The sequence below is a fragment of the Paralichthys olivaceus genome, chromosome 7 (genome assembly GCF_024713975.1).
Source record: "Paralichthys olivaceus isolate ysfri-2021 chromosome 7, ASM2471397v2, whole genome shotgun sequence".
NCBI classification, from domain to species: Eukaryota; Metazoa; Chordata; class Actinopteri; order Pleuronectiformes; family Paralichthyidae; genus Paralichthys; species Paralichthys olivaceus.
Window position 1 is genome coordinate 21,118,509 of NC_091099.1, and position 144,179 is coordinate 21,262,687.

General features: G+C 40.2%; 1 protein-coding gene and 1 long non-coding RNA gene across 2 annotated transcripts; one reads left to right on the forward strand and one right to left on the reverse strand.

The window, feature by feature from the left end:
* Positions 1 to 13,067: 13,067 nt before the first annotated feature.
* Positions 13,068 to 82,626, reverse strand: cspg4 (chondroitin sulfate proteoglycan 4). The gene is made up of 11 exons (XM_020078474.2): positions 82,467 to 82,626; positions 46,235 to 46,398; positions 40,716 to 44,267; positions 38,511 to 38,699; positions 38,043 to 38,318; positions 32,508 to 32,684; positions 23,805 to 24,003; positions 23,323 to 23,454; positions 21,604 to 21,764; positions 18,117 to 18,300; positions 13,068 to 17,186 (listed from the first exon to the last, which is right to left on the reverse strand). Exons 1-11 carry the CDS (start codon positions 82,540 to 82,542, stop codon positions 15,358 to 15,360), a joined length of 6,939 nt encoding a protein of 2,312 aa, XP_019934033.2. The 5' UTR covers positions 82,543 to 82,626; the 3' UTR covers positions 13,068 to 15,357.
* A 1,597-nt stretch (positions 82,627 to 84,223) lies between these two features.
* LOC138410901 (uncharacterized) lies at positions 84,224 to 89,466 on the forward strand. The gene is made up of 3 exons (XR_011243543.1): positions 84,224 to 84,277; positions 87,272 to 87,459; positions 87,920 to 89,466. It is a non-coding gene; the product is annotated as an uncharacterized lncRNA (long non-coding RNA).
* The last annotated feature ends 54,713 nt before the right edge of the window (positions 89,467 to 144,179 follow it).

A 144,179-nucleotide genomic window follows, 5' to 3' on the forward strand; every position in this document is an offset into this window, starting at 1 on the left:
CTGTGGAAAATATACCAGGGCACGGCAAAATGGAAAGCAGTCTTTATTAAAGTCCTTCTCTGGTGAGAATCAAGTCTACATGTTAACATGTCCCCTTTGTGCCTTTTATTTGATAAAAAGACATATTTTTAGCATAATAAACTATCACGACCATGGCAGAGGGTTTCAACTTGAACAATGTCATAAATTAATGCTAGACTGCCAGAGTTTGTGATGTCACAAACCTAACAAACAAATCCTGTCAAATTGTAGGTGGAGCTCAGGAGCCAGAAAAGGTTCCGTAGCTGCAGGTGGTGCTGTTTTGATGGCGAGACAGGGCCATAATAACATATTGATTTATTTTAGAACAGTGTAGATTTACATTTTAAGGTCATGAGGGGAATTTTCTCATGAAAAAAACCTGAATTTTACGAACAAAGAATAATTTTAGGTAGTGTAATAAGCTGCTGGAATGGAACTTTAAAAAGGTCCATTGTGGCGGTGGGGTATGGTTAGGGCGCCAACTGCTGGACAACAGGGAGGAGTGGCTCAGCCGGTGATCCGACAGCTGGGCAGAATCAGGTAATCAGGGCAATCAATAAAAGCATGCTTGTAACCTGGTTCTGCCTCTTGTAGTAGGCTGGCGTCCCGAGACCCCGAGAGCGGCGGACGTGTGCGTGTGAGCGGGATTGAAGACCCACCGAGACGAAGTGAAAGAGCAGAGACAGACATACATGTGTGGGTGGGTTGCCAAGGAAGGCAACGATAATAAAAGACTTTACGCCAGCCATTCTCTCCTCCCGTCATTCCCCGGAGTGGGCCGAGTATTCCCACATCCATGTTTCCATGTCTCCCCTTTGACACTTAGTTTGTTACACATTCCTGCCGAACAAGTGAAGATTCAGTTTTGTCCTACTGTGAAATTTGGTTTCTGGTTGAGTTTTTGAACCTTTCATACGCACTTTCCATCTGTCTTTAATTCAGCAGACTTAGAGGGGACGGCCCCACAATGCTGTTGTGATACAACAACAGTGGAATTGTGGTAAAAAAAAAAAATACAAAAAAAAAGAAATAGAAAAATTGCAGATGACATTCTTCTTTTAATCACTAATGAGCACAATGTGTGGGTGCAGCTTTCTGATGATAGCAGGTGGCAGTGACTTCACACGACAGGGTGTGACAGAAAATGGACAGAGAAACACAGACAATATTGAAGCTGTCGTTGTTACAAGGATAATGTGCTAATAATAAAAATGATCTTTGTCTTGGCTGCCAATGCCTGTAAATGGAACAGCATGCATTAAATTATCTGTCTTACTCTGCCTTCTGTAACTTCACCTACTATGAGTGATAAGTGAACAGTGTTTGTTTGAGGCCGAAAAAAAGTTTTGAAATCTATATAATGAAGTTACTAATTTTGATCAAGAAACCAATATGTCACTGATAAATCTTTACATTAGCTATCAACGTTTAGTTGAAGAGGAAAAAGATGAATGGTTGACTCAAAGAAGCGACACTGGAATGATAATCATGACAGTCTCAGCCGTCCAAACACACAAACTGCCCCCACCCCCGTCTCCGCCGGGATAATCTGTCTATGAAATGCAGGGATCAAACATCAACACTGGAAAACTAACATCAGACTGTTGGAAGGACACAGCCAGGCGTGATTAAAGGGTTTTATTCCAACAACACAGATATCCAGTCATAGTGATGCTCTGCTCCCTGATATACAGCATGTATTGCTTCATACTTGGAGAGAAACATTGAGTTCATGCAGTACAACATCACACAAGTTTAGTCACCTATTGCCAGCTGTGTTTTAATAAAGCTGCTTGCAGGTATGAACTCTGAAAAGTGTATGAGCAAACTGGGTCTCGATTTTCAAAGATTGCCTTTTAATATATGAAGAATGCAGCAGGACATTGTTCAGGTCAGACATGTTCTCACAGACGGGAAAATGTCCAGAACATTCAGGCAGGGGGCTGTGAAGCATGTAGAGACAGGACATGACATATAAATCCTGCTGAGGAAATCCCGTGTTTTTGTTACCAGCACATTAAGACCTGCTTCTGGCCTTATCATCAAAAGATCTCGAATCTCTTCATTCTTCCAAGCTAACGTCTTCGTCGGCAGCTTCTATGTGGCACCACTTTTTCACCCATTCTTGGGATGTTTGTATTCTTCCTTTGTCTGTCATGTGTTAGACATGTCATCGACACTCCCTCTCACTTGCTGGGAATTTTCCAGTTGTACTCTAAAGGCTCATTTATGCTGCTTAAAAAAGATATATGAACAAGCATAACCCTCACTGCCCACATGCCTCCTTCACATTTGTACAAGCATCCAAGAGGGCAGTAAAGAGTTAAAGGTACAGTGTGTAGAATGTTGTGATATCTAGTGTTGAAATTGCATGTTGCAGCTGAACACCCCCTCACCTCCCCCTCTCCTTCCAAACATGAAAAAGAACCTGTGGTAGCCTTCAGTTGTCATAAAAACTCAAAAGGTGTTTAGTTTGTCCAGTCTGGACTAATGTAAAAAACATGGCGGCCACCATAGAGAGGACCCCCTCGATGTAAATATAAAGTATTTGAAAATAAAAGGCCTTTTCTGGGGTAAAAAAAACTACAATTCATTGATTTAGATTAAATGAACTAGTGAAAACATCATGAGGATTATTCTACATTAAATTTCTGCCAATAGATCCCTTTCATCTAAATCTTACACACTGGACCTTCAAGAGTTTCTGTACAACAACAAACATGGCAAAATGGGCATATATATATATATCATATATGATAGAAATAAACACAACACGGACAGAAGGCTCCATCTGTTTCCGTGTACATATCTAACGTTGAGCATAAATAAGCCATTCATCGTCATCAACACACTTGCTGTGAATTTTACAGACATGGAGCAACTGACTTGGGCTTTTGCATTCTTACACACAGCCTCTCCAGAAAATGTCTGCACATCAGTGCTCTCAGTGTCTGTAAGCAGCGTAAGAGATTGACTCTTGGTGTTTATACTTTTTTTCAAATGTGATACTGGATGTTGGATTGAAGGTGTGACGATTAGAGAGCCAGTCTGCCTTCTTCACCTAGAGTTGGCCAACATTCTTGAGTAGAAAGATTTTGGCATTAACAAGCATTGGCCCTATTGCAGAGCCCTAAAGATTAGCATCTAAGAGATATTTGCTATTTCTTCAGGCGATGCATTCAGTTTTAGGGCAACTATTTGTATCATGGAAAAGTTGTACTAGATATCCATTGTTAATTTGTAGTTTTTCATCAGACAGGATTAATACCAAGACAAAGAAAGCCAAAAAAACAAAAACATGAAGAAAAAGGAAGAATTGAACATGGATTTTTTCGAACACTCAGGCCCACGACTGCAATTCTTCGTTATTGTTTCAGTCCAGCGAACAGTTTAATCATTTGTCCAATAACACTTAGAAGGTGAAATCTAAAGTAGGGAAGCCATAGATACCATTATCAAACAGTGCCCAAATAAGAATGTGACATAAAATACAATGTGTACTCTGTACAGACTGACGCAGTCCCGTCCTGTACAAATGTCAGAGCTCAAACACAGAGCAAGGGGAAGATGATAAGAAAACAAAAGCGTTGTGACTGGTTGTTTGAGAGTGGAGGCACGCCAACATTTTTCCCCTCTCGTCTGCAGCTCTGTGACTATTTTTGTTCCCCACCAAAGCTCCATTCACAGACTGTGGTTTTAAGCATTCCTGCATGGCTGGAAACTAAACTGTGAACAGATATTACCAATAATTAGACAGATCCCAGCAAATCTTTCACACCAGAGCAGTAAACATCCACCCGCTGTGTAAACAAGTCACATTCTTGGTGCTTTCCATGTACATTATAGTCTATATCTGAAAACACACAGGAAGCGTTAATGTGCCAACACAGTAGCTGAGGTTGCAACATACCAGTTTTATGGTAAATAATAAGCTAAACTTTGTTTGGTAGTTGTTCCTTTAACGCTTTGCACATCTGTAGTTGTGTTCAGCACTTGTTGCAAACCTGAAGCTCAGGTTAAATTGACATAATCTACATGTTGTAAAGCACAGACTCCACATTGTTACGTGTTGGCCTGTGCAGTAACGCAGGGGTTGAGAAGCAATGGAGGCAGACAGCTCTGAGTGAATTTCCAGAAGCTCTTTCCTTTTAAAATAATTTCCCAGTGGGTCCCTGCATACCACGTCTATGTATGTGTGCAGAGACCCCCGTCCCTTCCAGATCTGACCAGCACCTCACCCTGCACCTTCAGGACCACCTCAAGACCAGACTTCCTCTGGTCATGTTACATTTTTGGTGCAGACTTGCACAACTTTATGCTCAATAATCACAAACTGCTCTCATAACAATAACGAAATCTTTGGCAAATTTAAAAAACGACTGCCTGCTGATATGAAGAGCATCGCCACCGCGTGGAGTATTTTTCTTATTCCCCACTGAGGAACAGAAACCAAAACCTGTTTTGACGATTTCATGCACATGCTTTTAAACTGATGTAGTTTGTTCCACTGCTTCCTGTAGTGACACAATAAACCCTGAAGGGATAGCTCCACCCCATCAGCTGGAAGGAGCAACGACGCAGCCCAGATCTGGAGGCATGACCCCCCCATCTCACAAGAAGGGGGGAAGGGGTCCACACCCTGGTGATTTCCTGCCCAATCCAGACTCTTGACCTCTCCTCATGGTTTTGGAGGGCATTAAGATGGATGAGGGGACGGAGGAGGGGAAGATGATGAGCAGAAAAGCAGGGAGGGATGAAAGGAGGGTGGGAGGCAATGTTAGACCAGGGTTTTGTTGTTCGCTCTCTGTGGTCGGTCCCACCCCACTGTAGGGTATTACACTCTTTCTAACCCACACGCATTCTCTGCCGCACAAAACACAACAGACATTTCCATGACAATAGTGTTCCAGCCAGTGGGAGAAACAAAACACATGCGACCGCAGTGGAGGAGAGGGAGAAAGTGCCGTTCAGTGCCAGACCTGCGCAGGTCAGGCCACAAAACCAAATTAGCGGTATGGCTGGCATCGATACTGGCCTCAGGCGAAGTGGTTCACTCATGGGGGTCTGTGGCGAGCTGAGGAGTGAACCGTGTGAAATGAGTTAACTTTTGTTCAGTACAAATCTCTGAATATCAGCTGCTACAGTGTTCGGTCTTAATGAGAAACAGCAGAGTATGGTGCTGTAGATGATGGCAACATTTTATTGTGAACTGTGTTAACCAATGGAAACCTTCCCCAAACTTACTGGTGCAAACTGAAGTTACAGTCAATATCCCTGATGGCATATCTCAGGAACAGTTTGTCTGAGCGGCTTCACACTTGGCACATGTTTTGTTAAAGGTCCAGTGTGTAAGATTTAGGTGAAAGGGAACTATTGGCAGAAATGTAATGTAGAATAATTCTCATGATGTTTTCACTAATTTGTTTCATCTAAATTGTATGAATTGAAAAAGGGCCTTTATATTTAAATACTTTATATTTCCATCGAGGGGACCCTCTCTACACACTGTACCTTTAATTCCTGGAGGAAGTGCAATGTCAAATTTGGTGCAATTTGTTCAATATTAATAGGTCTTCTGCTACGTTCTCAGATAAACTACAGCAGCGTTTGGTAACTGGGTCAAATTTTGAGTCAAAATTGCAGCCAGCTCATTTTGATAATCGGATTATTTTAATTTCACCGTATCAGACTGATCCAGATATTCAAGGCGTCTCAGGTACTGATCTCCATCATGGCAAAAACATTCATCGAATCAATTCCTGTTTAGCATTTTGTCTACAAAGTAAAAGCATACAGACAAACAATAAAAAGTTTAGTATATTGTAGAATTGTTTGAAGAGGACTCACTAATGACAAGGAATAATTCTGAAGTAGAAATTCTCAAAAATGTACAGTAAACATATTTTATTTAGAATATGGAAAGGAGATAATTAAGAGCATTTCATCTGTCTAATAATACCACAAATATCTGTTGGTTGAATGGGTGCTGTTTAAGGATAGTTTAAGGATAATTCCACTGTGGTTGGAATGTAGACATGGTTAATAAGGAGGCACATAAACTATAGTATCCATGTAACATAACGTGACATAGCTGAGGCCTCATGTGCTATGTCATCCTCACTCTCCCTCTATTCTTTAGCATGTTTCTGTGTCATTTAATACTGTCACAAGTGATAACACTGTTATGTTTTGATTTCATGACTGAAAATGATTTTAATAAATTCACAAATGTTAGATATTTATTGGGCGGCACAGTGGTGCAGTGGTTTACACTGTTGCCTCACACAAATAAGGTTCCTGGTTCAGCTGAGGTCTTTCTGTGAAGACTTTGCATGTTTTCCACATGTCTGTGTGGGTTTTCTCCAGCTTCCTCCCACATTCCAAAATCATGCAGACCGGGGTTAGGTTGATTGGAGACTCTAAATAGACCGTGTGAGCGAATGGTTGTTTGCCTCTGTATCTTAATCCTGTGACCTGTCAAGGGTGTACCCCACCTCTCCCCCAATGTCAGCTCAGATTGGCTCCAGTTCCTGTCTGACCCTCAAAGGATAAGCTGTATAGATAATGGAAGAATATCTATTGAACAACATGTTCATATAAAAGTCTAAGTTAGCGCTTCATCAGGATTATACATTATTCAAGAAAATTGTCCAGTGTTCAGCTTTCAACTTGAGGAAGATCTCGAGGATTGACACAGTTCTCTTCCGTCTCTTTCAACACTACTTTCTTACAGCACTGAACTTAAAATGATATGCAACTTAAGATTTATATTTATATACTTAAGATATATATTTTGAGTGTCAGATACTCTCTGCAGACCTGAGAGGAAACTTTATCTCTCACAAGTTTGGCTCTGGCGAAGAACAGCAGCTGTATCACCTCATCAGGTCTGATCTGCAGAAACTTGTCATGTGACCCTCTGAGTGATTTTCACTCTCTGTTGCAGCAAATGATGGAGACACTGCTGCGATTTCACTCAGTTCTGGACCCAAGTGCATTGCACCAAACAGAGCAGCAGGGTTTATTGTCCCAAAAAAGGCAGATGGGTAAGGTGAGGAGGGAAGCGTCAGATCCAGTGAAGGTGGAGGACTCGGAGGGATGAGCAAAAGGAAAAGGCAGTTTGAGTTTGCAATGAACAGGTGAAGCAGTGGCAGGTGGGCAAGCCAACAGAAAACAAAAAGCACAAAGTATTAGAACAGCAAATAAAAAACACACGTACACAAAGGGAAACTGATATCACAATCTAAGCAGTTGACTCTAACCACCTCTGTTGGTGAGCAGATGATCAGGCAGATCGACTGAAAGGCCAGGTTTATATTCACTGCAGGGCTGATTGTAGATTGGAAGCAGGGGTGCAGCGAGGAGTTGAAGGTGGAGAGGCTGCACCAGGTAACGAGGAGGCAGGACTGAAAACTGATGAACCGTGCCTGCCGCACACATACACAACATGGAGACACACTAGGAGGAACAGTGAGACACAAGGGGAAATACAGGCGAACACTGAGGTTACAGCCACAGCCATAATTATCCTTATATTAATAACACAGAGGGATGTTGGTTGAGCACAAATCATAAATAAACACAAAGTTCTTACAGTGAATAAAAGGAACTGGCACAGGTGCTACAACCTCTCCACTACATAGCCATGGCCTTAATTTATTTACTGTCATTTTCAGACATAAACCCCCTGACCCGATTTTCTGTTCATTTTATGGAGTTTTCTTTTCACATATGAAGAATAAAGCAGATTGTGATTGAGAATATCTGTGAGTGGTGTCATGAGGGCAGAGCGTGCAGGAGGTGTACGAATTCTGCTGCAGAAAGCACATGTTTTTGGTTTCAGCACAACGGCACAGACGTCAGCCCTAATCACCAAAAGCTCTCGAACCTTGCGATGTTTCCAAGTTGATTCTCACACGTTTGACCTCTTTTTCATTTTCATTCTTTCCGTTTTTTTCATTTTTGAACACGTCACTCATTCACAGTGACTCTTCAGGTCATTTTCCCGCTGTGTTCTCTCATGGGCTCGCTCCTGCATTGTCCGATCATTCTATAAGGAGGAGCTGGCAGGAAAAGTTCCAGAAAATGTGCGGAACAACTGGATTCTCACATCACAGCCCCTCCAGAAAATTGCAGGAGAATGTTACGACTTCATTGCGAATCTGAAAGCATCTTAATTATCTTTCAGATTTATTAATCAAAACATCACATTATTATATGTTTTAATGTAGTATTTTATTCTGTGACATTTATCTGTCATTCTGTATTTTGTTGCCACTGACTAGCTTGACAAAACACTCCAGGACAGGTGACCTTTAACCTTCATCAGTAAATGCTTATTCATGTTTTGGATAAAAAAATAAGAAAGGTGTCACACCGTGTAGAGAACCCATCATTTAAGGACTGATCTGTTGTGATGCAATAACAAAAGAGGTGTTCATACGCACGCACGCACGCACGCACGCACACACACACACACACACACACACACACTGTACATTGGGTAACAGGCAGAACCACAGAACACTATCCCTCCTCCAGCTGTCTGTCCTTGTGAATGAAAGGCCTTTCTTTCTCCAGGAGCAACCGCAGCAGCAGGGCGGTGACGCTCGTCCAACAGATTACACTGCTCTCCTGACCCCAACATATGTCCCCCAGGGACCCACCTCCACGCTGACAGCTGAGCACAGCATGTGTTCAGAATGAGTCTCAGACAATACGTGTACAGTTCATGCACAAAGTATCAGGTTTTAACCTCGTTATCGGAGGGTTTTTCAGTTTGAAACATTTTGGTTCGAGGTTATTGTGGTCGTCACGATAACCAGTACAGCGTTACAGCGTTGATTCTACCTATTTTACTCCAGAAAGTATATGCAGGTTATATGTAAGTTAGTAAACTTGCTAAAACAAAATGGCGATACTTTCCCATTGCCAGTGGAGGAGTTACCCTCTGTTTTTCCCCTCGGTACATCATGTTCGACATTGTGAATGCACCAAATACTGAGGGGCTCTCTCACTTTGCTGTTTTGTCAGTTAGCGAATTCACCCGGGTGTCAAGTTTCCATCAGTTCCAATTTAGAGCAAGAGACGATTAAAACCCTGCGTCTACTGCAGAGTTGCCCAATGTCAGCTGGGATTTGGTCTAGCCTCTGCCACAACTTTAAAAGAAAGATGGATGGATGGACAGATAGGATACAACTTTGCATATCAGAAGAGAGGAGTCTTCACTGACAGACAAACTGTTGTAAGATGGTTTATAATTCTAGATGGGATTGTGCAAGTGGACCGGAATAGTGTACACAGCTCAAACATTCAAGTTATAAAAGCTATAAAACCAGGTCACTGCATGTTGATGTCACCAATGAGAGCAAACACTACACAAGAGCCTCTGCATCTGCAGCTCTGCTCGGAAAAAAATGTTTGCCAACTTGATTTCCACAGAACCAATGGTTTCGCTGGAATAAACTGAGTCACCGTGAGAAATGAGTTATCTGAAAATCTAAACAATAAAGAAATCAACGCACCACCCACACCATTTGATGGCAGGGCCATCCGCTCCACCGACTCCTTGATAAACCACAGGAATGTGAGAGAAGTCAGCGGAGGAATAAATTGGACAGCAGTGACGCAACAATCAACCAGAAAGTTTTTTTCCTCGGGTCATGACTTAGTGCAGTGTTGTGAAGGATGTCAGGGAGAGGTGGGAACAGCACGAACCCAAACACGTCCAGGTCTTGAAGTTTGTTCCATGACCACTTATTGCATGTCGACGGCTGATGGAGTCTGAGATAATGTAGCAGAGTAAAGCCAAAAGCAAACAGGCATATGTCTCTTCTATTGAGGCCGACTCAGAGCTAAGGCCAATGTCAACACAACCCAGCTCAGACTTATATTGAAGGTTAACAAGCAAACTGATATCCTGAAAGTCAAAGAGGCTGACAACGTGCCGACCCAGCTGCATGATGCTTTGCATGTGAACGCACTCTGTTTATTCACTGACTGACAGTTTTTTTTTCTGGAGATGATAAACAAGAACTAATCTGCTTGTTAAGAAATAAACTAGCACCATCTGAATTGACAAACAAGTAAGTACATGCAAGAACAATTGCAAAGTAGTTTTAAAATACATTTCATACACAGGTCATTAGCTGTACAGGGACAAAAGAAAACAGAGACAAGATGAAAAGAAATCAATTTAAAATCAGAAAAAACTGTAATTTTTGATTAAAAAGAGCAAAATAAAAGGTAAAATATATAAAATGGATACAATCTGAAAATAAATATATATATATATATATATATATATATATATATATACATTTAAGTAAATAAGTTAAGGAGTCAAATAATGCAAATACAATAGATAGAAATGTGTAAAATAATAGAAAAACTGAATGAGATGCAATGAGTGAGACTTTGTTAGGAAGGTTTTGCTGAAGGCTCAAGTGAATACATCAGCTGTACTGAACATTTGAACTTTGATAAAGTTCAACCATCCATCCCCACTGCTTCCGCCTTCCTGCCTTGTATGTGTTTTCATTTCTCTTGGTCTTTTGGGAGAGACCATGTTGGATAACATCCACCCATCAGCAGCTCCGCCTGTGTGACATAAAAAGAAAACTCCAGCTTTGAAAAACACTTTTTGATCCAATCAGGAATCTGGGCTCTACCAAGAAGCATGTGGTTACAAAACAACGTCAGAATCAACATGCAGGCAGGAGCCTTGTGTGGGAGAGCACAGAGATGTTTCCAGTGAGGAGGACTTTATTTCTTCCTCCCACACATTTACTGTTTCCACACCATTCACATTATTAGGGGCACAATTTAGAAGAACAACACTAACACTTAAAGGGACATGTACTCCTTATCCTCTGAGTTGCTCATAACTTATTCTTTCTCCGTTCTCATTTCTTCTCAAGGTATATACAAGAAATTTGGATATAAAATGTTTGGGTAAAAATGTTTATACAACGTAATGTTTTCTACATCCACATGATTTTCCAGCTGATTTTTTCCATTTATAACTTTTGCTTTTGTTGAGGTCAAGGAAAATGAAACCCAGTGTACTGGATACTGTTTACCCACAGCTGAACTGAAATCTATGTTACATCTGTGCTTCATAAAAATCACATGGGTTGCTGCAGTTTTATAGTCTCTCTCTCTCTCTTTATTTAATCGTAATTCAATATTGGCTTAGGTGCTTGGTTTCAGTTTGCATTTAGATTCAGAATTGCTTTTGCAGAGTGGGTATCAGTGGGGAAAAGACAATTCAGCATTGGTATGTTTGAGACTGAAAGTGAATGCAAGATGAGATGAGATTCATTTTCATTCTTCTAATTTTCTGTTAAGTGATATGTTTTTTCAAAGCCTAAGCGTTCATGGCAGCAATATAGCCAGAGCTGGCAAAAGTAGACACATACTTTACTCAAGTAAAAGTACTGATTCAACCTCTTTACTCATTGAACAGTATACAGGATCTAAACTGCACTCAAATTATAAAAGTCAAATGTTCCTCTCTGAAGACTCAAATGCATTCAAACAAAAGTAACGAGCCTCTTTTGAAAATGTAAGGCTTGGAAAGTACAGATCTCTGTGTTTAAATGAAGGGAGTAAAAGTAGAAAGTTGTCAGGAAAATGAATACTTCAGTAAAGTAGAGATACTTGAAAAGTGTACTCAAAGTATTTGTGCTTTGTTACGTCCCACCTCTGGCACTGGCCTGGTGTTGATACACAGTACAGTACAGTTGTTATGAAACGTACGTTCAACTTGAGACCTGACATGCACAACACAGTGACCATGACATAAGCAGACACATGTGGAGGAACAGCTGGAAGAACAATCCAGCTGCAGCCTGCAGAACCTACAAACCACACCCCCCGCGGGACCACGCCCATTCCCATTAGCAGCAGTGGTTTATTAGCAAGGGAACCACGCCCACTTCCAGACCTAACCCTATAACCCTATGTTCTCTCTTCCTGGCTGCAGCACAGACCCTGTATCTGTGAGGTAATAAACTCTGCAGGGGAGCAGAGCATCAACCTACATCAGACCAGACACAGGGATGAGGAGAGAGGAGAGAGGAGAGCGGAGAGCGAAGAGAGGAGAGGAGAGAGGGACGTGTTCAAAACTAAAGAGAAACTCTGAGAGCAAAGTTCATATCCTGGAAAGAATGACAGATGGAGACAGACTTTCTAAAGGCTGCAACAACTGCTCTGACGCCTGCCTGCAACCGAACGCCACCTGGTGGTAAAAACGGTGCATAGCATTATTATAAATGTGGACAAAAGACGTTTCCCTGGGAAAGACAAGCTGCATGCTTTTATTATAAAGACAAATGATATACGACCAATAATAAAGATCCTCTCCCTGTTCTAAATTCACAAGAGGTGTGTGTGTCTTATGCTTTTGACTGGTAAACAAGTGAATACATATACAACCTGTAAACTATATTTTATATGTTTAAGAATCAGCTTTAGTATTATACATATATAAATTAGTATTACATTTCAACACAGCATATATATGTCACAAAGTACAACTAGAATGTCACTCAGTAGATCACATACCTGCACCAAGGCCCAGGAGTATTACAAGAAAGTGACAACAATATCCGTCCATTGTGTGTGTGTGTGTGTGTGTGTGTGTGTGTGTGTGTGTGTGTGTGTGTGTGGCATCCTGGACAGGACTGGAGTAATACACTGAGTCTTAGTTAGAAGACTGGCTGCATCATTTGGAACCATCTGAAGATGAGCTGCAGACCCTGACTATAATGAACTACAGCAATCTAACTGTGACAATACAAAAGGCGGATAAGCAAAAATATCTCGAAAATGAAAAGAGTTTGGTTTTGGTGTGATAATGTACCATGGTGATGTCAACAACAGCATAATAACAACATGAGGAAAAGATGATGAATGAAAAGATGAAATAAATTACAAGAAAATTAGTACAAGAAGGGTGCACATGTAGCCCCCGCTGCACGTTCACCCACATGCATCCTGCAGATGAAGAACTCCAGCAAAAAGTACAAAGGGATGAACACAGGTTTTGTTGCACGAACATTTTATTTCCATTAGTGCTGAGAACAAGCTCAGAGGCAAACTGCAGCTTTAATAATCAGTTATGTTCTATTTTCAGAGACTAAACATTGTTTTGTGTTACCATTATTTCCAAAGGCACCTGCAGTGTACAGATTATAGTTTACTCTCTGACATAGCGAATATGAAGTGATGTGTGGGGAGTGACAGAAATAATAAATAATGAAAATGAGAAGTGGTGATGAAAATCTGCTATCAACTCAGTAAGCAGGAAACAGATGAGTGAGATGGGCACACACACACACACACACACACACTACATTGATTTCCCCAGAGAATTACTCTTACGGTGACCATAGTTACTACCTGCCTAACCTTAAAACGTGTCTTCACTGTAAAATGTATTGATATGCATTATGGGGACTTGTAATTTGTCTCCATAAAGAAGACAAGTCCCCATAATGAGACTGTGTAAACAGATTAAGGTCCCCGCAACATGGGTAATACCTGGACCATACTTTCTCTTTCTAGCTCTTTCTCACACACACGTTCTAGTTGCTCAATCTAATTAAATGATGTTACATGCACATGTATTTTTGATGTCTAAGAGCTTAATATTTACAAATAAAACTGGTATGATGTGGATGACTGAGGGACCTGTTATTTTATTTCAGCATTCAGTATTAGATCATGTCACTGGAGATACCCAGTCTCTTGAAACATCACTTTCTGCGCTCTGTAAAATCTCTACCTAAATATCTTGCTCTCAGAACACTACAAAAATAGAAAATCAATAGATGATAATACTGCATAGAAATAATTGTATATTCAGTATATGACTAACGCAGAATAAGGTGTCATCGGTATACAGTATGAGAAAAGAAATATACAGCAAATAGTAAGACACTAACAAAAATAATAACAAAACTGTCTTTTCTTTAGTGGACTTTTTCTGAATTTCTCCTTGTACACTTTCTACTTTAGCTTAAGTATGTCATTCAACTCATTCAACATAAGTTACACATGACAGGGCAGAGTAAAGTGGAAAGACATCTAGTCTCGATAACAGTAAAGCTAAATTTACAAAACAAGTTTAAACGAGTTTAAGAAATCTCACGATTTCAATACACAACAGTCTGTATATTCAGCTTACATATGGAATGCACCAGCACCAGCCATTCATAGTTATGATTTCTTAATTACAGACAAACTGGAAACCTTCCAGTTTAAGATGACCTCACCCGTGACTGTCGGCCAAATACGGATGTGTATTTTGGTAGAAGACTACCACCAAAGTAACGGCCTGTGGCCTACAAACTGTGCACTATGTAGTTTTGCTGTCAGTGCTGTGCTAGTCCAGTGAAAATTTACAAGCACTTTGAAAACATGAGCATTAAAACTTATGACTCTGAGCTAAATTCAACTAAACCTTTGCAAGGCGTTGCAACAATTTTTCTTTCCAATTTCGTAATATAATTCAAACTATTGAATGGTTAGGGTGTGATGGCATCGAAGTAATTGATTAACTTTTGGGGAAAAACACTTATTGGCAAACTTGTTGAGAGTTAGATCAAAAGATGGATACTTCTCCTGGCTGTAGCTTCATATTTGACAGACCATGCGAGAGTGGTATCAAACCTCTCATCTAACTCATGGCAAGAGAGTGAACAAGTGCATTTTCCAAAATATCAAACTGTTTCTTTAAACTGAATTTAGCCCTGAGAAACAACATACAACGGTACCTTTAAAAAACAGAAAAATAAAGATCTACTCAACACTAAGAGGCAGTTTGTCATCTTATTGATAATACAGCAATCTATATACCTCATCATCTATGTACATGCTTATCCAATCCGCTGATCAATCAAAAAGTAAAATCAAACTATTGCCAAGACTTTAAATTACCTATTCACTCAATTGAATAATATTGGTCTATGATATCATATGGAATACAATGACAGAGCACACTCCAAATACTTTTTGCAAACACATGGCATGTTTATGTCTTCATCTGTGCCCTTCGACAAAGAGGAATGTTAAAACTAAAATAAATAGACATGGCAGGAACTTCGTAAGGTAAGAAACTGCCTCTTTCTTGGCCAATAGGTATTCAGTGTTTCATTGCCTGAGAATTTGTCCACAGTTGTGTTGAGAGAAGTAAATGACCAATGGTGTCAAAGGATATTTTCATTGAAAACACTGTGGCAAGAGGTCTTTAATACTGAGAGGAATGGTTTGAGAAGGCTTCCAAACACTCGAGAATCCACCTCTTTGTGTGCTACTGTGTTTCTAAGTGTCTCAAACCCAGTACTGGTTCTTTTTCAGGGTCGGGTTTGTTGTCCGACAGTGCTGCAACAACTCCGGGTCTGCGTCTTTGGAGTCCATGTTGGACATGGGGATGTTATTGGCCGGATCAGTTTTGCGAAAGGTCTCAGTGCCGGCCACCTCTCCGTTTTTGGGCTTGGAAGCTGCCGTCTGGACGTCGTGCTTTCCTGTCTTGTTTTTACGAATCAGGTAATAGGCCAAGATGGCTGCCAGTAGCAAAAGGAGGAGGATTACCAGGATGGGAATGAGAATAGACCAGAAGTTGCTTCGTCGGGAGACATGTGGTCTTCCGTCGGGGCTAGAGCCAGGAGTTGCTGTAGTGGGGGGATTTCCATCGGGCCAGTCCATGTTGCTCCTCCAACGGGGGCTTGCTGGAGTCGCATACGGGGCTTCTGAGGGAGTCCTCAACAGAGTGACTGGGTAGATTCCAGAAGCATTGTAGGGGCCTGTCTGAAAGGCAAGCACACACTCAGCAGGAGGCACCCCATGGGCTTTGAGCAGGAAGCGTGCCTCATCCTGAGCAACACCACCTTGTGATCCAGATGTATGATTTAGGATTTCCATGGCTACGAGGCCTTCATCCAAGTCCTTGTGGCTAAATGTGTCCACTGGTTGACCTGCACCAGCACCCCCAAACCTCACAAAACGAGCCCCCCGTGGCTGTTGGATGACAGTGAATGTGGGGGATTTTCTGGTCTTGTTTGCCAGCGGAGTTGCGTCCAGAAGCTTCCTGTCCAGTTGGACAAGAGTACCCTGCGGTAAGAGAGGATCCTGAGCGATGTTGGCCAGAGGCTGAACTGTGATGTTGAGGACAGAGGAGACGTTAGCAGCCCGACTCTGGGCCACAAATGCAACGCTATCTCGAGGAGAAGTGGACTTCACAAAGCGGACACTGACTCTGCCTTCTTTGATCTGTTTCTGCCTGAAGGCTGATGTGGGCTGTCGGTCAACCATGACAGCTGCATACTTGGGAACACTTGTGATCTTGTAAACGATGTCCTCCTCAACAGGGCCCCTGGTAGTGGCCTTCAACATCTCCTCAGTCACCAGGGTCTCATCATCACCTTGTTTCACCTTAATCTCAGTAGCTTTGTCAAGAAACAAAGTGTGAGCGAGGACGCCAATGTGGAGCGTGTGTGGTTCTGTTTGGTGTTCTCCATCTGAGACAATGAATTCCACAAATCCATCTACAAGGCTGTCATCACTGAAGAAGCCCACCTGCCCACGATTGACCATTTCTTGTGTGAAGTCAGTGATGGGGTCCATTGTGAGAGAGTCAACCAGTCGACCGTTGCTAGGAGCTTTGGTGACCTTGAATTGCACCTCATCTGGTGGACTGTCTTCGTCTTGAGTGTTGAGATGCTTCTGGGTCAAGATGGTCATGGAGCCTTGAATGACCTCCAAGAGCATGTCTGTCGTAACTATTTCAGGAGGGTCAGAGCCTCGCCGTTTGATTGAGATGTTAAATATCTCCTCCAGGACAACGGACTCTGCTGGTGAGGCCACAGCTTGACTCTCAGATTTAAGACGGGCCCTGAAAGAGAAGCTGTCGAATGAGGCTCCTGAGTCATCATGCAGATACTCCAGCTTTCCTTGATTTACATCTTCCTGCATGAAGGAGGGGGCATTGCGGGGCAAGTCCTGACCACTCAGGGTGATACGACCGTGATCAGGAAAACGCTTAATCTCAAAAACAACATCCACATCATCTTGATTAGCCTCACGTACGCTAGCCAGAAGGTTGGAGGCATCAAGAATTGAATCATCAATGGTTTTCCTCTGGCCCTGCACAATTTCCAGACCTGAATGGAAACAAGAAAAAAGAAAAAATATTAAATATCATCAAATTCACTTTTCAGAAGTATTATATTTCCAGTTTAGGCCGTCTCCTGTCGCTATTTAATTACGCATCACAGTACACTGGCAATGCTGGCACACGAGGAGAGACAGATGGAGCAGGGCGCTTGTTGTTTTGGCAGCGACGGAAGCAGAGGTTATAAATCTCTTTATGACTCTGGACTGTTAAGGCAATTACAGTAGATAATAAGAAAGTTTCTCACTGTGAAATATTTTACTGAAGAATATAAAAAGACAACTGAGGCAATTTCCGACTATAGTGGCAGATTAATCAGAGATGGACGTGACTGTGATTTTTACCACAAGACACATTGTTTTTTCATTAAACCTGAGATTTCTGTGCATAATTTTTAAAATAGGATCCATCAGTGATTCAGTCGTAACTGCAAGATGAAGTAAGGTCACATTTTCAAACAAACAAACAACACATCAATATTAATGGTTAATCCAATGGTACTCTAGGTCTATGATTTAAGGTGGAACCTTCTAATGGGGCTTTGCAGTATTATACACATCTGTGGATGTCAACGTGCGTGTGTGCATGTGTCACACCTATGAGTTTCCAGCTAACCGAAACCCAATCTGCATGTCTTTGGATTGTGGGAGGAAGTTGTAATGCTCCTTAATTCAGATCCAGGACAAACCTACCTGATGTAGTGCACCTTACATGAAAGTAATGTGAATTATGTTTAACATTAGTGGGGTGATACGATGTAAGATGTGATGTGCCTTCCTTTGTTGTGTGGAGTTCAGGTGTAAGTTATAGTTAAGGCTGGAAGGAAAACCTGTCTTACTGTAAATTACTATAGTGGTCTTAAAAAACAGGTAATTTACTGAACATGAACATTGTGTCCCTCCCTTATTTTGCCATTTACCTTTGTTCTTCCACAGCTGTGATGAGATGTTGCTGTGAGCAGCGTAGTAAGAGATGGTGATGGGGAGGATGTGTCGGACATCTGGAGCTGGTTGGGACGACAGGGTGAGCTCTACGGAATCCCTCACCACCCAAAAAGCCTCCTCAGGTATCTGGTGCTCGTAGAAGACTGCTCCCGACTCCAGCTGTGTGTCAGTGAAAACAAAGTCTGAACATGATAATCAAATTCAATGGAGGCTTAGATCACAGATTACCTCTTGGCAGGTTTTAGCCACTGGTAGCAGGTTCATTTCATTTCATTATCCCATTGTGTGTCACTCTAGCAGAGTATTTTCTTTCTCTTTCTGTACCAGCAGCAACTATAAGATTTTGTATCATTCCAGGCAACTTTTTCCTGACTATGAAAGTCTCACATTGATATAAGCTCAGATTTTGTAGTGACGTTATGTCTGTAGTCACAAGCTTATTTTGCCCTTTGTTATACAAAAAATATGTGTTTGGCTCTATTTTCTACCCCTCTGACGTTAGTGAGTCCCACAGGGAAAGGTCAGCTCAAATAGCTGCAGCAGTGGTTTGGCTCGGCTGAACTGGGATACTGGTTGGAGATCTGGAATGTGACGGCCTGTGTTCACTCTCTGAGGCCACTGTGTCCTGAATTCAACCCATCTCTCTCGTTCCATCTCTCTTACACACGCACAAGCAAATGTGCACGGCTATATCCGTGTCTGCATGCACAAATGCACACTGCTGGAGATCAAATCTTGTTTTCAGCCCAACCTAGTGTTACTTTCTGTCACACTCTAAACGGAGCAGTTTGCACGGAAGGAATTTGTTCTCATGCTCATCCAAGCACGGTCAGATGTCGGGTTTGGAAATGAGCTGATAGTCTTGAATGAATGGAGATGAGAGTGAGAGCATAATTTCACCATGGCAGACAAACATAGGGCAGATGGTACATGCAAAATGGTACTTGTGTGTCCTACACCAAAACCATTAAATACTAACTATTCATTCCATATAGACTTTCTCAAATCCAAGCTGGCTATGGTCACATAATCTACACAGAAAAACTAGAATGGCACTAAATTGAGTTCATACCTTCGCCAAGGCCCAACAGTCTTCTTATGAAACCACATTTAAAATTCCCCTAAATGAAAAAAGGAACTCTTTGAATCAAGAGCCACACCCTGATGAAAGGTTGGCCAAAACATGTAGGTGTCAGCTATTAAAAGTCAATAACATTTTATTACAGTCAGAGTGATGGAAATGTTCCTTCCTTTGCATCACTTAGAGCATATTTTCCAACCATACAACTGAAGGAAAAACTGTTATATAGCAAATATAGTATTTATATAGTGCCATGCTTTGCCTGTCCCTTCTCTGTTCTCCCCCCACATATGCATGGATTTTCCGCATATAATAGACTTGTTTTAACAGTATTATAGACACACATAGACATTGCCCCTTAAGCCCCCCACCCACTACAATATCAGTACATTAATAATACCAATTTTTGATCAACATAGCCTAACTAACATAACTAATAATGAGAAAAAGAAAATAATAATGACAATCAGCTGCACACAATACAAACACGAATAAGTGGCTGCCTAATAATAGTACACATTAGTAGACTAGTCTGCTCTGTTTGGATCATTTGTTAATTAATCCTCTAGATCCATAAGATTACTAACTTTTCCATGGACATATCTGTTGCCATCTATCTCAACCATCTGCCTATCCTTGGCAAATGTATATTGTGAGGGTATAACTGAATTATAAATATCTTTGGTTCAAGAGGAAGCTTGACAATGAGGATTTCATCGATCTTGTGATTCACCTCTTTCCAGAATTGTATCTCTTTACACTCCCATACACAGTGAAAAACTGTCCCCTTAACGTCCTTACATTTAGTGCAAGTGTCAGGAATGTCACTGTTGAATCTGTGCAGTTTAGCTGGGCTGACGGACGTACGCATCAGCCAGTTATATCCTCATCCTGTTTCCAGACCTCCAATCTAGACTCTGAGGATTCTGAAGAACCTGACTCCACCATGACGTATAATACTGAAATTAGGCCCTTAACATAGCTGTCCCGTCACTGTCAATAATATATTCAACCCTGTCAGGGCAGAAGCTTTGACAGAGAGAAACAGTAGATCTACTTGACAGTCACTGAGACAAATATGAGTAAAATATATGGGTAAAAACTCAAAAATTCCTAAAGTTTAGAAAACGAATGTATGTGGTGACATATTCAAGGAGGCCCCCTGCTGGTGAAGAGGAGGAACATGCCTCATATGCTGTGTTAATGGTCACTGAAACAGCACACTCCTGCCATAAACAGAGGGCAGTTTAAGTTCAGGTATAAAATTATACAACCTCATTAGGAGAGTCAAGGATGAATAATTAGGGTCAAATCAGGACATTCAGGTGAGTACAAATGAATGATAGGTAATAAAATAAGTAGTAAGTTTAGGTTAGTGTACGGCTAGCTTACACTGTGCTGGGAGATGCAGGGAATAGTCAGTGTAAAGCTAAACTGATCATTTGTCCAATTATTAATATTGGAAAAGTCAATTAATATATCACTACCAAATAGAGATAGAGATAAGACCAAAATATTCCCTGGTGACTCCCAATATGACCCCTAAGAAATGAGTTGTTACTTAACTTATGAAAGAACTAGGAACCATATATATGAAGTATATTCAGGGAAATGTATGCTTTTGTGTGAAAAGCGTCTAGATATTCTTTGCAATTGTCAACTTACATTTGGAACCAAAGGCATTATGACATATCAAGAGCTGCAACATTAAACACTCTCTCACACACACACGTGTGTCTTTATTATTATTATGTACACACACACACACACACACACACACACACACACACACACACACAGAAAGACCAGTGTCATTATCATTTCTTATCTGTCTGATGGAGTGCAGTGTAAGATGACTCGAGACCCTTTATTGGCTATGACTACCAGCCTGCTGTTAATAGGAATATGAAACCTGAAAATGAATCTCTTAACTACATATTCACATTTTTTTTTTTTTGGTTTCTCTGGCAAGTTTTTATTAAAAGGCCTTTTATTACCTCTACCAAATAAGTTATGTTTCTATCAGTATATGTTTGTTTTTTGTTAGAGGAAACTTTTTTTAGTTTCTTTAACATGGCGAGATACGACGTTAGCATTGGCGGAGGTAAACATTATCTTTAGTTTGAATATACTGTACTGTTGATGGTTTAAAAACTAACTTTATTTATTTTTACAGTTATTTATTACTAACAAGTGGGTTATTGAGATAATTCCTATTATTATTATTATCAGTATTATGTTTCCTTGAAGAAACACACACAAACACACACACACAAACACACACACACACACACACACACACACACACACACACACACACACACACACACACACACACACATACACACACACATACACACACACAGCGAAAGAGTAATTACCTGAGTTTGTGAGAAGCGGGTAATTTCTTCATACTGGTTCCTGTCGTTAGCCAGGATGAGTCTTCCCAAACGTGGTGGGCGAATAAGAGAGTAGCTTATCTCGTTTCCATCCTCATTGGTTACAGCCCCCAGATTGGCGCTTGTGATGGGCTGCCTTGTTCCTGTGACAACACAGACACACACATGGTCCTCTCACTGCTGAGATGATTCTGAGTAAAATGCCCTCTCTGTTGGCAGCGGAGTGGAGCTCGTAAAATTAGGCAGAGTTCATAAATGTCTCAGAATTTAGTGGCTCCAGTAACTCATGCACATTATCATGCAAAGGAGCGTCCTGGTGTGGAGGGGTTCATTCCAACTTTTTATCCAAGCTTTAAATAAAAGTGTGACAACTCGTCTTCTACGTCAAACATAAAAGTGACATTTATTATGAAAAGACCGAAGGGTTATTTCCTGAGATGACACCTGTGCTTGTTGAATCGTCTCACTTCTTAATACTTTCCTCAGGACCAGTCGTGATATCTTATTTCAACAGTATTTCAACCTTGAAATGAAAAAACTCTGCCAACAGTTTAGTCACTTCACTTTGAAATACAGCTTTTAAAGGCACCGGGACATGAGGGTAATTGAGACTGTGTGACATAAAATACACAACCTTCCTCTAATCTATGAAATATTAAATACATAAGTAATAATTCAGTCCCCTGCCACTCAAACCGTAATTGGTCTGATGTGACCAGAGGCAAGTAGAGGCTAATGTCCTCTGCCCGTGTGTTTTTGTTCCACTCACATTTAGCTTGTTTTAGATAAAATATTAATCATTTTGATGGAACGGACTCAATCTCTGGAAACTCAGGCGGGCAACATTATCTTGCAGTCGCCATTTTGTGGCTGATATACATTTACGCCATTAAATTTCGACTTCTTCTACGTCTGGAGAAAAGGCTACAATCAATCAATGTTCATGTCCTGTTAGTAAAAGTTTTCGTAGAGTAAATTTCATACATTAAAATGTTGCAATGTAACAATTTTCATTTAAATGTTTTACTTGTTATATTTCCTACAGTATGTAAAACATAGTATATTTTAAATACTCTGCACACCCAATACAAGCTTTCTGTCTTTTGGAAATACTCTTACTCTTAATACTACTTGTTACATTTCTAAGCCAGTGGTCAAAAGTACTTCTGATCTGATCCTGTATCTTTGGAAAATGTTGATATTTGCAATAAAAGCAAAATCTGACTCCATTTATGGACTGAAAACGAAACCTACTAAGGATCCTTCAATACAAGAAGGTTATTTTCTCTGAGGAAATAAGTGAGGTTTGGACAAACTCTCTGTGGTTAACCTCACTTTGTGTCTGACACAGCAGTTTTAAATCTGAGTTATGGTTGTGTAATTCAAGCCAGGGGTCAGAAGTTTATCTGAAGATTATAAGAGTATGTGCAATGTGAAAAAAGATAATATGTATATTTTCCTTCAGAGCATCACACCAAAGGAATTCAGGACCACAATCTATTGCTTGTTGAGAACCATCAATTTCAACTATTGTTACAAATTGTATAATTGTGTTATTATTGCATACATGTTTTCTATCACTGCAGGACGCCTATCAACATCTGGCAAAGTGACTGGTGCGCTTACATCTGTCTGAATGTGGATTAATGTAAATAACTGCTGACTTCCCGGTGTCAAATCTGGAGGATTTTGGCGTCTTACCTGGGAACACCATGAGCTCCTCCTGCGTTACCATGGTGATGGTGAGAGGCCTGGCTGTGATGACAAATTGATAGAGAGGAGAAGTGTGCTCGCCGTCTGTCACGGTGAAACTGAAACCACCAGACTCCTCACCTACAGGAACAGATGAGATTACTGTTGATGTTTGTCGTTCAGTTTATTCATCCTTTGTCTCCTTATTTCTTTCTGTTCTGTCTTTCATTCATCTTTATGTAATTATTATATGTGTCATTATGTATACTATAATCATAAAGATAGAATCAACTCTTTTACACAACAGAACCACAGTATATCTCTAAGGGTTTAATAGTGTTGTTGATCAATACCGCAAACGTATTGATTACTTTGCCAGGTAATAGGAACTCTAAGCTGTGTTATTGTAATTCAAGCAGTCAGACAGAGGTCAGTAGAGGTCATATATTTCACCACACTAATGAAACAACAGGGACGTCTGCTCCTCTCACCCTCATGAGTGAAGATGACCTCCCCTTTGTTTATGTTCGCTTGTGTGAAATTCAGGATGCCCTCTTCAGGCGCCTCTTTCAGCGCCACCATCCCATTGGTTGGCATCTCGACGTGGTAAACCAGTTCCTCGACAGGGGTGTCGGCGTCCTCGGTGCTCAGCATGCTGGAGGTGATGTCAGCTTCCTCCCCAGCGAGAACCTGAAACATATCAAAAGGCAGGAGGAGAGAGAGAGAGAACAGAGATGAAACACACAGCAGATAAAAGTCTGAGTTATGTTTGGAGAGATGTAACCCAAGTCAGAGGTCAGGAATTTGTCGGACGTGCAGCGTATGTAAAGATAATATGCTGCTGTACATGAAGATGATGTTCCAAAGTGATTTCATAGATAGAATAAAGTCATGATTGGGAAGAAAGTAACTAGCAAGGAGAACTTGCCAGCCAGAGTTTCACTTCCTCTGGATCGGAAATCATGTTGACTAATTTTAAGGAAAAACTAAACCCCTTTTGAATATCACACAGATGTAACTAACAATATTTTCTCTCAGTAGACTGCTACCAAACTCTTCCTTTCCACTACAGAGACAATTTCCCCTGATCAATGTGGTTCTTTCTTCCAAAACTTAAACTAAAGTCTAACTTCACAAGATGCTCTACATACTTCATTTGAATGCAGGAAGCCGACTGTTCTTCTGATATTCCCCGTCCAACATGACAAGTAGCCTAAAAGTCTAAATTTATTGAGATACTGAAGTCTCAAAATATTATGACTAATGTAAGTTTTTTTCCCATTTAAAATAGATTAAAAACTAAACAAAGAAACAAAAGAAAAATCTTATAAAAGAAATTATGCAGAAAAACAAGGCCACAAAACCCATCTCGCTCCTAGCCGTCTCCTCAGTAACAATTTAAAAGGTTAATTATTTCTCTGCGGCAGTCGAGACGGTCCTGTTATCAGAAGATGGAGCGCAGCAGTACAGGCTGAATGAGTCTCCTCGGGTGGAGGGGCTTTAATGGACATCTAATGGTCAGCTGGCTGAGAGGGGCATTAACTGAAAAAAATGGAGCAGATCCCCTGTAGAAAGACGATCTTAAATAGGTGGAATCAGTTGGGAGAGTGAGCGGAGGCTGCCCTGCAGTCAGAGGTATGCATCGATCTTGAAAGCCTTTCTCCCTCTGATGCCTCTCACGCTCTTTCTTAAGTCTCAGGATGAAGAGCCAGAAACCTCAGGCAGAGGTAGAGGAGAAGAGGGGAAGCTTCAGTCTCACATCTCAATGCTTCAGGTGTTACTTACCCAGTGACAGGGATGATTTATGCTACATGGTAAAGTGTACATCTTCCAGTATAACACAAACGTTCAGAGTTATTTTCTGATCTAATCTGATCAAGTGCTGTTATCCACTTTCTCTTTGCTTGTCTACCTCTCCTTATTAATTCCTTCAAAAAACTATGAGACCCTAAAACTGAGTGTTGCATTCAGATCTACGGATGTAACTGGCCATTGGAAAAAGAAAAAGAAATGTATCGACAATTTTATAACACTGATGCAGATACCTAAATGTTCTTTTATTGTTAAAAAACCCTGTTGTGAATATTCCTTTAAACGTCTTTGTGTGATGTCAAATTGTCTACATGTTCCCAGTTTTTTCATGGGAGCTGAAAAATCCACAACCAAATAATACAAGGGAGTCAGAGAGACATGGTACATTAACAAAAGTTGTTTTCAACAGTGGTTTAATGCATGAGGGAGGATTTTCTTTTTAATTTACCATAATAGCCTGAAAGCCTAATTTAGCATTTAATACTGCATGTAATGCAAACTCAAGATCTAGACACTTAAGGTGAAACCAAGGCCAAGGCAGCGAGTGCAAGTCACTGAAAAAAATTTAAAAAGAGTATTGCAACCATTATAGCAGCTCTGCAAGGCCTAACTTAAGCACAGGGCTTATTCAAGCTAAATGCAACATGCTAACATGCTCACAATGGCTAATACCATGCAGGTATTATGTTTACCGTGTCCACTGTGTGTAAGCGTGCTAACTTCATTGGTCAATTAACTCCAAACACAAAGGAGATGGTGATGAGAATATCATTAGATTTGGTCTCTCATGGGGGCGCTGTTGGGAAAGTCAGGGGACAGTTGTCCAAAGTTGTCAACTATGTCAGTTCAACTATTTCAGACAGTTTGTCTTTCACGTGTGAAGAGCGCAGCAGGATATTTTCTAGGTCAAACATATTCCCAACAACAGGAAATCCTCCAGAGCGATCAGTGGAGGGTGTGGTAGAGCTTGCAGGAGGCAGGATATAAATTATAAATTCCACTGCTGAAATCCCAGTGTTTTTGTTTACAGCACAGCGGCACCTTATCACCACAAGCTCTCAGATCTCATTTTTTTCCAAGTTGGCATCTTTGTCAATGTGTCTCCTTTTTTATACTGAGGTATTTGTATTGTTTTTTTTTCAGTTTTGCATCTGTTGTGCGATACAAACATCATCAACACGCCCACTCGCTTGCTGTATTCTCACACGGGCTCACACGGAGATTGACAATTTACTGGGGGGCTTGGATAAGTTCCTGGAAATATCTGGAAATGTCGGACATTTGCGTTCTCACATACAGCCCCTCTGGAAAATAGAAAATGTGCGTTGTGCATGTCTGAAAACAGATTTACAGATAATTGTGACAGCAGCAACACTGCTACTCTTTTAAGTCCTCTATGTTGTTTCTGGTATTTCAGACCCATCTGGATTAGGTCAATACAGCCAATGTGTGTTTAAGTGTGTAATTTAGTTGCCTTACACGCCGCTGCTCCTCACATCTCATTTGGTTTGATACAGCATCAAAGCTTTATCAGCCTGACACACAGCAGCAGCAGTTCAAAGCAGCTATTCATCATTACGCACGTTGTGCTTTTTTTTTTGCTTTTGACACATTGCATCTTTGTCTCTCTCTCAAATCTTTACTTTCGTGACTGCAGACATGTTTGAAAATGAAAGTTCTGCTGCTACACCACCGTTCTACATTCGCAAGTCCTGTGTAGCAACAGCAGAGGTCATTAAAAAGTAAACTGTCTCACAGTTCTGTCTGATAGAGTGGCTGTAGTCTGAACAAGTCCAGTCCACAGGAACACCTCTGAGGAAGGAAGCTCTCAAGTGTCACTCGCCTTCATTGCAGGATGAAGACAGCCTGCAGATGAGCTCGGCAGGTGGTGTGTCACCTTCAGAGGAATCCTATAAAGACATTCGTCACATCAAGCCTATGATAGGTGGGAATTTATCCACTGCACTGCTGAAGCCTGCAGAGAACCAGTGACGTCAGCCCCTAAAGATGCTCAGCCTCCAGGGGACAGTTTATATTTCAGGCCCGCAGAAAAGTGAGCCTGATGGTTTGTCCAGAGGCTGGTGGGGGAGCAGGGGCTGAACCCAAACATTTTTGTGCCAAATCTGGACTCTGTTAGCTGGAAGTGAATCTGTTTGCCTTAAGGCAGAGCATCCACCATCTCCTGTGAACCGGGGACGAGACAGCTGCTCATTGTATTATTCCCCCCCTGTTTTATCCCTCCTGCTATAGACAGCCAGACGTGAGAGGCTCACAGTCCTTTTGTGAGCACTAGGTGTGGTACAGTATGCAGACACTGCTACGCTGACAACAGTGCCACCCACCTGGACAATTCATTAGATTTAAGGCGAACTGTTGCAGGCAAAAGCTGGTATTATAATACCCACCTATCATTCTTCTACCACTACCAACACAGCTGAGGCTGTCGAAGATTTTCTTTCCAGAGATGGGGGGAAAAGCTCCAGGTATGAAGAAACATGAACCGTCGTGTTAATTTGAGAAATGTTTACACCTACAGCACTGGAGCTAGACTATGCTTTCATTAGTTTATAGTAAGTTTAGAAAGATGTTGCAATTAAAGGCCAAAATTCCAAAACTAAATCAGGTTCTCCTGCAGACCTCTGACAAGGTCAATTGAAAACACATGCTCAAGGCTGAAAAGCAGTTTATTTACCTTTATTGAGGAGGAGATGTTTTAAACCCTGTCTGTTTGTTTGTTGGTTTGTTTGTCTGTAATTTCCCAGGATTAAACAAAAGGTACTAGAAACTTGGAAGGGTCTGCCGTATGGATCAGAAAAGAACCCATTACAATTGTTTTACCACTTTCTTTAACATGGGTGACCTTTTTTGACATAAATAAATGCATCTTAATGGAAACACTCAGGCATATTTAAGGGATTGATTTCTATGACTCTGTGAAATTTAGTGCAGCTTAATTGAATTTCAGGGGACTCTTGGGCCTTGGCACTCAGTATGTGCCCTACTGAGTGCACTAGTTTTTTCTGTCCTGGGTTTCAAGCTTTCAGTGACACAGAGCATTCCTGATGGGTGTGGCTGGGAGGGGTCAGAGATCAGAGGGCTGGGGAGCAGACTGACGAGACAGGAGGTGAGTAAAGCTGGAGGCTGGAGAGGTGCATTGTGAGGCGAGCGTGGCAGAAGAGTCAAGAAGGAAAAAAGTCAGGAAAGGAAATAAACTACAAATCCCATTTGAATTGCCCGTAGATATAACTATGCTATCTTTGCATGTGTCCATCATATTAAAAGTCCTGACACACAAAATAAATGTCATTTTAATCTCATTGAGTTACTTTTCACTGATTTACTTTTACAACTACTTTAAATTTAAAACTGTTTTATTCTTCTTACATTTGAACAAATATAACGTCATATTATGTATGTCACTGCATCTGGGTCTGAAGATGAATAACTGCTGCCTTTATTTCTCTTGTTGCCATTCTTTCCCTGATCAATAGTTGATTTTGCACAGAAAATGTGAAATGACCCTAAATTCCTCCTCATAGTTCTCATACAAATGATTACACAGTTATGAGATATGATGATGATGATGATAACGATCAACATATATAGTTGTGATTTGAGCAGAAATACATCAGACTATCACTGGGGAGAATATAAAATCTTAGAGCTGCAGAACATTTTGCCTGAATAATAAAACATGTGTCAATATTTAAAATGAGGTCACATCACTGGATTCATGCTTTTCAGTGGAAATGTTTTTTTCTTCAGAGTGCAATCCACAACCCTTAACACTAGATGGCCACATCATCCCACACTTTACCCCAGCCGGCAGGTAATCTGAAAATGGCCTTGCAGATTGATGGTTTATGTAACAATCGATGCATTTAGCGCCTAGGAGGATGGGCTGCAAATTTAATTTGATCGGACACAATGGCTGATATTTCATTTGGAGGCAGTAATGAAGGAGCTGTTAAGGGCAAAGGACTTAGTTTGCTGATGAGTCAACAGGATACATCCATCTCTTAAAATGTTTAAGACTCTGAGGTGGGGACGGATATCTGGATCTGTATCCCTCTCTCTGTCTGAGGCATCCAAAACCTTGGCTGGTTTAAGAACAGGACACTTAAAGGTGTGTTCCTGTCGGTTGGGGAGTGGGAGGGAAAGCTGGACAAACTACAGGAAAACAACAAGAGCAAGAAAGACGACAGCAGCTGTAGCAGCAAAGAGGGAAAGAAGACAGTGGAGGTGTTCCATTTTGATTTCAGCTCCTCCTCTGCAGCAGTGGCATTTCTCTGTGAGACTGACTGACTACACACACTGACTACTGCTCTGAGCTTGAATGAGGGATACTACAATATCACCCACTGGTCATTCAGATGGATATCATGCAGATGGTTGGATGGATGGATAGATAAATAGATAGATAGATAGAGACACAGACAGAGAGAGACAGAAATACAGAGAAACAGAGAGAAGGAGGGATGGACAGATAGATATAGAGAGAGAGACAGACAGACAGAGAAACAGAGCAGGGGGGACGGAGAGATAGAGAGAGAAAGAAGGACAGACAGACAGAAAAACAGAGAGAGGGAGGGACAGATATACAGACAGAGAGAAACTAAGAGAGGGAGGGAGGGACGGATAGTTAGAATGATAGAGAGACAGACAGACAGAGAGAAGGAGGGATGGACAGATAGATATAGAGAGAGAGACAGACAGACAGAGAAACAGAGCAGGGGGGACGGAGAGATAGAGAGAGAAAGAAGGACAGACAGACAGAAAAACAGAGAGGGAGGGACAGCTATACAGACAGAGAGAAACTAAGAGAGGGAGGGAGGGACGGATAGTTAGAATGATAGAGAGACAGACAGACAGAGAAACAGAGAGAAGGAGGGATGGACAGATAGATAGAGAGAGAGAGACAGACAGACAGAGAAACAGAGCGAGGGGGATGGAGAGATAGAGAGAGAAAGAAGGACAGACAGACAGACAGAAAAACAGAGAGAGGGAGGGACAGATATACAGACAGAGAGAAACTAAGAGAGGGAGGGAGGGACGGATAGTTAGAACGATAGAGAGACAGACAGACAGAGAAAGAGAGAAGGAGGGATGGACAGATAGATAGAGAGAGAGAAACAGAGGGAGGGAGGGACATACGGACGGATGATGGATGGATGGATAGATAGATAGATAGATAGATAGATAGATAGATAGATAGATAGATAGATAGATAGATAGATAGATAGATAAAATAAGAAACTAGACTGTCAAGAATCCAGACTGATCCATTGTGACAACTCTTCAGAAATTCACCAAAGTCAAGTAGAAGTTACAGACACAGACGGAGACGGAGTGTAAACCCTAATCCACACCAGCTGTATCCTGTAGACTGGGCCAAATGGGATCAATGGTGAGCTTGAACAGAGCCTGATCACGGCAATGTAAGTCATCATGTCTGATCATCGGCTGCAGAGGTCACTACACACACACAAACTCAAACACAAACAGACACTTCCTGCTTTAAATCAATCCAACTGCTGCTGGGCCAGCGCCGGCTGTGTATGGGTTGAACATCCACGTTATTATGTTACGTTCCGCGGCACCGGCAGAGGAGATGCAGGGATTGGATGCCGCTTCCCTCTGCCAGAAAGCTGCGGTTCTCGCCGACCATCTTGGTTTTCCAAAAATACGGGTTGCCACGGAGACGCGGAGCCACAGGCTGAGCAGGGAAGGCTGAATGACACATTTGGTTTCCAGCTCTCTGAGCTGATTACTGCTGCCTTTTTCCAACTGCCTCCCTGCTCTTACAGTATGATCTACGTCACGGATCCAGCACAACTTCTCCTTTTAGGACTGACTTGAATCTTTTTGACAGCGTGGTACAAACACACTGTGGAGCTTGTATATAGTCAATTCAACAAAGAGGCTATTGAAGCAGCTGTCTTTTTTTGCAAACACACACGCATATATCCTTTCCTTTATTAGTCTGAAGAATCTAAGACACATAGTGGAAAACTTAAAAGATTAAACGTGTTCCTTTTCTTTGCATCAGAGCTGAGCTAATTCTACCAGTTACTTTATTTGAGTAGAATTCCACTGTGATAACTAAGAAAACAATAGTGATACACAGCTCTAGAGCACAACTAAGAAAAAGATTAGTCAAAATATACAAACTAAAATAATTTATTATCATTGAGACGTATGCATCCTATAAGGTGATATGTTTCCTTCTGTTCCAGTGGAATAGACATCAACACATTTTGGGTAGGCAGTAAAATGCATAGAGACACTGTACATCAGAGGTTCTGCTTCATGCTGCATGGCACAGTAGTGAATCACTTCCTTCTTCTACTTATGTGACTCACATGATTTACTTTCCACTTTTTGGAGCTGATGAGCTGAGAATATGCTAATTCATAAGTATTTTATGGCTCTTTATAAAAACAAAAAAAAAGAGCTGTGGAAGCCACTGCTGTGCTGATGCAGCATGCGCCATCACCCGTGGGGTCAGTATCCTTCAGCGCCCAAGTAAAAGAAATTCTCTGCGTTTATCCAGCTCACAGTATGGAGTGAATTTAATTCTCAGAGCGTATTGGATACTTGACAGTGGGCTGCAACTGTGGATGAAAACTATCCAGTATGGATGTGAAGAAATATCAGTAAATTCAAGAGTTCATCCAGAGTTCAGTTTTCTTTAAACTATGATCCCAGAGCAGCTCAGAATGATATCAAGATGGCAACAATTCACCCCTGAAAGTCTAATCTAAAATATTTCAGAGGGTCTTTTCTGTTCACGTCTCATGGGATTCAGATAAGCAGCTAAGCATAATGAAGTTCACATTTGTTTTTGTAATGAAAAATCAAACCAAATCAAGACTGAAGCTTTAGTGTTCATTGTCTTTAGACTGAAGCTTCAGTCTTGATCTAAAGGTAGTTTTTAATCTGATGTTCTTTCATATTCTGTGTCTTGGGAATCAGACCAGTCATGCAAAGTCTGGAGCAGGTGGGAATGCCTGGAGCAAGTCAGACTGTTTTCAGGCAGGACACAGAGCACATATGTGAACAATAATAGGAGAAAAACTATACATGCTGGAAGTGGAATGTTCCTGTAGGGAAGAAGTTGTTTTCTCCAAATATCATCTTTATGGTATAAAATCCTCAGTGATTAGAAGCAGAACACATAAAAGTTTGTTCTTCCTCCTTCACACTACAGAACATTTGTAGTCAGCATAAATTCTCATCAGCTGAAATGTACTAAAGGAAGGAAAGAAGTATTAAACAAACTCTTTACATTTTATAGGTTTAAACTTTTTTCCTGCATCAACATTTCATTTGGGGAATGCTCAAAGTAACAGCCAACACACTGTCAAACAGCCATACATTACCTCCAGGCCTGTGTTACGTGTCAGTTTTGGCGGCTCGTCATTGACTGGTATGACAGTCACTGAGATGGTGACAGGGAGGCTCCGGCGCTCAATCTCATACGCCGAGGCAATGAGTGTAAAACTGTCCTCTGTGCTCTCGGTGCTGTCATGCATGTAGTAGATGTGTCCGAGTTTCACCTGGAGGACACAAAAAGGATCCAGTTGTCACTCAGTTCGGAATCAGACTCCACGGGTAGGAAACATCACAGAATAGGAAAAGGCAGAGTGAGCCTCAAAGAAGGAATAAAATATTTTACAGTGACAGTTTTTGTCTCTCAACACCTCTATCCAAAGAACACACATCCTGCAACAACTGGAAGAAACTCATTGTAAGAAACAAGAATTTAAGACCAGGTTTTCTTCCAGAGCTTAAAGAGATACTGCACACTTAAATGTGTTTTTTGATCTGTGAAATAAATTATATGACTCTTCTTTGATAAAACATATTATTATAATTATTATTATATGCTGGTTTTAATATCACATTTATAAAAAAAAAATCGGAAGGTGTTAACACCCTCTAATCAAATGTGGGTGGCTACCAGTGACCACATGTAAGTGGTAATCTGCGTTCATCAACTTTATGCTGAAACTAAACCCCTAAACCACCATTCAGAAAAACACCCCACGCTCTCCTGACCCTCTGCACTTTGCTGCATTTGTCTTCCCCACTCTCTCTTCCCATTATTATAGGAAGGCAAAAGGCCCCAAAATACCTGGAACAAACACTTGAGAAGATGGGAACATTATTATTGCCACATTGGCTTGAAGAGCACAAATTCATTGCAGAAGGTCTTTGAGGTCGAAGTGCAAGTGTCTTCTTTTGGTTGCATTATGGGAAGTGTATTTCCCAGTGTCAAACTAATTCTTTAAAGGTTTATTGAAGAAAATATGTCAGCTGGTGAACATTTTACTCTGTCTGTAGTTCACACACTGTATCTGTTGTTTTCTTTGTAAACGAATCACATATCTTTTCAAAGTTCAGGCTATAATCAGGTCTTAAAGTCTGCCAGCAGCACAGGGACAAGACGATTCTCCCCTGTGGGATGAACCCTTGAGGGGAACCAGATGCACAATGGAATCAGTCACCCAGTGTCTAGTGAGCTAGATGGAAAACAGCACCTGTGGCCACAGGACAAGCCAACGCTGTTGACTTTCTTCATACAGAAGAAACTCAGAGCCCAGCAGCACCCTTTGTTCTTGTTACTCCATGCTGCGGGCTGGATCACATAATCTGTCTACCTTTTCTTTTCCTCTGATACTTTTTGACAAATTTACAGAATCAGGGTCCTTCTTTGCACAAAGGACATTTAGAAAATTTTAGAAAGAAGTCTGCTGTGATGAGACGACCTGCCTCAGAGAAGAGGAAGTGCCAAATTGATCCCATATGATGGGCATCATTGTGGAATAACAGGCCCCTTCATCATTACTGATCGGGGAAAGTCAGGGAGACAATCAGTCTGCTTGCCGGGACAATAAACAGTGGGTGGGTGTTGGACATGTGGCCTTCAGATTTACTCAGAGAAAGACTGATGTGCTCGTCGATATTTGATACCAGCTGCATGAGCTATTATTACGCGAGTTATACTTTCATTAGTGATTAATGTGAAGTCATGATTGATGCTTTACAGACTGTATTTTGGGAGAAATTAGAGGAATAAACCACAGAAGTTTGTTCACTTTGCTCCGAAATCATTTTGTGCCTTGTGCTAAATAAAAGGCGTCTGTGTGGACTTTAATAGGTTTCCACAGATGGAAGAACTAATGAAGACCTGATGGAGAAGTGAACCTGATGAAAGTAAAGGTGTATTAGAGCAAATTGTGTCAGATTTCCTGTATTTCTTCAAGTTGGATCCCACTCAGCGCAGCATATGTTACTGAACATGTAGGTAATGCAATTGTTCACAGAGTAAATCAGAGTCAGCATTGTGGTTAGAGGCAAACACCATACACTGCCTGACACAGATTCAATGCTGATGTGACACATCTGGGCCACATAGCAAATAGAGTCACTTTACATACGTGTTAATGTTCACGCAGGAGGCACAGTTTTTCTTACTGTACAAAGCCTCTGTGCACTAACCTCAGTGAACCACCCCCCAAATAATGACTTTATCACAAAATGACTAGTAAGTCCCGTTCTCAGGGGCGGGTAGGGGGGACTCTCCCAATAGATCTTACAATAGCATTGAACATAGCAAGAAAAAACACTGCAATAAGAAAAGTGCTCACACACCCAACTTTATCTTTGGAACGATTACGGTCTGGTGTAATTCCCTCATTATCTACTCACCACTTTGCCGACAGAGGGGTGGGTGAAGTGTTTGAGTCCACAAAACACTTCTGGAGTTTCAGGAGTAAACAGCGTTGCAGCCAAATCCAATACAATTGAAGTTGAACTGTTGATCAGTGACCTTGTTTCGAATTGAATTTGAATGTCAGGCTTACTGACACTTAGACGACACCACAGGAGCAGTATGGAGGCATTTTATGTTTTTCTTCTGTTGTTTTTTTTCACATTTAAAGAATCGGTCACCAGTTCTTCAATTGTATTGGATTGGCCACAACACTGTTTACCCCTGAAACTCCAAATGTGTTTTGTGGACTCAAACCCTTCACCCAACCCATAGTGGTGAGTAGATAATGAGGGAAGTTAAATTTTTTCAGTGAACTATCCCTTTAAGAAGATATTGGTGAATGAGGCCCATTGTGTGCACCAACTGTGACGTCGACGCCTCTCCCTTTCATCCTTGCAGTGACTCGGTGCAGTCTTCTCCTTTTCAATACGTGTTGTTGCAGAGAAAAATACAACCGCTCCGCCATAAAAATCAAAGAAGAAAAAAGTACACAAACGGAACAGTTTTGGAATTGCTTGTTTCCTCCTTGAGCATCGCTTTAGGCTGGAGGTCACTGCTTTCCTTGACAAACAAGTCACTGAGGTTTATCCCTAGCTGCTCGCAGTCTCGTCTTTATCAACAATCTCTTGAATCTCCCTCCAGGAGTCATCTGGGGATCTCTATACACCATCAATAACAAGGGGTCAAAAAGATATAGAGACTGACTCTTGACTCCAACTTAATCAATGTTGCGCTAAACACACAAATCCAAAAGGTTGGGATGTTCTCGACTAGCAGAAATGATGCCACATACCAATGGAAACTCATTTTGGGGGCGTGTCATTTCTGGCACGCCCCACCATTTGCAAGAACAGCAACGGCAGACATATATTAAACTTTAATCTTCAATGTGGTACAAGAGCTGACAATTTTTTTCGAATAGAACAAGTATTCTTATTTCTCTGGCATTTCCATGATGGAGGACGATAATGTCGATCTATGCCTTTCCACTACCAACGTATTCCCTTCTATGTAGCTACCAGACAGATTCAAGTTGTACATTGGGATCTCTGAGCGACAGTTTTAGTGCGTCTGGCAGTGGCAAAGCACAGGAGGTTAGTGTGCACTTACACATTATTATAGGAATATACTGGGCCAGTTTATTTTGGCTTGAGGCGGTCCAAAGGCATCGTCAGTTTTTCCACAATGGTTCAGCAAAGTAAGAGTAGCGGCAGACCAGTGTCGATGCAGGAGCTATACGATATGTGTGCAGACATGTGTGCTCCTCCAAACTATGTGGTCCACTCAGAATGCATGAGGTTTTTCCACTGGTAACTACTCATGCATTTTTAATATTTTCCTAAAGCTGGGGCCTCTGAACCACACGGAGGGAGAGCAGATAACTGTGCTGCAGCAGCTCCCACATCCTCCCTCCCCTCTCTACAACACAACAAATCCAAAACAGCACTGAGCAGTGAGTGGGGAAAGTTCCATAGTGACGTTGTGCTGTGGTAATCCTCTTAAACAACCACCATGATCTTGTCATGAGAGGAAGATGTTAGATTTCCTAGATTACTAAAATGGGATAAAATATGGATAAATGGGATTTGGGGTCTTCTGGGAAAGTATTTGTCCCAGAGTGTAAAAAAACATGAATCAGATGAACTTTGAGGGATGGGTATGGGAATTTTCTTGAAAATCAATCAAATGCAGCTAATCCTTAACATGTGGGATAGAGAATCAAATGATTTGGTGGGTTTGACAATTCATGTGGTCCACATTCCATTCACTAACAATTTGGTGCAACCAACTGTTTGCTGGTTAAAAGTTTTATAGTTTTATTTGATCTAGCGAATCTGATAATAGCAGGCATAGCAAAACCAAAAGAAATAACTTTGAGGGTAACTTTGAAAACAGTGACGTAAACCAAAGGGGAAAACATAATTCTTAAGTGGCTATAATCAATACTTTCACATTAATAAAAGATCATGTGACAAACCCACACATCGTTATTATTACAGATCTACTTTAGTGCAGTATCTATACTGAAATAGTGAATACTTCACTTAAATTCACCGGGGGATCAGAAACATAATTCATTCAATAATATTGTATCTGCTGGATGTGTAATTAGCCAATGATTTGCTCACGTCCATCATATCAACTTCCGGAGTGATAACATGACAGTGCCATGTGTTATTTACTTGTTCGCTCCACTAGTGCTGGAATAACTGTTATTTAACATTTAAGCAGCAGTGAGATGTAACAAAGTATATTTACTTCATTCGAGTAGATTTATTTCGGATACTTTTCACTTATACTCCCCTACATATATCAGAAAATATCTGTACGATCTATCCCACTACATTCTTTCAATGCACTGTTTTACATGTTCACATTGTTTTATATATTTTTAAAAGAAATCATCAACGAGAGGTGAATTCACCATTGATCCTATCAGAGCAGGCCGGTAACAGAATACCCCGCCTCCTTCAAAAGAGCAAAGCAGCCTACAGAGGCAGCATCACTGCATTACACCTGAAATTAATTCACCAATACTCAGCCACAATGATAATATATTAATAAATTAGTTAAAGCTACAATCAGCAAGTAATTTAAATTTTATAATTTCAGTATATTTATAGGCAAGTATAAGCACATACTTTGAGTAAAGTAAGAAAGTTTATGTGGTACTTTTTTTTTTTTTACTTGAGTAAGTTTGGTACTTTTACTTAAGTAAATGTTTGAGTTCTTCCTCCACTCCTGTGTTTACGGATTAAATATCTAACATCCCATTTTTACAAACACTAGATGTAAATATAACTGAAGCATTGCAGCAACACAAGCCAAAACAATACATAAAGAAGATAAGAGCTGGTTCATTAGCCACCAGCAAACATACAGTCCCAATGCTCTTTAGCCTGCAGCTAATCATATTAAAAACAATAGTATAACATCATATTATTGAGCAATAAAACTTCCCTTGAATGTTGATCAAAACGTTTCTGATAGTCAGGGCAGGGATCATGTGAAAGCAAGAGAAAAAGCCAGTGATATTTGACTAAGCAGGCAGGAAAATGTGATTCTTTATAGGTTTTCTTTTTTAGACCATATTAGTAAATTTGTAATATCTATATTCCTTCCATAAGGAAATACATACCTCCTCCCATGTGAAGTAAGAGAGTTCGTCTCCATGAAGGTAGCGGATGTCCCCGTGCTGTGGCGGCTCTTCCACCACAAAGTCTATGTTTGCTGAGCTATAGAAAGGATGAGAGATGTTAATGGTCTCTGCATTAATGACTCTGCTGAGGCCTTCCTTCACAGTGAAGTTAAAGATCTGGATGGGGATGAGCCGGGGGACGATGTTCACAGAGATCTGTAGGTCCTCCACTGTGGTAAAACCGTTACTGACGTCCACTGTGAAGGCATCATTACCCTGAAAGAAAAGGATGTTCATATAAGTTATTGATATACTAGGGTTAGGGTTAACCCAAATAAACCTTGTGCCTCAAACCCATAAGAGGCGGAGGTTGTGCTTTAGTCTGATTTTACTCTCAGTGTGAATATAAAAGAAAACAAGCTGCCACATTGGATTTAATACAAGAGAATAAATAAAATGGCACTGAACCTGAATGGATGCAGACACATAGAGAATGCGTCCCTGATCAATGTCCTCTTGACTGAAGGTGTGGATGTAGTCGAGGACAGGCGAGGCTGCGCTGTCTGAACTGTTTGTCAGCTTGACCACATGACCGAACCGTGGAGGTTCTTTAATAGTGAACACCATTTCTGTTGGGAGAATATCAGCTTGCTCCACCTAAAAGAAAAATGTGGAAAAGCACACAAGAACAATGTGGTAAAAATCTAAAATCTTGTTTTATGTAGAATGATAAACTAGCAGACTTATATACAGGACTTAATAACACCATCTAGAACAGCATAATTTGAAATGTGTTTTACAACAAACTATATCTTTACTGAATAACGATACCTCAGCAAACACACATTTGCTGTTGTTTGTTAACAACTTTTCATGAGCACAGAAAACTGCCCTGTTTACAGCTTTGTGACTGAAATGATTTTCATGGATTTTTAAATTGTTCATTTAGCTTAAGAAATTAAGGGGAACTCATAAAAAGAACAGGAAATCAATCAGTCTCACTTAAAACTCACCAAAATTAGAGACGATACGTTCAGCTTACAAAAATAGCAGAGGGCTGTGCAACTTCTCTGACAACAGTTGGCAAAACAAATCGAATCGACACATATTTTTGAAAAGCAGTTTTTGTTTGAAATTGGCAGCAGTGCTTCAAAGCTGTGATTAGACTGACATGGATTAAGGTGCCTTGTGTATTATGTATTGGCTGTGACAGAATAGCTGGTATTGTTTTTACCTGTGTGTGTGTGTGTGTCATCATGAGAGGGACCTAACATAGAGGCAGTTTGGGGTATTTTGGCAGGCCTTTATATTTCTGTCTGTCTGGTGAAATTTATCATGGCAATAAAAATGAACAGGTGAGTAGTTGAGATCAAAATAAGTTTTGAAATGAGCTAAAGATGGATGGGGTGTGACGAGTTCTGAGTACTCAAGTATTAATGTAGCAGGAACTATAGAGTACTCATGCATTGAAACATCTACTGCACATGACAGCCATCACTGCTGTGGTTCTAGTCTAGTTTCTTCTGGAACAGGCACAATATGGTACATGAATATCAGTGCACTACATTTACTGTATGTTATAATAGCATATATTCAACATGAACACACAGTGTAAGCGTAATAGTACTACTATAGTATAATATGTAGGCTAATATGGAGTTTGGACACTGTTTGACAGTACAGTATAACTTGAATCAGACAATGTGACATTTGGCAGCATTTAAGCCTATGTTCCAGATCCACACACAAGTCCCCCCACCTCGGAGATATTTTAATAAACACTGGGGAGCCTGGGGCCTAGGAGTGTTTAGCAATCGTGCTTGTGTTTGACAGCAGTTCAGACAATCATACTACTTTCCATTTCATAGTAAGGACACACACTGGGAAAGCTCAGAAAAGCCAAATCAATATTTTACCTCTTGTAAAGGCCATTCTGCCAAGGCTTTGTTGAATACATATTTCAATAATGTGTGCACCAGGTGTCTAGACTCTTCTCCATTCAATGCTGCAGATTTAAGATGTGTGCACTATTGTGAAATACAAGTTATGGTGAAGGAATGACTTACTTTCAGAAATGTTCCTCATTATTTTCAAAGTCAAGTTATACACAGGGAATGGCTAATGATTGGACCAACAATTTAAACCCCATTAATTGCTTTCAAAATGAAGTGCAGACAGACTCATCTTATAAATTACAGTGGGCTTCAGGAAGCTCCTCTGGGGATGCTTAGCGCTCTGTTTTCCACACTTAATAGACTGTAATTTAGTACATAAACTAGATCAAAAGCAGCAACTGCACACTCATATTTAGCCCGGCTTTCATGTGGTTACGAGGTAGATTAGAGACAGGGTCACAAGTCATGTGAAAGCTCTTTTTTTTATATAAACAAACAATGAACTGAAAAAGACAAAGATGATGTCCGCCACATTATTTTTGCCACACTATATTAAATCAAATGCTGTCTTGTTGCATAAAGAGTCAGGAGTCGAAGCGGCTAACCATTTATTGTGAGTCTCTCCCTTATTCTCTGACCCCATTTCCTATCTCTCCTTCACTGTTTCTATTGAAACAAATTGCCAAAAATACATTTGAGCTCTAGATTATGTGCAAACGTCTCCAGTAAAAATATCAGTTATGCTCAATATACTACAATCTCAGTCAGTAAACATTACCTTGAGATGATCCTGGTTGATGATGGTGTGCTCTCCCTCATAGGAAATGATGACCTCATTAGTTATCAGCTCAGGCTCAGAGAGGTAACCTTGCTTGAATATTTTAATCCTGAAGGTACCCTCTTCAGAGTGGCCATGTGCTTGGACGGTAAAGCTGAAAGAGTCCTTGGACCTCAGACTCTCATAATTATGCTCATATGACACAACACCTTTTTTGAGGTCTTCCTGGGAGAACATGGAAGCCTCAATCCCACTCACAATGATCCTGCCATCACTAGGTGGGGAAGTAATCTGGTATTTGATCTCGCTGTCATCTCTGATGTCCATGTTGGTGTCAGCACTCAGCAGTGTGGTGTTAAGCGTCTTGGTGCTTCCATGGTCGATGACTATGATTGCATTGTTCATTAATCGTAGGTAGGCCTCACCAGCCTGGATCTCGAGGAGAGCAGTGGTCTTGTGGTAGCCATCTGACACCTGGAGTGAGAAGCGTTCCCGATCTGCTCCATGGTGAATGAAAAGAATCTTTTTGTCTTGCAGGTCAGCTTGTGTGAAACGGAAAAGAGGCTGTGATGGGTTGGACGCTGAAACAATATTGCCTGAGAGGATTCCCTCACGAGCGTAGACAATTTGGGAGTCGTTGAAACCTGAGTCATCATCCTTGAACTGGATCACATCTGTTGTTAGCAGATGCTGACCATAGCGGACCACATTGAAGACTTTATCCACAACCCTCACAGGAACATGCTCATTCTTGGTCTGAATTGATAATCTGAAAACACCGCTCACTCCTTCCTGATCATCTGAATTTTCTGCTCCTTGATCAAATGCTGAGAAATGGAACTCATCACTGCTTGTCCTGGAGCCATCATGCTTGTAAATAAGCCTGTCAAGTTTTAGGTCTTCATTACTGAAAACTCTAATTGCCCCTTCAAATCTAGGCTGCCCTGGAGGGGAGTCCCTTATCAGTCGTCCATACTTTGGCCCTTGTGTGACCCGGTAAACAAAATCTGTCGAACTTTGTGACTGCATCCAAAGATAGTTTTTGTTCAGAGTTTCCTCAGCACCCTGCAAGACAGCTAGCTTCTCATTGGTCAAAACAGGGGCATCTGCATTGGCAAGGATGTGGATTGGGAAGGTATATAGAGGAGAATACTGGTCTTCGACAATAACTCTAAAATGAAATTGGTCAATACTATCTGCAGCTCTTTGCACTCGGACCCTGTAGCTAATAGAATTGTCCATTAAGTCCTTCTGGGTGAACATATCACCCTCAGCTAGCTCTTTATCCGACAACAGGAGATGTCCTAGCGTTGGGGGCTTGAAAAGAATGTATTTTACAGTTTGTGGATCTGGGTTTTTCTCTTTAACTTCAGCCTGAAGCTCTGTGAGTCCAATACTTTGCTCTTCACCAGCCTCCATTTCCAATGGAACCAGGATAGAAACTTTAACTTGTGCAGGCATGATCTTTACTAAGAAGGTGTTGTTCCAGATGGAGAACTGCCCTAAGTGGGTGTCGAACTGAATTCGCTCCACAACAAAATCCTCCTGGTCACTTGAGTCTGTGCTGACATACCTAACATGGTTTTGATCCAGATCAGACTGATGGAAAGTTGTAACCTGCTTGTACAGTCCATCGTTTGTCATAATCTGTAGTTCTCCAAACAGCAGAGGTTGTGTAATGTTATACACAATATCTCCATTACGAGGATGAGCGATAACAGCCAGACTTTGGACTCCTATGGACGAGTTGCTTCCTTGTTGCAAGAGAAGGCCAGTGTTGGTGACAATAGTCATATGTGGCTGTGTTACAGAAAACTTTAAAGTAGTTGACTGGCTTACTGACTGTCCATCAGATACTTCCAAGGTTATTCCAGCAGCACTACCCCCTCTATGTACAAAATAAATATGTCCATCTTTCAATTCTCTGCATGTAAATTCTGAGATGCTTCTTCCTGGCTGTTGACCATTTTCAAGGTAACCAACTTCCATAGAAGGCTCTGAGGTTACAGTTACCACTAATTCATCACAACGGGTGTCAGAATCCACAATTCTGATAAGTCTAGGGCTCAGACGAGTCCTGCCATTTTCAGTGATGGTGATTTCTCCTCCACTAAGTTGTGGTATATCATTGACAGGAAGTATTTCAACTGTGAGGACATAAGCATGGGGAATTTTTAGACATTCTGGAAGATAACCATTACTATGAGTGACCACCTCTATTTCGATTTGATCTGCATGCCTATCATCTCCATCATGCATATATTTAATTTTCTTATTAACAACATCCAGTAGAGTGAACTTTTGTGTGCGTTTTGTGTTGAGGTTGATATCAACCTGGCCATACCATGGATCATTTTTGAGAGTAAAGATAATGTCTGACTGACGCATCCCTGCAACTCTGAGGTCAAATGTAGGGCTTAGGTTGTTGATATCAAGGAAAACTTCTCCACCTTCAGGAACAAGCAATGGTGTGACATCAAGAAGTTTTGTTACATTTCTGAATAGCTCCGGTGTTTCATCGGTTGGGTAGCAGTGTTCAGTTACGTCCATGTCGACATATCGGACGCTGACCGTGGGAGAAGTCATACTTGTGTCTAAGTCATAATAACTTGAGTAATCATAGTCGTCTCCTTCACATTTAACATGAACATCTTTCGTCACCAAAGCATCTTGTAGGCTTCGGTCCTTCTGATTGACTTTGATTTCGCCCAAACAACCAATGAAGGACTCAGCTGTCATTTCTTCTTCTGCCCTATTTAAGGACCCACTTTCACGAAAGACTTCCTTCATTTTCCCCTGGATTCCTCCTAAATACAGATTTCCGACTAAGTCCAGTTTTTCTGCTGAGTCAAGAGGCAGGGAGGAAGGCTGGCTATCTACATTAATAACAAAAGAATCCTGACTGATCTGAACCTTAACTCTGTGCCACTGGTCATCATCGAGTTGCACCTGGGTATTCTCCAGTACCTCCATGCCACTGCCGAGGTCCAGGACACCTTTGAGATAGCCTTTCATAATAGCAATAGCAATGAAATCTGACTCTCTGCCAGGGTGGAAAACAAGTAATGCATCCTCAATGGTGGTTTTCATTAGGAACTCCAAGACCCTTGGGGCGCCACTAACCCCGCTCCAGGTGGGGAAAGAAACAAAGGAATCAGGAGTGCTGAAACTTGTTGCCTCACCATCACCAGCCTCAAACTCACTGCTGCAGGACTCCTTTGTGTCATGGCACTGTTTAAAGGCTGTGCTGAGAATATCAAACTGATGAGACTCAAATTTAACCTCAGTCATGCATCCCCTGAAAGGGGGAATGGCATTGCTGAGGTAGGCTGCTTCCAGTTCTCCTGTGCCTCCAAGCCAAATGCCCAAGTCAATATTCAGCTGTTCCCCATCGTCATTCACAGGAACATATGTTGGAAAGAGCTCATCAATTATCATGGTGAGTTTGCCGTCTTGCAGGGTCAGTGAGATTTTGTGGTCCAGGAGGTTGTTCAGCTGTACTCCTTGGGATGAGGACAGTGTCACCTCACCAGAGCCCAAGTTCATCCGTGCCTAAAGGAAAAGAAAAACAGTTATTTAATATACAACTTAAATACATGCCTACTTCAGTAATCAAATCCATAATCAATGCGTAATGATGTACCACAGGGCCCCATAAGCACCGGGAGGCTGCAGTATACTAGTGTAAAACATAGTCTCTGATGGGATGAAGGCTGGAATAATTGGGAACTATAAAACTTACAGCTGCAAGAAAATGGAAATGAAGCTTGTGCATTGTATGAGTCCAGTGAGGAGGAAGACAAGTGACTCTCCACACGCAACATGCAGGAGGGAGAACACACATCAAAACATCCAATATTAATCACTAACATGAAACACTCAGTGACTTATAGGGAAAAGGGTAATATTCTGCAGATGAAGGGGCAGGAGGAAGACAAAGAAGCTGCTTTGCAAATGTCTTCCACCCTCATTCCCCAGTGCAAAGACATGCAGGAAGAAATTTCCCTGATGGAGTGTGGCCTGAGAGATATGCCTATGAAATAACTTGTCGCAGCCAATGTGACAGGTGCTGTGCAGACAGAGGAATTCCCTGAGAATCCTCTCTATAGTGAGAATCCTCTCTGTAGTGCGAATCCTCTCTGTGGTGCCCAAACAGGCACTGGGAATGGCAATACTACAAAATGCAATAGTACAACACTATAATATATTTGTAGTCCTGCTACATAGCAGGACTGTGTGCACACTGGGCAGAAGAGATGACCATCGGCTTGTGAGGAGGAAGAAATAATGTATCTGAAAGCATTATTAATGGTTTTAGGTCAAGTTATGACTGAAAACATGAACAAGCTGAGGGGCCATCCCTTTGGGTCATGAGATAGAGCCACAGAGACGGCAGATAAGTCAGTGAGGCTATGTCAACACAAATACTTTGAAATGGCTTTTAAAACAAAAATGATCTCTGTCTATACATGTGTCTTAACTCTATATCAAAAATGATCAGCATTCACACACACTGGGCATGTGCACGCCTATGGTGTGGTATGGTTTCAATCACTCCACTAATAGCTCTGCTCCTGCTCATGTAGGTAGTTGCAGCACCAAGAAATGCATGATTTAACTGCACAACAACTTCTGGTGAAGAGAAAAAGGTCAGCAGTGTAACTTATTATCTATGTTGCCTTCACCACTGGTAGTTGTAGCTGATGTTTGTTTTCATTTGAAAACGGGGTCATGTGATGGGAGCGAATCAGGAAAGGATACCTTGTGACTGTGAAGTGAAGTGTCCCCGATCCCACCCCCATCCCCCCTTGCTCCTCAGGTCACATTTTTGCATTGACAATAAATGTTGTTTAGCACCCTGCTTACGTTAAGTAATGTGTGGCGCTACATCTGTATGTAAACTAACACCATATGGCTATAACTGTTTTTTCTGAAAGCAGCTGTTTAGCCCAAAAGAAAATGCTGTCTTACCTCATCTATTGTCAAAGTTAGTGAACATTTCTTAGATTCTATTTAAAGGAGACATATTCTGCTCATATGCACGTTCATAATTGTAATCTGGTTTATTTCTTGAAAAGATTTTCATGCTGTCCATTGCTGCAGGTCCTCTTTTCAGCCACCAGTGTCTTTAAAGCCCCCTTCTAATAAAGGCCAGACCCGTCTGATTGGCCAGCTTGCCCACTCTGTTCTGATTGGTCAACTGCTTCCAGGTTTGAGAAAATAATGGAATATGCTCTCACTTTACCTGGCTTTGTTAGGGTGCCAGACCAGCTGCTAGGCATGCATTATGCAAAATGTGGTGCATTATCTCATGCGAAAGTATTATGTGACTATTGATGAGTTGTTTAACAAGCTTTAGTGTTCACCATAGACTCTGGGCTTTTTAACTTTCTAAAGTGCAGACATTTTACATCCACAAGAACCTATCTCACCCACAAGGGGAAAGAGAAAAACTCAAAAAAACATTTCTTTTTTTTCTTTTTATTTTCAAGTCTTTCCTTGTCTTCAGGTAGTCTCACCTGTACTTTTCCGTTTTGTAGCTCAACAAATAGGTAGTCCTCCATTCCTGCAGCCAGAAGCAGTAGCCCACTCCTTCGACTTGTCTTAATCTGCAGTGAAAGTTGGAAAGTGGAGACATCTTGGACGGCTTGTAAACTGCAGTAGCTGGCCCCAAAGTAGGACTCTGTGAAGAATGAAAAAAGTATTTCAGAAATAGGTATCATGGTTGCCCAGAAGTCAATGTTTTTATCACATAACAGTAAAGATCAGTGATTTTCACAAAATGTACACGATGCAAACGCACACACACATTTTTCACACATTCCCACATTTGCCTTTTGGCTATTTAGAAAGGCCAAAGGCACTTTTGCAAACAATACAATTGCCTGATTTGAAAATTTTCATTCAGCTCTCTACCTGGGGACAACAACAAAAAACACCTGTGTACAACTCAAACTCATTATATAACTGCTGACTGGCAACTCTGTGAAATCTAACATGGACGTTTGAGAAACAAATTAGATGGGTCTCATTACAGTACAACTTGCTCAGGACTCATGTCTGTATTATCAGGCGTCTTCCAGCTGCCTGTGGTTTAAGTGGAGCTTCTTTGGCCTCAAAGGGATTCTCTCACTGAGACATCACTCATTACCCCTGCGGACGTTTTCCGGGCATATAGAATCTTGGGGTTGCAGAATTTCCCAGGCTTGAGCTGTCTCATTTCCAACAAGATGCAAATTCAGCCACCTGCCTCGGACTGTGCTGTCCGGAGCCCTCGACAAACTGTGAACCACAGGAAGTCACTTTTCCGAGTGCACATGCTCCCAGATTAAACTGGACCACTTCCAAGACCCTGTTTCCTTGGTGTGGGTTTTCCATGGCCTTATCCAAGAGATATTGAATGGGGGCTTTCCATTAGCCACCCACTCACCCTCTTTGGATTTACAGTTCAAGACACAGAAACTCATTGGAAAACAGCAAAGAAGGCAGTCTGTAATATTTGGAATAATGGCACAGAGAGAGACACTGCTGTGTCAAACTTAGAACATTCCTATGAGTTCATGAAGGCCAAAATATTCCCTCAAAATCAACACCAGTGTCCAGTAGCCCAGCATGGCAGCTTGACGCCACTCGGCATAAATCTCCCAAAATAACCTCTCAGACATGAGTCAGAAAATAGAAGAGGAGAAAATAAGATAATAAATGCTCACATTCATACAGAAGTTCAAAGGTTTGGGACCACTTTCCCATGAACAAGTAACCATAAATGGAAAAGGCATTTTCTTGAGTCTGTTCTAAAGGTGTTCATGTGAGAGGGAATGCGTGCTAGTAAATTTGTTGCATCTGCATTAATGACACGCTACCAACGTCAAAACAGTGAGGGGTACAATTGTCCTGTGGTTTCTCATCCTGTAAGCCAACCCTTCCATCGCAGATCTTTAACAAACACGCGATATGTGGACAAAGACAATCGTTTTGATGTCAGCAAGGAAGAACGTGGGGCTTTTATCATCGCGCCTGTGCGTTTGTGATTTCGCTATGAGGCAAATGCTTTTGGTTTCAAGGCTGCTCTGTTATGAACAGTGTCTGTGATGAACGGCCTCAGCACGGGGCCAGACATACACAGACGTTTGTTTATAAACTGCAACCACAGAAACACCATGTTGGTGGCTCTAAGAAATAAATATCACAGGGAACAAATGAACTGAGAGAAATGAGAGAAAAGTTGCAAAACAAAAGCAATAAGATGCTTCCTGTTAAACCAAAATGAGAATGAAGCAGAACATGTATATATGACTTGTATTATACTGGGTCAAACTAAATGATCACAGTTGCACATCGTTCACTTTTCAGAGGCTATTGTTCTGCGCTGTTGGTGACTGTGCATGGGGCTGTAATGGCACCGTCTTTGGTAAGATATTCCAAAGAAAAGACTAATGCTAATTGCTTCGCGGCCTTCGGGCTGAGACTGAAAAATAGGGGAACAGAATCTTTTCTTACATGCAATTGCATTAACAAAGAAAATTGCAGTGAGCTTCATTGTTCTTAAACCTGAGCTTTTGTTGGATTGTTCACTGAGCATGGGGATAAAAAGCTGAAGGAGAGAGCGATGCCAAGACAATTCTGCCTGGGGATTTTCTGGTTCAAATTCAGCTCACTGCTGTTGCCTTTAGGAAAAAGGAGCACATCTTCTAATGATACACACAATAGCTTTGCTCGGCAGTGTACCTGGACCTGGAATTCATTAGTTCCCCGGCTAAGCCGTGTAAAGCTCTGTGTAGAATAGGCTTCATGTAAGAAAAAGCACATTTTCAATATGCTGCTGTTGCTCTGTGACACTCATCTTGTCTCTGCAAATTCACTTAAATGGCTCCAGTGTTCACACTGTCTTACAGGTATATGCAAAGAGGGAATCATAACTACTGGATGAAAGAAAAACAGTCATGAAGGGCTTTTGAAAACAGGTCTGTGAATCACAAGACTCCTGTTTTCTGCTTCAACATTACACTTAGCAGTATACTCCATCTTCCAGGGACTTGGCGTGGTGCAGTTGGGATCTAGCTGAGGTGATTTCGCTGACAATGCATTATTATCTGTAATGAATCATGCCTGCTCCTTAAGAGCGTAAGCTGGAGCTGTGAAGCTGCTGCCATAGTTGGTGTCAGTCTCTGCGTGGAGGTTTAACCATCCAAGAGGGCAGTCTCTGATCCCCTGAAGCTACCACACCCCTCCTCACACTGCCTTATTGTGCGTCAAGCAGAATCCTGGTCTCAGGCCAGTGCAGATGGCTATAATTTGATGACTGACTGTGCTTGTATTTATAACGCTTTGAGGAAACGGAGTCTTCCTCTCTTTCATCGACGACAGAATGAATTACCCTGTTGTCTTTCTTTCCCTTTCCTCCTCCTCCACTTCTTCAGCCTCTTTAGGTCTCAATCTAGCAACACATGTCCGGAAATGCTATGGGGAAGAGAGACACACTGACCACAAGTGCAGGAAGATTGGAGGCCTTTATTTAACTCTGTGTCCTGTGACTTGTCTGTGCCGATGAGTCAGAGTCACCTCAGTCATATTTTAAGAGTGTGTGAGGCTGTGATGGTCAGACAGGATGCTGACTTTCACTCCTGTATCTGCATGTCTCACTAAAGAAAATACAAAATCACATATCCTGCATTTTAGATTATTTAAGAGGTGTCTAATTTATATGTAATCTGAGTGACATTAGTGTGAACAGAAACAGATTAACTCATAATACTAAATGATAGATGTCATCTTTAAAATCATATGAGTTGCTTGTTGATGTTATGCAGAAGCAAATAAACCAACTGTGTGTTTTTCTACTACAATTTCACCATGGTAACATGGCCTGGAATCCAAACAAACCACCTACTGGCATAACCCGTGGTTAAACCATGGTTAGCTTGACTATAAATAGTGGTTATGTTGGTCATTTGTTTCCTTTGCTGGGCTGTTTCGACTACAACAGGCCTATGAAGGCTTCTGGATATAATTATATAAAGGATAGGGTGTTGTTAACCATAGATAGAATTGGAGAGCTTTTAAGGGTGTAATGGTAATTACCATATGGTAACATGGTTATTACCTTGATGAGCATGTGTGCTGGTTACAAACAAGTACAAGTCATACCTGATTCAGTGAGCCCAAACCCTTTTTTTAAGAAAAGGTACCAAACATTTAACAGTTTCAGCTTCTCAGATGTGAGATTTTTTTCTTATTAAGATCAAAAGATATGTTTGGGTGTAGAACATCTAGACAAAACAAGTAATTTGGCAGTCCTAAAACATGACCCACAGATAAATTAATAATAAACCCGATACATTCCAGCCCCTTTTTTCTTCCCAGACAACTTTATTTATTGATGGCTACCGGGACATGAATAGGATTTCAAAACATAAAATAAAAGGTGTTTCAGAAACAACTCACCTACATTTAATATTTCTATGGCTCTGTTTAGGGAGCACGTCCCAGATGATTTTGGAAGTCAGGAGGGACTGGACTTACAAGATGTGTCGTGTTTATTGTATCGTCATCTGACTGAAAACCAAGGTTCCTCAGATTTAAATGATGAACCTAAACAGAACCAGGAGTCTTTTGCTTTACGTCTGCACACCATCCACCCCGGCCACCTCCATCTGACTTTCCTGCTTTGAACCTGAGAAAGGCTTTCACTGAGTACAATCTATGTCCAAATTAATAGTCACAGTGTTTAGTAAACAAAGCTGTCAGAGCATTCTTGTGGCCAGTGACTACAATACTGTAGGTGAGTGTGTTGTTCAATTCTAATTATTGGAAAACCATTTAGCCGCAAACATTTGCCATTCAGTTTTTATTTTCTATTCAACTCTGTGTAAATTCAGATCAATGTAAATCTGAATGACCAACCACCTACACTACTATGAACAATGGACAAGCATCTTTTCAACAATTGATATTCCCACACTAATTACAGCACACGAGCTGCTCTTAAAAGGAAGTGTTCATGTTTACAGACCAGACTTTGTACGCAGCAGTAAAAAAATACTGCTAACTCCAGCACTGTTAAACAGCAGAGAGCAGAGCCACAACTCTACATACCTTGACAGCACTGCTTTATATGGACCCCCTCCTTCCCACTGACTTTTCAGAAGTCACCAGGGACACACTTTTACAGGCTTAATGGAGCCATTTCTCAGACCAGGGCGATGTCAGTGTAAAAGCATACATAGCATCTTTTTAGCCCCCTTTCAAATCCCCATCTTCTTCTGCATCTGAGTCATTCCAGTGCTGGGCAGAGTGAAGCTCCACAATACAAAGAAAATGGGCTTGTGGAGCCACAGCGGGTGGCCGCCACTCTGGCAATAATTAAAACTTGTCAGGTTCTCTCTCTGTAAAACTCTCACTTACACAACAGACAAGGGGTGGCGGCAGCAGCGAGAAATTATGACCTTTCCCAGTAAAAGGAGAATGGCAGTGTAATGTAATTTCAGCATCTAAAGGAAAATGGACCTGTGAGAAAAGGGAGGGAAAGGAAGGATGTGAAGGACTCAGTGTTGTCTGGGTTTGTGCCGTTAATGAGTGGGGTTCTGAAAGGCTGGGTTTCCACACAAAATGAATGAAAAGAGGCAGTTTTTTTGGATGGATGGAAGAAGAAAGAAAGGAAATGAGAGGGATTGTTGCAGGGCTAATGACATTTGTAGCAACAAAAAGAAACAGACTGACTGACGAGAGAAAAGACGGAGTAAAAAGGATCAGGTTATGGGGAGTAACTTCCAATCCAATCCAATCGGTTGGGAAAAAAAGTCTTGATTTATACTTCAGAAACTCTCCATAAATTCTTCTTAACCGTCTGTACACTCTTGCACGGTTGCCAGTGAAAACATTTCCATCCAATCTTGGCTGCATTTCAGGTCCATGTTCACTGTGCTGTACTGTATTTCATGGAACCAGCAAATTTGAGCTTTTGCAAAACTACACAACTGCACGTTCTCAAATGTTCAATGTCAGGCTTCAGCTACAGGGGCAAACATTTTTCCCTACAACTCCCTACTCCTGCCGAATAAGGCGTGTGACGAACTCAGTTTGTTGGCTCATCGCACTCAACTAAGAGAACTCGTCGGTCATAATGACTTGGGACTGATGATCTCACTCACCTAACAAAATTGTAAGACAAACACAGCCATGAACAGAAGCATTGTGGTGACTCAGGGCTCTGCAGTAGTTTATGAGCCGCTCACACAAAGCGTGCCTCTGTCAGCCCAGCCCAGCTACGGAAGCCATCAACCGCCAAGGTCCCAGTGGGTGGGTCCTGTTAAAATAATCTCCCTGTGACATCAGAGGAACAACCCCCCGGTTCTATTTTAACCTATATCCCTCCTCACACCAGTTGACCCCCTCTACACTCACACACACACTTTCTTTTGCCATATACTCATGCCATGCAAGAAATGTTCGAACAAGCGATTCTTTACATGTTTAGCTGTGACTTTCCCTGTTTTCCCTCAGCTCAAGCAGCACTGTTTATAGACTGTGCTGAAGGACATTTTAACATGCTGGTAATGAATTCCTGTGTCAAATCTCATGTGAGAAGAAGGTAAAGCAGCATGTCAAGAGAGACAACAGAGGAAAGTAAGCTGAATAGCCATAGCCGCCTCATAGAGTTTATACTTTTCAGGCTAAGACTTGATACATTTCTCATCTCGCAGATAAAAAATGTTGCTGTACTTTTGCTCTTTTACACTGCATTTTCTTTTAAATCTAATTTAAGGTCAATGATGGATTTTTAATTATCCTGCAGAGGCTACTAAAGGTTAGAGAATAAACTGAACAGCATGTGATGCACGACTGCAGACTGATCTGGCTTTGTTCCATTTCTACAGCACCGATGGCCCAAAGTAAGAGCAGCCGGAAATTAGCTGGCAGTTAAGTACAGCCACTTAAGTCTCTGATATTTACAATGTCAACACAAAGTGGAAGAGCACAGAGGTTCTGTGTCCTGTTGTTATGTGCACTGATTAGCAAGGATGATGAAAGTAAATTATTTTAATGTTGGTTATTTCAGGCCACCAATTTTAAGTGTGACATCTCTGAACATGAATTGGTAAAGCTGTAGTTTTAATTAGTGGCCATAATCATCATCATCATCATGATCATCATCATGATCATCATCATCCCCTCATTTTATATGATGCAGTTCAGTAAAACAGCCTATTCCAATTTACAAGTCGTGCACATTTTCTGTTCTGTCATGTATAGCTTATATCTCTTTATTACTTTCCAAAATGTCTGCACACAGCATGTACCTTGTGATTATAAGCAGTTCCCCTGCCAAGTACATATGCATTATGTTGAGTAGGGTGTCTAAAAATCATAAATCACAATGATGAATTATTTAAACTTAAGATGAACCACAACTGCAATAGGCACATTTTAGAACATTATAGGCAATAAAAGATCAAATACGTAATCTCTCTAAATACTGAAATGAATTATGGTGAGCCATCTCCCCCATGGTTTGCATCTGCCTGGAAGCATGATGTTAACACAGCTGTGACAATTTCGAAAAGAGTGGTAACAAAAAGGCAAGGGAAGAGAAGGAACTGCAGGATGACCATCATGCATCATTTGAAGGTATGTTTATAAATAGTATGAAATACTGCTTAAACCATGTCGCCTATACATGCAGGAAACATCTTGATCAAGTTATCCAACGTTAGTACTGGAAACCTAAACATCTTATAACTTTAGACTTTCAGGCAATATGAGCATAATCCTGGGCTGCTGCATCCTTGGGCAATTCTTTTGTGTTATATGTAAATACATATGTATTAATCCTTACTGCTGATGCTGTTGAGCTTCAGGGCTGTCCTGTATATAGTGAGGGAGTGGTGATGGTCATGAACTAGCTGATGCTGTACTATAGAATAACAATACCCACACAACCAAAACTTTCATTTCGCAGCTGTGTTCTATCTGCATCATTGAATTAGTTTACCATCTTTAACTAGAGGTCTTCATGGTTACACATAAACTGTGGGACCTGAGGCCTGACCCAGGGCCTGTGTGTCAGATCCACGTCTAATACAGTCAGTCTGGTCCGGGTTGGAGCGAGGAATTACAGAATATTTGGGTGTATTTTATTTAACTTTCTTGGAGGATGGATTCATTTGCTTCACGGCCAGGCACAGGGGAGAAGGTTGATGATATTACATTATGTAAATCATAAAATTTGATTCTACACCCTGTGAATTAACGTTAGCTTGTTAATGCAATCAGATGTGAAATCGCACCTGATTGGGTCTGTGTCTATTGTGGCATTTGGGTCGAGTGTTTCTCACTTCTGCACAGGTCTGGGTCCCAGATTTTCAAGTTCCACTGTGTAGAATTTAATGTGAGGTGAATTTGCATTTTGCAGCTGAATACCCCTCAGCTCAACCCTCCCTTCCCAACAACATTAGTAGAGAAAACATGCTCCCAATGTTAATTCCTTCAATTTAGTAAAAACATTACTAGGATTATTTTATATTCAATTTCTGCCAAAATTCCTGTTCACCTAAATCTTACACACTGAACCTTTAAATGATAGATGAGTCTGGATCATGTATAATATTTCCAGGACTTTTGGGTTTGGGCACAAATGTTTGGATCTGTGTAGAAGAGATCCAGGATTAATTGCTGCTTGACATCTAGGGCTTAGATTGAGAATGCTTGGAAATGCCCTTATTTGCTACCAAGAATTCAATGAGACGACCGACTGCTTTCATGTCTGAGTATGAACTTACAAAGCTGGACTTCAGCTCCTTACAGATTTAAACAATTAGATTAGCATAAAGACAGGTAACAGGGGAAACAAACAAAGTTCAAAACATGTTCAACAAATTGGGCCTTTAAGTGGAGTTATGTGCTTTCCCTTTTTCTGGGTGAAGGGCATAGCAAGCTAAGCTAAATGCCTCCAGCTCAATACTTATTGTATCAACATAACAGTTGTATTGATCTTCTCATATTGAGAAGATCATAAATATTTGATGGTCAAAAGAGAGATTTTCAGTGGAACAGATTACTTCTTCAGTTCTGAGGTTGAGGTTTTCCAGCTTTGACATGAAGAGTCACACATTCTTTATTGTTTGAAGTCATTCAGTGGAATTAATTGTTTCCTTCTTACATACTGGTATTTGCACACTATTGAGAATGTCTGACACTGAGTAGAACTGTCATGACTTTAAATATAAATGAGCAGATAGCACTTGACAGTGCTATGATTTGTTGGCTATTCAAAACGCATAATTGAATTTCTTTTACTCTGATTGTGACCTGGCCAGATTCATTCACCATTAACATCGATTTCTGTCATATCAACAGCTCCATTTAGCCTTCACTCACTGTGCCCTTATGACTGTTGTTACGAATAGGAGTGCAGGCATCAGTCACTCTACCACTAATTATCAGCATGACATTGGCTTTGCAGTGGGCTGGAAAACACTTTGCTGAGTAGCAATTCACTGTCATAAATCATTCCACTTAAATGTCAACACAAGGGAAGAGATTTAGGAGTCAGACTCTGAGAAACCTCCCTCAGCTGGGGTCCGGTGCAGGGGAACACTTGATAGAGATTGTGTTTAAGTTGGGCTTGGCTGCTGTAGGGGTTCCCAGACAGGTCTAATAAATTTACTGATGCTCTCTATTTTTGTTTTATCTCCTTTTTGTCTTTATCTCTCGCTCGGGTCCCATTTGTTAAAGATGCTAAAAGATTTGTAGATTGAAATATTTTCATACTAGTGCTTATGTGATACTTAATGCTTGGAGCGGATGACAAAACTACTTTTTTAGTAGCTCACTTTAAAAATATTTTTCTACATAACTTTTTGTTTCAGCAGGATGTCCATTAAGAATGGTGGTTTACTCTGTACGCTGCCAAGTCAGAATGTTCGTGAAAGGACAATAAACCCAAAATTGCTCCCAACTGCCTGACCAACACTTGCATTAGTATTCCAAGGTACTAGCAATCATTCAAAACATCGAACACCTTTCGATACTCCCATCAGGCTCATTACTACACAACATTAGATACATACATGAAAACAGATGGAGCCTTCCGTCTGTACTCCCTGTTAATTCCATCCATATTCATACAGTTTTTAAAAACATACAGATATGAGTGACACAGACCAATACTGCTGTAAATTGTTGGGGCATTGCAGCCAATAGTTCAAGACCCTAGTTCAAGGGAGAAACGTCAACAATGGCGAAAATTTTGAGGGATGGATTTGCAAGTTGGTAAAAATCTGGTATTTATATGATGTAACTATACCTGGTCACAGGGACAAACATTTTAAATAGGTACATGATCACCGTCCTCCACCTTCGCAATGTATGTTGACACTCTTGACTCTGTGCTGCCCTCTCTTGGATGTATTGCCTCACAACCATGCCAAAGTAAATGACTGCATTGGTTGATTAGCCTATCGTTCACATTCCTTCCCAGCCTTAGTTGATGTTGAATAAAGTTTCAAACTGCATAAATATCGAGCATCAAATGTTTCTCGCCTTATTTAAACCTCACATTGATCTAATGCCTGGAGGCACGAGTGGATTTCACACCAGTTTCAAGCTACATAAGTACACACTCTTTCATGACCAAATCAGATAGGGAGGCCCTCTCTGTAAATGAGGCCCCCAGTCCAAGGAGTAACACTGTGATACAGAAGCTGCAGTGAAGGGGCCTCTCAAAACCCATATCCGGCTTTAACTAGGGTCTGCAAAGTCATTTTGTGTTTAAGATCAGAGTGTCACATTAGCCTCATAATGAGAACCAGCTGAAGGCACACACCACCAGACTGACCCTGTCCGGCTCAGACTGCCCCCCCACCAGCACCTCTTTCAGCTCACCACCTCACCCCAAACCCTGGAGACACTTCTCTCCTGCTCCACTCTACTGAATCATACTTTTTTAAATAAATGTTTTATCCAGATGCTTGCTCAACCCTTCCATTAACCAGTGTTAATCTAAACCATGCCAGTGCACACACCCACAGAGAGAAGTACATGGTGCAAACATAAACTCAGCCGTGCACATCATCACACACACATACACACACACCACCATGAGTTAGGCGTCTAACAACCCCGATGGTAATTCCTCCTCAGTCTACCGGCTGAGTCAGCCCACCGTCTCCCACCATTCACACAACCGTTTTCCACCAGGCTACTGTTGAGGAGGCCCGCCCTGCTCCACCCAGTCTACCCTGGCACTCCAGCTCAACTCTCATTCAGCAGAGGTTGAGAGCAGCAACCCCACCACCGCCCTCCCACCAACACCTCTCTTTCCCGCCTCTCTATTCTACTCTCACCCCTGCCCACCGTTTTCTGCCCAAAATAAACAGTGCTGAGCATGGAAAGCCCGGGAACACTGCGTAACAGCTTGAATAGTACTCCACTGTTCTAGCTCCACATTATACGTGGATTTCATTTTTCCACAATTTGCAAGGTTTGGTTTCATTATTGAGGCACTGACTTGGAGATGGATAGAAATGCTTACAGTGGGAAATGTCAGTAGCTGGTAGTAGACATGAGGAGAACCCCTTTGAGATTTTAACTTTGAGAGTTCTTACCACAAACTATCTGAGCAGATACAACTGATACAAATCCATTCATCTGTATCAATTGAATTGTTATTATTAACTAGATTTGTATAAGTTTACTTTTGTCAGGAGATCAAGTTGTTAACTATAACATACTGATGAAATGTATGACTCACTTTAGAACATTGGACAAGATGGAGAATATCCCTTGTACATAAATCTAAATAGTCAAAATAGTAATGATTATTTGAAAAGACCCTAGAAAGGCTTTAATCTAATGTGTGATTTGTCCTTTCTTTAAACAGAGTAGATTAACTGAGCGTGAATGGCTTTTTCCAGGAATGCCCTACACCACAAAGACATACACACAGAGTGAACTATATGATGGAAGTTAAGGTATTTGCTCAAGAGCTCCTTTGAAGAAGAAGGAACCAGCAACACACTTTAAAATCTGCCCACCACATTTGTTCAGCTGGTCCAAAGAGTGGCAAACAACAAGCTTCAGCTTCTTTGTTCAGTCATTCCTGCCTACACATATAAGGCATGAACGTGAGAATACACGTTAAATGTAAACACTGGTTTTGTTGGGCCAAAACGCTCCTGCCACATCTGTAGCAATGGTTTAAACATGTGGTGACAAAATGGCCCTATGGGGAAACAAAGCCCTGCGTTCCTGCCAACTCATTCACTGACAGTGGCCATTCTGTACACTGCAGTGAGCCTGAGGAGACGTCGTGGCAACATTCATCCTCTGACACAAACCAGTGTTTACTGTACATAACATTGGCAGATGTGTTGTGTACACATGTGGCAACAGCAAAATCCAACAGTGTAATCTACCATGGCCACACCAAATTTCAAATACAACAGTGCTTCCAACCATCTGTCGTAGTTTTTCCTAAACAGAGACTTTACAGAGATGACAACTGTTTAGGTTAGCTGTTCACAGACACTTTTACTCAAAGTTGAAATACCTCTCATCTGGCTAACAGCCATTACTTCACCTACAAGTACTTTAGTTGCTTTTAAGTTCCAAAGTTTAAGATAAAACTATTGGGCTTGGTCACCACAGTGCAGGATAAATCCTGGGTGGGAAAGTTTAACTTAGGCTGCCACTTTGTCCTCCCTAAGATCCAAGAGTATGATTTGAACCAGGATGGTGAAGATACTGGTTAACAAGGACCTTGCACAGGGTGTTATTTAAAACAGTATAATCCCTATAAAAAGATTCTACATGTGAATATACTGAATTTGGGACAAAATTTTGGGTCTGGAAGCATTCTGGTTTCGGTTTCTTGTTTGACCGATCACGTTTAAGCAGGCAAGAGTGTGGAGAGCAGAGGAAGTGAAACCCATTGACCAAAATGCATCAGCTTTTTAATTTATCTGCAATTATATGCAGCTGTATTTGCTGAATCTCAGGTGATTCTCAATATGATATAACAGAGAAATTGGGAAGTATGCTTATGGGAGGCTGAGAAATAAACAGAGTGAGCACAGAAAGTCGGAGAGACACGTCATTATTTATTTCATTCTGCTGTTCCCACAAGTTGGCAAAGAACTTCAGCAAGTTGACAGACAAAGTCCTCATTAAACCCAATTTGCATTTAGATGATAACAAGAGCAGAGTTTGAGTGGGCTTCTTCTCCGTATATATCCAACAGATGTAATCACGTGTACCTCATTGCCTCTGACTGATTACAGTGTTATTTCTTCATTTTGTCTGAGAGAGGCTGCTCATCATCTTCCTTTGTGTAACCCTTGAACGTGCATCTAAACGCTGCGTGTTTGAAACGGCCACACGTGTTGCAGATGACTATGGAGAAATCAAATGCCTTCCCCGCCTGTACCACCCACCCCAAGGATGTCAGCAGATCACAGCAGCTACTGTTGGAGACAGGCTGCTTCTCCACAACCGAACAGATCTTTGTGGTCTAAAGGGCCACAAAGATCTGCTGAACCTGACAAAACACTGGATGCAAAGTTGGAAAAAATAAGGACGTGACAATGAAAGAAAAAGTATGAAAGTGAAATATATAAACATCAGATGAAAAATCGAATCTGTTCACACTGTGATCAATCCATGTCTCTGTTTCATGGCATGTGTCTTCATCTCCATTCACTTTATTGACTGAGCAAGATTTAATGGGAGGAATCAATAAACTATCATAGCATAACATTAATAAGATTTACCCTGCACATGTTTCGGAGCACACGCTCATTAAACTAACACATTAATCCAAACTTGCTGCATCTTGTGAGCGACGTATCCATCATCAGGTATACAAATCCATCAGTACATGTAATTGTGTCATGGCGAGATTAAGGAAGTGCCACACACGGGTGAGTAACGTGATGGTATAAGACATGCTATGAGTGCGGATTGCTTGTGCATAATACTCACATCGCTACACATAATTCTACACACAATGCTGACAGCTCCCCGGATGTATTTAGATTTATGAGCACATTTGTCCCACTCATTGAGGTGGTGGGTGGCTTTGGTGAATATCGACAGGGCTGTCAAGGCTTTGATGAATCCAGGGGTTGGAGGAGCACATGTTGAAACCGAATGTCAATGAAAGCAAGTGAGAGAGAGATAGAGATCATCAACAATGCAGAGTAACTGAGGAACGTCTTTTTTTTATTCACTGCTGGAGGCAAATGCTCCATTGAGAAAGTCACTATCTGGACTGAAGACTGAAACAAAGCCCACAACTAAAATCGATGCTTGCCTACATAAAACCCTGTAGCTGAAAAAAGAACGGAACCTGATAAAGGTGACCATTGTAAACTTTGACGTGGAGGAGAATAAAATAAACATGAACGCCTGAGGCTTTAAAAGTCTATGCAGGCAGCTGATAATGCCAAGTATTGATTCTATGATGTTTTTCTTGGTAAGTGTAGCTAATATCTGTTCATAATGTTCTTAAATTCAGACACATCCCGCAATAACAGCCTTATTTCATGCATTCATGCACACAATGATCATTGTATTTTTACTGCACTGAACATTGAGTTTTGCCTTCATGATCTAAAATGTAAATGTTACTGCAGCAACTAAAATTAATGTACATCATGTTAAACTATTAAAACTGAAAAAGTGGAAAAAATACTCAGAGTGGACAGTTAAAGTTCATAATGAGGCAGTAGTGATTGTCCATATTGCAGAGAGACAACATGCAAATCAAACTTAACATCCTGTGAAATATCCTGACCTCTTGTTGGTTACATGCATGTGAAGTCATCACAGTATTACAGTAGTACATCAGTATTCAGCTTACTGAGAACATCATCTGTACCTTGTTTAATATATGTAAATGATTTTCATTAAAGAATCTACATCTGCAGCTCCAGCTCCCTGCAGATGAGTCAACCATCAGCACTGTGTAGGCACATCTCGCAGGTCAATTATACAGAGCTGTATATGCATCAGGTCACCTTTTAGTTTTATAACTAATAATTCTGCTCATTCATACCCAAAGCTAAACAGACTTTGACCGGCAGCTACCAATGGTAGCGTTTTCCTCAACACAACATTTAACTTTAGTATTCAGAAATGAGCTGCTTGTACCGTTCATGTCATCTGTGCTCACCAGTGACAGCTGTGACAACAGAGCCTCTAATTCCAGGAAATTGGTTTGTTTTTAAGGTGTAACTTCAGCTACCTTAAAAATCCATTGGTCATACCTCAAATAACACGAAATGCATCAAGAGAAATATGTATAAGCATTTTGCTTTCCAACCTCACCCCTTTAGTGTTTTAATAATAATTCATTAAGGCAAAAGAATGTAATTTATGTCAATAGACGTTAGAATAGACAAACTTTGCATGCAGGTTGAACTTTGCGAAAGAGGTGAGGAGGAAGAAACTGTCTTTCTTCAGTGCTACTCTGTGATGGGCATATTTGCCATGATGCTGAATGTAAATGTGTCATGTGCTGTTGAATGTAAACGTGTCATATGCTGCTGAATGTAAATGTGTCATATGCTTCTATCTTTGCCAGTATTTTAGTTGCAAGAAGCTGTTTTGGATAAGGTAGGAATTTAGTATTTTGCATGCTCTGGGCAATTCAATGCAGTCATGCTGAGATCCCAAGTGTTGCCACAAACCACTTGTCGAAACCTACGGCACATTTCATCACTCATTCACAGAGCACACGTTTCTGCATCTTCATTGTAAACTCTTTTAAAGTACTTTCACGTAAAGCTGTTGGCAGATTTTACTCGGAAGTTCTACTATTAACTTTGTCGCTCTGTATATGTCGCCTTACTCTTATGCTCCCGTCATAATCAGTATGGCCACTAGAAGTCAGTTTTTGCGTAGGGCGCTCTATTGTGACATTGGACAGGCACATTGTTAAAAGCCCAATTAGGCCCTTAATCTCTGGTACCTCCCTGATGTTGAAGACTGAATATCACAGCTGCATGCAGAAATTCAGTGACGGATAAATAGATAAATTAGGCTCAATTTATGGGTGTTGTCACAGAGATTATACATCATCTATCCATCCTTCTGATATTGTAACCAAGTAAAAATATCCCATATACCCACATTAAAATTTCAGTGTCAGTATGATGTCAGACAGTGGAAATGAGACCATCCTCTCAGATACAGCTCATCTTTAATCTCTTTAGTTAAATTAGAAATTGATATTTTAGTGACACATCTTGCCCAGTGTTGCTTACGATCTCAGTGAATCAATTTAATCACAGCCTATTGATGTAGGACTTTTTAACTTCCTCGGCTCATTCATAATCACAAAGTGTGTATTAAAGACTACGGGAGAAAAAAAGCTCTGTTAAAATAAACTCGAGTGGCTTTAGCTTCTGTCTCCCTGTAGACACAGAGGAGCACTTCAATCTGTGAAAATAAAAACTTTCTCAGTCGTGGTCGGAGAAATGGTGACAGCTTTCAGAGACAGAGGGTTTTTGGAGTCAGGCCGACTTCCTTTGTCATACTTGATCTTATTTTAACCTATTATGGACATTTTCCTGGAACACCTGTTTGTGCATCATCAGTTGTGATTTATTAGTTGTTACTTTAACAATGACTGCATAGAGCTATTCAAACTTCTTTCTGACGAGGGAAATCTTATGCCTCAAGTTCCATCTGGCTCGTTGGGGAGGAGGAAATGTTTATGATGAATAAACGTTTCTCTTTAAGGTAAAAAATGTACAACATGGAACAGTGGGGCCTCCGACAGCACAAAACCAAAAGCTAAACCACTTGCAGATGTGTTCACTGGAGCTTACAGGCTAAGCAAGTTAACCTAGCAGAATGTCAATATATGTGAGAACTGCTGTGCCACATAGACTGAACATACAAATATTACATGTCGTACCTCACAGGGAGATCAAATTCCATGCCAGCAGATATGATCATCATAAATCTGAGGATTAGCTTTTTGAGCATTTTCACAGATCTAGATTATCCGTCAAGCAGGCGATGGGTTTCCTGTGAAAAGTCTCAGCTCCCTATGAAAGTGTCTCAAACATCAGAAAAAAACCCCATCATCAAATGATGAAAATAAACAACCTAGTTCATTCTGAATACAAATCTGTCACAACATTTCTAACCTCTGACAAGTGGAGAAAAGTTTTTTTCCCCCTCCTTCCTCCTTTCAGTCCTTTTTAACTCACTTAAGAAAAAAAGATATTTCAATAAACTGAAATGAACTGAAAATGGAGACTGGATTTGAATATTTAAAGATAAAATAAGATAATCTTTAAAAAAGCAGCAAAGAGGACAGTTAACAATAAACACCAGTAAAAGTATGGTAAACATGCAGTTTAAACACAAGGGAATATTCAAATAAAAATAGAATAGAAATTATATATATAGTGCAAACAGAATATACCCAATGTGAGCAGAATATATACAGTGAAACAGGATTTCACATTAGCCCTTGAATTGCACAAATAAATGGATATTGCACAGTTAAACTTAGTTAAATCTCTGGAAATAGTTGATGTAACATTTCACATTTCTTTTCAGAGTCTCTGACATCACCTGTGATGTTGCTGTCTGCTTGTTTACTCCTGTTTGAGTTTTGGGATCAAACAAAAACTGCTTACGAAACTGTAAATTTAGCATCCAAGCAACACAAGCCAACCCCACGTTGAAAGCTCACAGAGTGTAATTAAAATTCCTCTAGATTTAAATGCGTTCTCGAGTGCGCATGCTAATGGCCCTTTTGGGAGCTTCTTGGACTAATCGGAGAGACTGAGAAGTGTGTTTCCTTTCATTAATGGGTGAACACATGATTTCACAGCTCCCAACGTGATTATACTCTTATTAGGGTCAGACATTCATAAAGGCTCATTAGTAAATATTTCCCCATCATGTGTGTGGGTGATATCATTTCTATCTCCTCTGGTGTGTGTGCAGTCTTGCTTTGATCCCAGTGACTCAATCCCTTTAACCAGATTTGTAAGCCACTGACAGCCGACTGAACTTCACCATGATGTCCAAGCAAAAGTCCAACCACAAAAAATGACAAAAAAATGGGGGGGAGTCTCTCTTGGCAGGTTTGATGCTGATCATTCAGATGGTTCATATTTATAAGACCCTCAGGGTTCATGACAGCTTTTTTTGTTTTGACAAATTAAAAAACACTGGTTCTGTACAGACAGTTTGTACACACTGCTGTTTCAGGCACTGAACAAGCAGCATATGTTGAGGACAGGAGGCTGGAGAAGCATGCTCACCACCCTCAGTCCCAGAAAACATGGCTCCACTTAAACACAAGTTATCTTTCATGACACCATCTCCCACTTTCTGAGTCACTGCGGGTAATCCGCTGCTACTGTGTGCTCTCTTTTAAAACTAAAACTACTATTAAACTGCTACACTTTTGTAAATTTTGGAAGCCCACCTGCGGAGACAGTTTATGTTCAAGTTAATTGAATAATTTGCGAGTACTCAGCGACAGCAGCGTAAAAAGGCATCATTGCAAGTAGCCGACTGTGTATGTGGCTGCCTTTAGCAGACAAATATGATTTGATATTTTGAGCATGCATAATGCTGTTAAGTTTGCATGACTTCTTGTTTCCTGTCTCTGAGTCATTTAAAGGGTGTGGCACTGATGATGCAGCTGATTAGTTCCCATTACTGCTTTGTTTATCATGACAGACATGATGTCTGTCTGTGGACTGTTTTATAACTAATGTCTGCACAGATCCTTTGTCCAAACATGACCTGATATATTCCCTCCACGAGTATATGTCTTTCAGTAGCTCAGATAAACTGATCTTTTATGGTATGATTTGGTTAGAGAAAGCAAATGCTTCCACCAAATACAAAATGGTTGTCATTACTGAAAGGAATCTCCATTAAGCTGCTTCCTAAAACATATTTTTTGGCAGAAGGGCTTGTTAGAAAGTTTCTCCCAGAACTAAAAGCATTAATATGAATGATAACAAAACAACAGAACCAAGTTTTCTGGGAGCAAGAAAAGTGAAAAGGCTCTCAAATATATGACTTATCCATCTGCCTTCATGCCTCAGATGGGCCACACACATGAAAAACTCATAGACACACATAAACACATAAGGATCCCCATTTCCTGCTTTCACACAATCCTCCCAGCGAGCCACAGACACGCTTCACTCAATTCACTCGGGCTAAAAACACAGTCATGGGAAGACATATGTATAGTGCTGGTGACTTGCTAACAGAGGAAGGCTTATGGCTGCCAGGGTGTCAGTTTGAATCTCCAAAGGAGCGCGGGCTTGAGTAATTTAGTTTTCTCCCTCTAAAAATTTGCCCAATGAGGCGCCCTTGAGAAACACACGTCAATTGCTCCCCGCCACGACTGCACTTAATGACATGAGCGTGAAGCTGCGTGTGGCTAAGCGTCGAAACATTGCTAATCTCTGATGTACTCATCGTACCTACTTTACACCTGCCATATGGAGGGCATATCAGCGTTCATGGTTGTGCTACATAATAAAAAAACTGCTGTGAACATGGTGCCTATAAATCTGCACCTAAATCAACCCACTGAACGTAACAGCTGAACGTAAAGTGACAGGAACTAACTGCCCCGTTTACACCGTAGTAAACAAACATGAGCCTTGACAGAGCTTTGGAATAGTGACATACAACAAACGCACACATGTTTTTTTTATTACAAACACACAACCTCGCATGCACAACCAGATCCGCTATGTGTACTATAGCTCATGAAATGGAATGTGTTTGCTATGTTTTACTGCATTTGTCCTTTAATGCTGCCAAGCTTTGAGGTGGTTTTGGATCGAAGAGAAGAAGTCTCTTTTTTAAACATTTATAAGCTGCGGGGCTCTCCATTGCACAAGGGAGGGGCCGGCCAACCCAGGCTGTGGAGGAAACCGCCTCCCCTTCCCAAAAAAAAAAAGGAGGCTAACCAAACAAATGGCACAGAAAGTTATTTTTCAGATGGCGATGGTAAAAGGAATCTTTGTGTCCTCAAAAAATCTGCCCCAACTGACACTTGACTAAGAGCTGAGAAGGAAAGGACAAATGGAAAGAAAGAGTCAAAGAGAAAGTATGCAGTGTGCTCAGTGGGAGGAGGGGATATTCTGGTGAGCGGCAGAAGATGTATTTTTGGGGAAAAGAGCTTCTTCATGAGGCTTCTGATCTGCTGTTTCACCAGAAGGCCTTGGCACGGTGTCAGGGCGTTGGTCTGGTTTCCAACAGCGTCACTTTCTGTGCGACAGCAGCTTCATAAAACCTTAATAATGCGTTTTTATTTTTAACTGCTTCAGTCATCTGATGTGGCAGCGCTAAATGCAACAGTCATGGTCAATGAGAAGCTGTAGTTAAAGTGAAGCACACACAGACTGCGACTGTGGCTTTACTCTGACCTACAGCTCAAAGGAGAAATGTGCTGTACCGTTTGTCCGTAGAGAACAAAACCGTGTACATTGAACACCTCTCTTTTAACTGCAGCGCTGAATAAAAGCTAATGGACAAAATGTACAGTATACTGTATGTGTGACAAGCCTTTAGTGCTCTGAGCACTTATGCTACGCTCCCAGAGCATGTACATACATTGAAGTGTATAAAAATGGAGTAGGCCTACAAGAAGTCTACTGCGATGAAAAGCCTCTGGTGGACACATGCAGACTATACAGAGATCCATTTGAGAACTACTAGCCCTCATACAGTTCACTTAAAGGTGGCACATTTCCTTAAACGCTTGTGAAGTCAAACTCATCTGAGTCAAGCCAGTAACTGCATCTGTTTATCATATCTCCAGCGCCGTGGGCTTGAAACATGTATGTTACACAAGGTATACGCTTTTTAAAATTCATAACACTGGTCCTGTGAATCTCATGCAAATGAGTTCTGGCCTTTAGTTATGAATCCATTCACAGTTGTTTATTAGAACTTAAATGAGTTTGAGGAATTAAATTTCCCAGGCCAGATGAAGCAGCCCATATATCTCTGACTACTAATGAATGCTATTCCAATATGCACTGATTCTCAATAATCCTGCCAAAGGCATCCGATACCATCCAGCTGGCATTCAGATGTTCTCAATTCACCAAGAATAATGCCCGTGGAAATAAACACCGCGCTGCTAAGTATGGAATGCATCAATGACGCTTTTTCATAAACATTGTACACTGCGTCAATATTTAAAAAATAAATAACACTATACATTACTCCTGGTGTTGTGTCTTGGTTCTGGAGGATGCTGTGGTTCATAATATGTACTCATAAAGTCAAATGAGGTGACCAGCATTAAGATACATTTTATTTTTTCATCCTGGTCCTCTGACAGTGAAGACATTTTTGATTGTGGGAAACCTGGACATGCATGTTCTGGTACGACTGAATGAGCATGTGCTGCCAGACTCGGGATTAACTCTGAAATATATTCATAAGTAAAAAACCTGCAAACACTTCTGGGACATAGGCGGACAGATTATTATTTTATTTATTTGTGAGCAGTATGACTGGATGAAGGCACAGAACCTCAGGCTCAAAGACATATCATGCGGCAGCTATTATTATTAGAAGACGTCTGCTTCTCTCTGCCGCATCAGAAAAATGCATTCCAGTCATGGTGAGTTATCAAAGATGCCTTGGTTACATGCTTTGTTTCATTATAAATATGAGAAAAGAGGAGAATATGTTTATATTTATCTGACATATGCTCTGACGGGTTTGGTTCTTGGCCTGTGTGGAGGAGACGGAGGAGAGCTGACACAGAAGGGCGCGGCAGGGTGGAGCTGGGCAGCGCAGGGCCGGTCCTGTTGGATTTGGCAACAAAGCATCCGGATCTGCACCACCACAGCATCCTGCTCACACAATGTGTGTTCCACGTCTTTACAGTGATTCACTAAAATCGTACCATGTGCCCATATGAAACTGGGGCAGTCCGGAGGTTCAGTGGTTTTAACATTTTTTATCCAGCACTTCACTCAACAATGCCATGGAGCCCTTCGTTTTCCTAAACAATATATTTCTGCAGCTCGAGACTTACAGGAAGGAAGTCCATTATATATGTAACACAGGACACCTGTTCACAGTTACAGCCGCATTCATAAATCCAGCAAAACAGACTGTTCCAGTACATGTTATCCAGCCCCCCCATCCCCCAACCCCCTACACAGACACATCTTTTCAGGGCCATGAGGTTTGATTCCAAATGACTTCACTCTGGAGCGATGTGATGCAGGAGTCAGCAGGGAGCTCAGGTGGAGAGCAAAATCAATACTTTATGACTTGCATTTAAAGCAGGCCTGAGGAGGACAGGTCTGCGCAAGGTAAAAAACATTTTCATCTGTGAAGGAATCAAACATACGGTCTTACATGATATTAACACTTTATGTTACAGGCCTTGAAGCACATGCTTTAGAAATAGTGGTCTGATAATCTGAGAAAGATTGGGATTTTCGCTTCATGACAATCCACCCACTAGTAATTGGTCATGGACGGAGGTATTGGTGAGGTGATTCGACCTGTTATCGACAGATTTCGGGCTCTAGACCAAAGTAGCCCTGGATGGGTTGACCTCACCCTCTGGTGAGGTCAGGAACATATTGTTATATTTAAATTTACGTTTTCATTTTGGCATTAGCTGATCTTTACCTCCACTAAGAAGATTATGTTTTTATGAACTGAGGGATGTGGTATAAATCAGGGAAGAACCCACAAATTTATGTGTGGATCCAGATCAGGGTGCAGATCCAGGATTCCTTTTTTGAAAGAAGAGTTTATGGATCTTGATGAAAAATGTTAAAGGGACTGATATTTATGGTTGTTTGCAATTTGGTGCAGAGACAAATAAAATTTTGTAACACAAGTATTACATTGGAATGACATTTCTTGAAAAATAGATAGCAGGAAAAACTACATGGACCAATAACTCTGTCAATGAACTTATGGCCAGATGAGTGTTGTTTTACAGTAAAATCGATCTGAAAAACACGCGAACCTGTCCTTTAATAGTGTTTTTCCAGACAGAGCCGCTTAAGTGCTTTAAACTCTTGTAGACAGAGCAGAATCCCAACCCTCACTGACACGTCCATGCAGCTAATTCCCTGCACCAGCTCCCAAACAGTATCCACTCAGCCCAACAGATGGACTCAGGAATGCTGACTTGCATACACAAAGACAGATGTCAGGTAATGGCTGAACATTCCCTGGCAGTAATGTAAATTTCCAAACACCACTTTTTTTATGAGAATATAGAGTGCGGATTTCACCTTTCAGCGCTGTACTATAGGTGTCATGTTGACGCGTTTCCCAGTAAAACACCGGGAAGACATGTTTTGCGAGGTTGAGCAGAATCTGTTCAAAAAGTCTGTTGGTTATGAGAGAGGGTGACGGGTTCTCATTAGAGGAGAAGGGAAGGTCACAGTGATGCCAACGTGTCTTTCAGGAGCACAGACTGTAAGCTATTGAAGGCTTAAAGCAGAAGTAGTAGCCTTTCCAATATACAGCCATGTAACAAGGATGCTCAGGCCTAATCAACAAATTACTATTCAGGATCATTCTTGATTATGTGCAATTCCAGCAATTGTTATCATACTGATTAAGATGATGTTCACTTTGATTAAATTACCGACATAATTGCATTCTCTATTTACTTGTCATATAAATGCATGAGGGAAGCAGAAATACCACACATAGAACCTTGAAGACAACACAACAGTCTTGTCTGCCTTTCACATTCATGTTCAGTTACGTCTTTAAATGAAGTCCATTATTTGGCAAAGCAGTGAACCCAGTTTATTCCACTTAAAGTTGCCAGGAAAATGTTTGAGCTCACAAGTAGCTGCTGTTGTAGGATGACACTATGATGATTTCTGTGCAACAGCAGCTGCTTAGCAAGTTAGTGTGTTAGACTTTCAAGAAAATACACAATAGGACATATAACCTCCTCACAGATAAGAAAACGTCTTCTTGGGGGAATCTTTGATATTATTTTATGTATGAAACTATTTCTGTTCCATCAGTTCTCTGAATGCACCACTCCTCAGCAAACTGATGTCCTATCTGATTTGATAATGTCAGTAGCAAAGTGGAAAACATTCATTTTGTTGAGAAAGTTTGTGGAGGCTGTAAAAACATCTTGTAGAGGAGAATGAAATATAATCATGAGGTTATTTCTTATTTTAAGGTTTGGACTACATTTTCCACAGATAAGATATTTATATGTTGAATTGCTGACCTCTTTTTCACTCTGCTACTGTGGATTAGAAGTCTGTCTGTATAAAACCTTAGACCCACAGTCCTTACACTTATTTTCCATCCATGGTGTCTAAGTTGACTTACACCTTACACAAGTGCCTCTTTCATTATCATTTTTCGTTATTGTTTTGATTGACAGACCCCTGGCAGCCGGAGTTATATAATGTACATGTAATATCGGGAAACCATTTTCGTCTGTATTCACTTGTTGATCTGCTTAGAGCTGAGGGATCTTAAATTCATAGTATATATGGAGTTTCACTGATTAAAACATTGAGGTTAATTGTTGGTTCACCACCTCAACATTTTAACTTATTTGGAACTTCGAATAAATGCCTTACACAAGACATTTGCCTCAGTCCTCTTTGACTAAATGGACACTTTGGTTACACAACACATCTTGTTTTTACTGAACTATCTCCTCTTTTCATATTTCCACTAAATTAGTTTATGCATTTATTGAACAGAGGGCACAGCCAAACACCAGGAGCTTGCTCATTTTTCTAATGAGTGAGTGTGCATTAGAGAGTTGGACAGCCAGAAAATGCAAGTTCAATGTTTTCCCCCTTAGGCTGGCCTTAAGCTAATAGCCATCCAATGGTTGTTGCTATCCCTTATGTGCAGCAAACACTTTTTTATGCTGCAAATTAGCCATAAAACAACTGGAGGTTATTGAGCAAAGATAGGACCACATTGCTTGTCGACTGGAATAGTTAAGCAGGTCATGTGTATCATTGCTTTGGTCTAAGAAGGAATGGAAGCTGTCTCGTTGTAACTCCTCTGTAATTAAACTAGATATGCCCTCCAGAGAATTGGGTGGGGACTTTCTCCAGAGGTTTCCTTTCACAACTGAACAATGCAGTGCCGTCCAGAGAAACTCTGAAGGCTCTAACTCGGACATTTGCGTTTACACATACAGCCCGTGCGGAGAAAGTCCGGGGGATCTCCATGAGTTCAATGCATGTCTAAAGGCAGCCTCCCTGTCCTTTCCCCTTCAGTGGACCAAAAAAACAAAATTATAGTGAGAGCCTGATCACCAAATCTAAACTGAACTTGTGTCCCCTGTGGTCACTTATATGATGGAGATTTGTCCTGAAGACAAGTTCGGGAATGCAATTTTGGCTGTAAAGTCAAGCTCCGGTGTCAGACGGTCATCTCCCCTGTTCTGTATCTTTACATTCCACAGCCTATTCCCATGGCCAAGTCTGGCACAATACGGTGCATCAGATTGCAAAGTTGGCCACAAGAATACTGGTTGTTCTTGGTGCACACTCATACCTCCTGTTATCTGCATTTCTTCTGGTTTGGCTGATCCTTTGTTGACTTCAGTGTATTCACTTGTTGTCACTTGCTCATAGGTTCTAGTTCTTTCTCTCACTTCCTCACATTAACTTCATCTTTGTCCACATGTTTGGTGTCTCTGTTTGTTTAATCATGCATGTAATCATTTTAAGCTTTATCTCCCCGAATTTTCAGGGAATGTGGATAATTATAAGACAATATTTTGTGCTCAAAGTTGTTGTGAGTGAGACAGACATGCAATGACGCATGTATGAAGCCCACTCAAGAAAAGAAACAGGTAGCTATCAAATTGGATTATTATAGGAGTGATTTATCTCTATACACTCTATATTATCGAGCAAATACAACTGGATATTCAAATCATTTAGTACACAGGGCAATCAAGATGAAATAGAATCTATAGGGAGGCCATTCAAGGCCAACAATGGCCTAAAACATTAATACGTCCACCTTCTAATTACAAGCAAAAGCAAAATTCAGAGTAGTAAAGCTTGGATATTCTTACTTTGAAACTAAGGTATACACACAATTATTGAGCATATTTTGTCATATGCACTGTATGTGCCGGATCCTTCCTCTATCCTAAAAAAGGAAATTTGTGTCAAAATGCTCCGTAGAATTGAAAACAAGTATGTACGAGACGTTATGCTAATGGAGTGCTGGATTTGAATAATGCATACAACGTTTGCAAAATTAACCTAAAACATACGCATATTTTCCCAAAATTTGAAATGTCTACCCACAGCCACAAAATTACAAGTATAACTAGGTAATGTATTTTACTTTTTTTTTTTTACCTGGAAAATTCTTCTTGTTACAACCAAAACTATCCGATTCGCCTAATCATATTAGCAGAGACATTTCTGGGCCCTACATGACAGACACAGTTAACGGAATCTAATTCCAAATTTAATGGTTATTGACACCCACATTTGTTCATCACACTGTTATGTGAAACCAACTTGAACTTCCAACATCAGTTTTGCCATAGCCATGTGAAAGATTCAATTAAACAAGAAGCTTAGTTTGTCTGGTTTAGCACAACCAGTGACGTGTGCCTCAGCTCGGCTGCGCAGCTGTTCTGTGCTTCATGCTACTATACAGGCCCCCGTACTGTCAGTCAAACCAAACCATTGGACACATCATTTCCTCTGGTTATTTTAAGCCTTCATAACCAGCGGGATGACGACATTAGCTCTGGCCAGTTAACACTGGGTTCTGTGTGACCCACAGCACATAGAATACACGCCCTCACACACACTCACACAACCATGAGCAAAGACACATAACCTCCACCCTGGATCCCCCCCCTTTCCATCTTTCATCAGCCCCATGTGAAGCAACACGCTGCTTTGTTGGTTTCTCCCGTCTAGCTATATTTATCCGGTGCATGCTATTCCAGACTGTCATCTGCCAGATCCCAGGCCTGGTGCTATCCCCGGCCCCCACGATTCTGTCTGAACTCAGCCTGTAATGAGGCCGTCTGGCGTCAAATTACTCAGAACACTTCATGGTGCCTCAGCGGTGCTGATGAAGATTTTTAACAGAGTGGCGACTAGTGCTGATCTGCCTTCATGTCAGCATGCTGTGAAAAGTTTCCTAACTGCAGCATCCCTCTGCAATCTAGCAGCAGACTATGTTGACAAAGGGGTGTGTGAATATTTAGATAACTCAAAATCATTCTCATGTAAAATAAAGAAAGTTCGGTTTGATTCTCGGTTTCATCCATCTGATATCGTCCAGGAGTCAGTTGTAAGATGTGTAAACTTTATTCATGTGCAAAAAACTTTGTCCATAACCAAATGCAGTGAGGATAAATATTCTATTTTGCTCAGGAGTTTCACATAAAAGTACCTCCAGCTGAAGCTGAATTCCTTCCGTTGTCATTAAGCAAAGGTTAAAAAATGTCTCTGAGTCGAGAGCTAATTAGAATCACAAAAAACTATTAGTTTGGAGTCTGATGTCTCATGATTAACCACAGCAGCCTTGTGCTTATGATTCATACACCCTCTGGGCAGGAGGGAGTCCCCACACTCACAGTGGATTTCTCTATATTTAAAATAATGAGTCATATTCATGTGTGAGCTACTGTCCCATCCGACCTGGACAAATAGACACGAGTCTTAAAGGAATAGTGTTCTGTAGAATGAAACCTTCACATGTTAAATGTGAATATTAAATAATCATTCTCTTCTTGTTAGTATTGCAGTGTGGCTTACAGTTAAAAGTAGTTTCTAAAAAAGAGCCAAGGTCCCAGGAGATGAAGGCTAGCGGAGAGAACATAAAACACATCTGATAACAAAGTGGTCTCTCCATTGGCTGTTTCAACAGCCTCTACTTCAGATCTAACATTCTTCAAACGTTGCCTAATTGTGGCGCTCTCGCATTCTCACATTGTAGTTGTTTTGTCTATATTAGGCAAGAGCAGCGGAGGGACAATTTGATTAAAGCCTGCAGCTCTGGCTCAGCACTAACTGACCAAGCTGACTCCAGATGTTGGAGTGGAAACCTCTGTCTTTTCATAACATGTCTCAGATGAATCAGCCCCCAACATTGGAAACGTTTCCCATGATTCACGCTGCTTTTCCAGTAGCTTTTTTACTAACCCACTGGCCACATTGGTCAGATGCCACTGATCGGAGCATGTGAGTCACACGTAATGCAGAGGGTTACACAAAGCGGACATTGTTCCTAAATCGAATTCAGACATTAATCTATATCATATGATCAGCATCTGATGATATTTACAGTTGATAACGTTCATGATACACATGAGAGACATTTTGTGGGATGAGAGGTAAATTGACTGAGTAATTCCACAAACTCCCTCTGGGGTAAAAATACATTTTGTTGTTCCCTTTTCCTTTGAATTTATTTTCATTGGATAAGAGACAGAGTGACAGTCAGGATAGAACTAATTCGTCTGTATTCAACCAAAAAATGATTAAACAGACTATTCTCTGGAAAAAAAGAAAAAGATAGAACCCGCAGAGGCCACTCGTATCGAGACATCTGGTCATGCATAATTCCTGCTTATTGAAAACTTCGCTGTTCAGTGATGATGAGATTTTTCTCCGAGTTTTTCATTGTGTGCACTAAACAGCTCTTATCGAAAACAAACACACAGACTTCAGTGGCTGGAGTGGAGGAAGAATATGAGTCACTTTTTATCATCCTGTAAAGCCCTCTGTTCAATATTAATAATAATGTTATTATCATTAGTTTTTCACAGGATCATAATGCACACTTTGGTATTCAATGGGCCACTTCAGGTCTTGGCCACATGATGATCCAGCTTGTAACCTAATGAGCATGACATTATCACCATAGTACATCTACATAAGAAGCATTGGTCTTATTTAATTTTTGAGCATGATTGACATTCTACATTCTTATTTTTATCCATATCCTGTTGCCTGTTGCTGCAATGATCCAATATCCTAGAAAACATCATGGATCAAACTTAATCTGATATTCCACATTTCCAAGAACTCAAGCTTTTGGCCAAGGGCATAAATTTAACAGTACTTTTTCCTGAGCACTGCTCTCTTGTGTCTACTGTTGGATTTTAACTGTAACTGTTGTTGTTCTTTCCAAAACTTTGGTCCTGGCTGTAAAATTTCAACAACTATCAAATGCATTGACACATTCATGGTTTCCAGAGAGTGAATCCTAATAACTTTGGTATTTATTGTATGTTCTTCTTTTAAGTTCAAATTAGATTCAAGAATTATTTACCTCTATGACCTAATTCTTTTATTTCAATCAACCTCAGGGGGAACATTTTGTATGCTGCCAATTACTAAATGTTCTGATACTGATTTTTTAAACTATGATGTTAGCATGCTAAAGTAGGTAGGGCCTATACCAAATACTCTACTGTGTCTAAGTGCACCGTCACAGACATAGTAGCATGGATGTAGATAAATCTTTTTGCCTAGTAACTCTGGTTTATGTCTTAAAAAAAAGTGTGGTGATGGGGGTAATCTAAAATTTAATAGGGGGTTAGGGTTGAGGTCTCATCAAAAAACTCAGTCTTTACTGAACTTCGAAGCATCCTCAGAAATACACCCTCCAAGTTTGGAGATGATCACATGAACAGCTTTTGAGAAAATGGAAGGACAGACAGAGAGAGAGACATTTCTCTAATTATTGGTAGAACGGTCAGAGAATACAAAGTAGATCAATGTACTCTGAGAGGAGTGTGGTGAGCATCTGTAACATGTCCATACTTTGCAATATCTAAATGACAAAGAAATCTGTTAAACTTTATTACCATATTCAGTGTGCCAACATTAAAAAAACATGAAAAACCCGGGCTGGCTCCAGTCCTGCAGTTGTAAAACGTTTTGATTGCCTTCACCAAGGCCTTTTCAGTTCAGTCCTCTGGAATAAATGTTGGCTGTTTTCCCTCCTTCACTCATGCAACTCTAACCCCACACGCTGCTGCTGCTGCTGCTGGAGGTAAGACTGTGTCCTCAGAATTACCAAAAATTGCATAGAGTAAAGGTAATCACAGTTTAACAACAATTTGAAATCCCCAATTGCCACTTACAGACCTGAAATCTGGGTGCAGACCATCCATCAATAAACTTCTGCACCCCCTCCTCTACCATCGGCTTATGTGACTGACATGGAAGGGGTTAAAATAACATGGGAACACACCATGAGATGGACCTTTCACCTTCCACCTAGGGACAGAATCTGGGCCTGTGTTTATGTACAGAAAATCTTTTGTGTACACACCCAGGGCTAAATGAGGTCTGTGTGTGGGCTGTCTGCCTGCTCAGAGCAAATCATGGCCCCAAAATATAATCTAAGCCGCCTGCCGCTGACAGCCAGAAACCTCAAAGAGAGCAATGTGGGGCAAGATCATCTGCCAGGAGAGTATAGAGTCCTCAAGGCGAGGGACATGTCTTTTTTTCAGTATACTTGCATCACAATGAGAATAAATTGAGCTGTGATATCTGCTTTTGAAGTCACTGAGTCCTCTGCTTTAAGTGTGACAACAATGCTAGTGACGCACCGAGGAGGAAGGGAGAATTTCACTCTTATTTTGAAAGGGTTCAGCATTTGGCACATTTGCGGCCGCTGTGACGACAACTCTGACGATAGCATATCACATGTTTCTTATGCTTTAAAGGATCATTCAGATTCATTACAACTCGGGCCCTGTTTTTGTTCTTGTTAATAGACATTATTCCTGTTAGTAATTATAACAGAGACTGTGCCAAGTTAATAGCTGGGATCTAAAAAAGAAGCCAGATGGGAGAAGAGTATGAAAAGTCAGATTATCAGACTGGCTTTAAAGAAACCCCTAGACTGAGCCTGATTAACAGACTTGGTGGCCTTGGGGCAAAAATTCATCAGTCGGCGCCTGTTGATCTTGATCTGGTGTATGTAATAGCTTGTGGTAAATTAACTAAATTAAATGATATTATATATTATATAAGCACAATCATGACTAAGACAATAAGACTTTAAAGCTAGGGTTTGTAATCCTGGAAAAAAGAGCAGGCTACACTTAAAAAAAAATGCTACCGATGCATCCCATCCCCTCCCATTGGCCCTCACCAAGGCTACACGCCCAAAACACACAAACGTGCACTGACTGACAACTACTGTAAGGAGTCTTCTCTGTAACCTCGAGGTATCGTCTCTTCTCCAGCGATGTAAGTCTCTGGGTGAAGGCTCTGGTCATGAGCAGTGACAGAAAGGACAGGGTGCACGCAGACAGGCAGGTCGGCTAGTGACAGACAGGTACACCGACCATCATTTCATTCAGTCTAATTTAGAATGTTCTCCTGTGAGGGACACATCTCTGGCTTCTTTTCTTAGTTTTTGGGATGTGAAGAATATTTCAACAAACAGAAAAACCTTTTAATTACCAACCCTTCCTTTAATTTGAGAACCATCTACACATCAGAGCCATGATACATGGTGGTGCATTTGTTATATTGTGATTCATGGATGCATGCATTATTACCAAAGCAACAAATTACCAAAGTAGTCACCATGTGTGCTTTGAGGTTTAAGAATTCCTGAGAGTCTATGGGGCCTTGGGGCAGTTGCCCATTTGTTCCAAGGTTAGACAAAATTAATCTAGAAGAGAAACAAAACACGAATAATAATTCTTCTACCCAAACTGTAAACATCCTATACTGTCTCCCAACTTTGACTGACGAACCTTAAGAAACCATGGCCATTTTCAGAGGCATTCATGTTCAGCTGTACTCACAAATAAAAACCTCTGAGAATCTGAATTATTGACATCCTGTCTGATGACCTTTTTTTTTTCATTTTATGTATGAGGATAAATCACTGCAGATTAATAACATTGTCCCAGTGTCCTGCTCAATGACACTTTGACAGAAGTTAGTGTTACAGGGATTAAACCACTAATATTTCCAGTATGGACAAGTACTGTAATTACTGGGCTGTCATGAGTCCCTCTTCGTTGCAGGTAATATATCAAATTCTAGTTGTAGGAACAAGATGAAGTTAAAGAGAGGAGGAGTGGGGTTAGGCAGGTTGCCGTACAGCTAACTTTGGATTCTTGCAATGATGTTTGCCTCGGGCCAGAACTCCCCCCAAACCCAAAAGAAGTAGTTAATAAACCATGACTCACTGAAACTTTCTCTCTGAAAGTGGCAGGATGAAACATCAGGCAGGCAGAAGTGAGGGAGGTTATATCATATTAGGAACATTATCAACATTGGTCGCCTCCCATGCTCGGAGATGTTATAAATGTTTCATTTCCATGCAGCAAGCTCGTTAGCAAGCAGAAATCCTTCCAGAGGACAAGAATGACTCAGAATGTACAGCTCTTACGTTTCATAAGAAATGCCTTTGTTCTGCTGCAGAGGAAGCTTCAGAGTTTTTTCTTTTTAAACGACCAGTTAAAAGTTAAAAGTAAAATTACATGTGTGCATTTTTTGCAAATTCTAAAACTGAGTATTAATAGAAGATGTTTTAATCATGAAACATGTGTACTGTATTCTGTTATAGGTTATAGCTCATATTTAGGCCAGATGAAGAAAATGGAGAGGAGAATAAAGTCGTAATATAAGAATAAAGGGGAAATAAAATGTTATTTAACTAGAAAAAGCCATAATATTTTATGATTGAAATTGTAGTAAGAAGGAAAGAAATCTTGATAGTAAAGTTGCAATTCAGCAAGAAAAAAAGGCACAATATAACTAGAAAAAAACATTTGTTAGAGAGAAAGGAAAAGGTGAATCCGAGCTCACAGGAGTTCTCTCTGGTTCCAACATCTTGATATTACTTTATTCTTTAATATTTTTTCTTACAATATTCTGACTTTATTCTTGAAATTGCTGATATTTTTCCCTGTGCCTGAAATGCTCTGTTGTGATATAAGTTTACACCGAAATAATTGAAAACAATAATAACATGTAAAAGTCCCTCCTTTGTCTTACACAGCTGAAGTGACTGTAGTTTTTGGACATTCAGTCCTTTCAGTGACATGTGGAAGGGTTTCTATTGAGACGGGCGAGTGAGGCGGGGCAGTCTGCTCTGCATTATAAACACTCTGATTTCCTTGCATGGATCCCCTCCAAATGCCCCATTTCTATTCTGTCCTAACATTGTGTTGTGTTTAAACTGAGAGGTGAGGGGAGGGTCACAAAGTGAGTCTGTGGGACCAGCACAAGCAGCAGAACACTAATCTCATCAATTTCCCAATGCAAATATTGGATTTATTAATCTCCTGTGCAGACACTTGTAGTCACACCATGCTCTCTTGCCAACTCTCAAGGAACACATGGCAGCCTTGTATACAGGCACTTCACAAAGCCCAGGAAAAAAAAAAAATCCATATTTATTTTTTCCTGTTGCCATGGTGACGGTATACTCCAGGGGAGATAGCAGGCTCATGTGCAGTCTCAGGATGCAAATCCCCCTGTTGGATTTTGTAATTGAAAATGCAAACACATTCAGGAGCAAGACATCTGTAAAAGACTGACAAATGTGCACAAACCAGACAGTGTTTGCTGTGAAAGTTGATGTCCTATTATATGTTATTTGAGATATTTAAAACAAACACTCACAAGTGTGATCATTCAATCAATGCTCTTGTCTGTGAAAATGTGATTGGATTATATTTGGTACATTCTGATATTTTTATTCCTTATATTCACTTAGTTTTAGCCTATGTTCTTTATATTTATATTTAGTGTGATATGTGCAGGAATTTACCAGTTTATGATTAATAAAGTACATCTGTAAATATATAAATCCATCCATCCCTTTATCCATTCATCCACCCCTCAACCACCAATCTATCTATCCAGCCATCGCTCCCTCCCTCCCTCCCTCCCTCCCTCCCTCCCTCCATCCTTGCATACAGCCATTCATCCATTCATTATGTTGTTATTATTGTACAACAAAACCTTTGTAGAAAGGTTGATAATGGAGCAAGCAGGAAATCATTAACTTTTCACACTGTTTGGCAAACAGAGGGGTGTGGCAGTTCATGTGGCTTCCTCAGGAGCAAAGAACCTCTGAACAGATTTACACAACATCAGACTCTGTCTACACCGATCAACAGACGCAACGACGGGAAACAAATTCTATTGCCAGGCCAACCGAACAACATGTAAGCACTGGAAAGCAATTTATGGTTTGGAAATGACTGCCATGGCATTTTTTTTTCTTTCTTTCCAAATCTTGATGGAGTGGTGGTTAAAGGGTGACTTTAATAGCCACTGAAGATATACAGAGCAGCAGGGCATTTTGAAAGAGCTGGAACATGTCGTGTCCAATTCCAGATCGAGCCATGATAAAATGTTCATCTTTTGATTTGAAAAATAAAAGAGCGCTGTCACATTTCTGCAAATACAAAACCCTGCTGGTCGTCTACTTTCAATGTTTAATAAGGGTGTGCCTGTTTTATATGCTATGATGCACAGAATCTTAAGGGGTCTGCAGTATTTACCAAACCTGGCTGGGTGAATGACTGTTCAATCATGCCAATGATAAATTAAAAGCTGTAAGTGTAGTCAAATCCTCGATGCATGAAAGCTAAAATATATTGACTGTGAAAACTCATTTAGTTCCATGTGCAGAGAGAATTACAGAATTGATTTGGTGAGCCACTGCTCGTGCTCACACTGCATCATAATTGTTCCAGTGGCTGTTATGTGGGCGGATGAAACATGGTGGTGTAAGACTATGGGAAAATCATAGACTGCACCACTGAAGAAAATGTTATTAGAGCGGGGGACAGTTCACCATGCTGTGTTCGGGATTTGTCTCACATCATTTTGTGCATAAAAGTTTCTGAAGGTGGAGGAAAGAAGGAAAAGTAGGTGCAGGCCAACTATTTCAGCATTCAAAGAAAGACTGCACAGTGCGTCATTAAAGGAAGGTGCCTTACTTCAGGAACACACGGGTATCTGGACATCTAGTGGTGCATGGCATGTGACATTTGAGGGGATAAACACAGGGAAGAAATGAAACCCTCTATAAGCCTGCTGGGTAGCTGGTGGAGGACTCCCCTGACAGCTTGTGGCAAGCATTTTGTAGAGCGAAGGGGGGCCAGAATCTAATCAGTGTTTTGGTACATCTGGTCAACATTAGCATTTAGTTCTCCAGGGTCAGTGGGGGAACTCTGTTCACACTGAGGCGGCAAGGCTTAATTAGATGAGGAGAAATTGTTCCCTTGTAAAAGTTTTTTCCCGGTTTATTCCTGCCATCATTTTGATTAGAGGAACATTTGGTCTTAGATGTGTGGAAAAAATACATCAGGGGCATTCACGCAGTCAGCGTCTAAGCATAATGCACACCATTGTATCCACGTCCGCATGAAGACGCTGCACTATTACGCAGAAGGTTTCTGTAAATTGCCATCAAATTCAGTGTGACCGCAGTCAAATAGTGCTCACTGTTTGCTCAGTGTATGGCTAATTCTTTAGCGGAGGTGTCTCCGTCACGGCAGCCAGTGGGGTTTATCTATAATTGAGCAAACAGAGGGGCAGATGACTCTTTTCATGCTTGTGGTGAAGAGATCACAGTGCATAAGAAGTGACTCCAGCTCTCCAGCTGAGCTTTGATTCTATGCCACTGAAACAAAGCGATTCTGCTCCGCGTTCAGATGAAGAGACGCTGTTTTTTTTCCCACTTTCTCTGCCAATAAGACACTCATGGAGAGATTTGCCCAGAGTTAATTGGAGTGAAATTTGCACAGAGTTTGCGGATCTGACAGCTGGCAGAAAACAATGCACTCAAACAGCTGCTCTAAGTCCAGGGCTGATGCTGCCAACTCGCTATTTGTACAATTTTTATGCTGAGGTGACTTGGTAAAGCTGTTTCTGCCTGAGTTGAAGACAACTTCCATCCACATGCCGGATTTGCCTCACCCCAAACACTGAGCGACAACTGTACTCACACTCCAGAGGAATAAGAAGGCGAACTGAACCTTCATATCACACTGAGAAAGGTACATCTGTAGCTGACTTTACTGGTGCTCTATGGGGCCATTGTACACTTTGGCCTGTCAGCATCCCCCTACCCCCATTGCACACATACAGCCTCTCTCACTCCCTCTCCGCCTCTCTCACTTTCATCTCTCCTCTCCGGCTGCATAGGGAGCAGCTCTAGCTGTCACTGTGCACTTCCCTCTGAAAGAGGCATTCATTGCTGCCGGCAGAGGGACCTCAGCTCACCTTCTAACCACAGAGGGCTGCAGCTCGCCACCTCCTGCCTTTTGGCAACACACTTTCAATGCAAACATTCTCAAGGTAAATGTGCTCACACATTCAATCAGGCACAGACTGAAAGAAAGAAAACCGACAGATGTTGTCTCAGACCTGGGACCAGGGTGAGACCCTTGGCACATCTTCCCCCTCTTGTATTCAGTTTCAACCAAGAAAAGGAAGGTTTCACTGCTGAGCAATGAGTGGTATGAGAACTGTGAGAGTTGACAACAAAAAAAGTAAGGAAAGAAGACCTAGTCTGGAGTTAAGCCATAAACTTTGTGCTCAAGTGATATTGTTGCAGGTAAAAGTTAAAGTGTGTGGAGTTCAAGTTTGAGGCGTTAACTCATCAGCTTGTCATTCTTAGAGCAATGCATTTGGGGAAGCCTCTCAGGGGATGCTTATCTGATTTCCTGCGGTGCATCTCTGACAGAGGTGAAAACTAACAGTGATTTACAGTTTCACTTACCTCCGTGACCGGGGCTGGGCAGGCAGAGCAGCAGGGTCAGGAAGGCACCGACCGGGAACGAGTGCAGGGCTCTCATATTTTTCGTGCTGAAAGTTTAAGTCCGTGACTCTCACGTTAAAGACACGCCATTCAGAAGGGACTGAATGAGTTTCCAGTTTTGGGACCTGCTACAGGATACTCCTCTGTGTGAAGGGGCAGGGCTGGGGAGGATCCATGAGTGGGACGCCCTCTTTCAACCCTCCCCCAGCAGACATACTTAACGGCACACTCAGTCACACAAGTCTGGAATATCATACACAGCCTCTCCCTGCTGCCCCTGCACTTAAACATTCACAAGTTCTAGACCTGTTACTACACACATGTGGAAAATAACACACATACAAACACATGCATGCAAACACATGTATGTGCATTTAGATATATCAGACATGCTTCCTGTACCACAGCTTAAATCAAACACTCTTGCCTCTGTCTCCTCTGTCAGTCTCTCACTCCTGGATTCGCAGACTCCCTCTTCTTCTCTCACGCAGTAATTGGAGTGGTCTTTGGAGACCAGCCTTCTGAAGGGATAAACCTTTTACTTTTAATTAAAGACAAATCAGGTTGCTCAACTTGCTCAGAGCTTTATCTTCCTAGCCTTGATCAATGTCTCGTTCTTTATGTTTTTGTTCAACAAACCTGCTCCTGTTGCTAATTAAACTCACACTTTAGCGTGGAGCGGCGGTGTGCTGTGTTGGATTTGCATTCTCTATATCTCTCGTATTGATAGGGCAGGGACAATGGAATAAAGTTTTACCACAATTATCTAAAGCATTTAGAGAGAAACTTTAATCGTGGTGGGTGCTGTCACTGATTGCTCTTCACTTGGCTTTTACTTTCTGTTTTCTTTCTGTGTGAATATGCACACACTCTTCACAAGGATTAGTATTGTCTGGTTGGATGCTTAGATTAAACTTCAAGTTCACTCTCAAAGCCTCAACGTTCAATTTCACCTGTCACACAGTCAGCTGGTTGGTAAATTATTTCTCGTTCATTCTGACAAGCGGAATGGGAATACAATTAGTATTTTCTAAACATTTCCTCTCAGGTGAGGAATAACTTTGACTGCGGGCGGCTCTTGCAGTTCAATTAGAAGTTTTCTTTGCGGCTGAACACAGTTCCTCAGAGATGATCTTCAAATTAGCTGGCATTTGAAGTATGATAAACTATTCCAAATATATTTGCATGCAAATTCTCAGTTCAATAGCTTCAACATATCATCAAAATATCTTGTTTTTCCGGCTTTCATCTGGATTCTGTGATCTTTGCCCAAAAGAAAAACAGAATGCCTTTTTCTTTGGATCAGCAGCACCTCCAGTGGCAAATGAGTTCACTGCTCCACTCTGAAGCGGTAATAATTTGTTGCGAAAACAACGGCAGCAGAGAGTACATCTCTATGCTCTGCAAAAGGGTGTGAATGATTGTAGCCGTAAGAAAACCTGTAAAAGAGCACATGGCAGCTCCAGCATGACACTTTTTATGGCGGGGATGCTTTTCTGACACCACAGCCTCCCTGATTATTTCAGTATGACATGAGCTACAATTAAAGTGCTCCCTCTGAGCCACAGCCAACCGTTTGCACCAATGACACGCTCTCGCCTCCCTGGGGATGCATAATTTGCCCTGGAGGGATGTCACCCACTGATATGAGTGGGCTCCTGCAGTATGTGAGCAGCACAGGCAGTCTTATGCAATCCACAACACCAGTGACCCCTTTAGCTCAGGAGTTCCAGATGATACAAGTAAACGTGTCAGAATCCGACTTTATAAAAGTAAGTTGACGCAATTCAAGAGATATTTATTTTTGGCTTAACAATGCATGTTAATGCTTTGATTAATGGTCTCCTGTGGAGTGTTTATGAGCTTCTTTGTTTACATTCAAGTCCTCTCACAGAAATATGTTATGTATCCTCAAGGCTTAAAAACATGTTGAATGCATTTCCCACCTCATAAAATCCTTTAATCTTGTGAAACCTGCTTTGTTTTCTAAAGCCTGCACTCCTCTTCTTTTTATTATCTTATTTTATAGCTTCATTACTAGACTTTACAGTGAATCCTGTACCGTGTTAACCCCTAGTTTGCATGTAAATCCTTGTGGTGGTATAAACACTAAAAACTCCAGAGTACCTTAAAGGGTGCATACATTAATGTTTTGCCCACTAGGGGACAGTAGAAAACATGGAAAATGCAACAGTTGATATATAAAGTTGCTTTAGCAAACCTGTTGGCAAACATTTATTAACACATCCAGCAGACACCACATAACATTAGTATTCATTTGGAGCTGCCTCTTTGTCTCTCTGCAAGTCCTACACTCACTCACTTTTCAGCTCTATTTTTGTCTCCACCAACTCCTGGGGGAAATATCTGCCTCTTAAACTGCTAAATACTCCACCGTGTTCATCGGCTAGTTGCTAAGTGTGTCAGTCTGCTGCTCAGAGTAGGTCAGGTATTGCACATTAAGGGAACTTTCACACCTACCTTGTTTCATCCGGCCTTTAGGACTTTTCATTTAAGTCCAAACAAAAAAAAAAGGTGTGTACCCAAAACCACAGTTTGGATTAACAGGCAAAATCTTCGTCCATTAAAATTTGTGGTCTTAGTCCAGATCAAACTGAATCATGGTTTGGCTCATTTGCAGTGTGGATAGTTCGTAATTTTAGACCAATTGCAGGTAGTATTAAACAGTGGAAGAAGAGAAAGAAGCAGGAGCGGCTTACAGAATTGCTTCACTTCAGATGATTCAATGTTTGAATGACAAAGATGTTCACCTGGGGCATCTGAACTTGGTGACGCTGGTATAAAACCATAATAATATTAGAATGGCAACAAAATGAAGAAAGGAAACAGGTAAATTAATTTTCTCCATTCGAACTGAAAGACTACTACACGCTGAAGTCAAAAACACGCCCATATACAAGTCAATCAATGTCAAGTAGATGAAGCCCATGGAGATGATGAAGAAAGGACGTATGTCATACAAAAGTCTTTAGTCCACCCTTTAATTACAATTTGAAACCAAGACCAGACCGAATGTAGACAATGCATCTAAGACAAGAAACATGGTTCAGACCCTGGTCCGGACTTTCAACTTCCAACTCTCTGAGCTTATAAAAAGCTTTTTAGCTACCTCTCATGTCTGGAAATGATGTTGGTTAATTAAGTCTGCAGAACAGGAAAATCAAACCATGAGCGAAATGAGGCTAAAAAGCTCCACAGACCTGAATAGTGGGTAATAAGTTCCTGTTTCTTATGACAATGTCCAAATCGATCTCAAAAACATTCATCTTAAAATCACAGATTTGGATTATTTGAAGTCTGCCTTAAATTATCACTCATAAACCCAGGGCTTCAGAGTGCGGCCATTTTGGTCTGTGCAGTGCGACTAAAAATATTCTTAGGTCGCACCAGTACACCAAACATTACGCTGGTCTGTCTCTGCATTTGATCTCTGTCTGTGGAGTTTACACTCACACACAGTCCCCAGGCTGGCCCCACCCGCACTCACTCACTCACACACAAAACGATTAGCGCCACTGATTCAGGATCAGACCAGAAGCAGCAGTTGGTTTGTACTGTGTCAGAGTCTCTGTCTCAGTGTCCTCCCTCCACACTCCTTCTGCCCTGTGCTCACTTTACACTTTAACAATAAACACCAACACTCACAACTTAGGACTTACCAAAAGAGGCAGTGGACATTTTTGGGTGCACCTTAATTATGTGCTGTTATGTAATTTTCTGTTTCACTGTCCCTCTCTTTGATCTCAGAAAGGAAACATAACTAAGTTAGTTACAACTTCATTAACTTAGATTAATGAACAATAGCTTCAGATATGCTATAGCGTAGTTTTTCATATGGGGAAGCATGGTGGTTAGCACTTCCCGCAAGTAAGTTCTGGGTTTATACATGCTAGCCGATTGGGACATTTCTGTGTAGATTTTTCATGTTCTTCTTTGCCTGAGCTAAGCTTTTTTGGCAACTTTAAAATAGCATCTTTTAACTTCCTTAACTGACTTATATTTACTCTGAATGTTGCTCCCTTATGTACTCACTACTGATCTGTTTCAGGATCTAGTTCGCTGTACACCATGAAAGCTATTTGTTATTTTTCTTTTCTTTTCCTTTTATTTGTATTATTACAATCGTATATATGTGCATATGGCTGTATAGGTATGTGTATATATGTATGTGTATATGACCTGTTTGTAGCTGCTGTTTTCACCAAGTGCAGATATGCATGTTAAAACAATTTGAGAGACCGATGAAAAGAGTTTTGAAAACAAATTAAAATAGGCTTGAATGTGTATGTGTTTGGTGGTTTGACGCTGTGTGTTGGTCCTGTAGTAGACTGGTGATCTGTCCAGAGTGTACCCGCCTCTCTGCCTCTGTCAGGTGGGATTGGTTCCAGTCCCCATCGACTCTCAAAGGATAATGGATGGATGGATTTCAGTTACACAGACAGTGAATTTTGTTCCCCAAACACTTACACTTTAATGTTGGGAAATGACAGCTACACAGCCCTTGAGGACATGAAGTACGATTACAGTCTTCAATAACTCTTCCAGTATTAAATATATGGGCATGTGAGTGCTGTAATTACAGAGACTAAAACAATATGAATCACATAAATAGAAATATGCACACTTCTGCAACAATATGCTATGTTTGTCTCTACCACCTTCTCATATTACCTTTTCTATCTCGATGACTCTCCTGAGGTTTGAGTCAGTTCAGCAATTCTTATCAAATCTCATTTCGCCCACAGTTGATGTTATCTTCACACGGAGCAGTAACTAGCAACATTTTGCCGAAATATCCCCTCTCAAGTTATCTTGGGCAGAGCCACGAAGCTCTGCTTTCCCCACACAGTCTCAAATATCACGTCCACGAGTTGCTGCGGCCGTCTGGCAAGACTACATTCTCAAAGCCGCAGCCCTGATTGAACCGCAGCAAGTATGTCAGTGTTATTCTTTTTTCCACTGTTAGGATAAGAAAAATTGAGCCAAATGCCAGATAATTACAGCGGTCTGTTTTGATCACCATGCTATACTGGTTTTACAATACTCTGTAATAATCAAGTAGCATTTGAACAACGTGCTTTAGTGACAAGGGTCCAGCTGTGGGAATATAAAACCTTCTCATTATAAGAGAAAATTAATTTTGTCCATGAGATATCCCTTTTCTATGCTTTAAAATGAGTCCTTTCACTTACTGCTTCTTGTCTCTTAAGTACAGGATAATAGCTTACATTTCATTAGCTCCACTTTTTGACTCGTTCACTTTTCCTCTTAGTTGTCTTTATAGTTCTTTGAGGGCCGTTCAAAAAGGAACTGCATGAAAAAGTCATCCAAAGTGCTTCATAATCTTTGACTTCTAATTGTTTTTTTTTTATCATTCTTTCCATGACAACCAGAATGGAGAATAAACTGAAACCACCTGCATAACATCAGTGCCCCCCGTGCAGTGTGCCTCAAGCGTGAGCGGAGAGTTTGAGGAGGTTGCAGGTTGCAACCTCTGTCAGTGAACAGCACAGGTCAACACTTTGATGAGTCGCTGTGAGAGAAAGCAGCACACAGAGCGATGAGGCTCATGGGGACCTTGACACTAAAGAGTGCAATGAAGGGTATTTCTTTATGAGGTAAACCTTTACAGATGAAACAGTGCCCCCCCGGCAAACGTAAACCATCCACTAGCCTGGAAACCCATTTGATGATCCGTGGTTTAATAATAGAGAATGAAAGAGAGAAAACAAAAATGTCATAAAAACCCTAAATAATAATAATTCAGTCAGACAACAGCCTACAGATGGATGCTGTAGCGGTAGAGGGGCTGAAGCAACTGGCAGCAATACTGACGCAGCAGCGAGGCAAGCAAAGGGAGTGATGAGTCCAGAGATGCAGCATTGTGGGGTTCAGTGGAACACTCTTCAACAATGAGCTAGATAATCACTCCAATATAAATATATATTTTCAAAGGGACTTATGGACTTTGTTGTGCAATATATATGGACAATATAGATAAAAACAAATAAGTCTCAACATGCTGCCTTGAGATGGATATATACAAATTATAAAAGGGTAATTAATTTAACCATCCAGACAACTTTTCCTAATTTAGTTAGTCATTTTGTTTGAATATATCTTCTAAAGATCAGTAAAGTTACACTGTTCACATTTTCAGCTTCTTAACTTTTTTCTCCCCTCTGTTGACCCAACCCATTCATTTGTTTAAATCTACATTAATTTTGAAATATTTGCAGGAGATGCTTCATACTGAATGGTACTGGTATTTATTCATTTGGACTAAGGTTTTAAACAAGGAAATACACTAGTCACACCAGAAACAGCACAAAGACTGTAGTTCTATTAAAGGTCAATGTAAAGAACTTCAGGTGATGGGCAGTAGGCTCTCTCTCTCTGTCTCTCGCTCATACATACACTTAATGCACGATGCACAACATGTCAAAACTCTTCCCAATTTCAGACCACTCGTCAAGGACTGATGACACAAACCTTATTGCGGGGACGGGAAAACACCCAGATCTCTATGACCCACAGCACGCAGCAGCAGCAGCAGCAGCAGCAGCCAGTGTGTCCAGGGCCTGACAGTTCACCTTCTGTTCTGCTTGTAGCAACTACTGGAAAGACTGAACCATGCAGTGAACAGAGCGAGGGGGGGGATGTGAAGGCTATCCGGATCATTTGGCCAAAAATTAAGAAAGAAACCACAAGTTTAATTTATTTATAATTTGTTGATATATGAAAACATTTTTTAATTACATTAACTAACTAATAATAATGACAATAAAATTCTCTGAGGGTGCCTGTCTGTTCTGAGATAACTTTTCAAACTTCAAAAAAGTACTCTGATTGGTAACACACAAAGTATTTTCAAATTATCAAATTAAAGTTAGCAATCGTGTTAATATAACTTGCTCACTTTATTTAGTTAACAAGTTAACTGTATTTATTTGTGTGCTACCATTTAAAGTTTTTTTTTTAAGTTGATCCACCAAGTATTTTTGTATTTTCAGTGTTTTATGCGAAAATAACAAGAATATATAAAGTAAACAAAACCTAAAACTGATAGTTATTCAAAGCAGATTATTATTAGTCAGATTGATTTTGCAGAGAGAATATTTATTTATATTTATTAATAAACAGTTGCTGTCAAATAACAAAATTTGTTATTTGACAGGAAATAAACCATAGACTTAAAATTCTCAGTCATCTCTTCATCTGCATGTATCTTTATACTCTAACTTCCTCCTCCCACCACTTGTGACCTGATGCTTGGCAGAGATTTAATGAATTTTAAGTGTTTCTGTCCAGGAACAAGTTCTGGAGCCCAGAGAGGCCACATCATCACATACAGTACAAAGATAAGATTAGCACTCCACTCCCATATATTATTCAGCACACCGGCTGACTGCCAAACTGCAAAAATGTGCTGCACACAAGATGTTAATAGGCTTACATTCACACATTTTGGTGAAATTTTAGCTCAAATAAACCTATTTTGAGCTCTGACAATCCACGTCTGCCTGACCCCAGGAGGCTGAGGTGTTACAGTGTGATTAAGGTGCTTCACACTGCCACAGAGGTGTTGATTGAACTCAACATTTTGAGGTCTGATGTCTCTACAGCATGCAGATAAAGTGAAGCTCTACGAATTAGTGGAAGGGTTTTAATCGATAAATGATTCAGGCTGCGTGTTCTGCAGCCGCGGTGGTTTTTCCACCCACTGACTGACAAGTCAATGATAGAGTCAGTTCACTCGCAGGACACAACTTTCAAAGGGCTCCACCAACAGCTAAAATCTTCTGATGATTAAATAAGAGCTTGGCAAATAGAATTATTCAAACTTATATTTTTTGCCACAACATTAGCAGATGCTAGTTGTCAGAGTTACTTTCCTCCTGCGATAAGCCAATTACTAATTTTTAGACAACACAGCGGCAGCGTTTGCTTGAATTGCTTTTCCCATTTACTTCCTGACACCACAGGAAAATGCTCGACTTATTTGCAGCTTGTGTTCATGTAACATTGCCTCCCACGTGTTTATCAATGACACTAATTCCTATGCAATAATTGTGATACCTTTACTTCCCCTATAATTCGATAATCACCCTTTCACATATGGATTTAAAGGCCGTGGGATGAATTGACTGGTGAGTTTAATCCCCACCTCTCCTCGAGCAAACATCTAACACACTAATAAGTGGTTGCAGCCTAAACCGTGTTTTGGCGTTTGGTGTAAATTTGATCTTTATTAGCATATAGTTCTCAGAGGCACGTGCTGGGCTTCCTGGCTAAATCCTCACCAGATCCAGTTTGTTTATCCTGACAGCCTTGTGACTTTAAATCTCTGTCTTTAATTCAATGCTGCAGGGAACATTGTCTGCAGATAGCTAGGAATCCTCAGGTATTAAAAGATGCTTCTGGAGAAAATCAAACAAAAAGATGCATGACAAACAGAGGATAAAAAACTATGCAGAAGTGTTGATGAAAACAGACTCAGAAGAGTTTAAGATATGGTAGAAAACACAGAAAGCATTTTATTTCTCCTCTGTCTCAGCTGATTAGCCTTTCTTACCATTCAATCTATTTCCTACTCAGGTTATCATTTTCATCTGCCCTGAATATAAAACTTTAATATTTACTTCCTTTGTTACAGAAAGAAATCTTATGTGTAATATTGAGAGGCATAAAATCACTCTTGATCTGCCAAACGCTGGATTTTCCCTCCATCAAAGCCGACACACCATTGGAGCGACCGAAATCAGCTGTGTGCCAAAGTCAGCATGTACACAAACTAAATTCAGAATTTCACACGCCATTTAGCTTGATAGAGAGGAATGTCAGTCACTCAGCTGTTCGCATATGGACTTGCTAAATGGAAGGAAGATAGGGGGGGGCAAGCATTGTTACTGTTAACACTGCGCCCCCCGCTGTGCTCTGAACATCACAGTGATTTAACGCAGCAAATATGCAGCATGAAGGAGACGGAACATATGATGCTGCCAGTTTCCTTCGTAAACAGTCAGACAGTGATTGATGACCTGTTCACACATATTTTTAGCAAATTAACTTTTTCTTCTGCATTTGAGCCTCTCATTGATGTGCAAACACATTTTTTTTTTTTTTAACCCTGTGTTCATTTAAAAGGAGCATTTGGGAAACGATGATATCACAGTTTATTTCGCACAAGCCCACTGTTTTGTGAAATTTGCATGCACCAGAAGCAACAACAATGGTGGCTGTATACCAGTTTCTCTACATCATTTTTCTTCTTTCAGTTTACTGGTGGATTGCAAACAAGGTGCTAACCACTAGGCATACAACAAGGGTTGACAATGGATATACGGAATTTAAAAAAAAAGTCCATAAAAGACATTAACTGCTGATTATCAATAGCTCAATGTGAAAACAATAAGTTAGGACGTTTGTCACTGTACCCCAGAGACTTGAGGTCATAAACACTACCACCAACTCTACAAGCTGTAGCTGCCACGACTGATTCAAATGAATCCGTTGAGTCAAATCTCCATGTTTGGCTACGGCTCGTCTCAGTAAGCAGCTCACATTGTTCTCTGGTATTTGAGAGATTGTAGATATAAGCTCTATCGCCACCTACTGGCCCGACATGCTTGTTTGACAATTGCTGTCACTTTTGTGTTCTCGCCTGGATGGAGATATTTTGGAGTGGAAAATATCTGTTCAAAAATATATACACTATATTATAGATAAGGCATGAAACAATCAGAAAACTATTTTTATTTTAAGTAAAGTTAATATTTGATTTCCTCACTTGAAATCAATGAGTAATATATTCCAGCAAATTCCTGAAAAAGCAACAACAGTAGAGGAGAAGACTGTGATCTGAGCATGGAACTTGTGTTCTATGTTAAAACATGAAATCACACAAAAATAGACACTTAAACAAGTTTGCAAATTTATCTCACATGATTTTTTTCTCCTTACCAAGTTAAGAATAGTCTGGAATTCGTCTCATGTGAATGGGAAGAACGAGTGTTTGTGAAGACAAACTGATGTGGTGGATTAGTCATGGAAACTTCTTAACTCATCATTAAGTGAGGACATCCTGCACGAGGAGTACAAAACCTACAAAGTCACGACAAAAACAAGCTTTGGAAATACACAAGAGAAATAAAGTGAGTACTGGATCACCTTGTCATAATAATGAACCCTCCCACTTAAACTTAAATTTATTTATTAGGAGAAATAACATAATTGAAGTTCACAATGACTTAAACTGGCTGAACAAGTTTATATTTAACTGTACAATTACACTGACTATCATCAACATCAAACAACTGGATTGAATGAAGTAGCCTCTGAACTAATTTTTTTTTTTGTTTCCGGTTGCACAAAATCCACCACTAACATTACATTTTGTCTGCATACATGGAGGCAAATTCAGAACTGAAAAACAAGAGATTCATACACAGCCATCAGGGAAATTTGGGGGTTCAGTGTCTTGCCTCTAGAATGCAGACTGGAGGAGCCAGGGATCAACCCACCAACCCTCTGGTTAGTGTACGACCCACTCCACCTCCTGAGCCACAGCTGCCTAAACAGATAATTAGATAGAGGCGCCCGCAGAAGTTAGTATTTATGACAGCTATCAAGCCTAAACATTTTATGGGCTTCTAACTATTAGTGTACCATGATTTATACATAATGTGTTTTCCTTATGTTCCTGTGTATATGTAACCTAAAGGTTCATTCGGATTTTTTTATGAGAATATTTACTCTGATGTTTTTTATTGGTTATTATTGTGATGCCTCACGTGTGTCGGGTGAAATGGATTGTGGGTATTTAAGATGTCGACTCAGAAGACTGGAACGTCTCTTTTCAAACTTCTGTGACAAGAGGTTATACACTATACAACTATAAACTTTATTTTGGACAATAAAAGGAAGTTATCATGACAAACGTCCACAATAACTAAAAAAACAGAGCTGTTCGGTTGTGTGTAGCTTAAAGTACAAAATATTGATAAAAGTGATAATTAAGAGAGATAATTATAGTAATTGTGTGCAACATTAAGTGGTATATATTAACTCATTATTATTATGTTTTTACCAATCTAAGAATAATTAAAAGTTGGTTTTAAGACTGATCATGCAGATACGTTTTTATGTTGGCTAGAAAAAAAGGTATCGCCTTAATATTGACTGACAGCTCCACAGATATGGACTCAGCTCAACTGGAAAATTAAAAGCCTTTAATATTTCCTGGATGTAACGCTCTCTTAACACACGTCTCTCACTTTGCAGATGGGTAATAATTAAATGAGACATTGTTCTCACTTCACAGAGTTGCAATCTTTTAGTGTCTTATGTAGATGTTGATCCACCACGTACCTACAGCTTCAATGTGCCATTGCATTTTCCTGCATGTCTCTACTGGATGAACGCCTCTCATCCAAAAACATTCTCTCATTTGATGGAGGTGGAGAGCGCATGTCTAGCATGTCACTCCTAAATCTCCAAAAGGTGTTCAATTGGGTTGAGAGGTGGTGACTGTGAAGGTAAAAGCATACGATTCACATCATTCTCATACTCGTCAAACTGCTCAGTGACCCCTAACGCCCTGTGAATTTCTCCTGTTTTTCCCATGTCTGTATATTTATATCTCATAATGTGAAGTGAAGGCGGAAATTGAATGCCAAGGTGTGGGTGGTGTGATACGTGTCTTCACAGAGGTCAGCGCACAACCGTGCCCACCGCGAAGAAGACAAAAGACTTGAAGTGCACTTTAATTAATTTTCAAAAAAGTTTTACTTATCCTATTTTTCTTTTGCAAGTGTTCATTCCATTGACTGTACATAAAGAGATTCATTCTAAATGTGACAGGCTGATTTGCGTTGTTGAGAGTTTGTTTTTTCCAGGGTCACCAATGAACCTACTGTATATCCTGCATGTCTTTGGACTGTGGACTGAAACTAAAGGCACCCAGAGGACACTCGTGCAGACACAGGAAACATGCAGACTCCTCTTGACTACACTTCATGTACTTTATGAATTGGTTGACTCAAACTGATAATTCTTCTGTGATGATGGCTAGGACTGCATTACTACTATTATTATTTCAATAGTAGTATTATTATCTCATTATATATTTTCGTGTCAATACACTGTATTACTTAAATGTTTTATATATGTATTTGTGTTTATTTCTACTAACGTCTGCTGTGTTATCCATTACGTATACCACCTATAAGGGAGCTGGAGCCAATCCCATCTGACATTGGGTGAGAGGTGGGGCCAGACAATCATTCACACTCACATTCACTTTCTTATATTTAGGGTAATGTTATGTCTTTGTACTGTAGGATTAAAACCGAGTACCCAGGAGAAAACCCTCCCAACACACGTGGAAAACATGCAAACTCCCGATCGAACCAGGATTTGAACCTGCCTGCTGTGAGGCACCACCGCGCTACTTTCCTGTTGCTATTTTTGTATTTATGTGACCCTAGGGGGGTTGAGTTCAATACATGTATCCTTGATTCCAGATATCTGTGTTTTTCACATTGGAAAAAACTAATTAAAAGAAGTTTTAAACATAAACCTCATGTCTCGAGCCTTTTTGTCAGCCTGGGCTTCTGTCAAGAGCACACATATGCTTAATGGTGCACTTACAAAGCTAAAATGACTGAATTACCTTATATTCTATAACCTTGATTGAAGACACCATGTGGAGACTGAAAATTATTCCATTCTTCACATTTGAAGACACCTGCTGGGAGCCTTAAAAATCACACACATTTGACTGCCTTTTGTGTTTGTTGCAAGCTTGTACCGACACAAAAGAAACATTCAGATACAAAGCTCAGCACAGTGCGAGTCGACGAGGCGATTATTACGAGCTCTATTTCAATGCTCTCAGTGATTCTATGCTTCCTCTGTTCTTGTATTCTTTATTTGAGAGGTGCTGGCACTGATCCAAAGCACCTCCCATCTATGCTTTGAACAAAAGGAACGATGGTGTATAAGCGTGTAAAGTTGGGGAGAGAAAAGTTTCATCCTGCACTGTCTGAAAGTCAAAGCTGCACGTTGCCTACCAAATACCAGGGTACACAGCAGGAATACAGAAAACACCACTGGACCGCTCTAACATTTGCAGCAATTAGCAACTGTGTTTGTTGTTTGTTTGCTTTGATCTTATCACATAAAATGAGCTGATCAGAAATGAACACTCTGATTTACAGTGGTAAGTGGGCTGAGATGCAGCCGCTGCACCACCTGGGAGTCAAGCAGAGCTCTGGGGTCAAGAGAGCACTTAGCACTGCCCTCTGGTGGAGGATCAAATGAGCTTTGATGACCACCCAGCAGGCTTGCTTGTCTGCGCACTCTTCAATGTGTAATTGCAATTACTGTAATGGGCAGATTGTTGCAAGGGGGCAGAAGTTTTCCCCATATAAGAGCCTGACTCACATAGCATGACACAACACAAATCTCATATTAAAAGGCTTCTGGTTCACAATAAACTGTGGTAAATAAACAGTGATTTCCGGTGTACTGAGAAGACATAGTCAGAAATGCAGGGTCAGTTCTCTGGGTCCGTGGGAACAAGGCAGTGCAGGATGATTGTTAAATGAAATCAAGCATGTGAATACTTCTCCATTAATCAAGATGGTTTCAGACATGACCAGCAGGTAAAATACAGAGAATTGGCTTCAGAGTTTACCCAGAGTTTACCTTTCACACATGCACAACACAGCGGGAGGTTCTCTGCACAGACTCGTTCACAACAGCAACAAATCCTTTTCATTATTCAGGTGAGAGGTGGAGCAGCCGGGTGCAGCAGGCAGAGACATGAGGTGATGTATTTATTCCGCTGCTGAAATCACGTGATTTTCATGACAATAAATCGACGCCGGCGTCAACCCCTATCACCACACACTCTCTTGTCATCTTCGTCTGTGTCGTCTACGTGTGTGTCACCGCTTTTTCATCTGGAGATATTTCTTTTATTTTTTTTTATTTTTGCATCTGTTGCGTGTTAGAACCGTCATCAACCCCCCCCCCCCCACTTGCTCGCATGGAATCCACCGGGGATCCCCTGCTGTGTTTTCACATCGACTTTTCCTGGATCTCTACAGACATTGTACTCGGAGGCCAGGCTGATAAAGTCCAAAGAAACTGTGGAGTGTCTCACTCGGACATTTGCGTTCACTCATGCACCTCCTCCTGGAGAAAATACAGAGGAACTGCGATGTTCAGTGCTTGTCTGAAATCAGATTCAGTTATGATCAAAGGTTTTCATGGCAACCAAAAGAACCAGTAAAAATGATACTGTCTAATACTATTGCAGTACCTGTTCTGAAGTGCCTGTCTGGGATTTTCTGTTCTTGTATTGTGTTGATGCTCTGGAGCTACTTCAGAATTATTGCTCCTCCTTAAACAGTTCTACAATATACTGTCACTTGAATTGTCTGTGTGCTGGATGTTGTGTGCAGAGCTTTTTATAACAGTCTATGGTGCAGAGTGAAGTTAGAAAACTTTGTGTTCATCCTACCTGGTTTATCTGCAGTGAAGATTTTATAGTTTATTTTTTCATGATATGAAAACTGAATTTTCTTTATTATTGTTCATTCTTTATTTTTGGCTTATATGTTTGTTTGAATGATTTAGTTGACATCCATTGCATGTCGGCTATATCTACAGACCCACTGCAACTTTTCAGAATAAAAGCTCTGCAATTTATCTCAATATAAAGGAATGCTTAATATTGAGATAAATTGCAGAGCTTCTATTCTGAAAAGTTGCAAACAAAAACCAAACAAATATTTGTTTAGCTGATGTTGATTTCTTACTCTTTGCACAGGACAGCTGGTTCCATGCCTAGAATTCAGTTTTTCTAATAATAAAAAAATCTTACCTCCTGCTCATAATTTCTGTGACATTTAAGAGTGAATTGTATTTCCATGCCAGCAATCAATCTGCAAAAGGTTTCCCATTATTCAAAAGCTGCCTTTCTTATTTTATGAGCTGTGCAAAGCCTTGTGGCAGTTCATTCACATCTCAACAATACGATATCCCAGAGTGATAGAGAAGGTTCTGGTAAGTACCATAGCGAGATTATACACAGTGTGGCATGAATGGTTTCTAAATCAGTCTTAAAATGAACAAGATGGCCTCCTGCATCCTTCTGTTGGACCCTGATGGCTTGAAATGGTATTGACTGTGAAGTCTGAAATGCTTTTTTGTTCCCAAAAATGGTCCCTAGTGCAAAGACTTTCAATCCAGATACAAATGCATCAGCGTGATCCAGATACATTATGCAGAGACGTGTACGCGTAGGAGATGGCGTGAAATCAACACCCACCACTGTGTCCCGCCAGCCTTGTATCTCAGCTCTATGAATACACCAATGTTGGGCCAATTTTTTATGTGTTTGAGAGTTATGGTTATGTTTTCTCCCTCAGCAAACCTCAGATGTCTCCGTCTCTCTCTGTTGCTACATCTCTGTCCTCTGTCTCCCCCTGTCTCCTCTTCTCTTTCTCCTCAGTGTGCAGGGGCCATTGTAAAACACTGGCCTGAGTCCCAAGCCCTCAGGAGGCTCAGGGGCTCAGGGTTGACTGATCGCTGGATTTCACCACAGGCTCCCAGAACGGGGGATTGTTCAAGAAGCTTTTCCTTCCCACTGAGACCCCTGTGGATTAAGGATTCCTGGCTTCTGTAGCAATAATAAGGCCTCACACACTGCCAAAAGAAAATACTGCAGTCAGGCTCAGTTCTGCTTCAACTGTAGATGCTCTGCATTTACACATGTTGCCCCTTAATTTTTCCCACTATTTTCTCTCTCGTTTGAACCTCGGCAGTGTTCTGGCATGTCACACTGAGAGAGTAGAATTTCATTACAGTGTTTACAGTAGCCATACAGTGTGTTTCTTATTTAGATAAACAGGATAAACCTCTCTGTGCCATGAGTAATCTTAACAAAATAAATACAACATCAATTTAATATGTCTATAAAATGCTTTTATATTGGAATAAGTGCATTAAAAGTACAATAAATTTCCCTTTAATTAGTTCAACAGGAACCATAAAAAGCCTTCACAAATATTGGAGCTTTCTTCTAATTTTTTACAGTTTACAACTGTATGAGAAAACAAAACAAAAACAACCACATCTAATTAAAGTATTACTCCAGGAGAGAGAATGAAAATGAAATAAACTAAAAACTATCCTTATTGGCTGGACTTACAGCAGCTTTGTTCACCATGCATTGGAGCCTCCATCTCTTTTTGTGCTTGGATGCTGACGTACCTGGACACTGTACACTAATGGTGTGCTCACACCAAACATGAAGCTAATGTTTCTCATGATGAGATTACATACAAAGTCAATGCAAAGATGTTAACAGATGCAACATATGCATCATCCACTTCACTGAAATAACAACGTGATGTCGAAATAAAAAATCCTAATAATGTATAGGAAAGGGAAGGAGATTGTTGATTATGTATGAGGACTCACGATGTATGATAAAACCAGTTTTTCATATCGACACGTGTTTGTTTGTGTGTGTGTTTGTTTGTATTTGTGTGTCTGTTGGAGGAAATGGAACGGTCTCAGGGACACATCTGAAGGAGTGGAGGAAGGAGACGGAAGGGGCAGCAGCAGGGAAATACTCATTGTTTGTGTTTAGTCACCCTAAGGAATTAGAAGTTGTAATAATAAGAAGTTATAGATACTTCTTACTCACTCTCAAAGAATCTAAAGGACCTTTAGTGGTGATGTATTGGACCTCTGGAATGGGGTGGGTGACTCATTATTGTTAATATTATTATAATTTGTTTACTCTTTTTGAATATTTTGTGTATGTGCGTTTGTTTGTGTTTCAATGTTTTCTCTAAACAAATTTAAAAAAAGAAAACAAGCAAAAAGGAAAAAGAAGTATTATTCAAGAAGGATTTTTAATTAAAAGTGAGCAAGAGAATACAGACAGAACAGGTTGCTACTGACAACCCCATCTACTGAAACCTATATTAACTATTACACAAAGATTTTTTTTATGAGCGAGAAACATTCGTCATTCCCTTTTGGATCCAAAAATCCTATATTTACTTGTATTCTTATAAAAAAGGTCAAAATGTTCCTTTTGCCTCAAAGCTTTTGAGTGAGCTTTCCAGTGAATGTGTTGTATTGGCAGCTGAGCCAGCAGGGGCTCAGAGACACTAACGTACAAGCTGAGGACAGACTGCATTTTGCCTGCAGTGGTACAAAAAAGTAAGAACAACATTACTTAGCCTGCAAAACGACTCATATTGACATTGTCAAGTACATTTTTGACCTCACTTGGTAAGTGGCACTCTACACTGCAAGGCTACAGCTGTTGTGCTTTTCACTGGTGCAGGAGACCAGGGTGCAAAACAACAAGTGTCAAGTGTTATGGCCCAGGCCTGTTTTTTTTCTAAGATTTGTGTGTGTCTGTACTTTGGTGTGAGTGTGTGCTCTTTTCAGGAGAGGATCTGTGCAGTGACACCTGCAGGTCTCATCCTGATTGGATGGATGGAGATGATTCACTGGGAGCTGGGAGCTGCTGATTGGTTCCTCCGCAACAGGCCGCAAGTTAAAGCGCCCAGGTTTTCCAGACATCCACAGGACAGCGACTTGACAACAGTGATTCGGTTCTGTCCTCGATGCCCAAACCCGTGGTTGATTTGATTTGTGTGCTTTCTTTCTTGTGTCACTCTGATTAAAGTAGTACGTATTTGTACTTATTGTATTTAGTCACTCACTGTTTGAAGATAGCACTTAGGTAGTAGGGGTGAGTTGCCTGTGTTTTTTTGTGATTTTTCTCCTGTTTATTTTATTTTTAAGGAGATTTAGTTTAGTTGATGTCCTTTGATTTGTCTGTTAATTTCAATGGGTTTATCCAGCAGGTTACTTTGAGGAGGTAGTTTCTTTTGGGTTATCTTGAGTACTCATCATTCAATTCTGTATCACGTTTCACTGTTTTTGTGTAAATAATAAATTCACTCGACATTGAAATATTTGTATTTTTGATTCTGGTTTGGGGACCGAAGAGGGAACAAGTTTTTACTCTTTAATGCTGCGCTCCTACCCTAGACGGGAGTGTAACACAAGTGTTGAAGAAAGGGGACAGTTATGAGGGACAGTTAAAAGTTGTTTGTTGTCATGCTGGTGCAATTTGATTTGATTTGAAAAAAAGTGAGGCTTTCAAGACTCCCACTCATGAGCTGTTGATAGTGACCAACAACCTTTGGTGACCTATTTATATTTGTAAATGTCATGACATAGAAAGGTCCCAAACAGTTGACGCTACAGTCTTGGCTAAGAAAGGCTGAAGATTGTTTGAAAAACTAGCTGAGGTCAGGAGCCAAGTTCCACAGATAAATGTAGATTTTTTATGCTGTATAAATAAAAAAATATTGTATTAAATTCAGCATTAATGTGTTTCATCACAGTCAGCAACTCAAAAAACTAATATTTATGTCCGGGCAAGAAGAAAACAACAGGATTAGAGATTCTTCTCCAATAAAAGGGCATGGGACATGCAATTACAGGGCAGATCTTTATATGGCGGTTGAAAAAATATTAAAAAATGCAGTTGAATTAGGCTGGGTAAAGTCAGGTCCAATGACATGACACAGGCAGAGATGGAGAAAGAATGAGATGAGAAGTAAGTTTCTGGGATCTGCCACCATTCAGTGGGCTCCTCATGTGATTGGCTCCTCATATTGATTGGCTTAGATACAGTACTCATTGCTAATGGCATATCCAGGCAGCGGCCATTCCACTACCAGATGGCTCTTTCTGATGGTTTTCGATGCCTCTGCCTACTCCGTGCAAATTAGTGGCAATGGCTGACAAACATCAGCTCTTTATTGAAGTCAGATTCCATTAACGCCATTGATTACATTGTTATAGAACATGTCAAACAGCCATTGCCCCCTCATCATCGTGCTGTCCTTCTCGCCTCAAAATAAAATACAGCACAGATGTGAACGGTCCACTGAAGCACATTTCGAGCCAGCAATGACCAGTTAATACAAAGAGGTGTGATTTCATAAAGACAAAAGCTATAGCACATGCACAGTAATGATGGAGTTGTACTTGTACACCAGCTCAATAGCACTACTGACATGAGCAGATGTTAGACTCTTGGGAATTGACATACTGCCAGTTGAGTAAATGTAGCCTCTAAACATCACCAATACAGAAACAGACTTTCTCCATACTGAGGCTTTCAGGATGAATTGATCTTGCTGGCCTCCATCAACATGAGCAGTGAATTCTAATGTAAGCTGGTGTGAATATAACAGACACCACTTTCAATCGCACAATAGCAAGGATTACAGAAGCCTACTTTCCTGATCTCCCTAAGGTTGGAGAAAAAGTAATTACTGGACTTTTGCACTTGATAAAACGAAGCTGGAGACAAATGGACGGCCTCCATGGTTTCGCCTCAAAGTAGAACTAGTCAATAACTCCCCTGTTAATCCTTTCTGCTTGCTTTGAGAGCTCTAAAGGAGAACTTGAAAGACATTTAAGAGGAGGTGGAGAGAGGCAGATCGTTATTTTTCTACAGACAAAAAGAAATTGCACACAATAGTTTCTTTGTGTTTTTCTTTTTATTTGGAATGTGATTTATCAGGGGTTCCACTCTGCAAAAATCAACTACACAGGTTTACTACACCTATCCAGAGGCTCTAATATACTGTGGAGATCTTGTCCTACTTTCTAATCATTATAAATTGGTATTGACCACTTAGTTTCTCTTCAAGTATCACTGTATTGACTGGACCTATTCAAGCATCCTTCAAAAGCAGATCTAATTTGCAGAAAGAGATAAAATAGCAATCATGCAAGTATTAGTTATGTCTCTGCTGTCTTATGTGGCTCAGACACACACAAATAAATGGCAGCCACTGAGAGAGTTCTTCCCAGACGTAATGCCTGAAGTCCAGCGGATGTACTTTTAGAATAATACAGAAAGTGCTATGAGTGGTCATCAAGACTAGAAAAGCGCTATATAAATACAGACAATTTATATTTACCATTTTCTTTAACTCACTTCTAATATGTGTGAATGTGCATTCTGTGTCCTGGTATATGGTCTAAAACCTTTGTGTACTCACAGGACATCTGACTACACTTTGCGAAGAAGAGGATGTATAATAACCATCGTCAACTGTGTTAATAGCAAAAAAAATGTTTAAATAATTAAGCTTAGTTGCATTGCTACATGTAGCACTTTGTAGTTTAGCTTGTTTGAAGCTTATGTACTTACATGATTCTTGCTGTTGTGGGGTTGTACCCTCATGGTTAAATGCACAGCTACAGCAGGGAGAGTCCCACACAGGTACATTTTTGCAAATCCGCACATGATGCGTACCTGTCTGTACCTGCAAAGTGTAACGCAAAATTATCTCAAAGTCAAAGTCGGACCCACCCGGTCTCGTTCACCTTATCCCGAAACCCAACTTGTCAGCTGTGATACATATACATACACAGTCATTCACAATGGGTTATGGCCTCCTTGTCCTCCAGTTTGGGTGGTTGAGGTATGTTCTTGGAAAAATGATTTGTCAATGGTTTCAGCACCTGTGCTGCTGCAGCTGTTTTGTTACGTTTCCTGAGCCTAGCTTGCTGCTGTCAAAGGCTGAAACGTTTGGGGACTTTTACTGGCGTTTAAGTCTTTATGTGATTTAATTTCATGCTCTAGCTAGTTCTATGGGGGCAGTGACAATTATCTAAACACAACTAGTCACATGACTTTCACAATAAAACTCTTTGCGCTGGACTAGGCTTCATATAAAATCCCTTAGACATAAAAAACAATGCTTGATCATTTTAATATCAAATTTCTTCAGGAATTATTTCTTACCTGTGCTCCTACATGTGAAGTTTATAACATATAGTTTTACCTCTTACACACCTGCAGGTGCCTGAACCAGTGTATGACATTGACAACAGGTATTCTGGGAAAAATAATTCTTTCACATCTCAAATAAAACTGTTCAGTTAATTGACCACTGATAAAATAATATATGACATGAAAGTGTTTGGGCACATGCACACCTGTAGTAAAAGATGAGCTGATCTCCAAAAAGCCTGAAGTTAAAGGTAAAACATATTTTTCATTTTAAGCAAGATTAGTGTATTACCTTTTTTTGGAACAATTCTAGACTGAAAAAGAAAATGGCAATTATCATTAGAAAAGGCCAAATTATGCCAATTACAAAGCTTGTTAAAAACAACAATCAGCATCAAGCAGCTGCAGTTCCTTCTACTGTAATTAGGAAATGGCTACAATGGGCAAAGGTGTGTTTGGAGAATAATCGGTGACAATCTCATGAGTGGTTGATTGATCAGGCTTTTGGTTTCTGTTGCAGCCTATGGCGACAATGGGAACATTCACTGGTTTAGGGAAGAATGGATTAAATTAAATAACAGCAAATTCTGCAAGGCAACATCACACATCTGTAAAAGAAAAGCTGCAGAGGAGAAGAGGCGTCAGACGCACGCCCATCTACAAACCAATCAATTTCAAGTATGGGTAGACACAGCCCATGTAGGTGATAAGAACAGGACGTACATATGTCAAAAAAAAGTCTTACGTGTATTCCCTAAATTGCAATGTGAAATCAAAACTAATCGTATCACATGTAAACAATGTAACAAAGACCTTGTTCAGACTAGTTCATCCTGAAACCCACTTGGGCCTTGTGTAGGCTTTCACATCAGAGAGGTTAATTTAGAGGTAATGAACCAGGGAACGTGAAGATAACTTGAGTTAACATCACCTATGCTCGCTACTGTCTACATGAGTGCAATTAAAAAAATAAAAGGTCCATAAAGTATTGAAAGAAAGCCCCTGTTCAGCTCAATGGTTAAAGTAATGTGTCTGTATCTAAGTAAAGATGTTGCCATGAATCTCTGGATAACACCACAGTTGAGCTGTTCATAGGTCAGCTCTTTTGGGCATATAAGTGGACTTTCTGTGGCCAAGCCCAGAGGTTAGATAGGGCTGGGACTATTTGAGGCTCATCCCCAGACCCCCCAGCTGGAGACTTTTCCCCACTGGCTCACTACATATCATTGTTGAAAGGCCTTCTGATGTAAGAACTTGCCAACATCAGAACTGTCTCGGGCTTTCCTTTTCCTCTGTAAGAGTTTCCTTAAAAACTGGCAGATGATTCAACCTCAGTTAGTCATTTGTCAGTCAGACAGACAGATGGCAGAGAGTGAGCTGGATGGTAAGGTGGCGAGAAAAACAGGTCATTAGTAAAAGAAGAGGAACTAGACTTCAGTCTTTCCCTTGGTTTATAGGAACTGTGGTGTCTGAAATACCATGTGTAGTCCTCCCCATAAAAGAAATGTATCTGTAGGTTTGATGTCCACAGGTCCTGAGGAATTTGGAGAAAGCCTGAACAAATGGTAGGGTGTTAGGTCACAGTTCAAAGGGGAACACTAAATTTGAGCTAGTGTTGTCTCTCTTCCTGTCACTGGATAACCGAGAAGAGCTGGATAAGAAACCAGATGTGTTTACTTTAAAATAACATAAACAACCCTCCTATATAAACGAGGAGTTGAAGTTGCCCCTCAGAAGAGATTCACATTGGCTCCGAATCTCTCCATATGCAGATTGCAGTGCTTGTATTGATGTTGAACTTTTTTGTAATAAACATTTTATACAATTAAGACGGTGTCATCGGAGATTCCTTCATCATCTTCACATCATCGCAACCCCAATATACGAGAAGACTAAGGCTTTGTTTAATGGCCCCTATACGCCATCGTTAAAATGCACTCGTTGCACTCATTGCAATGCTGAAACCCTTGAAAGACTCTATGGTAAGGATTTGTTAACAATACATTTTGATGGGAATTTGTTTAATAATCTAAAAAAACCCTGCAGGATATCTATAATGCGTGAATCAACACAGAGCATAGTTGTCATACAAACTGAAACTCTGCAGCATTTCGTTTTCCCAGGTCAAACACACCTAACCTCTTTCACACACACACACAAACAAAACAATACAAAACAAATCAATGCACTTTCTAAACCATCTCATCAAATATCTGTGAGTGGGACACTGGTGTGGGAACCTCACAGGAGGCCACACGATGGCCCCGTTTCAGATCATCGAAGGCTCTCCCCAGCCGGGGCTGTGTGCTCGTTCTGTGACAGGTTCAGCATCACTGTGCCACAGAGCTTTCACCTGCAACATTAGCAGCAGACTAACAACTCACAAGTGTCTCCACATATAAGGTGAACCAGTCAGCAGCTAGTAACTGACTCTACCATGAGGGCACAGTGTGGGAAAACAATCCATTAGATGACACATACCACGGTACTGTCCAGTTTGGGCTTGCATCACGTAAATAGTATCTGGGCAAAGGCTAGGTAGATTCGTTTTTTTTTTAAACTGTACTAAAGTACAATTTTGGGACAGTTAAACTTCCTCATTTATATCCATTTCAACATGATCTCTATTACAGATAAATATTAAACTTATACATTTGACAAATAATCGTTAATGTACACATCAAGATTTAACATGCAAAACGTATGATTGAATGTGATGCATTTTTATAACTGAAGCATATTGTTATTGTTATTTATTTTGCTTTACTATGTGAAGTGTTACATGTTATAATAGATGATATGTTATATAAAATATGTTACATATAATATGATTATATATACACATATATGTTATAAGTTGTGTGAAATAACTAACAATACAACGTGAAAATATTTATTATCAAAACATTTTATTTTTATAGCAACAGTTTAATCACAGGACCGGTAAAAAGCATGGGTAAAAAGACATCTTGTGGAGCCATCTGTGGCCAGCTGATTAAAAAGAAATGACGTTACAGCTTAACAAGCTAAATAGTACATCTATATAACGAGAAAAGTTTTGTTTGTAATAAGTTACATTATTATAATGTCGTTATTACCTCCGAGGTTATGTTTTCATCTGCTTTATTTATTAGTTAGGAGGATAACCCAAACACTACTGAGCGAATTTCTGTAAAATTTTGTGAAGGGGTTGAGCATTATGCAACGAGGAATGTTTTAATGCCGATCTGGATGAGGGGTCGTTTTTGTCCCCCGTCGTTCACGTTGCAGGATTTATCAATTTTCAATATTTTCATTGATTTCTCAGAGGATAATTCATGGATCCAGCATATTAAGGGGACTGATATCTACGAGTGTGTGTAATTTTAAATTCAAATAAAACTATAGATCTAGTGAATTTAAATGTGGTTTCATAAGCAGACTGTTGGGCATTGGCAGAGGTTTACTCTCTACTGAGTGCCATTCTTGTTTGTATTAGAGATTCAGAGTTTTTTTTTAAAATGTTGTGTGTATTGACTAAACGGCTTCTCTGTTTGAAATGTCAGAGAACAACAGCAAGTGGAGAATCTATTTACAGTGCGGCCAAACAAACTATGGACTGAGAGGAATCAATGGGTCAATTTCTAATAAAGAGGTTAGCAGAGTTGTGAAATACCAGCTTTTGTGTTCCACATTATTCTCAATAAGTGCATGTGTCAATAGTTGTGAATTCATTATGAAGAGTGCACACTGTGGATACTACTTCTGTCCATTTTGCTTGCAGGACTTTAAGCTGTATTGGAGCATTCATCCACACTTGGACCACAGCGTTCTTCTCTGCGGATTGTTGATGCTGTTTGAGCATTTCTAATTGTTTTTGTGTCTCGCCTGGATGTTGTGTGGACAGATATTTGATTTAAAATGGAGAGGAATATATCTGCTCGAAAAAATATGTGCAGTAGTCTAGTGATGTCCTAAATTAAAGAAGTAACATACATGTTTTCCCACTTCCTGCTGCTCTGTCACAGTCATGCCAATGCATGCATACACACACATACACACACACCTTCACCTCGACCTCCACTCCTCCTGTGTCCTTTTACTTGTTATGCCCTCCAGCCTGATGCAAGGAGGCCTCTGCAGGTGGAGCATCAGCAGCTAATTATTCACGCAAGAGGATTCATCTTTCATTGGATAAGGCGTCTATGGAAATAGCAGAGGAAGTCATTTGTGTAGGGAATGGATAAATACCAATCCCCCATCAGGACATTTTGACAGAGATTCTGACGTTCGGGTTTAAGGTGTACAAGTTTCAATCGTGTATGAAGAGCAAAAAGAACCAACTCTTTGAGCTTTTTCAGAGAATTATGTTCGAGACGTGATCAGACAGACACAAAATGTTCACCGCAAGAGAGAGGGGGGACAAAGTGAGACAGGCTGAATCAGAGGACGTATTAGGGGAGGCAGAGCTGGCAAACTAAGCATAACAAGTATCTCAAGAGGAGCAGCTCATGTCTCTGAACTGCTCTGATACTAGGAACTGAAGCGGCGGTTTGATATTTACAGCACTGGGGATATGAAATCCTTGTGGGTCTTTCTTGGTTCATTAAGGATGAAAACAACGAGAGTCTTAATGGATATTAAATGTTAATCATAGTGTATTTTTCATGTTTATTGTCTGAAGTATATAAAACACATAACCTTGAATTCTTCTACATTTATTAATTTAACATGAAACTGTTTTAACTCCGCTACACTGTAATGTTTTATCATACACTCTATGAAGTTTACATGTGAAAGTGAAAACATGTATGACAGGTATTAAAGAACATCAAAAGTGACATGCTTATTCATAAATTAAAAAAACTTCATAAAAACTGAATGTCAGACCACTCTGTAAAAGCTTCAATAAAAAAACAAGCTACAAGCACATTCACATTAACTTATGCATCAGAAATATTACATAACATGTATTTCTGAGTTTTTAGAGAAGAAACTTCACATTTTCTCTATAAAAATGCAACATTTCTCTCAAATTATTGGAATTTTAAATATCTTTAAAAAGCATACTCAGCCCCCCAACTGTCTAACCCAGTGAGGCCAGCATAAAGATGTATGTCTTCACGCTTGGCCCCGTTTCAGGAAGAAATGAAAATGGAGACGGTGCAAATTCCCCCTCAGGGCACATCTGGACTGTGTGGTTCAATAGATGCAACACTAATTGGCCGTACTTCCTATTACATTCTTTTGACACAAATATTAGAGCTGACCAGGCTCTGAAGGGGGAGCTGTTGCTCAAAGCTCAACATCTGTTGACCTTGTGATCACCAGGCAGCACTGAGGGCCGGTCTGTCGTGTGCAGAGAGACAGCTTTTCACACCATAGCTCATGGGAGCTCACAGACCTCATTTGCAATCAGACTGTCAGGGGTTTAAGCACTTAACCTGATGGAGACGGTTCAACAGCTTGACTATATGGCTGGTTTTCCCCCTTCTGCTTTCCTAACCTCTTCTCTGTCACCTACTCAAAACTGCAGATCCGCCGATTTCGTTTGTAGCCGTCTCTCACAATAATAGTCTTTGTTTTAATCTCAAGGGCTCGCTTTTTCCACTTATTATCACCATTTGCATGATAATAAAACAGACAGGCATTCAGCCAAATCACTCCAATTTTTCTGCAATGACTTATTTTAGTAACATGAAAAGGTTGGACAGCATCATCATGATAGAGTCTATATGCAGCACAAGATCCCCAACCTTTATAAGACCTCATGGCATTTCAGAATCTCTTGTGTCACTTCCACAAATGCTAAACTAGTCTTTTGACAAATGTGATATTTTCCAACTTTCAAAAAATTCTGTTCATTGGGATAAAGGGGCATTTGTGGACAGCAGTCAGACTGGGCCCAAGAGTCCCCGTACAAAAACTAAAACAATATTACAAATGAAACGGAAAAAAATAATTGCACTAATATGAACCTTCTGATATCACAGTATAACCCAGTAGCTTGTATATTGTTGTTCCATTTATGTGTGCAAGATGTCAGCAAGCTCAACCAGAGCAGGACGCCACAGTGCTTGTGCTTTGGATCTTTTTTTCATTTTTAATTGCACTGAGGGGATGACATCTTGTTACAAAGAACCTAATTCTCCTCAATCTCTAAATCCATCTACCAACTAATTCACAGACATCTTTCTGTCTGAAGAAATGAATGTCTCAAAAATTGTTATTCTTATCGCTTTCACACTTTGAAAAATATTTTTGCTGCAATGCTGTGTGTATACCAAGCCAAATTACAATGCTTTTATTTTGTTCACTTGCTTAACAGACCTTTCAAATGGCTGACGTGCAAGTACAGTTAAGCTAAGTCAATAATTCAAGCTTTTATATTAACCACACTTGTGGACAGTTATGAGGCTAATTCTGTTCCATTTTCTGAAAAACATTGACTGCACTGCACTTGTGATGTAACTGCATTTGTTTCTGGCCACTAGGGGCAGAGGATTGAATAAAAAAAAACCAAGCAGATAGACATATGGCACTGACATATACAGTACATTTTACATTAATGAGTTAAAGTCAATGGATTAGCATAAATCTGGCAGCTCACACATCCTGCAGACTCAGAGGAATGATACATTCTTAAGGGTTAATCTACCTGACCTTTTTACACAAGTGACCCCTTTCAACTGAAAAATTGTGATTTGATTAGGAATACATTATTCATTACTACAGCTTTAGAATTTGCCAAACCTGCTGCAGGTTGTATTTTATTAATTAGCTGGGTCTAAGTTTTGTGCTAAAATCACAAGGAAGAATCAGCTCAAATGTAGGCTACTTAATACTATCATGTTAGAGTTATTACTTTTATTTCTATGTGAACAAACAGACCTGGTCTCAGCTGTGACATCACTCCACTCGAAGTTTGAGTGACAGCTTCTGCCCCACTTAAATGTCCTCAACTGAACTTTTAACTTCCCAGATCCCTCCATGTCTGAGTTTGATCTCTTAACTGCTGCAATGAAGTTTAAATAAACATGTCAATATGAGGTAAATATAATAAATGAGAGCAGAAATAAAACAAGAAAAACAGGTCAACACTTCTCTTAAACTGAACCAACGATGTGACAGACTTCTTTTGCAACTGGCAGAGTCACTGCAGCCTAACAAAAGTCACACTGTTGCAGATCCACTGTGAAATGCAAATGAAAATGTAAATGACAAATTTTCAAACCTCACATCCACCTAATTTAAATAATGAAATATCTGGTTCCCAAGCATGATGAGTGACTTTTCCTGCGCAGACCAGAGACTTACTCTGAAGACATGCAGCACAAAGAACAGCTGTTTCACTGAATTATAACGTCTACACTTTGGGTGGAAGAAATCAAACCTAGTCATTACTACATTATTACAACTTTCAGTGGTTAAGAAAGCTTACTTTTTTCAATAGCTGTATCGTTTGGGCTTTTTCTGATACCGGTGCTAAATTGATACTCTGAAAACAGAAGCCTACTGGCGGCTTAACTGATAATTTTTTCTTCAAAAAAGGCACAAACAGTCGGACGATAAGAACAGCTTATTGTAAGGTGAATTAGATTCATCGTCTCCTCACTGTCGGAGCCATGGACGTCCAAACTGCCGGCTTTCACATGGGTCCTGTGTGTCACCGGGTGCTTTTGCTTGTTGTGTTCCTCCCTTCCTTCCTTCTTGCACTTGTCTCGGTCTATAAGTGGATTGCGAACAACAAGGTGCACACCCCCACCTACTCTACAAGCTGTTGTGCTCAGCTCCCCGCTATCGCTCGCACATTTGCTCCAGGCCCCGCTGTCGGAATCCTCTCACGTGAAATATAACCACACCATTTAGCGTTAGACATTTCTTAGTAACTTGCTTCCAGAGCCATGTGGGGTGTGTTGCTACGAGAGTATGTGTAATATTAACTAAGCATGTGTGGTGATGTTTATTTTGTCTGTAAGAAGAGAAACTATCTCAGTACAGAGCTTAGGCACAAAAATAAGGCTCCAAAATCTGTGCTGTGATTCGGTCCAGGAAGTACCGGCCGTGTGGGAACTAGTTCCTGATTGTCTGTATTCATTCTTAACGGTAATTCCCACTGTTGTAAGATGTTAGCATCAAATGTTTGAACAGGAGCCTGGCAAAAAATCCAGATAATGAATTTTTATATAAATTCACATTTCTGTATCTTAAATGCATTAGAACAAAACTACAGCTTTGCATCAGACATAACAAGCAGTTTGACAAGCATTTCCCAGGCTGTAGACAACCCACTTCTCCAACTCATGTAAACATCACTGAGTTGTTTCACAGTGGGTGATTATTTTACTTGAACAGTGTTACCTTTGTGTTCCATAATAAGTAAAAAGTCCTGTCACAGAACAGACTTGGGCCAACTCCAAAAGTGTTTCTTTTTAGTTGTATAAAGATGCCACAAGACATTTTGGAAAATAAAGGCTCCTGTGAAATGAGGTAAGACACCTCCAGCACTTCAGCTCTGGCAGTTTGTTGTGAGTCAGTCGGTAATCACTGAAACAGATTGCACTTTTCTTTCACAGCTCCGAGAGGCTGAGAGAATGAGTGGAAAAACCAGAGCTGCCGTCTTTGACAGTCAAAACCAGGTTCAGAAAACAAGTGTGTGAACAACACTTACATGCTGCATCTCCATATTCAGCATTGCACAAAAACACATCTCAACAATTGGATGCACATATTTCTCACATCACTTCTCTATGATTGCAAGTAAATGTTGATAACTCAGAACTGCATGAGTTAAACATCTGAATTGGATGCATAAAATGATTACATTTAAGCAATAAAGATTTAAATATCTAAATGACAAAGTAATAATAATATTTCTGCTGGGCTTTGGTGCAATTCTGGTCATTAAAACTCAGTAGCTGTGTCTCAATTCAGGGGCCGCATCCTTCAGAGTACGTGGTCTACACAGTCAACGCCGGCTGCATTCTCCATTGGTTCAAGGACTGAAATAAGAAGGTTTGATCTTTTTAGTCGTCGCCTAGCAACAGAGCTATAAATAAAAACGATTAAAAAACGTTAAAAAGCATTTGTACCGTTGCGTAATAACATTTGAAAATAAATTCTTCTGACATTTTTGCCTCGCATTTTTGCTGATCCCCTCTTGAAAAAAAGGTTGTAACAGAAGCGCAATGAATCATGGGATATGTTGATCCAGGAATGATCCATTTGGTGGAACATCCGTTGCCTCTAAAGCTGAGCTGCAGATTCCAGAAACCATTCTCTGTATATTGATCACTACCAAGTGTGGGAGGTCAAAGCTGAAACAGTCGGTAAACTGTGAAGAATGTTGACAATAGGCACTGATATTAATTTTAGCATTCTATTCCACAAATAGAATCCTTTAGTATTTCAGTATTGCTTAAGGGTATAGCAGTTCACTCGGAGAGCTCCAACAGCTTTTGATTAAATATATTTGAACAGGATAAAGAACACCGAAAAATCTGAAAAATGTGTGTATATATTTTTAATATTTATGAATCTGACATTTAGTTGAAACCAGCAGATATTCCTCAGAGGAGCCTGCTACTTTAAGTATGCATTCATGCCTTTATTTTATACTAATGAACTTTGCACTGACCTATGGGTGCTATACGGATGTTATATAACTGAAGGAATGCTTTGTCATTTTAAATTCAGTATGTCCAATATCAGCAGTATGTGATCATTTTTACTGGCAGTCCCTTGAGGGCTGTACTTTCAAATACAACCTACAATAAAAGAGTGAATAAACAGCATATTAATCCTTTTGATATTCTAATTGAATTTAAAAATATGGGCAAACATTTTAAAAATGTAATGAGCATTGCACATTAAATATATTGTGCACAAGGTGCATTTGCCGTGTGTGTGCAAATAGGAAAGCTCAAGAGACAAATTTATAACTTGCTCAAAACAGGATTTTTTTCCTCTTCATGAATGTGCTTGTTCCCTCTTATAGTTATCTGCTCAATTGATTTTGTGTTTACATGGATTTCCTTTGGGTGGGCTACTGGAAATGTCAGGGGTGTCACGAAGTCAACCATGAATGCTCACAACAAATGCCATATAAAGCTTTGACATGAAAGATAGGGTCTCACCACAATTGATAATAGATCATATTTTCCCAAAACAGCAAAAATACAGAAAACAAAAATCTGAGTAATCTTAGCCAGAGGAAGATGTTTGAGAAGCCTACTGGCAAAAACCTCCAACCAACTAACTAACCAGCCAGCACGAAAGCACTCACTACATTTACTTGGACACCTTTAGGACTCAACGTTATTCTGAAAGAAACAACAAAACATTACCTTTATTATGTTGTTTACATGAGTTGTTAATTCAATATTCTATTCATATTTCTGTTTATATAGGACAGATGATGACTCATGTCACTTAATGTTGTCGAGCTATTGCTTCTTTGGAGTACGACCTTATTCGGGTTAAGGTCATCAAAATACTGTCAGTTTCTTATTTACTCATAATGGCATATTTTTAATATCAATTTTCATACAAATAGAGATATAGTATTGAATCATATATCATGTAACAGCCAAGCAGTTGTCAGTGTTGTAAGAGTCAAGCTCATTTGTAAGCTTGAATTTACCTCCTAGAGTACCCAACTTCTTTGTTTCCAGTTTTTATTGAATTCATCATAAATTACTTTGCGATGACTGTGGCCTTCTGGGTTGAATAAATAACAGTGAGTCTGTGTGGTGAACAGTGAGAATATATCTATATATATCTATATATATATGTATGGAGAAGAGTTCAGGTGGAGCTGACGTATCTTCATCTGCTGCTGACGTCACTTGGAAATATCTGGTAGGAGAAATAACACCACCTACCTCTACTGAGACTGTTAAGCTATAGCTGTCACAGAGGTGTGTGTGTGTGTGTGTGTGTGTGTGTGTGTGTGTGTTGTGTCGCCTCATGGCTGCTCAGAGTGACGGACAGACAGCAGACACTGAGGTGGCACAGACACTGGACCAGAGGAGGAGAGGATGGAGCTGGAACATCTGTGATCAGGAGCAAACTGGACACTCACATGGAGACAGTAAGACAGTTCAGACTTCTATTTATAGCCTCTGTTTTTAGTTAATTCAGGAGAGACTTCGATTCAACGTTTTAACAATATTTATTGACATACGCACAGAAAGTGATGTGAATGTTTTTGTGATTTAGACCCCTATGTGATGTCAATGGGATTAGATGGGGGTGAAGCAGAACGTAGTACAGGAATTCCCCCCGGGGTCTATACACTTTGGTGGTTCAATTAGTCAATCAATCAAATTGTATTTGTATAGCCCATATTAAGGAATCACAATTTGTCTCACAGGGATTAACAAGGTGTGCCATCCTCTGCCCTTCACCCTCAACAAGATTAAGGAAAAACTAACAAAAAAAACCTGTTAACAACAACAACAACAAAAAAAACATAGAAACCTCAGAGAGAGTCACATGTGAGGGATCCCTCTCCCAGGACGGACAGAGGTGCAACTGATGCCACGTGTAATTGAGAATTGATTAGAAGAAACAGTTTATAACACAGTGAGAATGTGTGTGAGCATATTGCTTATCAAGCAGTCTTGTTTGCAATAGTAGTCCACCTCTATCATGGTCACTATCCACAATCAGCTGCCACATGAAACTGCAGCACAACATCACTGCGGTATCAACCTGAAAGCTCTTTACGATCTACCAGCAAACTGAGAGAAGAAGACAAATGGTTCCAATATGTTTTTCTCCCCAGGTTTATACCACAGCGATTTTGTACTTCTGTTCCATGTGAAGTCAGCTTTACACAGTTTGCAGCAAACAGTCTCTGAAGGCTTTAAAGGTTCAGTGTGTCTAACATGAAAAAGAACCTTCATTTGTCATAAAAACTCAAAGGGTGTTTAGTTTGTCCAGTTGAGCTACTGTAGAAAACATGGCGGCCTCCGTAGAGAGGACCCGCTCCTGATGTAATTAAAAAGTATTTAAATATAAGGGGCCTAGGGAAAAGAAAACAACAATTTGTACAATTTAGAAAAAACACAAGGGTGTTAACATCACTAGAATTATTTCATATAACATTTCTGCCAGTAGATCCATTTCACCTGAACCTTACACACTGGACCTTTAATGTAAAGTATCACAATGTTAACGACTTGCCTCCGCTTTTCTCATTTTTCAAATGTTTACTTGAGAGATAAGTCCTCAACACATGAGCTATGGAAGGCACTTGATAGGCTGGTTTATTACCCCCACATCAGGAGACACTGCTACAGCGTGTGCCGCATATTGCATCAGACTTGACTAATTGATTACTAAATTAATTGCCAACTATTTTTATAATCAATTCAATTGATTAGTTGTTGCAGCCCTATATATAAGTACTACTACTACTACAAATTTATTTATAGAGCACTTTTCAAACACATGAGCACAAAGTGCTTTCCAAGGCCAAGATAAGACATTAGCCATTATATGGTAGTGTAATGATTTGCTTCTGGCGAAACCAAAGTGCCGAACACAAACAGTAGATAGATGGTTATAAAAATGTTTATTGCTCAATTGGTTGGAGCTGGAGTGGGGTGGTTCAGGCAGTGGAGACCAGAAGGAAGGCAGGCTGGTGGTGATCAGAGAGGAGCTGAGGCAAAAGAAGTTGAAAAAGCAGAACGACACTGAGCAGCTGGTTCTGTGGCAAGGGATACGTTGGCAGCAAAGCAAGGCACAAAATAAACTCACTAGAAGATATATGTTGAATCAAGAAGACTGGATGTGTTACCACACTGGTAACTAGTTTCAGGGGTAAACTTCGATGCAGCATAATCAGATACAATTGAAGTCAATGGTGTCCTCTTCTTCAGACGTAATAAAACAACAGAAAAAACATAACATGCCTCAATACAGCTCGTGTGGTGTCATCAAAGTGTCCAGGAGCCTCGACCCGAAACAAGATAATTTACACCGTGTGGTGGGGGTGTGTATGTGTGTATATATATATATATATATATATATATATATGTGGGTTGGTTTTATGTATCAGTCTGCTCCTGGGGAATATGTAAAGGCAATTATTAAAACAGTCGATCAAACTTTGGGAAGTTGTAAAATTTTATCTTACAATATGAGAGATATACAGTATATGCATTGATACACATGGGGAAAAAAAGATGACTGCAAAAGGGCATGGCGTCACTTAGTGTTACCACTTTAGTGGGAATGTTTGAACAATTGCTTTTTATGCAAAATATATAAAAAGGAGTACATTTCAAATTTTAAACATGTTTCTCACTTTTAGAATTTGTTGCATAGTTTTCCTCAGTAAAATAGTAATGAATTTGCAACAGAAAACATTGTATTAAATGTTTTTAATATTCCCTCTCTTGATTAATCTGTTTATTATCACCAGTACATTTACTATGACACTACAGACTTTATGAGAGGATGCCCATGTCTTTAAATCCCCTGGTGTTTTCTGCATATAGTCATCTGAACCTAGCGAAGCTTGTTTTTCCACCATTATTATCCACAATAACAAAAACAACTTCCACTGGGGTGAAGTAATCAACCACAGCAAACACTGAGCCTAAATTTGGGTTTGTTGCTGTTCATCTGTTAGTTTTGTTGTGCTTGAGTTTGTTGTTGCTTTTTTTAACATCAGTGCACAAATTACTTTATGCTCTACTTCCTCTCAATCACCTGGTACCCACAGGAAGAAAGAGTCTGCGTAAGCATGTGGCCTTAACATGTTCTTGTTGTTTTATCTGAGATATTGTTGTAAACAGGAAAGCAGGCAGTTTTAAACTGCATGAATCAATATATATATAACAGAAATATTATACATATATAACATTAAGGTCTGTGGTTTTAATATTACACAAAGGAGAATGTTAAAAAATATATAATTCTCATATTTGCTGTGCATTACAACATTGATATGTGTATCAGGTTTTTATCTATGTCAAATAATTGTATTTCAGTTTTATTAACTCTAGCTGAGTATATTTAAGCATTGACTAAAGACTGTTAATGAAAATGGACAAAATGACTGCTCCCAAAAAATGACACCAAATTATTTTGATTTCCCCCTTGTTGCTGGCTGCAGTATGGGTCATGGGTCAGTGACCAAATAAAAAGACAAAGTAAAAGATTTATTACAAACTTGTTATCTGTCATTTGAGGTAGTTCTTATCACAGTGATGTATGGCCAAGTGTCTGTGTCTCTGAGAAGTTTGGTATTCATTGATTCTTGATGCTATAAAAAAGGGTCAGACATCACGATTGACTCATGATGAAAACTGCAGCTTCACACCGTGATCATAACTGCGTAGACTAGACATTCATACACAAGACGAACTAAAGTGCTTTACAGAAGCACAGAAATGACATTGACATTAATGATATTAAGGTTTACGGCAGTGAAATGCATTCAAAAGAGAGGAAAATAGGTCTTAAAGAAAATAAATAGTTAATAAGAATTAAAAGCTATACATTTAATTAATGAGAAAGCTGCAGTAAACAACAATGTTTTCAGCCCTAATTTGAATGATCCGACAGTTTCAGCAGCCCTCAGGTAGTTTGGTGGGGAGCATGAAACTAAAATATGCTTCAGCTTGCTTTGTTTTGTGGGAACACTGAGTAAATTTGTCCCAGAGGACCAGAGGGGTCTGGATGCTTCATAGTGAACAAGTAACTCAGGGATGTATTTAGCCCGAGGCCATTCAGTGCTTTGTAGACAAGTAGTAAGATTTTAGAATCGATTCTTTAACAGAGAGGAAGCCAGTGAAGTGATTTTGGGACCGATGTCATATGGTCCATTTTCCTGGTGTTGGTTATGAATTCTGCAGCAGCTTTCTGAACAAGCTGCAGTTGCCTGATTGTTTTTTTGTGAGGACATGTGTGTTTTTGAGGTGGTAATGGGCTGTTCAGTGTAATGTGTTTGTATAATGGAGTCGAGGTGAGCACTGACCTTCAACCTTTCATTGTTGGGATCATTAACAACAACTTCTGTCTTTTCTGGATTAAGCTAGAGAAAAAACCTAGGCTATTTTAGCTTATATAGGATATTTTAGCAGGAAGTGGAGTTGCATTGTCCACAATATACAGTCTACACTACACAAGCACTGGAGAGAAGCCAATGGTACATGTGCTGCAAATCCAGGAGTTAATCATAATGCCATAGGTGAGGAGCCAGCAGTTATACAAATATATAATATGAGAGAAATCTATGTTAACATTTGCCAATTACCTCAGGTTATGATGACCTCGCCTGCTGTAGTTATTTCTGCAATATATGCAGCTGCTCCACTGACAAAGGATCTGGTTTTTTGGAGCTTGTTTATTTGAGTCTTCTTTTTTCTCAGTCTTGAATGAGCTTTACACTTTGTTGTACTGTATTACATGTCACCTGAATACACACAGTGTTGGCATATATCCATGTGTACTGACCCTCTCGGACAGCACGCCCTGGTGCCGCTAGTCTGTTCATATCTTTCACATAGTCTCATAAATTCTGTAATTTAGATTTGTTCATATTCATATGTAAAATAGGACAATATTTTGCAGGTCTGCAAAGGCCTGTAGGCTGTGTGCATTTACGGGTACTAAATATGTCCTGTGAAATCAATTATCTTTTTAGTGAAATGTAATGTGCCAATAGAACATTTTACAAGGAGGTGTCACTGTCACCATTTCTACCCGCAGAGGTGAACACTGATAAAATTCAAAAATAATACTGCGGCAAAGCAGAATTTTTAATTGGAGTAGATATTTCAGCGAGAGTACAGCTATTACACAGAACGTGTCTTTCTTTGATGTTGGTATCAAGATGGAGGGAAGTCAGTGTGAGGAGGAAGAGAGCAGGAGAGATGTGACTGATGCCTCAGGGAGGATAAGAGAGAGAGAGAGGGAGGGAGATAGAGAGTTGGAGAAAGTAGACAAGGAGCCAGAGCAAACCAATTAGGACAGTGATGGGCACTTAAATCAGGCTTTTATTCAATACTGCACAGTCTGTGTGGGAGTATTACAGATCCCTGAAGGTTGATGGAGTATTACTTGTCCTAGTTGACAATGGCTTTAAAGGGGGATAATACCGATTTTTAGCTTTTTGTGTTGCTCTCATGCTCCATGCTCCAAATGTATGAACAGTTTTTGCAAACTCATAAACAAGAGCAAAGCTTGTCCGGCCTTATAAGCCGTAATGTGACACCCTGTGTTTATATCCGCTCTGTTCACACACATCTTTAGAAGATTAGCTGTACAATAAAAACATTTTTGAATTGTTAACTGCCTCTAAGCCCCATTTAATCATAAAACACAACAATGGCAGTCTCATTGTCAGCATTTGGGCAACAAATGTGTTTTCAGCAAGCCCTCCAGTATTTAAAGCCAAATTGAATTATTGTTTCAACCCCGTTTTTCAGCAGCATGAGCTGAAAATACGACCTCTGACATATTATCATCTTATAGAAATATCAGCTTAGCAAACAGCTGCTTATTCAAATTTATGGCCGACACAAATCAATGGAGTTTTTGTGCAGTGAAAACAAACGGGCAAAGGTTTCTAAAAAGCTTCTGTGGAACTGATGGGAACAACAGACTTTCACTCATTCTTAACCTTTTGATCAGTTGATAAGATAAAAATATTAATTAGCATAGGTTTAATCCATCTATTATAATGATAATTATCCTATTCACTTTTTTTTTATCCCCGTTGAGTAAAGTCTATTTTATAGCCTGATACAACATATAACCTGTTAGAGTAAACTATCTTTTCATTCACATAAATTCATTCAGATTAGATTATGACACAAGATAACATCTACTTACTTACTTCCTCTGTGGAAATGTCCTTGTCATATACAAGTAAAAAAAAAAAAACACTTATCAAGAGCAAAACACTTCAACAAGTATGACGCACTAAAGAGCTGAAAATTAACTGCTTGCACTTGTCATCCATTTATACAAAGGATGTCAGCGGAGGAGTGCTGGTCTGTATTTTTAACGTAGGTGTTTGTACATGCTCACAATTACACTGGCTGATCCAAACAGTACGCAAGTTATTTCACAAACACAGATTTTTTTCCTTCCTTTTGATAGGAAATAATTAAAAAGTATTTTCTGTGACTGAGATGAGGAAAAAAAATGAAAAGCCATACATGAATACCCAGCTCTGCATTACGCTCGGAAAACAGAATAAACTCTGATATGTTGCAGTTGTAATTACCACTAACATTGATTTGATTTCTTCCTCAATTGATTACCACACTGCTCCCTCTTGTGATAATACATCTAATCAACATTCAAACTGATAAGATTTAATTGCCATTAAGGCTGATGCAACTAATATAACGTGTGGTGCTTACATTCTATTTATATCTGTGGCACTTAAATCCCTTCACATGAACACACACATTCATGTCTCCATGACTTCAGAGGACACTATATTGATTATATCCTTAACCATAAAACATGCCTAACCATTGCTAAGCTTAAACATAACCTTACCCTCACCTAAAAACATGTCTCCACCTTCAAATGTAATGATTTACATAATGAGGACATGCCTTTTCCTCCCATAGGGAAGACAACTCCCCATAATGTGACTGTGTAAACACATTTAGGTCCCCACAACATTAGTATTACGTGGACGATACACAAGCGCACACACAAACCATTCAGTCCTCCCGCTTCAAGAGATCTAATAGAATTACTGAGTGTAAATAACAAGGTATAAAGAGGGAAGGCTTTATGTCCAATCACCTAAGATCTGTGAGGGAGGGAGCTTTGAAATGACCAAATCTATGGGGTGGAACACAGCCAGGCAGTTTTTATGCTTAAGTGACTTGTGTTTGTGGAGCTGCTTTGCACACGACCCCATCAGATTGATCTGGTAATGGAGCCAAAACAGGAAGTGGCTGCGGCCCGTTGCCCTATTTCACTGACATCTTCATTTCTATTGATTTAACCAGAGAGTCTGCCAAACGCTCTTCGTATCCCCTGACATGCAGCCTCAGCCTTGTCCTCAACAGACCTATATTTGCAGACTGGACACTTTATTGCATGTTTAGTGTATCAGCAGCAGGGAAACCACAGAAAAACATCCATCCTGCCACTCAGATGCTCAGTAGTTGCTTTGTTGTCAGATATGGATGGTCATAGACACACAGATACACACACACAAACACACACATACACACTTAGACACACAAACACTATTATTACAACGTTATAATTTGGTACATTTTGATATATTTCAATTATGTTTTAAAATGATGTACATTTTTTAATTGCCCCTAGGGAATAAGTATTTTTGAATTAAATTTTTGGGGAAAAAACCACAAAGAGGACACTCATGTTGTGAGGTTATAAAAGCAGAGCTTTGATGGACATTGTTCAGTCCACCATTTGCAGTTGGAGAGAGACGTACAAGCAAGATCGGATCAGAAGACTCTGGATTTCAGATTGATTCAGGTCAAATAGTGGACCTGACATGATGTCATCAGGGGAAAGTACAGGAGACTCAGGTAAGACCAACAACACATGTTGCTATGCTAGTATAAGTAGCAATGCCAGTAAAAGCAGCAATATTAGTAGAAGAAGCCATTTTAACACTTGCTGAAGAGCTTGTGTGCAGTGTTTGCAGTGTGTGAGTGTGAAGAGGATGATATCAGAGGCTACTTACTTCTGCTAGCAGAAGTATTTCTATATATTTTTTAAAATATTCTCTCACATGGTCTTAAAATGACAGCCACAGGAATACAAAGACACGTGACCCCTGGTTCAGTGCATCTGTTCATATTGCGTTGACTGAATGAATCTCTCACACTGAAAACTCCCACATCACATATTTTGTCTCCACCATCTCTCTGTTGCACTGACAGCCCCTGAAGTTCAGGCCGGCGAGACTCTTCACAGCGGCTCCTCCTCCTATTCAGTCCACAAATGAGTGGTAGTGAGAAGTGGTGTGTTAAGGGGAGAGAGACAGTTTCAAGATTTTACCTACAGAAAAATAGAAATCATTATGTGGTGTTGATGCGGTGAAGACAAAACACAAATCAACGTATGGTCACTAAGAGGAGTAAGGATACATTTGATTCTATATGTTGCAGGTCAGACGGTCCTTCATATATGGCCCAGGATGCATTTGCGTTCACACAGCATAAAAGCAACATGCATCCCAGCATCCAAATGTGTTTTCATTCAGACTGATCAGATCTGTATTGTAGCATCGACCACTTGCGATTGGATCATTCAGGGTGGATGCGGATATCTGGTCTGAGCGGTGACTTAGTGATGCTCAAAACATTACCCTTCATTCCATCCACAGTTATTCTCTGGTGCTCTCTCATTCTAAGTCTCCAACAACTTATTAAATCTCAGCAGGTCCTCACACTACATCCATGAGAGAGAAGCAGATCCAAACCGTATTCCCCTGAAGCGGAGGCCTTTCAGCTCCACCAGGCCCTTCAGAATTAAGACACTCATCATTGGAGATAATGTGACCTCCAATAGAAGCAGTCAGCGTGCGTGTCACCTACTGTATACACTTGTGAGAGAGTTATCGTTTGAAGGTGAACTCTTAATCTTTGGAATAGGAGAGTATGAGTGAGAAAGATACTGTGTTTCTGTCTGCACGTCTGGTGCCACGAGTAAAAAAGAAAACACGCTTTCCTCTCTGCACATTCTGATATTGATCCGTTTTTGTGCCAAAGATTCAGTGTTTCCGGGTAAGACGCACCAGTGTTAACTGTGGTCAGTTTTACACACGGATGGATGCACTGACAGCAACAGCTTCTGATGGTCTTGATCAATCAGCCATTAGTCTCTTTTTCAACACAAACACACACACACATACACACCATCAGCTTCAGTTTCCATAATCCGAGTAAAAAAATAGCCCGGCCAAAGAAGATGCAAAGACATTAAGCAGTTAAATGAAAATAACCTTTAGTAGCATTGCCTTTGTTCAGACTGCAGTCACCTGGCAAGCAGGGCAGAATTCAACAAATTACTATTCAGTGATGAACAGACCTCAAGGCCATTTTGGCTAGTATAGTAAATCAAAGGCTACAGCAATTCACCCAACGGCATCATCCAGGGCGCTGAAGATCACACTTTCTCCCTGGTTTAACATTACATATTATTCATCAGCAATACGGTCCATCTAATTGATTGTAACACCAGCTTTAAATTAATTTTCTTTTGCAGTGATATCAGCAAAATAACAGACTTTGCAACCTTTTGTGGATTTGAATGTTAAAATGTTGCTTACCTGCTTTGGTTTGATGTCATTTGAGTAAAAACTGCAAGAAAATAGAAGATAAACCCAATATGAACTTCAAGAAGTACCAATTACCATATACTTAACAGTAACAGGTGTTTATGTTGTGGCTGGTTGGTTTATGTATGGTTCGTTCTGTACCTTCAGTGATGTTTTTGTTGGTTTCCATGACTTCATAGTTTGACTAGTCAAAACATATACTGACCATCTACCTGTTTATATGTTGTTGCTGATCAGTGCAAGTTACTGCTAATTCTAACAGGAGGGGGTCTGACCAATTATCATTTGACTTGGAGTTTTTAAATTTAGAATTTGTGTATTTTTGTCTGGCAAATGTGTTTCAAAACAAAAATGGCTGCCAATACGGATAAATAAAGACCCTGTTATTTATGGTGCTGTAATATGTTTTTCAGATATTCCTCAACACCATATGTTAACATGGTTAACCTTTGTTGAAACTGAATATCATACTCTATAAACCATGTTTATGAGGTGATCAATCTCAGGTTGTGGTAGCGTTGTGATAATACTGTAATAGGGTGTATGATTCCAACCACTGATGACTGCAGACATGATAATCCTGCTGGGCAAAGCCGGCATTATTTTCATATTAATGATCATTATTGTCATTGTCAAGGTTACAGCTGCAGCTATCTTTGCTGACATTTTGTTTGTGAGGTGTAGATGATGCATATTCTCCCCTCACCGCACACGGTTATTGGATTCCCCAACCATATTTATGTTTTTAATCCCCTGCGACAAGTCACCAGAGGGAACGCAGACATACAACCAGCCAGTGAGAGTTTTGCGACATTTTACCCTCAGATATATAGAGCATTACAGCTGGAGGCCTTGAGATAAATATCTGTCCGAGTTTGTTTTGACTTTCTGAAAGGAAGATATACTCTGTTAATTCTAAATGGCCTCTAGTACGGCTGTTTCACATCACAGGGAGTGTAATTGTCACAACCTTTAGCTGTTAACCCAACAGCTCTTTAACTGGCAAACTTTAGAAACAAAGGTTTACATTCATGTAGAGATTCAAAGGCAATTTATTTTTTCTTAAGTGCTTTCTTACCTGCAGCACCTGCACCTGTATTTGACAAGCTTTGTGTCACGATGTGTTGATAATGGCAAGTCTTCTGTAAAAAAATCAGTTTTTACCTAAAATCAAAAGCTGCCAGTTGAGATGATGAGGTGTTTAAAGTGTAATCCACAACAGGCAAATTCACATTTCACAATACACATGTTTTCTCTCGAGGTAGGCAAGAAGTAAACTATATTTTTAGTTCTTGGCAGAAACCACTTGCTCATATTTACTTACTTTTTTTTACCATTTCCATCAATCTTTCAGTAATTATCGCAATATACTTTTAATCAATAACAATATACAAAAGTCCAAAGTTGATTTGATACAGTGCTTATGCATTGTGCAAACACAGTGAGGAGATAATAGATGATTGATCTACCTCATATTTATTATGACAAAACATTTGTCATTCTCTACCTATAAAGAAGAGTTTAAACCCACAACCTTCCCTCAGGAGCAACAAACAGTGTTTGAACTTAAATTAATAAACTAGAAATAATAATATGACTATATAAGTGATCGTTAAAATTATTGATATTGACTGGTATGAACATTTTTATCTTGATATAATTTTTGGCCATATCAGCCAGCCCTAGTATAACAGCTCAATATTGTTAAAATTTTTAAAAATTCAACAAACAGGGTTTCTGAATGAATTCATATGAATATTTATGTGTGTGGTACGTTTGAATCCTAAAGTAGTCAATAAATGAATAAGCAGAGAATGGCTGTCTCCTTTTTTAAGCTATTAAAGCCTTACAAGTATCATGTTGAGTTTGTTTTATGTCACATGCACATATACATGCCTGTATAATAGATTTTGTCTGCACATAGTTGGAAGGTCTTGAGTTACTGATAGACAGGTACACCACACTTGTAGCAGTTGTTTGAATGTGTATATGGATATATTTTATGGATATTCATCAATCATAAGCATTTGGAATCATCAAGTTCTCTGAAGCAATAGAGTTTTGAGTAAAACACTGCAGTGACACTGCACTGATACCTTCATATCATTTCTCATGTATAATCATATTGTGCTCTGGGAAATGTTCCTGTAGAAACTGATACTATTTCTGTTGTGTTCAAGTGTGTATTTGTATGTTACTGTGTAAAGTGTGTTGTCACATCAATACATCTTGAGCCTTTAATAGTGTATCTGAGGCTCTGCGACTGTCGGCAGCTGGCACGAGTGGTGTGAGGTCAATGTGGGTACAAAAACAGATGGTAAACCAAGCACCATGATTCATACCAGCAAAATTTTAAAGGTATGTGATAAAGATTGTTATTAGAAGGGGCGTATGTCATTTCCTACTGGGAATGCAAATGCTGAGAAAATGAAGAATATTGAAAAAAAAAGTAATGTAAAATGCAGGACAAGCAAAAACTTTGTGTGTCATATAAATGCACAAAATCTACCCCCATTAACACCCAAACAGATGTTTTTCTTTTTTATGTTTACAATCCAGCAGGTCAGCAAAGATTTGACTAGCCTCTGGTGCCTTTTTAAAGATGCATTGCAGTGTATCTGCAATCCATAAGACAACTTTGGGTCTTGATATGAAGCCAAAATAGCCGATTTCTATATCTTCCTGCAATTCCCTTTTGTATTTGCTAGCTCTTATGCTTCACTGGGCACCTGTTTTTAACTCCAGCAAGAAAGCATCACACTTCTTCCACATCCTGCATCCTGCTCCCTGGAGCTGCAGGCAAAATTAACGTAAAGCCACTCTCTTTGATGTTGATATTGAGGCCTGTGATCTTACTAAAGACTAATTGATGACATTCAAAGTCTTTCAGTCATTATCATGCTGGGTTTACTTGCAGCCAAACCATTTTAGTAATGTAATGATCTGCACCTTCTTTTTTATACTCTCCCTCATTTCCATCAGCGAAAAATTGCTTGCTTTTCGTTACAGTGTAGTGTTTGAATGTCCAAATAACATGTGTCCTCTTAAACTCCTCTAAATCAGGTAGAGTTCAAATGAGTGTTGGGAGCCCCACTGCCTAGTTACGACGAGGGGGTTTTGAGGAGGACGACAGGGCAGCAGGGTGGATGAGCCCTCGTTCCGATGTGGCTCTACTCTGTCAGACCTGCCAGGAGAAGGAGATGGACTGTTACCGCAGCAGAAGTGGCATTCCACAAGGGTGACGAGGTGGAGCGGATAGCAGACTGACAGCTGTCATCAATCACTTGCCCCGCCAGCCAGATGCAGGTTGACAGAAAGGGGCAAGCCGGCTGGAATGGCGATTCGTACAACGTTTACCGGAGATATATTTTTGCCAGCCAGTCTCTGGTGGAATGCTGTCCGTCATTAATTCATCCGACCATCTATCAATCTATTACTTTTCCAGGGTCAAAGCCTGTATGTGACATGCTCCATTTCACTGTGATGTTACGGAGCTGTGCCACTGCTTCATTGATATTTTCTGAGCACACAGGCTGCATTTGCCTGAGGAAGAAAACACTGCACTGGGTGGTGGGGGTTGCAGAGGGGGCCCACATCATATCACGGTTTACCACCACATCCAAGCAAAATCATGACTTAGCAGACGCTGTGACAGCCATTTGTATATTTGCTTAAATGTAGAAAAAACTTTGGGAGAGTGTTCAAAAGTTTCTTATAGAATTCTCAAGCCCCTATCTCAGAATCTGCAGACAAGGCAGCAGAAATGTGATACAATGGATTACGAAAGGCAAGTTAAGAGGATCGACTGAGACAACCAGAAGCTAAGTAATGCCAGTCTGGGGCAGCTGGATAGACAGGAAGAGATGCTGCTTTGTCTCTTAGGACTTTCCATTGGTTGAAGCTCACTGATGCTGAACACTCTAGACAGCTTGAGCTAACTCTTAACAAATCTCGTTTTTGCAGCCTCCACTATATACGTAAATCTTCCCTCTCCCCAGATGTCATGTATTCATGCCAAACAGAGCAATGAAATACATGCATCCAGGACATGAGAAGACAACATGCGAAGGCCTGGTTTGCATAGTAAATATTCATTAAATAACATTTTAATGTCATAAGAACATCCAGAAAACATTCTTTAATATTTAATCATATAGTTTAGAACTTCATGCTGTGCCCAACACATCAAAGCCTCATTCCCTTGTGCCCTGTGTCTGCGTGTTTGTTTTAACCCACACAATAAACAAGTTGTTTTCTTGACGGTCACAACCTAATTTTTATTGAAAGATGGCTGTTGGAGGCTATTGCCTCACATAATGATTATGATCTTTGCTGCAGACTTTGTTACTTTCCTCTGCGGCACATTTGTGTGTTTATACAGTAATACAAAAATTACCCGCTTTTAACAAGACACTGGTTATTTAAAGTTTGTCCAAAACACATGACACTGTGATGTAAACAATGTTACTTCCACTCTTCAGTGTGTACAGGTGTTTAGGTTGTGTCTGTTTAAGAACCTCACGCATGTGCTGCTGCCTTTCTTTGGGTGTAAATGCGTGTCAGTAAAACTACCACATGATAATCTCAGGGCTACTTATCCACAAACCCTTATTTAAGTCAAATTTACAGTCCAGGTTTGTTCCATGCTTTCTTTATCAGTTAGTGGTATAACACATTAACAAGCACTCCATGGTGCTTTAATGAAACATCTCATTCAGAGTGCACTGGAGCCTGTAGTTTACCTAAGGAGAAGAAGGTCAACTTCCATTTTACAAGTTGGGGGTGTATATATTGGGTTTAAGTGTCACAAAACACTGAGGTGACAAGCTCTTTGGGATGTGATCAAGCGCAAATATGATTGGAGTGCAGTGGAGCAGGGACGGTGCTGCCTCTGGGATGGGCTTTGATTATGCCAGGAGCGGGCTGCTAAATCAATAGACCTTGACACTATTTCTGTCTGCACAACAAACACCGGAGCTTTCATGCACATGTCTTCTGTGGAAGCATCAGACGGCCTGTCCAAACGGACTCACATGTCTGTGAAATGAAATGTCTATCTGCACCAGCAAATTTTTCTCATTTTCATGGGTTTGGATTAAAACTGTGTGATATGATGAAATCTCATATCCTGTTCTTGATAACAGGTCACCTCATATCCAGATAATCTTACATATCCTTCATTGCCATACACCTTTTCTTTATCGTGTCCATTTGGTTCATGTATTTGCAGATGTAAGTTGCAGCAGCAGCTGTTATCATCTTCAGTCTTCATAATTCTTTGCCATATGGTGTGTCGTGTGTCACTTTGGGGTTTGTTGTGGGCACTTGACTGTACTTCTGTGCCTCTCGTGTATAGACCAAGATTAAGAAATGAAAGAAACAGACGTGGAATGTCCTGTGATTTTTGCACAGCTCTTCAGCCATGACCAGGTTTATTAGTTGCCCTGATGTGTTTGAGAAAAGTTTTACTCTGTTCACAGCTGAGTGATGACTGCAGAGGGCCCTTGGGCAAAGAGGAGTAGAACTCAGAATGACAGAATGATGAAGGTCGTTGTTACTCTGTCCTCAGGCAATTAGGAATATTTACTGCGTCTTCGTTTGCTCAGTTGTTCCGCAAAACTAAGTCACACCTTGTGAGGTGTATTGAATAGATAAAAAATGCCCTTATTTAATATGAATTATGTTAATATTCATATAAATTATATTACAACATACCTACCAAGTATATTTCTTTATGTAACATTGCTTCTTCTTTGTTTTGTTGTGTAATTGGACGACACAGCTGATAAAATATGTCTGATGGATCTGTTCAAGTACGACCCAGAGCTTATATTTACCTAAATACAGTTATGTCATGTTAAACTACACAGAATACACAGAGTAATTTTGATATTGCTCAACACACATAGACTGACACTGCCAGGACAAAATATAAGAACCTTCTGTAGCTTCTGAGCTTTTTTTCATGGCAGACATTTTGACATGTCACAGTAAGCACAGTACAATGGGTTAACCCCAGTTTGTCTTGCCATGTCTTATTGGAAAACCTGAACTGAACAAAGCCATCGTTGCTGTTTTCAGTTACACCTGTGCTTATCCTACTATCACATGACAAAATGTCTGCTGTGAAAAAGCCCTTTATGTTGCACTATGCATGGTGAAAGTAAATAAAACAATAGAACGAGTTTCTGTAAGACATATCACTCTATTGTTGCGGTTGTACAGTGTTCTTACAGAGTAAAGGGTCTTTCCCCACATAATATGTTGCAGAGAGCCTGCAAAACAATGAGACAGGTTTAATTTTGGCCCGCTAAGAAATTATTCATCAAAATCTGAATAAGCAACAACTGATGTGATTACCTCGGGCAACGCTTGTCATTTTAACAGGGAGCACCTGTGTGAGAGGCTTCTACCTAAATATTTTGATCACCGCTCTATGTAATAATGACTGAGTCTGCACCTAGTGATGTGAAATTTTATTTTACAAATCCTGGCATCAGAACTCAGTTCCTTGCTGGTGGGCACAGACACATTCACACACACTCTTTATTTCACTGGCATGAGATGCCGCAGTGTTGAGCTTGGCTGCTGGAGAGTCGAGCAGTTCTGCAACACATGAGGGCTGATTTTATTCAGATCTGCCCTGATACCGATCTGACCGTTTCACCTGAGCTTGGCATATAAAAAGTAGATTAAAGGGAAAGTTCACTGAAAAATGAAAATGTACTCATTATATAATCACCACTATGCCTCCATACTGCTCGTGTGGTGTCATCGAAACTGCGTCATTTCTCCGCTACCGGAAGTAGCAATGCTAGCTGAAGTAGCAGAGTTTGCGTGCGAACGTGAACGCTGCTCCAGAGGAGGATATCAGAGGAAATATAGACTAAAAACACAGTGTAAATGACACCGTTTGAATGTCAGGGCCTACACACACTTGACACCAAAGGAACAGTATGGAGGCATGTTGGTTGCAAATATTGGTTGCAATTACTTCCAAGACTCCTTCTTCGAACAGAAAAAAAACATGACATGTATAAATATACATATATATTAACATGTGGTAAAAGTTTAAATAACATTAAGTGCAGAAGTAATAGAAGTGACTGTTATCTAGTGGGCTAAATAAATGGAAACAGAAAGCAATTAAAACAAGACAAGGAGAAGAAGAATTTCAGTGTCTCTGTAGCTGCTGCTTTACTTTTCGATTTCCACCTCCTCTTCACTGACAAATGAGATTTAGCAATTCAATTTTGCCTAAGTCTCTACCGTTTCACAACTGCTTCCTCTACATTGTGGGTAACATTGTGCATATGTGTGTTGTATTTGATTGTGAGAGATTTCTGCAGTAGGCCTATACCTGCCACTTTTTTAATAGTCTAAGAGCAAAAAATATACATTTTTGCCTTTCTCTTATTTCCCACATACCTTTAGAGTTGAGGTGCTTTTTTAAGAGGCTATGATCACTTATTTCCTTTAAAAGCACCACATTGATTTGAAGGCCAAACTTAAGTTGAATACTGCATATTACACAAATGTCAAGGAGTGGCCGTCAAGTCAGTTTTTATAAATTGTGAATACCATCTGCTTGCCCATTTTAGAGTGATGGAGAATTTTTGAGCAACAGCTTTGCTGTTTTTCAGTGTACATCTGCTATGTGGAGAGATTTGTGGCTGGATTCATCATTGTGCCCAGTTGTGGAGCTCATAGTCATAAAACTAAAGGCACATTGTCCGAGAACTGTGAATAACATGTTGTCATTTCTGCCTTTTTTTTACCGGCAATATCTCCTCTCCTTCATGGTGCTGTTTTATAGAATGAAAGGCTCCACCGTGTTTAACGCATCATTTCCCTCCTCATTGTGAGCGCAGAGGGGAGAGCAGGATGATTGGTGGGTGGTGGTGGTGGGGGTGCGGAGGGGGCCCAATGTCCCCGCGCTTTATTGCCCCACTCTTGTCCTTCCAGCATGGCTGGTCAGAGCAGTGCCCTGGGTATTCCAAATAACCAAATACCCTTTCCCTGCTAAAACTCAATTGGCATGAGTCTTTCATTTTCTACAAAACCAAAAGACAGACGGGGGTCCACTCTGTTTACAATGTTTTTAATATTTCATCATGGAGAAATGGCTCTGAGGGATAAGCAGTCAGTGATTCATCAGAAACAGGAATTTATGAAATCAAGAGAGCAGGATTAGATGTAGTTACAAGAGAGAATTAAAGGAATTAAACATAACTTCACGCTGTCTTAGAGAAAAAAAATCATCAAGCTGCTTGGCCAGGTCTGCTTCAAGATCACAGCGAATCCTTTTCCCTTAGTTTGATCAAAAACTGCTACTTGAAAATGTGGCCATGCTCTCTAGTATTTACACACTCATATCTCCACTGAACTCCTGAACCCGTTTTGAACTAAAGTTTGGAGCGGGGTTCTTCCCTTTAATGGGCCATGACTAACTGGTTTTACATTTCACTTCAATTACTGATTGCTAATACGCAACTGCCTCAAATTGTTCATAGCTGGGTAATTTTAATTTTGCCTTCCAAAATTGATTTATTTAAGCATAATGAAAGTGTTATCTTTTAAATGCACCATCATCACTATGGCATCTCATTATGGCTACACATGAGTGCAGAGCAACAGCCATTTTGTGGCAGTAAATACAGTAGGTCAAGGGGAAAATCGCCTTAGTATAAATATATTACTTTGTATTTTTATAGCTCTGTCCTCTTTAAAATACTACAAATGCATTGTCTTTGTTTTCTGATTGTGGAAGCATGCCTTTGTATATATTGTCACAGTTTCATAATGATCCAAAAATGTTTTTACTCATGTATTTCTCATAATAAAATTATAGATCGCTAACCAACCTATTGTTATTTAGATACGTTATTGACCCAGAGGATAATTAAATAGTTGCATCACTATAGAGCTTTGCAGAGCGCTCTTTGCCCTGCCATTGCTCTCTCTCTCCCACAAACCTGTTGACCCATCTGTCATAGTTGGCCATTGGTAGCACCAGAATAAATCCCAGTGTGTTGGTGGCCATAACATCTTTACCACAGTTTTTGCAGGTAGACAGAACTTTGGTAGTTTCTGCTTTAGCTGTGTGCATTCCCACTACTGTATACAGTTCCCAGCAGGGAGACCTCAGCATAACAACTGTCCTCTCTGTGTACCTGTCATTTGTGTACACACACTAATCCATCCCACTTGGCTGGTGCTGAATCTAATTCTATGGGAAATAGTACATGTAAATTTAACATTTTCATGTGATCAATTAACTACTGGACTAACATCTAAAGATAAAGTTTGGTTCAAAAGATGGAGCCACATTCTGTCTCTCTGAAGTCATGTCAATAACAGATCACAGTTTGTCATCTGCATCACATTTAATTTGATTACGCAAATATATATATTATATATTATTAGTAGAATATGTTCCATTAAAAAGCTTCATAATGCAACATGCATTGTTAATGCTTTTGTTATGTCTGTATGTCTTTTCATTATGTACATATATGTCTGTATCTTATCTATCTTGTATGTCACTTTCTGTTGTTACCATAAAAATAAAATTAAAACAAATGCTTCCTTAGATTACAACTACTTTTGCAAGAAACAGAGTTAAATATATCATAACAGAAACCATTGCTTTCAAAATCCATACCCAGTATTTCATGGACATTTAATAGGACAATGGTACTAAAACAAGTATATACAGTAGATGAAGGAATTACAGACATTGTCTGCCCTCAGCAAAATGATAGTGGGAAACCGAAGGCTAGGTGTCTACGTCTTAATCTGTCTTAATCTGAGTTAATCGGTGTCACTTCATCATGTCGAGGACAGCTAAGTCATCCTGAACAGTCCCATCGACTTTCCATTTCCTTTCTTCCTCTCCCTCCAGTATGACGGACAACTGTGACCTAGTACATGAGGCAGTTTAATGGTCTTCAGTAAGATTAGATTCAACAACACAGGCCATATGTCCTGTCACTTTGCTTATGCAAGCCAAGAGTTGTTAAATATAATATAGTTTCAGAGACTACAGAATTCAGTTTTATTGATTTAAAATTGAATCTATACAACACGATAAAATGTGCAGAAGGCAAGGTTTAAAAACTTACGTAAGCCATATTATGATTATATAGATTATGAATGGGTTAAATGATGAATATACATGGTGAATATAGTAAGGGAGGAATTGTTGAATGGTTTTTCTTCTTGGCGTCTTGCAAGAGAAGAGTGCCCAACAAATCTGTAAAGTGTTTTAAACAACCCGCCCATGTAGCTGCCTACTAAAAGTCCAGAATTTTGGGCAGTTCCACTGTGAGTGTAAAGGCAATGATTATGGATACTGTCTGTGGTTTGTGAGATAAGGTGGCGTTTCCAGGGTTATTCTCTGCTTTACCTTCATATGTATTGTACTTTACAAGGGGCTTAAGTTTTAGTCATTGTATCTTAAAAAGGCTTAAATTCTGAAATGTATCTTGTTGAAACCAGCAGAAATCCTCCACATTCATATGTGAAATAATGTTGGTTTACTTTTTAAAGTCATAATAAGTAAACTACGACAGGACTACAACTGGTGTAACATGTATAAGCATCCCACACTCAGACATTGCTATATTGCTCACAGATTAAGATTAAGTCAGTCAGATATGTTAGCCCATGTAGCTGCCTACTAAAAAATCCAGACTTTTGGGCAGTTCCCCTGTGAGTGTAAAGGCAAAAAGAGGTGCTGTCAAGTATGTCTTTGGGAAAATAACCCCATCAGGAGTCCAACGGATTGTGTCAAGCACTCAACTGACACATTTGATACAGTACATTTCAGTCTTGCTGGCGTCATGGCGGAATTGCTTTTAGTGGAGCTGAGATTTTGAAAGCTTCTTTGTATTGAGATGTTTTTCCTCCCCTTTCTTCCCACCCTTTCTAATAAAGGAATGACAGGAGAAGGGGGGCAGCCCGTGATGAGGAGGTAATAACTCCACACCTCGTCTGCACAAGGAGACATGACTTAAATGAATTCTGATATACACTGGGTACAACCCATCAATATCCTGCACCGCTATTAAATCAACATCCAAAAACTGAGCTGGATACCTGCTCATAAAGCTGCAGTCCTGTGACAACGGATTTGGACCTTAACGAGAAATCAGGTGATGGATGCATAAATTGTGCGATGGCTTGGCACCAAGGAGAATCGCTAATGAAAGGGAAACCTTTTAAATCCAATGCAGCTGCTTGACAGAACAGCATTCCAACAGACAAAACAAATACGGGTGCAGAGATGTGCTGATTAGAAGATTACACAGTAAACATCTGAAAGATCAGTGCTACTTCATTGAAGGACATCACTGTCCTTATCGCTCGTTCCCCGCTCCACAAGTTGACTGTAAAATCAACTCTTAAAGTGTTTGGATGTGTAGATACAACAGCACAGCCATGTTTCATAGCATTTCTTTCATCACTGTTGGGGGGAGTTTATCTCTGAGACGATGTCATCTCAAAGATTTTATTTCTTGAAGTTTCACAGACTAATAAGAGTCTTAATGAAAAAAGAAAAGTTGTGACTTCACTGAGTTGATTTACTCAAGATTTTAATATGTTTGTCAAACTTTTTTCCATAACGGAGGCTAGATGAGGACGATGAGACGGCCCAGACAGCCTGAAACAGTAACTGACTATGTCAACATGCAATATATTTAATAAAAAAGACAAGAGTAAACTGTACTTTTAAAACGTATGAAAATCTCATTATATTTTCTTTTGACGAAATAAGGAGACAAGACAAACAATGATATCATCTAGATGTCCTCATTTGAAAGGCTGTGCAGAACATATCTCTTTCTGCTCACAACTACAGTGCAAGAAAATTAAGTGATAACAGTGCAAGACTGAACTCAGCTAGGTAGGTCTTAATTATGCTAACAATCTTTAACGCTACTTCCGTTATGCTTTAAAATGAGTTTTTCAGGGGAAATGTTTTAGCGCCATGTATGTAATGTCTCAGTGTGCTGTAGTGCTGTAGTTTCTTCTCAGTGATACAGATATTAACACACTAATAAAACTACAAATCAGACCAAGGTGGGAGTGATAACTAACTTGTGTCAGTCACTCGACTTGGCTGTGGGAGTGATTATGGATACTGTCTGTGGTTTGTGAGATAAGGTGGCGTTTCCAGGGTTATTCTCTACTCAGCTACTTTACTTTCATATCTGTTGTACTTTTCAAGGGGCTTAAGTTTCAGTCATAATGTCTTAAAAAGGCTTAAATTCTGAAATGTATCTTGAAACCAGCAGAAATCCTCCACATAGAAACTGAGGTAACTTAACATTCATATGTGAAATGATGTTGGTTTACTTTCATAATAAGTAAACTACAACAGGACTACAACTGGTGTAACGTGTATTAGCATCCCACACTCAGACATTGCTATATTGCTCACAGATAAAGATTAAGTCAATCAGCTAAATGCGCTAACCTCGAGCTGACAATAAGTTTATTTGTTTCAGTGTATTTAAAATGTTATCCATGCTAAGCACTAAACTCGATCGCCCACAAATTTCCGTTTCTTGTTCATTTTGAGAGAGATTATGACATTTAATGGCTATTAAGGTGCACATTGATAATATAGAGAATTATTTGGGCTCGAATAAACTCTGTTAGTCAGTAGATTTTCATTGCTTGGATTTCTTTTTTACACTTTTGCACTTTTCATTATTACTATTTATTTTATTAGTGTTTTTTTGTTTTTTTTACATACAACACAATCAAAACAGCAGAGTCTGGAACACTAACATCGGTACTGTCACAACTGAAAGTGTCCAAATAACACACGTCAGAGGATCTCTCTATATATCAGTACATGCTTTGTATACCTGGATTACTTTGTGTGCAAAACAACACAACTACTAAGGCCTACCGCTTCCTTTTGATTGTGAGGGGTTTGTTCTTGTCTCTCTCTTCTGATTGACTCATAGTGCACGATATGAGTAGGGTCATATCAATGTTGCATTTTTCTGGATGTCATTTTTAAAATCATTTGAAATAAATCTTATTTGAGAGCAGTTTGCCATTCAGAGTTTTAGTTGACTTTAAAGTGAGGTTGCCTTGTTGAAATGACTAAAGCTAACATGGTGTTTTTATCTCAGGATTAAGACTATGACCCAATTAAAAAATGGCTGACAATATTAACACTATTCACTGTAGCCCACCACTGCACTGCTACTCTCCAAAAACTTGCAAGAACTCAGAGTTCTGCCCTTGTAAAGAGAGCAGGAGGAGGAGGAGGGTCAGTCGGCAGAATCAGTCATAGAGACAGCCTATGCAGGACCAAGTCTGTAATGTAGATCTATGATGCTGGACAGGGTCAGTGGAGGCAGTGGAGTGTGTTTTAGTGCACCATAACCTCAGACGAATGGGCAAGGTGGGGCAGTGCTATGGGAAGAAAAAGGAAAGAGGAAAAAAACACCCTCTCTGCTCTGTGTGACTTGGTGGAGATGAGAATTTAAGACAAACTCAAGGTTGTTTTTTGTTTCTTAGCAGTTACCTCTAATATACAAGTACTTTTTATTATCAGAATCAGAAATATGGTGTATTATACATCTTTTAAATCTGTATTTAACTTAAACAGAAAGATCAATGGGTGATACACAGATGGATGGATTCTAATTGCTTGCATGTTGTCAGGTAATTACAATCCTCTGGCATTTGGTTTAATTTGGGTTGAAGCTTATCACACAGAATTTAAACACTCTAATACAACTAACCCTCCAATAAAGGCCTCACGTCTGCAGGCATACCATTTAGATTGACAACAGGGGAAGAGGCAATTGAAGTGAACTTAAGACTACCCCGTGCCATATAAATAATATTTAATCCCTCTTTGGAAGGAAGAATCTGTAATGGGTCCCAGAGCTTTTTTAATGCATCACATTGCCTTCAGCTACAGCTGACACCAATAGGATATAAACCAGACAGCTTTTTCTGTTACAATGGTGAGATAGGACAGCCTTTCCAAGATCAGATCAATCAAATTAAGTCTGGTTAAATCAGGGTATTGAGAATCACTGCACCGTCTTTTGTCTGAAAGGTGAAAGAATGTGTGAGTGTGGGAAACACTATAAAGCACTGATGTCCTCTGAGGTATTACTAAAAACCTAAGAGGTATTAGCTCAGATATTTGAACTCTGAGCAGCAGAGATGTAACTAAATATGAAAAGAACATTTAATGTGCAGAAATCCAATAAAGAGAAACCATGTCATCTTATTCTGTTGCATAGCAAAGCCACGGAGACTCTTTGTATTCTCAGAGCAGTTGCTTTATTTGTTGGTGCATTTTATGTTTCTATGTTTTTATGTCTTTGTCTCACATTTCAATGCCTACACAAATGCTCAGCGTGCTCAACTCAGAGCCTGAAACAATAATAATGCCCTGACAACCTGTCAGTAGTCAGCTTCAACTGATTTGAACTGGCGAGTATTTTAGACTGCTGCATATGTGTACCGAAATTTAAAGGCAATATTTGCTTTTAAACACTCAAAAGTGTTTTGTATTTTACTGTATACTTCCTAACCTAGCCTTTAGTGAATGTACCATGCAGTCCAGTGACATGCCTCTCTGTTATCCAGCTATTAAAACACGTTGCCAGGCTTAATATACTATCCCGCTGGTACAAAGTGAGTGTAATATTACCTGAGTGGAGAGTAAATAGATTCCACAGGGAATAATAGCCATCAGCAGTCTGATCCAATAATGGAATAAGCTCAGATCATGAACACAAGATGAATGAATCTTATTAAAGAGTACTGATGCCTGGTCAGCAGGAAAATGAAGAAATAGCCAGAGTGGACCACACCTGCAGAACAACACTGCTGCCTGGTTATCAGCAGAGCTTTCACTGATTAGATCTCAGTCTAATTACACTTCAAGATCAGATACAAATAGTGTTATTGGCAGTAAAATGCCATTTTCCCCGTCAGTAGACAGCATGAATTTTAATATTGAGTTGTTTGTGTCATAATTTTACATACAAACACAGATTTTTGTGACAAATGCACCCTTAAAGAGTTTATAACACACTGCATTGACTTCTTAACTGCTATGATTTAACTAACATTAGTGGTATTCAGTAATGTGCTTTCACTTCTGGTAGCTTTTTGTTTGGGAGTTTGACATTTTGTGAAATTCACTTTGGTTTACCGGGACATAGATGATAAGCACTTTCGTATCTGTCCATCTTCTCAACATGTTCAAGCCCATTTCTTCAATCTCTACAAAAAAATAAAAAATACAGTGACAGTTTTGTTTTGGGTTATGTGGCAGGTTGTTTCTTGGCTGTAGCTAGAGCATCTTGAAATTGCTGTCTAGCACCTTCTTATTTACCATACAGCCACGAGATGGCAGCTCTTGGCAAGACAGAAAACAACCATATCTTAGGAATAAAAGGTTAAAGCAATACTTTTACTTTACATTTACTATCAGTTGTTGAACATAGATATTTCTTATTTCCATTTCTAAAAGAAATATGTGTTGAGCATTTTATAATCATCAGAATCACAGAGGAGTGATTCTGTTTACAGACTCGTCACTGTGCTCCTCATGTTAACCATACAAACAGAAATCCATTATAAAAGATACACATTTCATCCCTCACAGTATCCTCAGTCGACCAGGATGCATTGTTGCCAAAAGACATGTTGTATTTCGTGTTAGGCGTGGATTTTTAACTGAGTGCAAAAGCTCAAGCTCTCCTGAGTTTGTAATGCTGTTGCTATCAGCCTTGCTCCCTCTCCACCTACATACATAACCCACAGCTGAATGCAACACATTCCTCCCTGTTCTCTGGGGCTTTTCAAGTCATTCTGGGCAATGTGGGAAATCACTTACTGAGGTAGAGGTGGACTAGGGAGGTTGAGGGAAAATGTAGGCAAACAAAAAAGTAAATGACACCATTTCCTAAGGCAATAACACCCGGAATGCACTGAACATCACAGACTGATGTAATAATATAGGAGCACTTGAGGGTGGATGTTTCCTGTAACTGCCTTGCCCAAAGGAAAGTCAGTATTAGTTAAGGCAGACAGACCTAATCTAGTTTAGTTTCCTCATTATCTTTAGTCTTTTCGGCAATTTGATCAATTTAAATTAGATTCGGCTTCATTTTGTGTCCTGTTCTTCCCATTAGATTAGTATTTAATTAGTATTTATTAGTTATCTGCTCTCAGGTGGTGTTTTGACACCTACCAAGTCACTCAAACTTAAAATAAAAATGTTCACCTCATCTCATGGTTTTGATTTCTGGGACCCAGTGATTGTAAAACTGTTTAGCTGCTTTGAACAGAGCATACATTTTCGTTTATGTTTGCAATTGCCAGTGAATTCAAGCTGTGAATAAATTCTACACTGCAACAATATGTGCAAACCCCCATAAGGAAAAAAAAACCTGTCAGATTAGTCAAAAAGCCTCTCTCATCTGAGCATGATGTAGTGGGTGGCAGGAAGTGTTCGTGGTTCTCTTAGGTTTGCTGGCGAGCTCTTTTTAATGTCTGCCAGCAGACGTGCAGGGTGTCCAGGTGCACAGTCTGCAAACACCCCCTGAGAAATCAAGCCTTCATTATTTATTAGGCTACAAAATGAAGCTGCGAGAAGGGGTCAGTGAGCCGTGAAGCTGGCAGGAGGGAATGTTGCTTCCTTGTTTGCCAGGGACGCAGGTTTGGGTGCTGGGCATTTGCTGCTAGTAGCTGCACAAGCGGAAGATGAGAGAGACGTGGGATTCAATTCCACCCACTGCGCGTGACAGGCCAAATATAGATGGAGTTGTCAGTGTAAAGATGGCACGTCATCCTTTACACCCCTAACACCCCTCCACCTCCCTAGAATCGACCTTTTCAGGTCCCATATAATCTTTAATCATGCCCACTCATTTTCTTGCCCACATTCCCTCTCTTCTTTCCGACTCTACACTATTGTAATGGCTTAAATCATGGATCCAGACCTATTTTTTTTTCTATTCAATGCATTTTCTTTGCTTTCATGAGTAGGTTTCCATTACCCCTGCCCTTGCCTTTTAGGCTCAATAAAAACCATTTGACTTCCTGTTCTCTGGAAAGTGAAAAATGGCTAAAATAGAAAGCTGTTTTCAATAATTCTGCCAATACGATGATTCAGTTGATTTCCATCTTGTTATACTTGCAGCGAAATTGCATTGTTCCCAGACTGAAAATCTCTCCATCTAATAATGCATACAAATAGATGGCAGTTCTTATGTAGGACTTTATGGAAAACTGACTAATGTTAACACTGAATCACTCCATAACCTTTGGCCACAGAAGAGAATAAGATACAATACAATTTCTCAGATTCCGAGGGTGCCATCTGGACACTGCTTATCAATAATAATAATTATAATACATCAGTACATTTGCATTTTTTCTACTTTCTACCAGGCCACACCCTTTTCTTCAAAAGAAAATACCCAAAACAAAGAAGCGATAGAAGATGGAGACGCTACCTTGTTGTATTTACTTGCTTTTCGATTGGTCTCTTTTTCACGACTTGGGCCGTTTCCATGGTGTTCTTTGCCCCTTCTCCTTTCCTCCTCCTGTGTGTGTGTATGTGAGTATGTGTGGACATGGGCGCGGCTTCTACTCCTGGCACCTGGCATGAACCCCACACTGGGCGGCAATCATCCTCATCAGCAGCGCTACAAAGACTCTGGCTTCCTGACTCCTGTGGTACAAACTCTCGGCCGCACTTCTAGTGTAAACTTCTTTAACTAATATTCTCGCTGTGTTCGTGCATGCATTAGGTTTGCTTCTCCTGTGTCTCAGGACCACCAGAGCGTTCCCTGCCTGCACTTGTTCCTGCTCACCCCCAGCCTGCCTTCAGTCTATTGCCTGCCTGCCACGCACGATACATTAAAATGACTGTTACTCTCTGTGTCTGCTTCCGGGTTCCACATCCACAAGGGTCTGGAATAACTTGTGTTCTGATAAGAACATGGCTTTGTATGTTTATTGGCTCCTCACTGTGAATGTTATTGCTGCCCACATAGTTTGGATTGACAATGTATTTGCATTTATGCTTGCGTCACAATTTGTTCCTGATTTTCTCTGGTAGTGGTTTGGCTGATTGCATCACAATCTACCCTTTCTGTGTCTTGGACTTATTCACAGCTGCTGTCCATTTGTGATCAGACCACTCAACATGTTAATACGATGTATAAATATGACAAATTATCATGTGGTTGAAGCTCCTTCCCAAAGTCCAAGTGTAGCTTTTCAGTGTTTTGGTTCAGTCTAAGGTGAAGAAGTGTCTGGTTCAGTCTAAGGTGGAATTTGGCATTTCCTGTTCCTGCCTCCAGACAGGACCTGCAATGTTTTCTAAGGATGGCTGGTCATTAAGAGGTTCTGCAGAAACTTGCAGAGGCATTAACAACCATGTTGTGTCCAAAAGCAGGTTCTCTATGGTCTGACGAGCTTTTCAGAAGCTTAAAACCCTAATGACTAACACACCTGTGCTTGCAGCACCAAATTTTGAGCAGCCATTTAAATTGCCATTGACGCGAGTGAACTGGGAGCTGTTCTATTTCAGGATGGTGTTGACAGTATAGAACATCCAGTATCATATTTTTCCAAAAAGTTTACCTGTTACCAACGCATGTTAACCACGGTTGAAAAAGAGGCCCTGGCTCCTTGGGTTAAATCACTTTAAAGTTTCTATAGGCTCGACTAGCTCCCCTGTGACTACACAGATCATAATCATTATCAAGCTGCTGCTGTTGCTGCTTCAGGCATTTGTCAATGCCATGATGCTGTACTAAGATTTGAGTGGAGGCAAACATTTTACATGGCCTTTTTGGCCTCTTTTGGCCTCCACAGCTTAATTCTTTAATGTCAGTGTCAAATCTACTTTGTGGGGTGGAAATGTATTCATCTTTGTCTGTGCATTGAATGTTTCTGTTGAAAGACATCATGCTCTTATCACAAAATCTCAAGCAGAGAAGGAGTGAAAATAACATCCGACAGTCTCTGAGGGAAACATGTTCTTGTAGAGTGCTTGGTGATGGTTTGGCCTTTGGTCATAGATCCATTGTGATAGCATCATTGCAGAGACTGAGAGCAACTCGCCAAGTTGATGTAAAAGGGGCCAGTCCTGAGCACTTTGACCTGTTTTTCCCTCATGTCCTCTCATTCTGCTTTTGTCTCCACCACCTTGCCCTCTCGTCCTGTCTGTCCCACAGTTCACTTTTCCCATCCTGACACACTCTCCCTCGCTGATCTATTCCCCTCCTGTATCCTCACAACTTTGGACTTAATTTCTCACTTCCACCTCCCTCACATGCTCTCGTCTTCTTTCTATCTCCCTCCCGTCTCTTTTCCTCTCTCTCCTCTTTTTCAGCCGTCAGTGTGGGAGTAAAAAGGATTAGTCAACCCAAGAGAGGGAGCAAAGCACTAAATCACGGTATTGAATTCTGGCAAAATAAATTTGGGCTTCTCACGCCAAGTGAGAAGTCGAATCTCAGGCAGTGAAGTTTCTAGCACATGATAACAGGGCATAATGAACTCATTTCAGAATCACATTTATATTATCAAACCTCTATAAAAAATCACTCCAAAAAATAGCATTGGATTTTTGTTCTCATAATACAATAATTTAAATTATTTAGAAAAATTACTAATACTTATAAATGCACAATGCATAATACAAACACATTTTTACATCATGTATTATTTCATTTAATGATTTATTTATCCAGATGCTTAGAGACGATACAGCTGCGGAGGAGGATAACTGAAGACATTGAGGTTAAAAACATGGAATAAATGGTCTTATTTTAAGTTGAATTTGAATGTGGGAGCTTATGGACACTTGGGTGACACCACAGGAGCACTATGGAGGCATGTTGTGTTTTTTTCTCCTTTTTTACATTCAAAGAATTTGTCAACATTGATTTCAATTATATTGGATTTGTCTGCAACTCTGTTTACCTATGAAACTCCAAACGTGTTCTGTGGATTTAATCACTTCACCCACCCCTCCATTGGCATAGTTGTGAGTAGATGATGAGTGAATTTCCATTTTTCGGTGATCTATCCCTTTAAGCCAGATAAACATGGCATATTCAACATTAAGCTTTAATCCAATCTATGTGGAAAAATACTCACACATAATCACATTTCACCATGTGAGAAAGTCAAAACTATTTTTGAAAGTCAGAAGTCCAACAGCAGAATGTCTGTGCCTCTAAATCTTGGATAAACAAAAGCATAGACAGCTCCTTAGTGAGCTGGTTTCAGTGTCCATCAAAGTAAGCCTGAATTTGTCAAGAGAGGCCAGCTCTGTCAGTAACATTAGACTGCTGGGGTGAACGAAAGTCAACAGTCTGGACTCAGAGTCAGCACTATGCCCGTGAGGTTATGTGCTCAGTAGAAATGCGCAGATTGGTGGTGACGACATCCCGATCCACACAAACGCTTCACTCATCCTCGCATCACCCACCTAAAG

Coding starts and splice junctions, on each gene's coding strand:
- cspg4 (XM_020078474.2), bottom strand. CDS start 82,542: ATGAGAGCCCTGCACTCGTTCCCGGTCGGTGCCTTCCTGACCCTGCTG. Junction 38,319..38,510: donor ATGTGTCTGCATCCATTCAG/GTTCAGTGCCAT, acceptor CTTTTCTTTCAG/GGTAATGATGCCTTCACAGT. Junction 18,301..21,603: donor CCCGCTTCTCACAAACTCAG/GTAATTACTCTT, acceptor ACTGACACACAG/CTGGAGTCGGGAGCAGTCTT.